The sequence below is a fragment of the Tursiops truncatus genome, chromosome 13 (assembly GCF_011762595.2).
Source record: "Tursiops truncatus isolate mTurTru1 chromosome 13, mTurTru1.mat.Y, whole genome shotgun sequence".
Taxonomy (NCBI): domain Eukaryota; kingdom Metazoa; phylum Chordata; class Mammalia; order Artiodactyla; family Delphinidae; genus Tursiops; species Tursiops truncatus.
In genome coordinates, this window is record NC_047046.1 from 5333037 (window position 1) to 5474672 (window position 141636).

A 141636-nucleotide genomic window follows, 5' to 3' on the forward strand; every position below is an offset into this window, starting at 1 on the left:
CATTTACAGTTATTACAAAGTATTGGCTCTATTCCCTGCATCGTACGGTATATCCTTGAGCCTACCTTACACCCAATAGTTTGTACCTCCCACTCCCTCACTCCTAAATTGCCCCATCCCTCCCCTCCCTACTGGTAACCACTAGTTTGTTCTCTGTATCTGTGAGTGGGCTTCTTTTTTATGATATTCACTAGTTTGTTGTATTTTTTAGATTCCACATTTAAGTGATATCATACAGTATTTGCCTTTTTCTATCTGACTTATTTCACTTAGCGTAATGACTTCCAAGTCCCTCCATGTTGCTGCAAATGGCAACATTTTGTTCTTTTTTATGGCTGAGTAATATTCCATTGTATATATATGTACCACATCTTCTTTATCCATTCATCTGTCGATGGACACTCAGGTTGCTTCCATATCTTGGCCATTGGAAACAAGGCTGCTAGGAACACTGGGGTGCATGTATCTTTTTGAATTAGTGTTTTTGTTTTTTCCGGTTATATATCCAAGAGTGGGATTACCCTGCTCCACGATCTTAACCACTATGCTCTCAGGTCCCCGTGGAAGCACCGCGAAGATTGGGGTTTTTTCTGTTTTATTGCTCTGACCGCAGCTCTCGGTGCTTGGAACCCAAAGCGTCTGATTCAGGCTCTGATTCCAAGAAGAATCTTCTTGCTGGGCTGGGTGGTAGAGCCATCACAGCAAGCCCAGGGCCTCAAGAATGGTCTGTCGTGTCTCACATTTAGGAGCGGCAGGATGAACGGCTTCAGGGAAGTCTCAGGGATGATTCATTGGCGTGGATAAAAGAAAGACAAGGCCAAGTTGTTAGAAGTTCATAGCTCGATTCCAGGAAGCTAACCACACATGGCTATTTACATTTAAATTAATTAAAATTAAATAAAATGTGTTCACCCATTGCACTGGCCACATGTTAAGAGTCTAGTAATGGGGGAATTCCCTGGTGGTCTGGTGGTTAGGATTCGGCCCTTTCATTGCTGTGGCCTGGGTTCAATCCCTGGTCGGGGAACTAAGATCTGGCAAGCTGTGTGGCGAGGCCAAAATTAAAAAAAAAAAAGTTTAGTAGAAACATGTGACTAGTGGACATGTTTCCATCATGGCAGAAAGTTCCATTGGGTAGGGCTGGTGTAGGTGGACCATCACTTAGTTAAGCATCCTTCTGCTGTTGGCTATTCACGTTGCTTCCAATATTTTTCTACTATAATCAGTGGAACAAGGTAATAAGACTATTCTTTTTTAATTTTTTAAAATTAATTAATTAATTATTTATTTTTTGGTACGCGGGCCTCTCACTGTTGTGGCCCCTCCGTTGCGGAGCACAGACTCCGGACGCGCAGGCTCAGCGGCCATGGCTCACGGGCCCAGCCGCTCCGCGGCACGTGGGATCTTCCCGGACCGGGGCACGAACCTGTGTCCCCTGCATCGGCAGGCGGGCTCTCAACCACTGCGCCACCACGGAAGTCCAAGACTATTCTTTTTTTAAATAAGGTTTTGTTTTGTTTTGTCCTCACTGCGCGGTTTGTGGGATCTTTGCTCCCCGACCAGGGATTGAACCCAGGCCTTCGGCAGTGAGAGCTCAGAGTCTCAACCACTGGGCTGCCAGGGAATTCCCTATATGGCTATCCTTACACATAGATCTTTGCCCGTGTGCGCATGTATATCTGATAGATACGCTTCTCAAGGGAACTTGTGGGTCAAAGGGCACATGCTTTTTAAATTTAGACAGACTTTGCCAAGTCCCCCTCCAAAGAGGTTACACAAATTTACACTCTGCCAACAATAATCAACAGCCCCTGTTTCCCCACACCCTGGCCAGCACTGGGGCTTTTCAAACTTTGATCTTTGCTTGTCCGCTAGGTGAATAATGGTATCTTACAATAGTTTTAATTTGAAAATTATTTTAAGTTTCCCCTAACCTTATTCATTATTTCACTGGCAAAAGCACTTTCAATATGAAGAACATTTCTCCAAGTTCTCTGTATCTTAGTTGGGGACTTTGCCCTTCAGGGCAGCGTCTACCGTTTATATTGATTGCCTCACCCGTCACTGGTGTTGAACTGTGTGCTGCTAATTATTAGCTATGGTGGATTCAGAAGGAAGGGTAGAATTGGATATGGAACGCCCAAAGCTACGACAAATTATAAAAGGGCCCGGCTGTCACTTAAAAAAAAATATGATGTTTCTCATAAGAGACTCCATCATCAGGTACAGATTGTTCATTTAACTGCACAGGTAAGGGGCTGTCACTTAGTCCTTTTCCTCATGAGTAATTGACTTTTTGCTCTCGGAATGCAAATCTGCAGTGGCAGATACACAGGACTGTTGACTTTTAAACTATATAACATTTAAAGATAATTTTGGCCACCCATGTTCGGAGAAGCACTATTCCATAGCCAAAAATGTGGGAAGAATACAAACGTCTATCAACGGATGAATGGATAAACAAAAGGTGGTGTATCTATACATTAGGATATTATTCAGCCATGAAAAGGAAGGGAATTCTTTTTTTTTTTGGTACGCGGGCCTCTCACTGTTGTGACCTCTCCCGTTGCGGAGCACAGGCTCCGGACGCGCAGGCTCAGCGGCCATGGCTCACGGGCCCAGCCGCTCTGCAGCACGTGGGATCTTCCCGGACCGGGGCACGAACCCGCGTCCCCTGCATCGGCAGGCGGACTCCTAACCACTGCGCCACCAGGGAAGCCCGAAAAGGAGGGGAATTCTGACACAGGCTGCAACATGGTTGATCTTGAGGACATTGTGCTAAATGCGATCAGCCAGTCACAAAAGGGCAGATAACGTGGGATTTCAGTTATATGAGGTCCCTGGAGATGTCAAATTCATGGGGACAGAAAGTAGAATGGGGGTTGCTGCCAGGGGCTGGGGGAGGGAGATGAGGAATTGTTTAACTGGGACAGAGTTTCAGCTGGGGAAGATGGAAAAGTTCTGGAGATGGATGGTGGCACAACAGTGTGAATGGACTTAACGCCACTGAACTGTACACTTGCAAGATGGTTAAAATGATTAAAGAAAAACAGTGCACACATGGAAAAGTGTTTAGGAAATAGGTGGAGAAACAGAAAATAGTCATAGAGGCTCCCATTTGGGAACTTCTTCTATTAGGGATTGAACCCATGCCCCCAGCAGTGGACACACAGAGTCCTAACTACTGGACCGCCAGGGAGTTCCCTGTTACGTGTCTTTTTATTTATTTATTTATTTTTAAAAAATGTATTTATTTTTGGCTGCATTGGGTCTTCACTGCTGTGCGCGTGCTTTCTCTAGTTGTGGTGAGCGGGGGCTACTCTTCATTGCTGTGCACGGGTTTCTCTTGTTGCGGAGCATGGGCTCTAGGTGCGTGGGCTTCAGTAGTTGTGGCACGCGGACTCAGTAGTTGTGGCTCGCGGACTCTAGAGCACAGGCTCAGTAGTTGTGGCGCACGGGCTTAGTTGCTCCGCGGCATGTGGGATCTTCCCAGACCAGGGCTCGAAGCTGTGTCCCTGGCATTGGCAGGCGGATTCTTAACCACTGAGCCACGAGAGAAGCCCTCTTATGTGTCTTTTTAAAATCACAATTTAAAATGTTTAAAAAGTATTTTTAAAAAACAAGCGCACCAAATATGTCATAATATTAAGGTTCAATAGAGCTGGATGCTGAATATGTTATTCCCTATTCTTTCATGAATGTTTAAAATATTCCACAATCAGGAAAAAATTCTGAAAGTAGTTCTTTAGGATACATGGGCAAAAGAAACTATGATGTAGAATCTTTTTAGCTTTTATGTAAATCTTTAGACTGTAAAAGCAGCAATAAGGCTTTATCTTTTTAAAATTATAAATTTATTTATTTACTTATTTATTTATTTGGCTGCGTTGGGTCTTCACTGCTGTGCGCGGGCTTTCTCTAGTTGCGTGAGCCGCGAGTGGGGGCTGCTCTTCGTTGCAGTGCATGGGCTTCTCATTGCGGCGTCTTCTCTTGTTGCAGAGCACGGGCTCTAGGCGCACGGGCTCAGTAGTTGTGGCGCACGGGCTTAGTTGCTCCGCAGCATGTGATATCTTTCCAGACCAGAGCTCGAACCCGTGTCTCCTGCATTGAGCACAGAGTCTTAACCACTGGACCGCCAGGGAGTTTCCTGTTACGCGTCTTGTTGCAGAGCACGGGCAGATTCTTAACCACTGTGCCACCAGGGAAGTCCCATGTCTTTTTTTTTTTTTTTTTTTTTTGGGATACGCGGGCCTCTCACCGTTGTGGCCTCTCTCATTGCGGAGCACAGGCTCCGGACGCGCAGGCTCAGCGGCCATGGCTCACGGGCCCAGCTGCTCCGTGGCATGTGGGATCTTCCTGGACCGGGGCACGAACCCATGTCCCCTGCATCGGCAGGTGGACTCTCAATCACTGCGCCATCAGGGAAGCCCCCCCATGTCTTTTTAAAATTAAAAAAATACCTAATACATATACACGATTTAAAAAAATTCAACAGCATTGCTTTGATTATCTATTGCTGCTTCATAAACCATTCCGAACTTAGTGGTGGAAAACCACTATGATCTATTACGATGATCTCCCATGGTTCTGGGGTGAGTGGGCTCAGCAAGGTGGTCGCTGCAGGGATCTCTCCTGTGCTTGGGGTCAGAAATGGCTGGAGGAGTCGGGGAGGCTTCCTCCCTCACTCGTTTGGCATCGGGAGCTGGTTTTGGCTGGGACCTCAGTGGGGGCTCTTGCCAGAACTCTACGCAGAGCAAGTTCATGTGGTTAGGGGTTCCTCCCAGCATGGCGGCTGGGTTCCAAGAGCCAGCAGCCCTTGAGAGCCAGGTGAACACTGCATCACTTCTGCCACCTTCTATGCATGAGAAGCAAGTACAGCTAGAAGGTACAACTTCAAGGTCATGTTATTAAAAAGGAACCTGGTTGTCCTTCACTCACTTTCCCTCTGCCCTCGGGCTTGGATGGGGACGGCCTGCCAGTGAGCCGGCTCTGACTCTCTGGGCGGGGTGTGTGTACAACTGCCTAAACATTCAAGGGGAAGAGAATTAGTTTCTGCCTTTTTCTTCCGGTTTTTGCTTTCTTTCCCCGCCCCCCGCAATGTGGTTAAAAAACACATAACATATAATGTACCATCTTAACCATTTTTAAGTATGCAGTTCAGTAGTGTTAACTATATGCACATCATTGTACAACAGATGCCCAGAACTTCTGCATCTTGCAAAACTAAAAGTCACTGAATAACAACTTCCCACCCCACTCCACCCAGCCTCTGGCAACCAGAATTCTACTTTCTGTCTCTCTGGGTTTGACTACTCTGGGTACCTCATATAAGTGAAATCATACAGTATTTGTCTTTTTTGCGACTGGCTTATTTCACTTAGCATAATCTCGTCAAGGTTCATCCATGTTGTACCATGTGACCGGATTTCCTTCCTAATTTTTAAGGCTGAATAATATTCCATTGTATGTGTATACTACCTGTTGTTTATCCATCCATCAGTGGACTCTTGGGTTGCTTCGACCTCTTGGCCGTCATAAATAATGCTGCTATTTGCATGGATGTGCAAATATCTCTTTGAGATCCTGCTCTGAATTCTTTTAGGTGTATACTCAGAGATGGAATTGGTAAATCATATGGTAATTCTATTTTAATTTTTTGAGGAATTGCCATACTGTTTTCCATAATGGCTAAACCATTTTACATTGCCACCAACAGTGCCCAAAGTTTCCAATTTCTTCACATCCTTCCCAACACTTGTTATTTTCTGTTTTGTTTGTTTGTTCATTTTGCTTTGATAGTAGCCATCCTAATGTGTGTAAGGTGATATCTCACTGTGGTTTCGATTTGCATTTCTCTGATGATCAGTGATGTTGAGAATCTTTTCATATGCTGGTTGGCTATTTGTATAACATCTTTGTAGAAATTTCTATTCAAGTTCTTTGTCCATTTTTAAATTGGGTTATTTGATTTGGGGGTTGTGGAGTTGTAAGAGCTCTTTATATATTCTGGATTAACCCCTTAGTAGATATCTGATTTGCAAATATTTTCTGCCCTTCTGTAGGTTGCCTTTTCGCTCTGTTGACTGTGTCCTTTGGTGCATAACGGGCTCCACCTTTTCATGGATAAATGTCAAAGAATTCACAGGCATGTTTTAAAGCTACCACAAGCATGAAAGTGTTCTGGGGGGGGGAGGAAATGTCTCCCTCTGCTCTGACTGCCTTCCACAGAGATAACCTCTGTCACTGGTTTCTTGTGCAGCTTTCCAGAGGTTTTCTTTGAGGCTTTGTGATGTAAATTTTCCATAGAAGTTGTGCACAGTTTGTAATTATGCAAAATGAACTATGAGGTGGACCTTGGATCCTCTGGAACAGGTCTCTCAGGACCTCATAACCCTCATTTGTAACATAGGACAGTTGGAGTGGGTGATTTGCAAAGACCCTACATCCTGGATGAACACGGGCCACATGCTGGAGAAGAGCACTTTCCCACGTGCTCCTGGAGCCTCCTTTCACTCGGTTTATGGAGGCTTGGTCTTGCCTTTCGCTCTGAGCAGAGTCTGAGTTGCTCATTCACGGGAATCTAAGAGTTTGTGTTTTGTTTCACTTAAATAAGAACACATTTCCTTTTGTCGGGCTTCCCTGGTGGCACAGTGTTTGAGAGTCCGCCTGCCGATGCAGGGGACGTGGGTTCTGTGCCCCGGTCCGGGAAGATCCCACATGCCGCGGAGCGGCTGGGCCCCTGAGCCATGGCCGCTGAGCCTGCGCGTCCGGAGCCTGTGGTCCGCAACGGGAGAGGCCATAACAGTGAGAGGCCCGCCTACCGCAAAAAAACAAAAAACATTTCCTCTTGTCAGTTCTGTGCTGGGCAAAACTCTAATTTCAGTTCTTACTTTTCAAAAATTGCAAAGGATGTGAAACGTGGCACAGGAAGAAACAAATTTGCTCTGTTGGCCTAAGATTCTTCTCCAATCTGAGATTCGTAGTGTTGAATGAAGAAGGTTCTCAGACTCCAGTGAGTGTCCTGATGGGCTGGATTGTGGATTAACAGTGCAGAATTCTTGGAGTTTCAATCCATACCTGCTGAATCAATCTTTGGACTTGACTATAAAAACACAACTTTACTTATCATGGAAGAAAAGATCCAATTTACAATAGCAACCATAATGATGTAATATTTAGCAGCAAACTTCTCAAGAAATGTGGAGGATATAAATATAAAAGGTGTTAAAATTCTGCTATTAAATATAAAAGGAAGCTTGGATGAGTGGCGAGATGATCTTTGTTCTTAGAGAAGAAGAATCCATTTTGGAATGATGTCAGAGTTCCCTAAATATAGCCAGAAATCAGTGCAATCCCAGTTAAATAACCAACAGGAAATTATGGAGGACTTTGAGAAAATGGTGCTGAAGTACACAGAAAAAAATGAATACGTGAGAATTGTCAGGAAAATTCTGGAAATGGAGACTAGAGAAGGGAGATTAGCTTTACCAAATATTATAATGAATTATAAAGGTGGAGTATTAGATACAGTTGGCCCTAGAGAAGGAATGGCTGGATTGAGCATTGTCGAAAGAGAAAAATCCAGAGAGGGATGAAAGTATATAAAGAAACTGGCTTGTTAAAGATGGTGACTTCATTCAGTGCAGAAAGGACTTGTAATACATTGGATTGGCATAACTGGATTCCTTTCTCACTCCATAGCTGAAAACAAATTAATTCCAAATGGAGCAGAGATATAAAAATAGAAACACCTACAAATCACTGGAAGAGAATGCCGATTTTTAAAAAATGCTTGGTTTGGGAGACTTTTCTGAATATAACACAAAACTAAGAATTCATAGAAAAAGTAAATCTGATCACGAGAAAATAAAATTTCATCTTTTGCAAAATATTGAACGCAAAGCTGACTTGGAAAATATATTTGTAACTCTGATGTTAGGCAAAGAATTGGTGTCCTTCATATACAAAGAGCGAGTGCTAACAAACAAGACAGTAGAAGAAATGATCACAGGAGGTCAATGTGAAGTTCACAAATGGCTGATAACTATACGAAAAAATGTTCGGCCTCATTTATAATGAAAAGAAGTGCAGAGCCAAGCAATTAGTCATTTTTCACCTCTCCAGTGTGCGAAAATGAAGAGTTTGATAATACCCAACTGTTGAGGATACAGAAAAGGTTCTTGTGTCTACTGTCACTGGGAGTATAAATGGTGATATTCTTTTTGGAGACTGGCTTGGAAAAGCTTTTCAAAATGAAAAAGGTGCATACTTTGGATCCAGCGGGCTCAGGGCTGGGTGTTCAATCCCATGGAAATGCAGGTGGCATTGGTGGTTGCCCTGCCAGGATCTTTCTCCTCCTTCCTCCTCTGGGGCAGAATCCCCTCCTCTACAACGCACGTGTCCTGCGTGAATGCTGATGGGCCCACCCAGCAAGATGTAGACAGGGCCTCCAGCAAGCCCCTAAAATAAGACTTCTGGTAATTTTTTTTTTTTTTTTTTTTTGCGATACACAGGCCTCTCACTGTTGTGGCCTCTCCCGTTGCGGAGCACAGGCTCCACACGTGCAGGCTCAGCGGCCATGGCTCACGGGCCCAGCCACTCCGCGGCATGTGGGATCTTCCCGGACCGGGACACGAACCCACGTCCCCTGCATCGGCAGGTGGACTTTCAACCACTGCGCCACCAGGGAAGCTCTCTGGTAACTTTTAAACAGAGGCTGAAGTCAAAAGGACGGGGAAGCCGCAGCTGGTCGGGGAGTCTTTCCAGGCGGCGGAAACAGCATGTGCAAAGGCTCGTGGCTGGAGGGACCTGCAGCCGTAGGGGTGTGGGTTTCTGGGTCATATCACTTTGAGGGCTCTGGGTGGTAAGTAAGGAAAAATCCAATCAAAAGCGACTCGAACAATAGAGACCTTTGTTACGTTGCGTAACAAGACGCCAGAAGTGGGGCTGCTCCAGTAGGGGTTAATTTAGTACCTGAACATCGCCACAATGACCCAGATTCTGGCTTTTCCCGTTGGCTGTCAGAGCACAGAATTGAATGAACTGTAATCCGTGGTTCGCACCCCAACCTCATCATTTGGTCCATTCAAGTCCTGCTTACGTTCTTTTTAACAGTTGATTGGATTCCATCTATATGAACTGTGCGAATAAGCAAACCCACAGAAACAGAAAGCAGATGAGTGGTTGTCGGGGGCTGGGGGAGGGGGAGCAGGGAGTGACTTTCTAAAGGGCATGGGGTTTCTTTTGGGGGAGATAAAAATGTTCTGGAATTAGATGGTGGTGAGAGTTGTCCAACATTATGAACGTACTAAAACCCATGGAATCCTATGCCTTCAAAGGCTGAACTTCATGGTGTGTGACTCAATAAAATAGTTTTTTTAAAGAGGAAGTTAAGGGACTTCCCTGGTGGTCCAGGGAAGACTCTGCCCTTCTACTGCAGGGGGCCCGGGTTCAATCCCTGGCCGGGGAACTAAGAGCTTGCATACCATGCGATGGGGCCAAAAGGGGGGCAGAGGAAGAAAAGTTAATTGGTTAGTTTTTTAACGAAAAAAAATATTTTTGGCCACACCGCACAGCATGTGGGATCTTAGTTCTCCCACCAGGGATTGAACCTGTGCCCCCTGCAGTGGAAGTGCAGAGTCCTAACCACTGAACCGCCAGGGAAGTCCCCCTGTTATTTTATTTTATTTTTGCGGTACGCGGGCCTCTCACTGCTGTGGCCTCTCCCGTTGCGGAGCACAGGCTCCGGACGCGCAGGCTCAGCGGCCATGGCTCACGGGCCCAGCCACTCTGTGGCATGTGGGATACTCCCGGACCGGGGCACGAACCCGTGTACCCTGCATCAGCAGGCGGACTCTCAACCACTGCGCCACCAGGGAAGCCCTCCACGGTGAGTTTTAAGAAGCTCTGCCTGCCTGCGGGTGAAGGATGGAGAAGACAGTTTAGGCCAGTGGGGGGATGGGTCTGTCGTCCAGGCAGGATAGTGGTGTTTCAGTGATTCTCAAAGTGTGGTCTCCAAAATAGCAGCGTCAGTGTCTCCTGGGAACTTGCTAGAAATGCAAAATTATAAGCCCATCCAGACCTACTGAATCAGGCCCCCTGGTTGCGGGGGGCAGCTCTTTGGGTCCCCCCTACCACCATCCCACCAGGTGATTCTGAAGTGCCTCAGGTGTGAGAACCACTGATCTAACCAAGGCAGTGGAAATGGTGCATTCACTTGCTCGCGCTGCCGTAACAAAGTACAACAAACTGGGCAGCTTCAAACAACAGAAATGTGTTTCTCAGAGCTCTGGGGGCCAGAAGTTGGAAATCAAGGTGTCGCATGCTCTCCAAAGCCTCTACCGGAGGAACCTTCCTTGCTTTTTCCAGTTCTGGTGGCTGCCGGCGTTCCTTGGCTTGTAGACCCATCACTCCAGCCTCCCCTGTGTCCCCTCCTCTTATAAGTACACCAGTCATTGGATTTAGGGCCACCCCAATCCCGAATGACCTCATCTTCACTTGATCACACCCGCAAGACCCTATTTCCAAATAAGGTCACACTCACAGGTCCTGGGGGTTAAGACTTGAACATACATTTTTGGGGGGACACAATTCTTCACTTGATCACACCTGCAAAGACCCTATTTCCAAATAAGGTCACACTCACAGGTCCTGGGGGTTAAGACTTGAACATATCTTTTTTGGGGGACACAATTCTACCCACTACAGATGGAGAGAAATAAAAGGATTCGAGAAATAACAAGACAAGCGAAATCTTAATGGTTAGCTGGGGGTAGGAGGGAGAGAAAACAGAACGAAGACGAAAAACGACTCAAATGCTTTTACATCAATAACAAAGCCTGGGCTGACGCTGGTGTCTTGTTGCTCTCTGAATGAGTTCCTTCGGGTAGAGTTTCAGGAACTTGATTCCAGTATCTTAGGACCGGTAAACACCTTGCTGAAATAAACTCCTTCCCGCCTGAGAACCTGTCTCCCTTCCCTGCGGGGCAGGTCTGGGGAGAGAGGAACTGGAAGAGAAGATGCCCTTTGCCCATGGAGCCCCCAGCTGATTGCACTAACTTCAATTCAGGCCACACTTGAGAGCCAAAATCAAAATCAAGGTCACAGAGCCCGGGGACATCTGAAGCTGCTGCAGATCTCAGCGGCCTCAGAGGAAAGGATGGAATGGGAGACCATGGGCCTGTCTCCTGGTAGAGGAGCTGGGGGACCCGTCAGCGTGGGAGTCCCTCCCTCCCAACCACAGGCTGCACTCAAAGCATTTGTTCTTCTGGAAGATTCTTCTCCTCCCTTCTCGCAGTCCCCAGGAGTTCTGATCCCCTGGACGGCTTGTGAAGACTCAGATACTGGGCCTCGCCCTAGAGTGTGTGACTCAGCAGGTCTGGGGTAAGGACCAAGAATTTGCATTTCTATCTTGTTCCCATCTCTCAGAACGGAGAACCACAGCCCGAGATGAATGGCTCTGAGCCCCCGTTGCACGTGGGGGTCACACAGGGAGTTAAAAACACCAACCCCAGTGCTGGACCCCGGACCCCGAAAATCTCCGAGAACGGGGCATGAGCTCTGACTTTGAAGCCCCCCAGGATTCTAAAGGTCAGCTAAGTTTGAGGTTGACACCATTCCCTCACTATGATTGGCTGAGAAGTGGACACATGACCAAATTTTGGCCAATAAGACATGGGGGTGGTGTGCTGGGGGACTTCCGGGTTGATGGCTGCCAACTTGCCTTGCAGCAGATGCTGGGGCAGGAAGATGGAAAGAACGTGGGTGCTCAGTGATGTCCATCCTTGACCACGGAAACTGAGAACCCCAAAGCTGCTCCGTCTCAGGACTTCCCCCTTTTGTGGAAATAATAAACGTCTTCATTGTTAAACGGCTCAGGTTGGTGCTTTCTAGTACTTTCAGCCAAAAGCATCTCAATGGCGGCAGGTGTGAAACCCTCTGGCAAGTAGCCAGCAGCCGCAGTCAACCGCTTTATTGATTTACTTATGCGGTGAATGTTTACTGAGTGTCTTCTATGTGTCAGGATGGTTCTGGGTACTGGAGAGCATGAGAGAGGTCCCTGCTGTTGTAGAGCTGCATTCCAGCGGGGGGAGACAGACACAAAAGCAAGTCCACAAATAAACCAACAGAATAATTTCAGACAACGTTCAAGAAGGAAAATAGAGTGGTTTGCTGGAGAGTGAGGGAGGGTGGGGCTTCTCTGGGAAGGTGACATTTGAGCAGAGAACTGAATGAAGAAGAGCCAACTATGTGAAGAGGGGCAGGGGAAGGATTCCAGGCAGAGGGCACAGCAGGTGCAAAGGCCCTGGGGTGGGAGTGAACTTTGTTCAAGGAACTGAAATGTGGAATGTGAAGGTGGCATGATTATGCCAGCAGCCTTCAGGGGAGTATCTAAAAGCACACAGAAGCCCCACAGTCCAACTTTTTCTCTCTCTTTCTCTCGATTTCTTAGGGCTTTTGTTTTCAGGTCCAAAGTGTACTAGCGCTGGTTTGTGGAAATCTGAGTGGAGTTTTTCAGGCTTCTCTTCCTAACTCAAGAGAACCACTTAACCTCTCACCGTGTGTGGCCTGCTGTACACTGGCTTTCTTCAATGAAAGCCAAGGGTTCGTGCTTCAGCCTAACTAAACAGCTCTGTCTGCAGCAGGTCCCCATCTGTTTTGCTGTTTCTCCTGACAGAACATTTTCTGTCCTGCCCAGAAAACTGCAGCTCCTGTCACGGCCCCTTCCTTCACAACACCCACCTTGTCTGCCTGGGGCCTGCCGATGCCTGGGGACACATCCCACAGCATCAGAGCAAGAGGACGGCTGCTGTGCCGCCAAGCAGGAGTGTTGTTGAGGCCAACGTTGGTACAAAGGATCCTTTAGGATAGAAAAGGCCTTTGCCCTTTTAAAAAATTCACTCAACTTTAGAACAGCAAAGTTGCAATTTTCTTTCCTCAGTGAGGACACTGCTTCTGGACACCAGGTTGAGGTGTGTGCCGGGGGTGGCTAAAACCCAGGTCCAAGCAGGTTCTGGAAATATTCTTTGGCAAGAAATGGATGGCAACACCATTCTGCACACGGCTGCCAGCAGCAGAAAGTCCTGTTTGGGCAGACATGGGGTGGTGCCGAGAGGGACCACAGGACACTCACTCACAGGGTTCTTTGTTTAACTGTGTTTACTGAGAGTTTCCTGTGAGCAAGGGGGACACGGTCTCACACAGGTCCCAGACCAGTGGGGACAAAGATATTATTCTCACACCACTGGGTCTATAATGCCACCTGCACCTGAGAAAAATGCTCTCAGGGAAAGGAATCTGCTTCTGGGAGGGTGTATTACAGAGGTCACAGAGTGAACCTTTTTCAAAGCAAACAGGATCGAGTTACTTCCTGCTTAAATCCTGCACTGTCTTCCCGTTGCCCAGGTATAAAGCCCAGACCCCTCTCCAGGGCCCACAAGGCCCTGCAGCTCTGGCGCTGGTCCAGGTCCCCCACTTCTCCCCCTGCCACTCCCTGAGATGCAGCCTCCCTAGCCTCTTGTGGATCTTCTGATGTGTTCAGCCTGTGCTCACCCCAGGACCTTGGCACGTGCTATGCTCACTGCTCTAAGCACTTTTCACAGGTCCCCACGTTCTCCCTCAAAGTCTGGCTCCAATGCCACCTCCTCAGAGAGGCCTCCCCTGGCTGGCCCATCTCAAGTAACTCTCCTTACGACGTCTTCTTGTTTTATTTTCATGGCACTCTAATTTTACCCAGCCTGATGGCTTATGTCTGTGCCCCCCACTGCTATGAAAGCACCACAAGGGCAAAGACACCCCTGTCTTCACAGCAGGGCCCAATGCATGCCATGGTTTGTGGAATGAATGAATGAATGATTGAGGGACCTGACCCCATCTGGGCCAGCCAGTGAAGGCTTTCTGAATTGACATATGGTGGAAAAGGAGGGCCTCACCTCTGCTTTTTTTGGGGGGCCTCACCGCGCGGCATGTAGGATCTTAGTTCCCTGACCAGGGGTTGAACCCGTGCCCCCTGCAGTGGAAGCTAGGAGTCTTAACCACTGGACCACCAGGGAAGCCCCACCTTTGCTTACTTTTTGACCTCACATCTCATATTCTCACCTCTCCCCTCTACCAACCTGAGATCTTTCAGTTTGTTTGTTTTATTAAATAAGCACGCTAAAGTTCTAAGGGCTTCACAGATAGGAGCTCACTTGGTTCACACCACAGCCCTCTGAAATAGGTATTATTAGCCCCATTTTACAGATGGGGCAATTGAAGTCCAGAGAAGTAAGTATCATGCCCACACGTGAGCCGAGATTTGAACCTGGATTATCTGGCTCCAGACTTGCTGTTTTTAATGACTATTCTTTCTTACCTCCAGGCTTTTCCCCAGAATGCTATCTCTAGGATTCTCTTCCTCTTCTCTAATTAGTTCCTTTTTCACCACAGAATCAGTTCTCATATCTGTCAGGGTCCAAGCCGGAAGGGGACAGTGCATTAAAACTGGGAGATTTTGAAGAGGTTTTAACACAGGGACTGTTTTAAAGGTGTGAGGAAAACAAAAGGAGTTGTGAAGCTGTTCTCACTCCTAGGGCTGAAGGTTGGAGGGGAGGGAATGACCTTGGAACCTGGAAGGAGAGGGGCTGCCTTACTTGGAAAGGGTCGTGGCCAGCCTGAGCATTTCTGTTATTTGTTGCTGCAAAAAAAAAAAAGCAAAACACCCCAAAGGTAGTGACTTAAAACAACAAAAATTTAGTATTTCTTATCACCTTCTGGCTTGAATAGTTCTGGAATGCCAGGGTGCCGGGCAGGTCCACAGATGCTGGCTGCCAGCTGGGCTGGTGGCTGGGGGCATGGTCCTCACTCACGTGGCTTCTCCACACAGCTGCTTGGGCTTCCTCACAACATGGTGGCCGAGTTCAAGAAGGAGTGTTTTAGGAGGTGAAGGTAGAGCTGCTGATGGCTTAAGGTCCGCTCTTGGAGGCTACCTAGGGTCACTTCTGCCACAGTCAACCCGTGGCTGACAGAGGTCACAGTGTCAGCCCAGATTCTGGGAGAAGGAACATGGATTCTCAGTAAGCGGAGTAGCAAAGGAGCATGAACGGTATCTTTACTAAGAACATACCACCAGAGGAGGCTGGAGAACGTCTCATTTTCCCTCACTCAACTTCTTCAGATCTCCTACCTCCCCGTGGCCAGAGCCAGCTAGAAACCAGAGGACAAGGGAGGCTGCTGACCTGGCTTCTGAGGGTCACCTTCTTGGGGAAGACGTCAGGATGGAGAAGCAGAAGGTGGTCCTTGAGGGACAGAACAATATCCTGGCGTAGGACCTCCCACTCTCAAGCTCTGCGAGAACTCTCTCTTTTTCCTTTGTTTGTAATTCTAGACCTCTGTGATTATCTATTGTCAGTCTCTCCTCCATTACTGTGAGCTCCAAGAGGGCTGGGATCACGGCTGCTTCGCCCACCACTGGATCCCCCAGCGCAGCACTGTGTCTGGCACAGGGTAGATGCTCAATGAATCTTTGTTGAATGACTGAGCCCTTCCTGATATGACACAGATTTCTTCCCTGGCTTTACCCCTCACCCCTGATCCATCCATCCCAAATACACCTTCCATCCGTCCAGGTCTCCCTGGCTTCCCCAACCCAAGTCACTACAACCCAGGCTGCGCAGGGCAACCTCATTCTCATCCTAGCAGAGCCACACTTTTTACTCTTGACCCTCAAGCAGCAGTCAGGGAGAAGTATTTTTATTCTTTAAAGAAAAAAAGGGAAATTGTCTTAGTTTGCTGTGTCTGCTGTAACAGAATACCGCAGACTGGGTGTCTTATAAACAACAGATATTTTTTTTCCTCATGGTTCTGGAGGCTCGAAGTCCAAGACCAAGGGGCTGGCATATCCTGTGTCTGGTGACAGCCCACTTCCTGGTTCATAGATGGTTATAGGTTCCCTGTGTTCTCATGTGGCTGAAGTGGTGAGGGAGCTCTCTGGGGTTTCCTTTATACGAGCACGAATTTCATTCAAAATGGCTCCAACCTCATGACCTAATCACCACCCAGAGACACCCCCATCTCCAAATACCATCACGCTGTGGCTTAAGATTTAACATATGAATTTTGTGTGTGTGTGTTGTGTGTGTGGGAGGTACAAACATTCAGTCTATTCTAGGAACAGACACAAAAGTAGAGAAAATCGTACCATGAACCTCCATGGACCCATTTTTCAGATTCAACACCTATCAAGTTTTTTTGTTACAGCTGCTTCATCCAGCCTCTTCACTTTCTCTTTTAGTGAATTATTTTGAAGCTACTCTCAGTCACGATGGCCTTTCTCCCCTACATCCTGCAGTACGCACCTCGAAAATGCTTCACGTAACAGTTATCACCCCTTCAAAATTAGCAATCATTGAAAGCTTTGTTTTTTTGGTCGCACCGCGCAGCACGTGGGATCTTAGTTCCCCAACCAGGGCTCAAACCCGCGCCCCCTGCAGTGGAAGCGTGGGGTCTTAACCACTGGACCGCCAGAGAAGTCCCATATATTTTTTTTTATTTTTTGGCTGTGCCGCGCAGCTTGTGGGATCTTATTTCCCCGACTAGAGACTGAACCTGGGCCCCGGCAGTGAAAGTGCAGAGTCCTAACCACTGGACCGCCAGGGAATTCCCTGAAAGGTATTTTAAAATCTAAATCAGATCACTCTGATTTCGGTTACTCTTCTGCTATGAGATCTCCACGGCTAAAATTGGAATTCTTTACCATGGCCTAAGAAAAACCTAACAATTAATTTATTGCACAAACTTTGAGAGTAAAAGGGGGAGGGTGCTAGTAATAATCATATTGGGACAAGAGATATAAACTGGGCGGTCTTGCTATCTGAGGGGCCTGCCCTTCATGGCACCGTCTCTGCTTACCTGTTCCTTGAACAGATGGGACATCTCCTTGCCACAGGGCCTTTGCACTTACTGTGTATTTTGCCAGAATGTCCTCCCCAGTCTCACCCTTCTGGTGTCACCCCTCCACCCCCTCATTTCTCTGTGGTGTTACCTCATCTGTTTCTCTCACTGGCACTTTAGCATCATATAAAATCCTTATTTATTTGCTTAGGTGTGTTTTGTTTTGTTTTAAAATCTCTCTCCCCTGCTAAAACGTGAGGCCAGGACAGAGGGGACCTGTCTGTCTTGTTCACTATTCTAACCCCTGCCCGTAGCACACAGTAGGCCTGGCACAGTGTGGGTACCGGGTGAATATCTGCTACATGAATGGATGGATGGATGTTCATCCCTGCAGGTCCGGCGGGGCCAGGTGACCTCAGAGGAGCCTCCTGCGTCCTGGGACTGGAACCATCCTCACGTCTCCAGCCGTCTGGGCTGTGGGAACAGGCAGAGGCTTTTCTCTTGTGATCCGGCAGACACAGAGCAGAGTTGTTAGCTCCTGGTTGCCAGCTGAGCCCTCCCACACACTTACACCTTTGAGATGGAAGGTGGTTTTGCGTTGGAGACTTAGCTCTTGCCAGAGAGACATACATGTCTCAAGTCCTGAGATGCGGGGGCAAAGGTGAAGTTCAACTGGCAGCTTTTAGTGAAGGAAGATGTCTGGAGACTCCCGAGGTGGTGGGTGATTCTGCAGGGAGTCAGGGTTTTGTAGGGGCTTGGCTGAGTCTCCTAGGGGGTGTGGTGGTGGTGGTGGGACTCCGGAGACCTCCACTAGCATTAACATGCACACAGCTGCGAGGGTCTGTGTGTTTCCAAAATGGCGGCGGTGATGGATGTGGATACCTGGGGTGGCACCAGCATCAGTGCAGGCAAGAAGCGCTTTGACATGAAAAGGGGGAAATGTGGTAGCCCTCTGAGCCTGGGATAGCGTGGTTGGTAACTGTGCCACCTGCAGGAACCACGTCATGAATCTTTGCATAGAATGTCAAGCTAACCAGGTGTCTGCTACTTCTGAAGATGCGCCGTTGCATGGGGGAGTTTAAGCACTTCCCCTGCAACTCCTGCTGCCTCAAAACACGGTAGTTGTGTCCGCTGGACAAGAGAGAGCGGGAATTCCAAAAGTACGGGCATTAGAAAAAGAGCATTCTTTGATCAAGCTCAACTGTTTTGTTCTTCATTTAATGACCTGCCCTCTGTTACTTAATTGTTCAATAGAACTGTGTCTCTCCTGCTTTGTCTTTTCAGTTTGCTCTTCCTGCAGCCCTACTGTACTCTGTGTCAAATAAAATCTACTTTCCTAAATTCTAAAAAAAGTGTTCTGGGAATTCCCTGGCAGTCCAGTGGTTAGGACCCTGTGCTTCCACTGCAGGGGGCATGGGTTCAATTCTTGGTTGGGGAATTAGGATCCTGCAAGCAAGCCGCCTGGCATGGCCAAAAAAAAAGGATTGTAAAAAAAAAATTGCAGGAGTCATTTTCACCTACTGAAGAAAAACAGCTCCTAAGAAGTCATTTGCATCAATGGGATATTATAGCATCTTAAAGAGCATCTATCCAGGCACACTCCTGCCTCAGGACCTTTGCACTGACTTGTTGCCTGGGCCTGGAAAGACCTTCCCCAGATATCTACGTGGCTCGTTCCTGCACTTACCTTAAGTCTTTGCTCAAATGGCATCCTCTCACAGAGGCCCTCCCCCAACCACCCCATTTAAATTGCAACCCTGCCCACTGGGGGCACTTACCCTGTTCTCTTATTTTTCCTGCTAAATCATGTATCATCCTCTAACACAGAGCAGTCCAACAGAAATGTGCAATTAAAAAAAAAATTTTAGTGGCAGCATTTTATTTATTTTTTGGCTCGTGGTATCTCAGTTCCCCAACCAGGGATCGAACCCGCACCCTCAGTAGTGAAAGTGTGGAGTCCTAACCACTGGACCACCAGGGAATTCCAGTAGCTGCATTCCAGTAGCTGCATTTTAAAGAGTAAAAAGAAACAGGAGAAATTAATCTCAGTAGTATATTTTTAATTAGCCCAACATATCCCAATGTTGTCATTTCAACGTGTAATCAACATCAAAATATTGAGATATTTTATGATCTTTATTTCACAGTAAGTCCTTGAAACCTGGCGTGTGTAGGACACAGCAGCTCTCACGTGAGCATCATTTCAAGTGTCTTGTCGCCGCGCGTGGTCAGTGGTTACCGTACAGGGCAGCACAGCCCTGGCATGTTATAAAATTTACCCATGATTATGTTCACCATTTATTGATCTTGCTTGTCTGCTGGAATAGAAGGTCAGCAAGGCTTTGTATGTTCACTGCTGGGTCCCCAGCACCTAGCAGAGTGCCTGGCGCATAGTAGGTCGATATCGGCTGAATGAATAAGAGCAGCGAATGTGAACTCTGGGTCTGTCTTCACCTGGTGGCGACCTAGGTGGCAGACGTGGCCAAACGTGATTGTTTCCTCTTCCTCGCTGGCTTTTTCTTTTTTCCCTGTGCTTTCTCTCACTCTCCCCAACTACTTCCTCTTTCCCCTCCCTCCACTTTTTCTTCAGCAAAGAGTAATGATTCATGTCTGGGCTCTGGAGACAAGCGACTTGCTTCCATCCCTGCCCTGCCACTAACCAGCTATGACTCTTCTGAATCAAGCCATTCAGCTTCCATGCAATACCGCTCATGCATTGCCCCAGGTGGTAATAATAATTCTCCCTGCGCTGAGGTGGGGCGGACCAGGTGTGGCAGCCTGCAGGCAGTGATGATCCCATGTAAGGGTGGCACCTCGATAAGTGTGTAACCAGGATTAGCTCATTTAATCCCATGACTACGCCAGGAGGTGGGCACTGTTGAGATGATCTCTACTGCATAGGTAAGGAAGAAGCCAGGGCACAGAGAGGTTAAGCAACTTGCCCAAGGCCACACAGCTATGTAACCTGGCTGCAGGTTCTTAACCATTGGGCTCTTATAGCTGTTGTTTATCAACGCCTATTGATTAAGGACCTACCGTGTTCCAGGCACTGTTCTAGGAGTTGGGGATACAGCAATGAACAAAATAGACAGATTCCTGCCCTCGTGGAGACTTTTTCATTTCAGAGGAGGAAGAGAACCAAATAAAACAAGCAAATACAGGAATAATGTAGTGTTGGATGGTGGTAAGCATAATAGAGAAAAATAAAACAGGGCAGGGAGATGGGGGGATTGTGGGTGTGGTTGTAATTTGAGAAGGTTGATAGGAAGGAAGTCTTTGCTTTGAAGATGACATATAAAGAAGGACTTGAAGGAAGGGAAGGTGACCACGTGGAGGTTTGGAGAAGAGTGGTTCAGCAGAGGGACCAGTAAGTGCAAAGGCCCTGAGGCAGGGGCAAGGCAGCAGGTTTGAGGAACACCTAGGAGGTGGAGCAGAGTGGGCTGGGGGAGAGGGGGACGCGAGGTCAGGGAGATGAGGGTGACCCACAGAGCTCACAGAGGGGGCTGTGGTGAGGACTTGGCCTTTTACTCTGAGTGAGGTGGGAACCACAGGAAATATGCTATACTTCATATAGCACACAACCCACTCATGTAGAATGTACAATTCAATGGGTTTTAGTCTATTCACAGAGCTGTACAACCATCCCCACAATCAATCTTAGAACTTTCCGTCACCCCAAAAAGAACCCTTAACAGTCACTCCCGATCCTCTCTGCCCCCAGCCTAGGCAAACACTAACCTGTTTTCTGTCTCTGTGGATTTGCCTGTTCTGGACATTTCATGGAAATGGAATCATACTGTATGCAGTCTTTTTTTTTTTTTTTTTTGCGGTACGCGGGCCTCTCACTGCTGTGGCCTCTCCCATTGCGGAGCACAGGCTCCGGACGCGCAGGCTCAGCAGCCATGGCTCAAGGGCTCAGCCGCTCTGTGGCATGTGGGATCTTCCCGGACCAGGGCACGAACCCGCGTCCCCTGCATCGGCAGGCGGACTCTCAACCACTGCGCCACTAGGGAAGCCCTGTATGTGGTCTTTTGTAACTGCCTCTTTCACTTAGGGTAATGTTTTCAAAGTCATCCGTGTTGCAGCATGGATCAGTACTTCATTTTTAAATATTAAATAATATTCCATTGTGGGATATTTCACGTTTTATTTATCCATGCGTCAGTGGGGGGTATTTGGGTTGCTTCCACCTTTTGGCTACCGTGAAGAGTGCTGTCATGTACACATTTTTGTGCGGACACAGTTTTCATTTCTCTCATGTATATCCGGGAGGGGAACTGAGGGGACTTATGGCAACTCTGTGTTTAGTCTTTTGAGGAGCTGTTTCCAGACTGTTCTCCACAGTGGCCGTGCCATTTTACAATCCCACCAGCAGTGTATGAGGGTCCCAATTTCTCCACCTCTTTGCCAACACTCCTACTAACTGTCTTTCGATCGTGGGAGGGTTTTGAGCTGAGGAGGAACGTCATCTGACTTGGCGTTTACAGGATTTCTCTGACATGCACGTTGATAATATTTTACTATCATTAATCTTTCTTTTCCTTGTGCATCATTGTCTTGCCTCATCCTGGCAAAGCCTCTCTCTGAAACATGATGAAGTCTTTTCTCTGGCTTCTTAGGTCACCACCCCCTACTCCCCCAGTGGATGTGACTCCCCACAGCGAGGTCACGGCTGGTCATGTGTCTCAGACATCCTTTCATCTCTGCTTTCTCTCTTGTCAAGTGACAGTGTGGCGTGACATGAGAACACTCTTGCCGTGGCCTTGGGGGCTCTCTTGGGTAAGCATCACGTACATTTGGACCTTGAAGACTTGAAAGTTAGATTGGGTGAGATGGTCAAGGCGAGCCAGTCCTTGCCGAGGGAAGCTGGGTATCAAAGAAGGGGGTGGCGTCAGGGCGAGCACAGACCCCAGATTTTAGTTAATTAGTTAATTCCCAAGAACTACAAAAGTCAGCAAACATAAAACAATCCCCACAGCTGATGGCCGCTGAAGGCCTTAAGGAATTCAATGAAATTATATTAATTAATGAATGAGTTGGTTGATTAATTAAAGGTTAATTATGTCAAGCCTTTATTGAGTATGTACTAGGTGCCAGGCATTGTTCCAGGTGCTGGGGTTACATCCACTCACAAAAACAGACCAGCTTCTGTCTCTTGGGAGCTGGGGAGAGAAAGAAGTAAACAGATAAACGAATAAGACAATTTTAGATAAAATGGGGTGATCTGATAGAGAGTGACTGGTGGGTTGGGACTTTCATTTTGGACAGATTACACAGGGAAGGCCTCTCTAAGGAGCAGGCTTTGAAGTGAGACCTGCAGGAGGAGAAGGCGTCAGGTGTGGGGAAGTGTATTCTAGGCAGAGGGAACAGCAAGTGCAAAGACCCTGAGGCTGGAAAAAGCTGGGGCTGTTTAAGGAACAGAAAGAAGGCCCAGAAGCCTGGGGTAGAGAGAACAAGGGGCAGAGGTTGGGACATGGGGGCAGAAAGGTGAGCAGAAGCCAGGTCAGGTAGGTCCTCGGGGCAGCAACAAGAACAGCTAGCCTCATGGTGCTCTCACCTTGGGGCACTATTCTACGCACTGGCACATCTTCCCAACTCATTGAATCCTTGCGATAGCCCTTGGAGAGAGGCTCTTCTTATCCCCATTTGACAGGTGAACAAACTGAGGCACAGAACGGGCCAAGCCACTTTCCCCAGGACTCTAGGGTAGGAAATCCTGCAGCACGGACTTCTTGGAACCTGTCCCCATCTGACACCACAGCCGCCTCATCTAGCCACCTTTGCCCCAGCCATCTTGATCTAGGTCAGGGGTTGGCTCCCTGCTCCCAGTACCCTGGACAATGTTGGGTCTCCCAAGGGGAACACAATGCCAGGCAAGGCTCTCTGGCTAGTCACAGCAGGTGCCTGATAAATACTGGCTCAGGCCAGGCTGTGTTGCTTAAGGGTGGGCCTGGGAGAAGGCTGCTTCCTTCCAGGGTTGAAGAAGAGTTTCAGAAGGCCTCATTCTGAGCCCTCAGGGACTGGCCTGCCTTACGCAGGGGCTGGGGACACTGCCCTCCTATCCCTGCGTGGCCCCCACTAGAGACTGAGGGGACTGGTCTACATCAGGGATCCAGAGGTCCAGGTGGGGTGGAGGGCTGCAGGCATTAGGAGCAAGTGGGCTTGAGGACTGCAGCGGAGCGCGCACCCAGGTTTCATTTTCTTGGAGCACTTATCTGCAATCCATCGTTCATTTGTTCACTTGCCAATCGTCTGTTTCCCTGTTCGTTAGAAAGCAGGGGCTTGGGTTTGTTGACCTAACCCTCTGTGCCTATTTCCTTATCTGTAGAACGGAGTCGCTGTGGGCCAGGCACTTAGCACAAGGACCCCACCTAGAAGGCTCCTCCCCGATTCATTCTAAAATGTTCCTTGGGAGCAAGCGTTCCCAGCCAGGCAGCGCTCAAGCTTTGTCTGCCTGGAGCATTCTAGCGCCTGGCGATGGTCAGAACGCAAGAACATATGAACGTGGAACAGGCCAGGTGGTGGCCCGGTGATAAGGGTGAGGGGTGAGGGGAGAACTGGCCGCTATTTTATTTCACACAGGGTGGCAGGGAAGAGCCTTTCTGATAAGGTGGCGGAGCAGTCGTGAAGGAAGGAGCCGGGCAGATATCTGGGGGGGACAGAATTCTAAGTCGTAGGGGTACAAGGTCCTGAGGCGGGAGTCTGCTGGGCTTGTTCCACGGAGAGAGAGGCTGCAATAGCATGTGTGTGCGCACACGCGGGAAGGTGTGTGTGGCGCCCTGGGGGGAGAGGAGGTCGCAGAGCTGGGGGCGGGCGCTCTGGAGTCCCTGCCAGAGTTGGGCAATTCGTACTAAATACGAACGGTGACGACGCTCAGGACAGAGGAAGTGGGAGGGGAGGAGGGGAGAAGAGGGGAGGAGGAGGGTCTGGGAGGCAGGGGGAGGAAGGAGAGGCGGGGGGGGGGACGAGGAGACAGAGGAGGAGGGGGGAGAAGATGGGGAGGCGGGATCAGGGACAGGGGTGAGCGGGGAGCACCTGGGAGTGAGGAAGGGGAGAATGGTTACGAGGTGGAGGGGGGCCAGGCGCAACGTTGCACGTAGCCCACGAGAACTCCGCGTCTCCCTCCCGCGGAAACGGAAGCTAGAGCTTGGGGCCGGCGGCCGTGGCCCCGCCCCAATCGGACCATCTCTCCGCGCCCCGCCCCGGCCACGCCCCTTGCTAGCTTAGGCCCCGCCCCTCAGCTCCAGTCCTCTGGCGCCCGCCCAGATGCTGGCGCCCGCCCAGATCCTGGTGCCCAGGGCTTCCCGGGGGCGGTCCGCCCCGGCGATGGCACATAAAACCGCTGGCCACCTGCCGGGCCGCTCCTCCGTGCGCTGCGGTCCGGGGCCCGCCGTGCCGCTGCGGCCCGCGTCCGCGGAGTCGCTGCTTCAGTCACGTTCGCCCCCGCCTCGGTCCCTCCACAGGCGCGGAGCTCCGCGAGCACCGCGCGGGCGCCGGGGCGCGCAGACATGGGCAGCCGCTCTAGAGCGCGCCGGGTGGCCGCGGCGCTGGGCTTCGCCGGGCTGCTGTGCGCCGTGCTGGGCGTTATCATGATCGTGATGGTGCCCTCGATCATCAAGCAGCAGGTCCTCAAGGTGGGTGAGGGGCCCGGCCGGAGGTCAGTGCACGCGGGCCCCTCAGGGGCTGGAGGGCGCTGGGCGCCGAGGAGGGCCGGGTGTCCTGGGCCGGGGCCCCTGAGCACCGGAGAGCCCAGAGGGCATGAGAAGGGGCAGCAGGCCACCTTCCCAGGAACCTCCCCGACCCAGGACGCAGGCTGAGTTTGGGGGCCAAGGAGGGCATCCAGGGCTTTTGCTGGAGGTGCAGGCCCGGGTTGGGGAAGCCTGAATTAGAGACCACCTGGGAGCCTGACCTCACCCTAAGGGTCTGGGGTCCAAGGCGGTCCTGGAGTGTGGCCACGTTTCTGGTACTGCCTGGAGGAGCCCAGGAGCGGGCTCACATGCTTCTTGCCTCTTCTGTGGCAGCCTGTGACAGTGTGTGGTAAAACTAGGGCTGCACTTTGCTTGTTTCCTGTGAGCACAGGAGGACAGGAACCCTCCATGCACGTGCACGTGAGACTCACATGGGTGCCCAGGCCGGTGGGTGCTCAGGACAGCGGTCTCTGCTGTCCAGAGCCTCCCCATGCAAACTCCTTCTCAGAGGCAGAATGGGCTGCTGTGTCCTTCCCGGACGCTGCCTTCCTGATGCAGATTGGCAGCGATAAGCTGCTTTTCTCCCCAGATCCACACAGAGGCAGGCATAAGCCCAGGGCTGCATAAGCAGGGTCCTCGGGGAGTCCACAGCCTGAGAGCTTTCCTGCGATCCTAACCTTATACACCACTGCCCTTTCAACCAGGGAGACAAATGAGGCTGTCAGCTGGCCTTCAGACCGTCAGACTCTGCCCTGGGTGTCTGGCGGCATTTTTGAATGAGCCTGGAGTCACTGAAGGACAGGGAGATTGCAGAGTATCACACTTGAGGTAAAAGCATTCAGCTCTTTGAAGGAAAGGCCAGCACCTGCAGGGCCGGGAGGGGAGACTGAGGCTCACCTTGGCCCAAGATCCAGCCAGACACATAAAGATGTGGCTGTCATCACTTGCTAGTTGATTTCTCTTTTCCCCTTAACCGGCTTCTTTAGGCGAGTTTCTTGAGAACGGGGACTTGTCCCCATTTCGTGTCTGTGCCCCACGCCCAGCGCAGGATGCCTGGGAGATGAATGAATGAGCGAATGAATGAAGGCTGCATCTGCGTGGACCTGGCTGCCAGGTTTTGGCTTTAAAGATGGAGCAAGTTTGGTTTTTCTCGAGGTCTCTGGGTGAGCGGTTGTCTGAGTCATCTTGGCCACACTGTGTCCTTTGTTTTGTTGTCAAATCTTGTCCCATTAAATCCTGTAATCTGATTGCAAGGAGATCCTGGCCGATGGTGACATTGAGCTGCGAGTTTCTCTTAGTGTTTTTTTTTTTCTTGCCCGTGAAGTGGCGGGAAAAAGTTTCTTGGGGAAACCTGAGAGCGGCCAGAACTGCTTCTTTCTCTCCCGTGGTGGCCAACGGGTGTATATGTTTTGCTTTTCAAAGTAGCTGTGAGAGCTTTATCTCAGTGAAAGCCGGCCGTAAACGCCCGCCAAATTTGTGGTTTCTGTACTGTGTGAGCCCTGGAGAGACCATCACTTGGGTGCTGTAAGCGTGGCAAGCCCGTCGTGATCCCGTGCAGAGAGCCTGTTGCTTTGGGGGTGTGGGGATGAGTGGGATTTATAGCTGATGCAGAATCTTGTCAGCCCAGTCCTTCTTGGACTATAATTCAGGTGTTTTCTTTTCACGGCTCTCAATCAGATGAAGGATGTCTCTCTCTCTCTCTCTCTCTCTCTCTCTCTCTCTGTGTGTGTGTGTGTGTGTGTGTGTGTGTACATGCACACCCGCATGCCCTACCTAATTTCCCACTCCTCCTCAGGGCTTCCAAAGAGGAAAGCGCCACTGTCCTCTGTTGTCCCGGAACTAAGATTTCTGGGCTTAAACTTGAGTGAGAGCCAGGCAGCGTCCTCCGTGAATATCCCAAAGGTGATTGGTTTGTGGCTGAGTGGCGTGAAGGCACGGAGGCGAGTCCAGCCTGTGACAGTTTCTTCTTGGACAGCTCAGGCTGAGCCCTGGCCAAGAGCCTTCCCTTGGAAGAAGGGCATCTGTGTTCAGGGGACTGAGTGGGTGGGATGCTAGGAGAGGGAGGGACAGCCTGCTGGTGTTTTCTTTGGCTGCACGTGTCCATGTGCCACTTGAATGGGAGGGCTTGTGCTTTGATTTCTACTTTTTTTTTTATGCTTTGGGGTTAAAGAAGTCCGTGTATATAAAATACATGGATTCTTGTTTGTAAAAAAAAAAAAAAAATTCAAGTGGAGGGGAAAAAAGGTTCCCCCCATTTTATTCCCCTCCTGGGTCACAAGCATGATTTAGACACATTAATATATATATATTTACATATATTGAACTATAAACTACATCGAAATAGCCTGCAGTTTGCTTTTCAATTCACAGATATCACTTGGGAATTTTTCCATGTCAAAACATTTAAATCGGTCACACTTTTCACTGCTGCATAGTATTCCTTTGAATGGCTGTACACTTAATTACTTACCCGTTTGTCCATTGACTGATAATTTTCTCATACATACTTCTCTATGTACCTGGATGAACATTTCCACCGGGTACATTTCTAGAAGAGAAGCCTCTAGTCCAGATGGTGTGTCCAGTTTGCATTTGGACACAGACTAATGGCCCTTCTGAAGACTGAGGGCATTTACATTCCCTCCACAGAGTATGGAACTAGTCACTCCCTCACATCTCTGCCATTATTGGGATTACCGATTTCTTATTATAATTTTTTTGGGGGGGTTAATCTGATGTGTGTGATTTACATTTCTCGGGTTACTGGTGGGGTTGCATAGGGGTGTGGCTCATTTTGAAACTGATGTCAGTTTCCAGAGCTCAGGGTTTGCAGACCTGGCTGTGCCACTTGCTGACTGGGGGCCCCAGGCCAGTTACTTCACCTCTGAGCCAGGGCATGTGTCTTCAGCTCTGAGGCAGGGGGTGGATTTAGTTTGTTTCCTGGCAAGATGATAAAGTACAAAGGCGGTGACCTGTGTGTGAAACTGCTCCGGAGGTACCCGGTTTACGCAGCTCGTGGCAGTTTCGGGCAGGAATCCTGACCGCCAAATCTGGTCTGCGTTTCAATAGGGGCATAGGAATTAAAGCAGGAGTGCTTCATCCAGTGGAGTTCTAGGTAAAAGTTAGAGAGAAGGAGCTAGATATTTACGTCTGGGCACAGAAAAGTAGAAAAAACACATTACTAATTGAAAAAAAGCTTTGAGGCTACTCGTGTTAAAAAAAAAAACCAAAAAAACTCCAAAAAACCTCCACAAAACGATACTCTGTCTTTTCACTGGGTTTCCATCAGTGCATGTAAAAGCACAGAGAAAGGTGTGGAAGGGTGTGCACCAGACTGACGAAAGTGGCTACTCTCAGGGGACTGGGGGTGTGGCAGGGGGAACATTTATGCATTATCTGGAAGACTCATACTTTTTCTTTGTAAATAAGGAGAATGTATTCACGTATTGTGTGTTTAGTTAAAACTTAGTAACGAATCCATAGCTTTCCCCAGAGAATGGCCAAATGAGTTAGATGAAGAATGCAGGAGGCACACAGTGGAGGGGCCCTGGAGACAGAGGTCGCTGGGAGAGGCCCTGGGGGAGAATGAGACTCATTTCTTCTCCTTTCCTCCAATGGGTGGGGCTGGACAAGAGGCGTTCAGACCGAATGCACTCTGGAGTATAATCGAGGATGACTGTGCGCCAGGCATCTTTGTGAATGTTGATCATCTCGTTTAGTCCTGGGAGAATTCTGGGACACACATCTCACTGTCATCCACAGTTGGGGAAACAGAAGTTGAAGAGAGTAATTTGCCCAAATTACCTTGCTGGTGTGTGTGTGTGTGTGTGTGTGTGTGTGTGTGTGAAAAAATCCTGAGGCAAACCCCAGGAGGACGGGCGCTCTTCTATCCACAGCCTAGAACAGAGCCTGGCATGCGTGGCCCTCTGTGTTTGCATGGACTAGGAAGCACAGTCCAGGTCCCTGGGCGTGTATTTCCAAGTTACTGGGTGTCTCTGGTCCACCAGGGAAGGCCCCGCTGGGCCACAGGGGAAGGGGTTCGTTTGCTGGGCCACCATGTGCAATGATGGGCCTGGTGGCCTTCTCCACGGCCGGGGGTGGGGGGGGAAGCTGAGTCCCCCTCTGCTGTCTTTTATGTTTTCTAGTGGGAATCAGCCTTGGGTGCTATATCCGTGAATTTTTCCAGCTGCCAAAGTCTTCTCCCATCCGTGTCCCCATCTCAATAAGTGATATCTCCATTCGTTCCCTCCAAGGGTAGAGGCAAAAACCTTGGGTCATCCTTGACTGCAGGCTTTCTGTGATACCCCTGTATCTGGTCCATCGGCAAATCTTATCGGCTTACCTTCAAAGGCATATCTGCATACTGACCCCTTCTCAACGTCTCCACCACTCTGCCCTCCTCCATCCACTGCTTGGACTAGTGCAATAGTCTCATCTCTGGTCTCCATAGACAACCAGGTCATGTGCCCCCTCTGCTCACAACCCACTGAGGTTTCCCGTGTCACTCTGAGTGAATACCAAGGTCATTTTAGTGGCCTGAAGTCCCCCCGCCACCATGCGGCCCTCCTTCCCTCTGTCGCTGCACCCCCTCTTGGCTCCTTTGCTCACCTGCCATGCTTATCTCTTTGAAGTCCTTGAACCCAGCAAGCCTGGTCCCACCAAACTCTGGCTTGCTTTTTCTACCGCCCGGAAGGCTCATCCCCAGATATCTGTACAGGTCACCCCTCATGTCCCTAAAAGTCACCCCCTCATGTTATATGTTGATTTGTGCATTCTCTTTCTGCCTCCTGAGCCGGGGCGCGGGCTGTCCTGTCGCTGTCCCTGCAGTGTCCCCAGGACCAGAGCAGTGCTGGGGTTCACAGTAGGATGGTGGGATGGGCGGGCGCTGAGTGCTCTGAGGTCGGGCTGTCTCCTTAGCCCCTCCCCACCGCCGCCCCCAGCCTCCGACTCTATTTTGCCCCTCCTCCCTTGGCGAGGGCCACCCAGAGAGCCTTCAGGAGCACTGTGCCCTGCCCCCGTGCTTCGTGCCCTCTGGCGAATCTCCTTTGCCCATCAGTTCAAAGGCAGGGGCTGGGGAGAGAGAACAGTCAGTGGACGCTGATTATGCACTAGACGCTGGCCTACGTGTTTTACCTGTACTCAGTTGCTTCATTTCGTATCTAAATAGCTCCCTCTGCCTCTCTCTTATTGAGGGAAATGGAAGCACAGAGCCGGAAGGACACTTGCCCCAGGTCACACAGCTGAAGTGGCGGAAACAAGATTCCAGCGAGTCTGCCACCTGTGGACCCCGTCCTCCCCACTCTCTGTGCAGTATTTCTGAGCAGCTCGACTTGACGTGGGGGGCAGGGCAGGCCCTTCCCCTGTTCTCTGCTTGGGTCCACCTTTCCTTGTCCTTTTCCTGCACAGACAGTGGGGCAGCGGGGTCCTTCCCAGGCCTTTCCCCTGATAATCACCTCCCCCAAACTGCGAGTACAGAGTACGTCCTGACGTCTTCCCTCCAGGGCTGTCTGCTAGGCCCGGGCAGCTCTAGAATCGCAGATGCCAAGGGAAGCTGGGGAGGGCAGCCTCTCCCTGGCCCGTGGTCCCAGCGACCCTCAGGGTGACCCCGCCTGTCCTGCAGGGTCTGCTCGGCCAGCTCTGTGCCCTGCCGTCCGTCTGAGCCTCCACAAAGCCCCAGGGTTGCGTCTCAGAGGGCGTCACGGCGTCGCGGGCTGACCGCCTCTGACCACATCAGGCTCCATTTGGCCGCGGACTTGACCCGTGGCCGCGGACGGTGGGGCGGTGCTCCCTTCTCGGGGGGCAGTGGGGTCGCAGGTGTGCTCCGATTCGGCTCTGTTTTTCTTACTCTTTCCTGCCGGGAGCTTCCTATCCCTCCAGAGCCACAGCTGAAAATACGGGCTATTTTTAGTCTCCCCGAGCGTTGGTTATTTTTGTTCCCCTCTTTGCTGCTGACAGATTCGTTCCTCTGGCTTCCTGTGTGTGCACACGTGTGCCGGCTGTACACGCTGACTGGTGACACAGGAGCGTGTGTCGGCATGCGCCATGCACGCCTGCGTGTGGCCACCTGCTGAAGCACGCACACACAGACAAGTGCTGCGTGTCAGCGTGTGTCGGCGTGGAGCACAGTGTCTCTGTGATGGCATACACGTGTGTGTGAACGAACACGCGTGCACACTCATGATCTGTGCCCGCGTGTGGTAGCCTGGCACACGCGTTCACACGTGCGGTTATGTATGTGTCTATGTGTGGCCTCACACATGTGTGTTGACACCTGTTGAGTGTACAGTTACACACGGGGACATGTGGACACACGTGTTAACACGTGTCCGCGTGTGTTGGGGTGTGTGCACAGACGTGTGGCCATGTGTCCCACCATGGTCTGGCCTTCCCGAGGCCCGGCACGGGGCTGTGTTCGGTGCGCCTGGCTCTTCCCATTTCAGGACATGTTCCCCATCCCTTCCTAGAATGACTCATGCTGGCTGGGCCTCTGCTCCGTGACTCATGTGATTAGCTAGTATTTGGTGACACTCAGCTACCTGGAATCATCCCGTTCTGGCTTCAACTTCTAGCAAACGGGACAGAAGTGAGTCTGTGTCGAGGACTTGTTTGTTGAAGAGCTTCCCCTGGGCAGTTCGGTCCCGCTGGAGCCCCGGCACAGGCATGTCTGCTCCGTCAATGACCGTGGGTCCTCCCGGCGGTCATGGTGCCCGGAAGGGTGATCCTATGCCCTTGGCCAGCAGCAGAGAGGCCCCTGGGGTTATAAGCCGCCCCCAAGGCTGGTTTCAGCCACAAGGCTGACTTTTCTGGCTCATAATCTTAGAACTAGAGAATTCGGTTATGGGGAGTCCTGCCTGAGCACCCACCTCCCTCCCACACCCCCGGCCCTTCTGTGCCACAGAGATCTAGCAGCTTCGTCCCCATAAACACATTTATGGTGCAAAGAATTCAACTGTAGCAGTCGGCCAGAAATACAAAAGCAAGACAAAAGTTGAAGTCCTTTCATGTGCCTCGTCTCCCTCCCCCTTGGTCAAATGCGACCTTGGCCTCCACTGGCTCTGGGAGTGGCCACCAGAGCTGAAACGCAAAGAGAAACGAAAACAACACACAGAAGTTCACTCTTGGCTTTGGAGATTTCCAGGGCCCAGGAGCTGCTGAGTTATAGGTGGTTCTGATTTGAAGCTCAGGATCGTTTTGCTCAGAACCTCCCCAAACCCAGAGGTCCGGGCCCCTGATGGCCCAGGGCACAGCTGGCTTCATTGTCTTGCTTCCTTCCCCCACCTCCGCCCCACTGTTTCCTCCTGTTCCCCGATTGCTTCGTGCTGGGGGGGAGGAAGGAACAGGAGTGGCCTGACCTGTGCTTACTTCCTGGTATTTGGGGTGAAGTTCCTTCCACCTTTTCTGGAAGCTTCTAGAAGGACTCTTTTTTTTTTTAATACAGCAGGTTCTTATCAGTTATCCATTTTATACATATCAGTGTATACATGTCAATCCCAATCTCCCAGTTCATCCCACCACCGCCCCCAGCCCCCCTGCCACGTTCCCCCCTTGGTGTCCATACGTTTGTGCTCTACCTCTGTGTCTCTATTTCTGCCCTGCAAACCGGCTCATCTGCACCATTTTTCTAGAAGGACTCTTGAGACGCTTTAATGTGTGCTCTCTTGGGCCGCTCTTGGACTCAGATGCTGGTGTCTCCTTATCTCCCTGACCGCCGGCCATTGGCACGTCCCAGGGCTCAGGCCTTTCCTGGCCGCGCTCACCCGGTCTCACGTGTCAAATGCCATCCCTGTCCTGGCACCTCCCAAATTGATATCCCAGGCCCGGACCTTTCCCCTTGAGCTCCAGCCTCAAGCATCCAGTGGCCAACTCCATATCTCAACCTGGGTGGTCAAAGGCAGCTCACGCTTACCCTAGCCAGCGCCTGACTTCCCATCACTCCCCGTGAAACCCACATTCCCATCTCAGGCCGTTGCTTGTCCATTCTCCAGCTCCCCGGGCCGAAAGCCTTGGGGTCAGCCTTGACTCTCTCTCACTTCTCACGCTGGACCATCAGGGTATTTTATGACTCCATCTTCAAAATAGAACCAGAATCCAACTTCTCTCCACACCCACGGCCACTGCCCTGGTCCAGGGTGCCATCGGCTCTCACCTGGATTCCTGCAGGGTCCCTGTGCCCACCTGTGCTCCCTGGTCAGGTTTTTCAGCACAGCAGCCCAAGGAATCCTATGAAAATTGCACCGTCCTCCTCTGCTTAAAGCCCTGCCGTGAACCTGCCCCATCCCCTCCGAGTCAAGGTGAGCCCTTATGTTGTGCCTTGAGGCCTTTGCCATCCGATCCTGACCCCTTTCCGTCCTCCCCTCACCTTGACTTTGCACATGGCCCTTGTAGCACTTCCTCAGACTTACTGGCACATGTGCCTTCCTAAGTTCTTCCCTCTGCCCACATGCCCACAGCTCTTTCCCTGATGTGACATGTGCGTGATTCACTCTCCCACCTCCTTTAGGCCTTTGTTCGGATCTCACTTGCCCACGGAGCTCTCTTTTTGAATATTGCAAGTTCCCTTCCCATTCCCTGGTGCTCTGAACCCTCCTTACCGTGCTGTTTTTTTCTGTAGTCCTGTCACCTGCTGAGATACCGCGGAATTTACCTATGCACCCCGTTTATCACTTATTGTCTGTTTCTCCCTGTGAGAATGTCGGGCCCACGAGGGCAGGGACCTTAGTTTTTGTTCATCGCTGTGTCCCAAGCACTTGGAACGACGCCTAGCACATAGTGGTAGGTTCTCAGTTACTGAACGGATGTTTAGAGGACGAGGGTGGTCTCACTGGGAGGTTCGCGATGAGTGTCAGGTTGTCGTCCTGGGCGGGGACCTGGGGACCGCGCCCCTCCCCCTGCGCGGCCCCCACTCCACATCCAGCCCTTCCCCCTCTCACCTGCCGCAGGAGCTTCCTCTCCTGCCTGTCCGCTCCTATCCTTGCCACTCTGTTGTCAGTTTCCCCTGTCGCAGCTAGAATGCTCTTTAAAATAATGCACATTGGATCATTTCACAGCCCTGATGAAAACCTTCTTGCGTGGGGTCTGAAACCCATCTGCCCACCATGGCCTGTAAGCCACTTACCTCCACTCCCTGCACTTCCGCCCTGCTACAGCCTCACAGGCCTTTCTTTTCCTCCAATACACTATGTTCTTTTCTGCCTCAGGACCTTTGCACAGACTGTTCCTTTCTCCTGGCTTTTATGTTTGGTTCCTGTTATGTTTCAGCTCAAATGTGACCTCTTGAAGAAGAGACCCCCCTCCCCCCATGAACCACACCCCATCTATGTTATAAGCATTCCGTGTTACTGTCTTCCAAGCCGTCACCATGCTCTGGAATTATATTGTTCACTTGCTTGAGGTTCCATGAGGCAGGGGCCTATGTCTCTCTCCTTCATGACTGTATTCCATGGTTGGGGACCCTGGTCCAGGGCAGAGACCTGGCTGGGGTGGGACCTTGGGTCGAGGCAGTGAGACGATTCCAATCGGGATCCTCAAAAGCACAGATTTTTGAAGCCAGACTCCTTGGCTTCCAATACTGGCTCTTCCCCTCCTATCTGTGTGCCCGGCACCAGGGAGCACCCGGGAGCCTGCTGTCCATGATGTGTTCGTGGATTCAGGGCCTGAGTCTTAACAAGCCCTGCCTGGGTTCCAGAGACGTCTCTCTGACTCCAGTGACTGGGTGTTTCTACTGGCTGAGTGTTGATTGACCCCTCCTCTGTCCCAACGTGAAGGCGGAGTCGCCAGAAGGAAGGGACACAGGTTTACAAAGATGTCATTGGGGCCATCTGGGGATGGTGGGTAAAGAAAGAGCATCTGTCCTGTCTAAGGGGCCAGCGGAGGCGTGGAGGCTGGTCTGAGGCTGCCTCGCTCTGCCTCTTGGAAGGAGAAGGGATCCTCATGCTGGCATCTTGGCCTCAGCTGGGTGGCTTGGGCTGGGGGTGTGGCGGTGTTTCCCTCCTGCTGCGTTTAAGCCCAAGTTCAGCCTTAAAGTGGAACCACTTGCGTTTCCTGTCCTTAGGAGTGGAAACCTCATGAGGCTGGAGTCGGGAGACCCAGGTCCAGTTTGCTGGTGATACGTACTTGCTCTGTACGTACAGGATCGCACATCAGCTCAACCAGGCAAAATCTTTTACCTGCTCCCAGGAAACCACAAGTCGACTGGGTTAGTGTTGGCCTGGAGAGTGCAGAGAGGGTGGGGAGCGAGCTTCTTGTGCTCTGCCCTTCCTCCTGTGGGGTCCCATAATGAGTCCAGCTTGAATGCAAGCCAAGAGTTAAAAGTTCATTTTTTGTATGTGTGCTTTCGCATCACTGGCCAGCAGCTTTATCTGGGGCTCAGACGGCCATCTGTACCACATGGGGGAGAAACTGGCTCCTTTGAATTTCCCCGGAGGTCTCCAAAGGGAACCTTATGGAGGGACCTTCAAAGATAATTAGAGAATTTTCCCAGTGGCTGGGAAAAGTTGTGGTGGGAATGCTCTTGGGCTCTGATTGGCTGGGCTTGTCTCTCATGCTTATCCCTGAGCCAATCACTGTAGCTTGAGAAATGGACTGCTCCGATTGGTCAGGCTTGGATTACATGCCCATTCTTGGAGCTGGAGAAGGAGGACTTTTCTTCCCCAAAGCAGAGGGACTGAGGTGGGGTGGGGTGGTGCCCTAAAGGAAGAGGTGTGTGTGTGGGCACTGTTAGCAGAAGGAGGAAAGGGTGACAGGCAGCAAAAATGATTGATGTGCCCTTTTCCCCAGGGTAGCTTTCTCACTTCATCTCATTGCTTCTTGTTATTATAGTATTAGAGATTATTTTCTTTGGCTAGACCCAAGACCTCTGGAGGAGATGGTAGCTTATCAGCTAATTGTTTTTATCAGGGAAGGTTTCATACACTCAGATTGTTAGATCTGGAGCTTGGATTTTACTCAGTTCCATCTTTTATTTTTTCTTTGGGGAAACCAGAACCCAAAGGGAGCAAAGATTTAAGTAAGGCCACAGAGAAAATTAGCAGTGAGTACTGGCAGGGAAGACTGTCTCAAGTGGGCGGGGGAAGTAGGTGGAAGTCAGATGGGCCCCCGGAGCAGGGCTTGGAAGAAGCCAAGTAGTTGTAAAAGCAAGTCATTAGTTAGCATTCTTCAGGCAGAAAGTCCCCAGGGTCCCCTGTCTGCATTCCTGTCCGCCCACCTCCTGGCAGGATGGGAAGGAGGTGTTTGTTGTAAACTGGGAGAGGTGTCAGGGCTGGGGTGTGCCAAAGTGCAGGCTTTGTCTGCCCCGGGTGGGAGGCGCCAGTGGTGTGCCCTGGAGGGGTTGGGGCAGAGGAGGGATGAGTAAAGACTCTGACCTTTATCAGAATCTGCCCAGGTACAGCTGCAGAGGACTTGATCTGGAATCGCTGTTGCCAGCAGGTGTGTTCTGCAATGTGAACCAGCACACCTGTCATCAACAGTCCCCCGGATGAACGGCTGCCAGCTTGTTGGCCCTTGCCCCAAACTCTGGGGCACACCCTTCTTCACCTAGGACAGCAAGGAGCTGTGTGTGAGAGGGACCTGCCTGGACAGCCAGGCCCCCAGGGCCTCTGGGAGCATCCCTTTGTGTGCTGAGAGAGCCCTGTGTGCCCACATGAGAACCTTCCTCCTGAGTGAGAGGCATGAGGCAGACTGGAACACGGGGAGCTGGAAGGCAGTGGTGGCATGTCACCGTCTCAAGGTCAGGCATGGGTTCTCAAACCCGCATGACTCTCTCTCGCCCTTGGCCAGGGTTTTGGCATCCAGGAGTTTAGGTGGACCCAAGAGCATAGACTTTGGAGCCAGACAGCCTGGGTTCAAATCCTGGTTCTGCCCCTTCCCAGCTGTGTGTCTTTGGACAAGTAACTTAACCTCTCTGTGCCTTATTTCCCCCACTGTAAAATGGCATTAATGGACGTATCTCCTGTACAGGGCTCTTATAAAGATGGAGGAGTTGGCACATGTAAAGCACTTAGAATAACAGCTTGGCAAGTGTCACATAAGTGTTTGCTGTTGTCATCATCTTAGCCTTATACACACACCTATAGTAGGATTAGTTAGTCTGTCATTTTACCGAAACGGGACCATACTACGCCCACTTCCCCGCATCTTGCTTTTCTCACTGCGTCTCTTCTCTAAACTTTCCCCGGTTGCTTGGGTAGCTCTGACTGGGTGTCTAGATGACTGAACATCCCATGGTGTGGATGTACGAGCCATTCCCAGGAGGGAGCTTTCAAACTTGTGAAATAATCCATAAAGCAGCCGAAAGTGTTCTTCTCCCACCTCGATGTTTCCGTTTGAAAAATTTTATTTTGGAAAAATCGCAAGAACAGTGCAACGAATTCCTGTAAGCCGTTTCCTGAGCTCCACCAATGTTTACGATTTGCTGCCTTTTCATTCTCAGTCTCTGTCTGTCTGTCTCTCTCGTTGCCAGACCATTTGAGAGTTGCTTGCAGACGTCAGGACACCTCGCCCCAGAATACTGCAGCGTGCGTGTCTTAAGGACAAGACTATTTTTTTCTGTAACCACAGACCACAGTCACACTCAGGAAAGCTCGTAATAATTTACTTCTTTGATGCTCAGGTTACATTCAGAGTCTCTTATTGACCCAAGAGCACCCTTTATAGCAGTTTTTTGGTTTTTATTGTTTAAATCACGTCCTGTGTCCAGTTGCCTTGTTTCTTTCTCCTCCTTTAATCCAGACCAGTCCTCCAGCCTTATTCTTTTTGCTGGGTCCTTCACAACACTGGCGTTTATTAAGGGACCCGACCAGTTTTTCTGGCGGAATGCCTGTCGATCTGGATTTGTCTAATTGTTTCCTCGTGAGTGCACGCTTTCTTCCGACAGAGTCCTACACAAAAGCCTCCTTGTGTGAGTCAGAGGGGAGTAGAGCTCTCCTGGCTGAGGTGGGATGGGCGCCTGGACCCCACCCCCATCCCAGCTTGGTGACCCCATCCCACAGCCGGCCTGCGCCCCCACGTGAGTTTGAACCTCCCCTCGGACTGGAAGAAGCCAGTGATTCCATCAGGCCTTGCCTCGCTCAGCTGTTCCTCCATCTGCTTCCTCATTTTCTCAGCTCTGGTTCCTTGCCCTCACGCCCAGGCGTGCGGATCCTTCCAGCGGCCCTTGGCCAGCCTGTCTCCTCCCCTCCAGCCCTCCCCATCTCCCAGCGCCATGGACTTGGGGGCCACGGGCTGGGTCGGATGCCGCCTCATCCTCTGGGCTGGAAAGGCGTTGCAGCCCTGGGGTGTCAGGGCCTGTCTGGTCGAGATGGGATGGCAGGTAGGAGGGCTTCTCATCTCCGCCGCCTGTCCCTCTGAGGCTTGAAGAAATTCTTGTGCCAGGTCCCCCTGGCCCCATCTGGCCTCTTGGCTGGCACAGGAAGTCACTGTGGCTTTACTCGGCCGGGAGCCCGCTGTAGCTGGAATCCCTTGGCAGCTTTGAAAGACTCTCTAAGCCTCAGGACTTCCTTAGACCGCCTGTTCCCAGGATCCCTGGATTCCACCTGCTGCCGCCTCCTGCTTTGGACTTTCAACTTTGATTTCTTTTTATTGTGAAATCTTATGCACTTCAAGGAAAGTGCCTAAGACACACACAATTAAATAAATAACTATAACGAACACCAGTGTGATCATCCCCAGATGAAAAAGCAGAACCTCAGCTGCCCTCCAGAAGCCCCTGCAGAGGAGACTTGTTCCCAGCTCGCTTGACTTTTTATCGTGTTACCCCATCTACATCCCTAAACACTGGGCTTAGTTTTGTCTGGTTTTGAGCTTCACTTGAACGGAATCATATTGCTATGGTCTGAATGCCTCAAAATTCATGCATTGAAATCCTAATGCCCAAAGTGATGGTGTTAGGAGGTGGGGCCTTTGGGAGGTGATTAGGTCATGAGGGTGGAGCCCTCGTGAATAGGATTAGTGCCCTTGTAAAAGAGACCCCAGAGAGCTCCCTCAGCTCTTCCACCATGTGACGACATAGCGAGAAGTCTTCAAGCCAGAAGAGGGCCCTCATTTGACCATGCCAGCACCCTGATCTCAGACTTCCAGCCTCCTGACCGAACGAGATAAATGTCTGTTGGTTATAAGCCACCCAGTCTGTGATGTTTTGTTACAGCAGCCCAGCCCTGACGGCATAAGGCACATACTCTGTATTTTTTTATTTTGTCTTGCTGTTCTTGCTTCCCATTATATTTGTGAGACCCATCCGTGTTGTTGCAATAAACCGCACCCCATCTTTTTTTTTTTTTTTTTTTTTGCGGTACGCGGGCCTCTCACTGTTGTGGCCTCTCCCGTTGCGGAGCACAAGCTCCGGACACGCAGGCCCAGCGGCCATGGCTCACGGGCCCAGCCGCTCCGCGGCATGCGGGATCTTCCCGGACCGGGGCACGAACCCGTGTCCCCTGCATCGGCAGGCGGACTCTCAACCACTGCGCCACCAGGGAAGCCCCATCTTTTTTAAAATTAATTAGTTAATTAATTTATTTGGCTGCGTCGGGTCTTCGTTGTGGCGCACAGGCTTCTCTAGTTGTGGCGTGTGGGCTCTGTAGTTGTGGCACGCGAGCTTAGCTGCCCTGCGGCATGGAGGACCTTAGTTCCCGGACCAGGGATCAAACCCATGCCCCCTGTGGTGGAAGCATGGAGTCTTAACCACTGGACAGCCAGGGAAGTCCACAAGTTTTTTAGTGAATAACTTACAGAGATGAAACTCAAAGAACATAAAATTAATCATTTTGAAGTGATCCATTCAGTGGCAGTTAGCACATTCACAGTGTGAAGCATGACCTCTTTCTGCTTCTCAAATGTTTCTGTCGCCCCAAAGTGAAACTCCACTCCCCATCTTTTCTTCCTTCCAGCTCCCCCGCTCCCTGTCAGCCATTAGTCTGCTTTCTGTGTCTGTTCCGGACATTTCCTATAAATGGAATCCCACCCTGTGTGGTCCTTTGTGCCTGGCTTCTTTCACCCGGCATCACGTTTTCAAGGGTCTTCAGATTGTAGCTTGTGCCGGTGCTTTACTCCTTTTCATGGCTGAATCATATTTCACTGTGCGGATGGACCACATTCTGTTTACTCATCCACCAGTTGAGGGGCACTTGGGTTATTTGCAGCCTTTGGTCACTGTGAAGAGTGCCGCTGCGGATATGTGCGTACATGTGCCTGTTGATCTATTTTCCCTCATCTCCTTCTGTTTCCTCTTCTTCCCCTTATCCCTCTCATGTCTCACCCCTCCTTGCCCTGGCACCCATCCCCTGGGTGGTATGTCTTTAAATAGGACGTGTGTGTCCTTGTGCCACAGGCGGTGCCGGGAGTCTGCTCACAGAACAGTGGGCTGGAGCTCAGTTCTGGAGCCAGGCGGGCATGGGGGCCAATCCTGGCTTTGCCACTTGCCTGCGGGTGACCTGGGGTAGGTTCCTCGGGTCTCGCGTTTGGATAGGCTCCTGCAAAACGGGACAAACCACACCTTCCCGTAGGGTTGAGGTGAGGACTGGGCAGGCTAATAAGTGGTAAGTGCTTTGAGCTGGGCATGGCCGAGCAGGCCCCACGCGCAGCACATGGGCTGCCGGAGCCTGGGGAGAGGGCGACCTCTGACTCCTGCTCTGAGCCCTACTCTTCTCCCATCACGCTCTCGGAAATCTATCTATGGTGCCGTGTTCTCATCTGGCCCATGGCTTCTTGCTACTGCCTGGGTTTCCAAGTTTACATTTCTCATGTTTTGTTTATTCCTGGTTCCGTCCACTCCTTCCCCCCCAGACAGCAAACATCCTGGAACCTTCCATCTTAAAGTTCCCAAGAATTTCCTCGGGATGTGCGGGGAGTGGAGCTGCCAGGTCGAAGGGCACGGGAGGGGGAGGCAGGGAGCCAGTGCCATCAAATGTGCCTTCCAGAAGGGCCGTTGCCGTTCCCTCCCCCATCTGCTCCAGCGCCCGATACCGTCTGGCATTCTAGGCTGTGTGTGGTTGTGACGGGTGTACTTCTGGGTTGTGTGTTTGAGCCTTCTTCCTTTTCTAAGTCAGTGGGGGGATGGGGTCTGAGGCTCAGAGAGTTTGAGGGGTTTGCGGGTGGGGGGGCACACACAGAAAGCTAGGGATAGATCCCGGGACTTGGACTTGGTTTAATCAGAAATCTTTGGACCCCGGTGACTGAGGTCAGCTGCAGGGAGAGGACAGAGGATGTGAGGGGCCTCTCTTCAGCTGAAAAGGCTCAGAGGGAGACGTCAGCCTTGTGCAGGACGGAGAGGGAATGTGGCTGACCCCGCATGCCCCCCTGCTGTCTGCAACCGGCTTAGGGGTCCCCTCCTGCGAAGGGCGGGACTGTGGCCTCCTTGCTGTGTAACTGTAATGTGTGTATTACTTTCCGAGGCCTTTGTCCTCACATGGCCGTCCCCTCTGTGTCCTTGCCTCTTCTTTTTTTTTTTTTTTTGCGGTACGTGGGCCTCTCACTGTTGTGGCCTCTCCCGTTGCGGAGCACAGGCTCTGGACACACAGGCTCAGTGGCCATGGCTCATGGGCCCAGCCGCTCCGCGGCGTGTGGGGTCTTCCCAGACTGGGGCACGAACCTGTGTCCCCTGCATCGGCAGGCGGACTCTCAACCACTGCGCCACCTGGGAAGCCCCTTGCCTCTTCTTATAAGGACACCTGTCATTGGATTTAGGGCCCCCCCTAAAGCAAGGATGATGTCGTCTCGAGATCCGTAACTCGTTCGCATCTTCAAAGGCACCATTGCCAAATAAGGTCAGCTTCTGAGGTTCCAGCTGGACGTGAATTCTGGGGGACACCATTTGACCCACGACCAAGTGTTTGCCCGACCTGCAGACCCACAGAACTCCGGGCTCAAATCCAGGTCCTAGTTCTTGGGTTCTCTGGGAACTTGATTTTCTTTAAAAGCCGATGTCCTCTTTTGCAGTTGGGGCTGATTTTCTTACCTCCCACAGACTAAAATTCAGGTAGAGCAGCCTCGGATGGTCGCGTCACTTATGACAGCTGGATGGGATGTGCTGGGCAGGGCCAGCTGTTGCCCAGAAAGCCCCCACTGGCATCAAAAATAAGGGAAGTACAATAGGGGTGCAATGAAAAAAGATGGAAAGCGTGCAGAGAGTTACAACCTCAAAAAAAAAAAAAAAGGCACAATGTGAAAAGTCACCACTGCCTCTACCCACAGTGGGTCTTGGCTCCAAAGGCAACTTGGGTTAATAGTTCCTTCCTGAAAAACATTGTTTGTGTCTACAGGGACCGGGATATCCTCCTGTCCCAGGCCCACCCTTGAGGACCCTGCATGCCTTTTTCCACCTTGGGTTTGGCACTGAGGGGTGGGTCTTGGAACTCGCCCTCCTGTGGCCTGTGGGCCTGCCTCTCTGCCCTGAGGGTTTTGTACACAGAGCGCTGCAAAGGACGGGGCTGTTTCCCTGTTACTGCTGGAGCAGTGATGAAAGGCCTGCGCGGGAAGCAGTCCTCGTTCGTTGGCAAGGGAAGGTGCAGGTCGGGATCCATTCTAGAAAAAATCTTCCTGCTGGAGACGCCTGTGTGTCTTCTGGAGCTTTCTCAGGGAGCATATGTTTCCTGGGGCTGCCGTAACACGTCATCACAGATGGGTGGTTTAGAATAGAGATGTATTCTCTCCCGGTTCTGGAGGCCAGAAGTCTGAAATCGAGGTGTCGGCCGTGCTCCCACTGAAGGCTGTAGGGGAGGATCCTGCCTTGTCTCTTCTGCTCCCGGTGGCTCCAGGCATTCCTTGGCTTGTGGCCGCATCCCTCCAATTTCTGCCTCTGTGTATTCTCTTCTAAGGACACTCATCGTTGGATTTAGGGTCCACCTGCAAAATCCAGGATGATCTCACTTTGAGATCCTTAATTAAATCGGCAAAGACCCTTTTTCTAAATAAGGTCACATTCATAGGTTTTGGGGCAGAACTTAGTATGTGCCAGGCACCAAGCTGCGTGTGGTACAGGTTCATTGTCTTCATAACCCCCTCCGAGGTGTGGTTGTGCTTAGTTTCTGGCTGCAGTCCTGGCGGCTCAGAGAGGTTGAGGCACCTGCCTGAGGTCACACAGCTGGTGGTAGAAGCGGAACCTGGAACCCTCACTTTGGTCCCAAGGTTACAGCCCAGCCTCTCCCAGACCCAGACCTGGCTGGAGACGTGTTTTGTGTGGCCCACGCTGGTATTAAAAAAAAATTATATCGGTCGCCAGCATTTAAAGACAGGCAGATTTAGATCCAAATCTACATTTTGAGGCACTCCTGACAGTTTGGAAACTCTACATGGCCGCTGTCGGCCGGGGGCTGCCCCCGTTGGATGAGGTCTGTTCCTCGGCAGACCTCATTCTCACCAGGTTGATGCTTCCCAGCTCCTTGGCCGTGGGCAAGTGACTTGGCCCCTCCAGACCTTGATTTCCTCATCTGTACAATGGGGATAATCATAGCCCTGGCCTCATGGCTGTTGCTGCAAGGGATCAGTGGGCTGATAAGTGGGGAGTGAGTGAGCGCTGCTACGTCAGGCTGGCCTTGTGGCTGTTACTTACCAACCTTCTTTTGGAATAAATTCAGACTTAGTTCATGGAGGCCATCCAGGGTCCTGAGTGATGGACGAGTTCATCACAGAGGAAAACCGGGCAGTCGGGAGCCCCTCGGGGTTCTAATGCAGCTTATGGCCTTAGGCTCATCGTAAGCCTCCTGCCTTAGTTTCCTCATCTCTAGCAGCACCTGTTCTTTCTACCTGCTCAAATGAGGGAATAATGAAAAGAATTTAAAAATATAATTTTTTTTTTTTTTTTTTGCGGTATGCGGGCCTTTCACTGTTGTGGCCTCTCCCGTTGCGGAGCACAGGCTCCGGACGCGCAGGCTCAGTGGCCATGGCTCACGGGCCCAGCAGCTCCGCAGCATGTGGGATCTTCCCGGACCGGGGCACGAACCCGCGTCCCCTGCATCGACAGGCAGACTCTCAACCACTGCGCCACCAGGGAAGCCCTAAAAATATAATTTTTGACTGTAATTATGAATATATGTGGCAGTATATATAGAGTTGAGGATTCAGAAAACTGGCCATGCTTGGGCAGTGACCTAATCTCCCTGAGTCTCAGTTTCCCCAACTGTAAGGTGGGATGATGTTAGCATCCAGGGCATGGAGCCGTCGTGAGGACTCAGGGAGCAAAGTGCTTCGAGAGTTGCCCCCTCCTGGTGAGAGCAGTGGGGATGGTGGGGGTAGGGGTGGTGGGGCGGTGGTGATGAAGGGTGTGTCAGGCACCTGGAGCGTCATGGCCTGGGGGCTTGGGAACGGAGGTGGCTGTGGCCATAGGCCTGGGTGGGAGCCTGTCCTTGGGGGGCAGCCGGGCCCTCCCTGTCCTATCCTGCAGAATGACATCACCTCCGTGCTCCCTTGGGCTCCAGCAGCTTGTGTGTGGCCGCGGAGCCCAGATAAGTGGGGTACAGCTGTCAGCAGTCCTGGCCATCTGTGTCCTTGGCGGGGGAGGGAGAAAGGCCGGGGGCTGGGGCAGCGTCCAGCTGAGGTTTCAGAAGTCCTTCAACCCGGGGAGCAGGTGTAGGGAGGATGTTCTTTGACTCCTCTTTGTGGTTTGGGACGTAAGCAGCCTTCGGCGCGTGTGTTCTGAGCTCGTACTGTGTGCTGGGCATTGTACCAGGCAGGGGAGCTGCAGTCCTGGACACCCCAGGCCGGGTCCTTCTCCTTTGGGTGGGTGGTCAGGAGGCCCTCCCTGAGGAGGGGCCGTTGGAGCTGCTGAGGAGTTGGGCGTAGGAACAGCACGCTAGGCACAGGGCACCGCAAGTGCAAAGGCCCGGAGGTGGGAAGTGGCTTGTCACATTGGAGTGAAAAGCAATCTATCACTCCAATGTGATTAGCAGGCCGTGGGCTTGGGGAGAAGTGGGTGGTGAGAGGGGAGAGGCGGGCCGGGGCCTTGTAGGACATGGGGAGGAGTTGAGATTTGGGTTTCAGTTCCTTGAGATGCCAGTGGAGGGTTCTGAGTGGGGGGCAGGGAACGATCTGATGCGTGTCTTACAGAGCCCTCTGGCTGCTGCGGCGCGCGGGGAGGCAGTGTTGGGGGGTTGAGAGGAGGCACGGGAGGACGGTGGGTGCCTCGGGCCAAGGCAGAGGCAGTATAATTGGAAGGAGGGAACAGAGTCAAGGTTCCTCTTGTAGGGAGCGTGAACCAGGGATGCCGATGGCTTAGGCTCGGGATGGGAGGGGAGGAGAGAAGTAAGTCTCTTGAACTTCTATCTGAGGGATTCAGTGGCTGGCGGAGCTGTTTTCTAAGATGGAAATATCCGGGAGGGCAGTCAAGAGCAGATGGAAAGTGTGGGCCGTAGATCTGGTCCTAAATTCTTGGTGGGACAACTCATTCACAACAGAAACCGACCCGATTAGAAAATGCGCCGAGGACTTCATAGAGATTTCTCCGAAGAAGACACGCAAGTGGCCAACAGGCACACGAGGAGGTGCCCCGCATCACTCATGATGAGCGGAGTGCAAATCCTAACCACAGTGAACCATCACCCCGTGCCCACCAGCCTGGCTGCTGTCAAAAAATGACAGCGATTAGTCAGGATGTGGAGAAACTGGAACCCTTGTACAGTGTTGGAAGGAATGTAAATGGTGCAGCTGCTGTGGGAAAGTCTGGCAGTTGCTCAGATAACTGAACCATAGAATTACCATCGGATGCAGCAATGCTACTTCTGGGTACATATCCAAAAGAATTGAAAGCAGGGACTTGAAGAGATATTTGCACACTCATGTTCACCGCAGCACTCTTCACAGTAGGCAAAAGGTGGAAACAACCCAAGTGACCATCACTAGATGGATGGATAAACAGGATATGGTCCCTCCATACACTGGAATGTGATTCAGCCTTAAAAAGGAAAGAAATTCGGACACAGGCTATCACATGGATGAACTTTGAGGATATTATGCTAAGTGAAAAAAACCAGTCACAAAAAGACACATATTGTGTGATTCTGCTTATATGAAGTCCCCATGGGGGGGGGGCAAATTCATAGAGACAGAGAATAGAGGGTGGGTGCCAGGGGCTGGGGGAGGGGAGTTAGTGTTTAATGGGAATAGAATTTCAGTTGGGGAAGATGAACATTTCTGGAGACCGATGGTGGGGATGATTGCACGACAGTGTGAATGTCCTTAATGCCACTGAACTGTGCGCTTGAAAATGGTAAAGATGGTCCAGGTGCTGTTTTGTGTATTTGACCACAATTTTAAAAAGTGATGGGGGAAATTCCCTGGTGGTCCAGTGGTTAGGACTCCACACTTCCACTTCAGGGGGTGCGGGTTTGATCCCTGGTCGGGGAACTAAGATCCTGTGTGCCGAGTGGCCCAGCTAAAAAAAAAAAAGAAAAAAAAAAGTCACGATGGGGTTTAACCTGAGGGGAGATCAGTGCCGGTCCCCCTCCCGCCCCTCCCCACCGCCCCGCCAATCCGGGCGTCAAGGATCGGGTTCGGGTTCGTAGGTGGTAGACCGGATGGCCCAGCCCCTGGCCAGGGTGATTACAGGACGCTGAGCCTCTTGCAAAAGATCGAGCTTTTGGAGGAGACAGCCCCTGAGCCTCTGATTCCTCTGGGCTCAAACCACCGTTGCGCCATCTTACGAGACCTTGGCAAGCTTCCGCACGCGTTCTGGAACCAGGGCCAAGGTGAGTGGCGGAAAGCTCACTTAGCAAGCGTCCTTGTGGCCCGTTTACACCCGGTGCTTTCTTCAGATCAGTGCATGTCCTTGTCACTTGATTCTCGGTGCTGCCACCGAGGAGGAGGGGGAGGTGCTCACGTCTCCATGTGGCCGGTCAGGGGACCAAGGGGCAGAAGGCAGGGGTTGGCACACTCTCTGTAAAGAAAGTAAATATTCTCAGCTTTACGGGCCAAACAGGTTCTGCCTCAGCCTCTCACCTCCGCAGCCGTGGTGCAGAAGCTGCGTGGACCATATATCTGTGAGGGGGCTGGCTGAGTGCCACACAGCTTTATTTGTGGACACCAACATGTGAACTTCATGTAACTTTCATGTGTCTTGCGTTAGTATTCTTCTTTTTTTTTTTTCAAACATGGAAAAATGTAAAACCGTTGTTAGCTCCCGGGATGAAGGGAAACAGGCCGGATGTGGCCGCAGGCTGTAGTTTGCTGAGCCCTTTCTTTATTATTGGGGTGAAATTGTGGTGTTTGAAGGAAGGGCTGTCCTCTGCCTGAATTATGTGGAGAAAGTGGGGCAGAAGTCAGCCCTGGGGGAGACTGTGCTCGTCCTAAAGAGCACAGACAGGTAGACTGCCTGGAGTTCCCATGATGGTAGTGTAGTTGGTGGGTCCAGGTGAGACCCCGGCTTACAGGTGGAGGGTGAGATTGTGCTTGATTTTCCTGGGAGCCTGGGATCGGAACTGCGTGCGCCTTCCAGCAGTCACCTCCCTTCCCTGTGATCCTTATCTATCCACACCTGCGGTGAGCCTTTATGGAGGCAGTAGAATGTTAGAGCTCAGGCTCTGGGGGCAGACTGGAGTTGAGGACCCTCTGTCACTACTGGGTTTGTGCCCTTGGGCAAGTAAGTAGTTTAATCTCTCTGTGCCTCAGTTTCCTCATCAAAAAAAACAAAACAAATAATCGTACCTACCTCACGGACTAATTGTCATATTTAGATGAAAGCGAGCATTGCATCGAATGAGATGTTTTGGGCTGCAAGCAACAGAAAAGCTGCTTCCAAGTGGCTGGTATAATACAGAGGTTTATTATTGTGCTTCATGGGAGACCGGAAGTGGTGGATGTCTCCAGATTTATTCAGCTGTTCAGTGATGTCAGGGGACTGGGTCAATGTCTATGCAGCTCTCTCAGCCTTGCCCTCATAGCCTCATGATGGCTGCCACAGTGCCGGACATCACACTGTCACACACATCATTCAAAGCCAGAAGGAGGGATGGTGCCATGGGAGGGCTCTGTTCAGTTCTTCCTCTTATTGGAAGAGGATCTTTTTTTTCTCAGAAGCTGCCAGCAGACTTCCTTTTCCTTCTCATTGGTTAGACAGGCTCATGGGCCTGGTCTACTGTCTGGGCCCATTTTCTCTGAGATTTAGGGCTTTCTCTCCAATACTAGAAGCAAGTCAGGGTTCACTTAGTGGGAGGAGGGGATAAAGGTGGCCTTTGGGCCTGCCACATCAAATGCTCATTTAGCATATGGCCTGGCACCCAGTAAATGCTGGCATCGTTGTCAACGTTAGCCTAGTACATGTCGGGCAGGCAGAACTTTCACAAGTGAACATCCCCAAGTAATCAGCAGCGCCCCCAGAATCCCCTTGCACTCCCCCCTGTTGCTACCCAGCCCCAAGAGTGACCGCTACCCTCACTTCTTCCAGCATAGCCTAGTTTATCGAAATGGAATCACCCAGCGGGTACTGTTGTGGTCTGGCTTCTTTGCTCAACATTAGGCTTGTGAGATCCACCCACGTGGCTGTGCTTTCTCACTGCTGTGTGAATGTATAGTGATGTCTGGTTAATATTTGGGTTGTTTCTGGTTTGAGGCTACCAGGAGTAAAGCTGCTGGGAACATTTGTGTACAAGTCTTTGTGTGGACATGTGTTTTCCTTTCTCTTAGGTGATACCCCGGAATGGAATTACTGGGACGTAGGGCATGGACTTTAGCTTTAGTAGCTAAAGTGCCCCAACAATATTCCAAAGTGGTTGACAGTCCTGCCAATGTTAAACGATGTTCTGGTGCTGGCCAGTGGTTGCCGATAAATACATTTGATGAGCTGAGCTCTTCCTATTGTGTGTCTGAGTCATTTGTGAGTAACCTGTCATTTTTCCAATCCCTGCTCAGCTCCTCTCCGATGAACTTTGCCCCCCATAGCACTGAGGACCAGCTTTGAGCATATTAGATGCTCAGGCAGGGTTGGAATGAATGAATGAATGAATGAGTACCATGTTCTCATCCTGTGTTACGGTAGGACAGGCATTGCAAACTCAGATACCGTGAGGGCCATGCAGCAACTCCAGTGAGTGAAGCCACCTGGTGTGAGGTGATAGGAAGCAGTGAGGCCTGTGGTAACCTGGAGAGCAGATCCCACACCAGGAGCAGCTGCTACTCAGCTCAGCTGGGCCATGCGGGGAGGCCCAGGCCCAGTGCTGGCACGTCTCTTGGTTTTTCAGAAGAAGCCGGAAATCCAGAATTTATCTGCCATTTTTATTTTTATTTTTAAAAATTATTTGTTTATTTATTTTTGGCTGTGTTGGGTCTTCGCTGCTGCGCGCGGGCTTTCTCTAGTTGCGGGGACTACTCTTCGTTGCAGTGCGTGGGCTTCTCAATGCAGTGGCTTCTCCTGTTGTGGAGCACGGGCTCTAGGCGCGCGGGCTTCAGTAGTTGTGGCACGTGGGCTGAGTAGTTGTGACTCGCGGGCTCTAGAGCGCAGGCTTCAGTAGTTGTGGCACTTGGGCTCAGTAGTTGTGGCTCACGGGCTCTAGAGTGCAGGCTCCGTAGTTGTGGCGCACGGGCTTAGTTGCTCCGCGGCATGTGGGATCTTCCTGGACCAGAGCTCGAACCCGTGTCCCCTGCATTGGCAGGCGGATTCTTAACCACTGCGCCACCAGGGAAGCCCTATCTGCCGTTTTTAAGATGTTGTCAGCAAATTCAAATATTTTGAAATACCATGTGATCTAAAACTCATCCACTGGCCAAATCGGACAGTTTGTGGAGTTGGCTTCAGGAAGACAGAAGACCTGTCTTTTTCTTTGGGGGTGGGGGAGGGGTTCGAATCTTTAAGTGGTTTAAAAGAAACTTGTTATGAAAATTTCAAATGTCCCTGAAAAAAAAAGAGAGAACACGGGACTTCCCTGGCGGTCCAGTGGTTAAGATTCCGCGCTTCCACTGCAGGGGGCGCGGGTTTGATCCCTCGTCCACATGCCGCGGGGTGTGGTCAAAACAAAACAAAAAAAGAGGGCTTCCCTGGTGGCGCAGTGGTTGAGAGTCCGCCTGCCGATGCAGGGCACACGGGTCCGGGAAGATCCCACATGCCACGGAGCAGCTGGGCCTGTGAGCCATGGCCTCTGAGCCTGCGCGTCCGGAGCCTGTGCTCCGCAACGGGAGAGGCCACAATAGTGAGAGGCCCGCGTACCGCAAAAAAAAAAAAAAAAAAAGAGAGAGAGAGAGAACAGTATGATTGCCCTGTGCCACTCCTCTGCGTTAATGGACATTGAGTCCCGTGCCCTCCGGTTTCATCTGTACCACCACCTGCATCCATTTCTCCTTCCCCGAGTTACTGTGAAGCATGTATAGAGGTTCGTCTGAGTCTCTAACACGGTGGTTCGCTAGCTGCCTCCTGCAGCAGAAGCCCTGGAGGGCTTGTTAAAACACAGATGTCTGGGCACCCCCCAGCGTTGCTGAGTCGGCAGGTCTGAGATGGGGCCTGAGAGCCAGCTTTTCTATCAAGTTCCCAGGTGATGCTGGTGTTGCTGGTTCAGGGACCATGCTTGGAGAACCACTGCTTGAACAGGTCCATGGTAAACAAGGACATGAAGCAGAAGCCCCCCTGCCCCTGACGTTGCCCCCATGCTGTTATCCCGTGAAAACGAATTCCAAGGAGTAGCGATGAGTTTTTGAAATGAGGAACCTGATCAGCTATTCAGAAATGCCCTGCGTCCCCACCCCCTGCAGTTGGGTCCCTTTTGGGGGGCTGAGGAAGTGCGGCTCAGTGGTCGATCGGTCTTTGCCCAGCCAGGAAGCTTCCCGAGGCCCCCTAGAATCCCGAATCGCTCTGTCCTCTGACCTTTGCTCCCCCCAATCTGTCCTGTGGGAACCTGTTGGCTTTTGGAGGCCTGCTTTGGGGAGACGCCCCCCTGGTTCTGATGTTGCCCCAGGAGAGGGGAGGCTGGCCTTCTAGGGCCCCTCAGTCCCTCCTGCGCCGTGTTCCCAGCTGACACTGCAGCTGGCTGAGCTCTTTGGGGGTGTCTCAGTTCCTGTTCTGAGGGACACCCTTGTGTCACCGTGAAGCCAGACTATCCTTTGGTCTTAGAATTCGGGAGGAGGCAGGGGCCCGTCTGCAGCCCAAAAAGGGCTTCTCTGCAGATCCAAGCTTTGAGAACAAAGTCCCTCCCACCCCGCACTGCAGCACTTGCACGAAGTCCCACGCAGACTGTGTTCAGCCCTGTGTTTCTTTTAAAGAGGGTTGGACCGAGCGTCCTGGGCTGGGCGTGGGGCTGCACTTCGGGACAGGGGGCTTCCCACGGCGGGACCTGGTCCACCGTGTCCCCGGCGGGGGCCCCGCCTGTTGGCTACAGACAGCGATGCTCTGGAAAGGAAGCGGTACATGAGGAACAAATGTCCCTCTGCCGCGGCGTTTGGGTGCTCCTGGGTGTGGCAGGGGCTGTATGGGAGGAAGCCCCGCATCTCTGAGTGGGTGTGGCAGGCGGGACGATGGCCCCCCCAAAGACATCCTGATCCCGGGACCTGTGAATGTATTGCCCCACGTGACAAAAGGGACTTCGCAGCTGTGATTAAATTAAGGATTTGGGGGATGGGATTATCTGGGTGGGACCAGTGTCATCCTAAGGGTAAGAGGGAGGCAGGGGGGTCAGAAAGAGTGTGATGATGAAAGCAGAGGTTGAAGGAACGCAGGAGGATTCTAGAAGCTGGAAAATGCAGGGACTTGGATTCTCCCCGAGAGCCTCCAGAGGGAGCGGGCCCTGCCGACACCTTGATTTTAGCCCTGTTTCGGGGTGAGACCTATTTTGGACTTCTGACCTCCAAAGCTGTAAGGTACTAAATTTGTGATGTTTTAAGCTGGTACATTTTCGATAATTTGTTACAGTGGCAATAGGAAATGAATGCAATGAATTTGCTTCCATTAAAGCCAGGGAAGTAAAATTATAACAAATTCTGGTTCCCGTTTAAGTAAAATATTTAAACGTAAAATCATATTCTTTTAACATATCTACTTTTTTTTAATTTTTTTTTTTGCGGTACGCGGGCCTCTCACTGCTGTGGCCTCTCCCGTTGCGGAGCACAGGCTCCGGACGGGCAGGCTCAGCGGCCATGGCTCACGGGCCCAGCCGCTCCGCGGCATGTGGGATCTTCCCGGACCGGGGCACGAACCCTTGTCCCCTGCATCGGCAGGCGGACTCTCAACCACTGTGCTACCAGGGAAGCCTAACGTATCTACTTTTAAACATTTCAGTATTTTTTCAACGACTTTAATGTTCTGGGAAAAAAATGTATCTAGGGGCTCACATTCTTCCTTTGCTTCAAGCTCTGCTGTGACTTGGCCAGGCACTGATTTGAACCTCACGGTAGCCCTGTGAGATAGGTCCTGCTTTGTGTTTCAATAGCTTCCTATCTTAGAACAGTTTTAGATTTACAGAAAAATGGAGGCGATAGTGCAGAGTGTACCTCACACCTGGTCTTCCTGTTGTGAGCATCTTTAATTAGTGTGGTCTGTTTATTACAGCGAATGAACCAGGGGTGATACATTAGTATCAACTAAAGTCGCCACTTCGTTGAGATTTCCTTCGTTTTTATTTCACCTCCCTTTTCTGTCGCAGGATCCCGTCCGGGACACCAGGTCACACTTAGTCACTGTGTCCCCTCAGGCTCCTCTCGGCCGTGCCCGTTTCTTAGACCATCCTTGGTTTTGGTGACCTGGACGATTTTGAAGAGCACCGGTCAGCGCTTTTGTCACATGCCCTTCTATTGGGATTTGTCAGATGCTTCGCTCATGATTCGACTGTGGTTTCTGGGTCTGGGGAGGAAGTGCACAGAGGGCGAGTGCCGTGCTCATCCCGTTATGTCAACATGACGCCCCTGTTGAGGTTGGTCCTGTTTCCAATCCCTTTTTACAGATGAGGAAACTGAGGCACAGGAAGCTGTGTCGGGCACCTGCTGGCAGGAGGAGAAGGGCAGGAAGTTGGGAAGTAGGGAGCAGCTTGCTGCAGACGTAGGGCTGGGTCTCCTTGCTTGTAGGGGGTCGCTCCTGGCCCCCCCACCCCCCGTGCCCCCATTGGTCTCCTCGCTGTTCTCCAGGGGGCAGGCGGAGAGCTTCCGAGGTCAGATTTTTTTTTTTTTTTTTTTTTTGCGGTACGCGGTCCTCTCACTGTTGTGGCCCCTCCCGTTGCAGAGCACAGGCTCCGGACGCGCAGGCTCAGCGGCCATGGCTCACGGGCCCAGCCGCTTCGCGGCATGTGGGATCTTCCCGGACCAGGGCACGAACCCGTGTCCCCTGCATCGGCAGGCGGACCCTCAACCACTGCGCCACCAGGGAAGCCCAGAGGTCAGATTTGATGGAACGCAGCCCCCTTGTTGAGCCTTTGTGGGCTGAGGCTCCCCTTGAGGGAGTGATAAATGGCTTAAAAACGCTCACCTCCATATTAAAATTTTTTGCTTTAATTTTCTTTTTCATTAAAAAAAGTCTAAATTTAGGGACTTCCCTGGCGGTCCAGTGGCTAGGGCTCTGTGCTTCCACTGCAGGGGGCACGGGTGTGATCCCTAGTTGGGGTACTAAGATCCCACAAGCTGCGCGGCTCAGCCACAAAAAATAAATAAATAAAAAAATATCTGAATTTAACATCCATACAGGAAAGTGCACAACCTTAGGTGTGGAGGTTGATGAATTTTTACGTGGGCGTGCACACTTGCCATGCTCACCTGTAGAAGGCTCTCCTGCACCCCTTTCTGTCAACGCCCACCCCTATCACCAGAGATGAGCTTTGCCCGTTCCCTGGAACAGCACATAAACGGACTCACACAGCGAGTTCTCCTGGGTGTCGAGCATCTCTTCGTCACGTTGTGCTCGTACGGTTCAGCTGTGTCCACTCCCTTTCCTTGCTGGGTGACGTCCCATTGTACGCAGGTGCCCCCACTTGTCACCCATCCACTTGTTTGTGGACATTTGCGTTATTTAGCTTTAGGAGGTAACGCCACAGCGCTCTCTATGGCAATCGTACCGAATTACACTTCCGCCAGCCGTGTGTGAGCATTCGTGGTTGCACATCCTTGCTGACATTTGCTATTGCCAGTCTTTTTCTCATCCTTTTTTTTCTGTTATATATATGTATTTAATTATTATTATATGTGTATTGTTTCAGATTATTTTCCATTATAGTTTATTATAAGATATTGAATGTTGTTTCCTCTGTTATACAGGAATCCTTGTAGCTTATTTATTTTATATATAGTAGTGTGTAACTGTTAATCGCATACTCCTTATTTATCCCAGTAGGGTTTTTTTTTTTTTTTTTGGTCAGTCTTTTTCATGTTAGCCTTTTTGGTGTATGGTGTAGGATCTCCTTGTGAATCTAATGGACCTTTCTCTGATGACTACACTGCCCAGGGCAGGTGGGGTGGCTCTGTGAAGCCACGGGGATTGAGCTTCCTATCTTTCTACTCTACCATCCTTTGTGCGTGGCTTCCATTCTCAAGACTGCCTCATGATCCAAGGTGGCTGCTGTAGCTTCGTCCATCACGTCCGCAGTCCAGGCAGCAGGAAGGGGGACTTGTCAACAAATACGTAGGAACTGCCGATGTTGATAATGCTGGGAAGACAAAACAGGTGATGGATAGAATGTGATGGGGGAAGGGCTACTTTAGAAAGGGTGGTTTCTTTGTCCATTTCACTCACTGCTAGAGTCCCCAGACCTAGAACAGAGCCTGACATGCAGTGAGAAACCAGTTAATGTTGTTGAGGGAAGGTCTCGTTGAAAAAGTGACATCAGACTTGAGAAATGAGGGGGTCACCTATGTGGGCATCGGGGGGAAGATTGCCCTTGGAGGAGCAAACAGTCAGTGCAAAGGCCCTGTGGCAGAATCTTGCCCAGTGGGCTCAGGAACAATGAGGCCAGTGTGACTGGATCAGAGTGAACGAGGTGGACGGCAAAGGGAGCTACGACTGGTATAGCTGCAGGGAGCCAGATGGTGCAAGACCTCGTAGGTCACCGTCAAGAGATTTGGATTTATTTCCAAGATAAGTAGGGAGCCGTGGGAGGTGTTTGAGTGGGGGGAATACCATGATCAGATGTACCTTTTAAAAGGGCAACTCTGATCTATGCGGGAAATAGACTAGGGACAAAAGCAAAAGTGAGAAAACCAGTGAAGAGGTGACTGCATCTGTCGGAGCAAGTGACGATAGGAGCTGGGGTGGTTGGATGGATTTTTTGTGCATCTTAGAGCAAGACTTCCTGATGGATGGTTTTTGGGTGGGAGAGAAATGGAGGAATCAAGCATGACTCAACTTCTTAGCTTAAGCAACTCACCCCGCTGTTTCAGCAACGTGCTTGGGTTTTCTATAAAAAACCTTTTCTTTCATTCTTCTTACCTTTAAAACCAAAAGAAGTTGGAACATTAGCCAAGGGTGTGACGTTCCCAAATTCCAGACTGAATCAGCCCATGCTGCAGTCTTCCCTGCGCTCATGGGCCCCACGGGGCTGGGGACATCTCTGGAGCCCTCGGATGCAGGGGGTAGGAAGTGACTGGAGTGGGAAGGGTCTGGTCCTGTCCCAGAACCTGGCCTCAGACAGGTGAATCAGCCTCCTGGCCCATCTGGTCAGAGGTGTGTTGCCTGTTATCACTGGGGGAGGGATTGGGTTTTGCAATTCGATGGCCAGGTCAAAATTAATGGTTAATTTGCGAAACTCCTGTCCTGTGTGCTCTGAGCTCAGTGGGAGAGACATGTGAGGGCACTGGCCTGCATGTTGGTGCAGGACCTGTGGCTCGGTCTCTTCCCGCACCTGTGACATCGGGGTGGTAATTGGTCCTCGAGCTTCAGTGTCTGTGTCTGTTCCATGGGCCTTTGAGAATGTAATGAGGTGAGGTAGGTGGAAGTGTTTTGCTACCTGAGTAGTGCTTTACAGATGGTGGATAGGATTCTCCAGCTCCCCGACCCTCCCCCAGCTTCTCAGGGGCCCTGTCTTGTTCATCTTTAAATTCAGAACATGTCGTCTAGCACAGAGTGGGTGACTGTCCACAGAAGGACCTGGGTCCTAATTAGGTCAGAGCAGGCTCAGCGTAGGTAGTTCCCCAAAGGCTTCGTGGAGGAGGTGGCACCTGGAGAGTGGGGTTTTGGATTTGGCAGTCAGGGCCATCCTGGGAGCAGGGAGAGTGCCGTGGGAGGGCAGTGGCCACTTGTGGGTTCAAGCGACACCCTGATCACTTCGCTTTGCCCTGGCTTTTTGCCCCTGGGTTGGGCTGAATAGGGTCCCCCCAAAAAATATTACTTCCAAGTCCTGTCGTAACCCCCGTTACCTGCGAATGTGACCTTATTTGGAAATAGGGTCTTTGCAGATGTGATTAAGGTAAGGGTCAGGTGGGCCCTAAGTCCAACAAGAACGTCCTTATAAGAAGAGGACACATAGAGGGGGGGATGTGATGACAGAGGAAGAGGTTGGAGGGATGCACCTAGGAAAGCCTGAGACCACCAGGAGCTAGAGGAGCAGGTTAGGAGCCTGCCCTGGAGCCTTCTGGAGGAGCGCGGCCCTGCCCACGCCTTGATTTCGGACTTCTGGCCTCCAGAACTGGGAGGCGTTACATATTTTAAGTCACCCAGTGTGTGACTTTGTTCCAGTGGCCCAAGGGGCCTAACGCAGATGCTTTACTGCTCGGGAGATGGGCGAGAAGAGATTTCCTGGTAGGTGGTTTCACCGGGGGTCACGGACTTCCTGGCCCTCGAGACCCGGCAAGAGATGCTTTTTCTGGCCTCTGTGAGTTGAGGTCCCGTGCTCTGGCTGCTGGCTCCTGAGGGTGAAGGTAGAGGTCCCTGGAGTCATGGGGCCCCTCTCAGCCTCTGCCTGCTTCTCTACTCCAAGCTCATCCCATGCGTGTGCAGGAGGCCTGCCTGGCTGGCCTGAGGCCCCTGGAGGGACAGCCATGTGAGGCCTGGGCTTCTCCCCTGCCTTCCGCTGGCCTTTCTGTGAAACAGAAGGCTGGTCTGCTGTCCCTCACCCTGCATCCTCTGGGCCTCAGGACATCTGCTCTGCCCCTTCCCTAGGCAGGGTCCTCACCGCCTGGCCTGGAGAGGAGATGGGGTCTGTTGGAGGTGGGACCACCCTTGGATGGGATAGTGGTCTGAGTCTCATCATCTGTCTACCCCAGTCCTGAGGCTGTGGCCTGGCCTGTGAGGTTGCAGCTCACATTTTTTTTTTTTTTTTTTTTTTTTTTGCGGTACGCGGGCCTCTCACTGCTGCGGCCCCTCCCGCCGCGGAGCACAGGCTCCGGACGCGCAGGCTCAGCGGCCATGGCTCACGGGCCCAGCCGCTCCGCGGCATGTGGGATCCTCCCGGACCGGGGCACGAACCCGTGTCCCCTGCATCGGCAGGCGGACTCCCAACCACTGTGCCACCAGGGAAGCCTGCAGCTCACATTTTTATTAAAATGGTAATTTTTAAGATGTATTTACTTGAAACATGAAATTTGCATTTGTTCCATCACACGTCCACTGAGCTGCTTGGGCCCCAAATAGGCCATGCTCTCTGTGTATTTAGAAAAAAAAAATTATCTCGGGAATTCCCTGGAGGTCCAGTGGTTAGGACTGTGCGCTTTCACTGCTGTGGGCCTGGGTTCAATCCCTGGTCAGGGGCCTAAGATCCTGCAAGCCGCGCAGCACGCCCGCCTCCCCACATTCCCTCCATTACGAGCTTTTTAAAACATACACAAAGGAGAAAGCAGATCGCCGCTCCCTAGACGTTTCTACTTGGATTCTATTTGTTCCCGAGCTCACGTTGCTGAGCACCTGCTGAGTGCCAAGCACTGTTCCAGGCCCTGAGATACATCAGTGAGCAGCTGAGGATCCAGTCCTGGTGGGTTTCTGATCCAGCGGGGCAGACAGATGAAGAACAATAGACACAATTAATTATAATTATGCCGGAAGGTGACAAGGACTATGGAAAACCCAGAGCAGGCTGGGGGGTGTTCAGGAATTTGAAGTGGATGGGGTGGGTCTTCCTGAGAAGGGGGCATGTGAGGGAAGATTAGGAGGGGTGAGAGATGTGGCCATGCTGCTACCTCGGGAAAAACATTGAGGGCAGAGGGAACAGCCCATGCAAAGGCCCTGGGGCAGGAGTGTGCCTGCATATACAGGGGACAGCAAGGAGGCCAGCATGGACGGGCTGAGTGAGTGACAGGGACATGGTAGGATGTGGGGCCTGGAGAGGCCACAGGGGCAGACCAGATGGAGGGACTTATAGACCAATGCTGAGCTGGCAGCTTTTAGGTTAATAGCATTTTCAAGAAATAAAATGTTCCACATTATTTTGTGTGTTTGAAAAATTCATGTGAAGAGCCAATAGTGACTGTTACCTTTTCTGCAGCTTGCCTTTTTTTTCCCTCAATATTCTTTCTCTGAGCCTTATCCAGGTAGACCCGGTCCTTTCATTCATTTTGCCTGATATAGTTGTGTGCAGAAGCCCGATTTATCTCTGGCTGAGAATCTGCTGAACCGTCTGTTCCTTTTCGAGATTCGACGATTCTGAGGCATGCAGGATCTTAGTTCCCCGACCAGGGATCGAACCTGTGCCCGCTGCAGTAGAAGCTAGAAGTCTTAACCTCTGGACTGCCAGGGAAGTCCCTCGACGATTCTTCTGCAGCCCTCTCGCACACACGTGGGACTGTCTGTAGGGCAGAGTTGTCCAGTTGTGGGCTGTGATCCGATAGAGGGATGTGAGACGATTGGGGTCAGTGGGGGCCAACACTGTAAAAACAGGATGGACTGGGAGAGAATATCTGAGGAGCAAATAATCCGTTGGGAGTGTAAGTGGCATCCTATTGGAAAGGCGGGTGTTCTTTCCTGAAGCTTGTTTCAGTCACCCCAGGTGTGTAGGTCGTGGTCCTGGGCGGGGCCAGCAGTGTCTGAGAGCCAGTGTGCAGAGCAGGGGACCGCAGGGTCATGGGGGCGTGCCGTGCTCACGTTCTGGGGCACCTCCGTTTCCCCACACCTTTACCCGCACTTGGTTTTCTCAGGTGACTTAATTTGTGTCCATCTTTTGGGAAATATCTCGTTTTAATTTGCAGCTAATCTTTTTTCTTTTTGAAATTGTGGTGAGATTCACTTAACATAAAGCTCACCATTTAAACCGTTAAAAAGCGTACAGTTGAGTGGTATTTAGTACATTCATGATGTTGTGCAGCCATTACCACCGTCCGGTTCCAGAACATCTTCATCACCCCAGAAAGAAACCCTATACCTGTTAAGGAGCCCCTCCCCAGTGCTCCCCTGGCAGCCACCAGGCTGCCTTCTGTCCCTGTGGATTTGCCTGTTCTTTTCTTTTTGGCTGCGCCGCGCCGCTTGCAGGATTTCAGTTCCCCGACCAGCAATTGAACCTGGGCCACAGCAGTGAAAACCCGGAATCCTAACCACTAGGCCACCAGGGAACTCCCTTGCTCATTCTAGACACTTCACATAAACGGAATCATACAGTGTGTGTCCTTTTGCGACTGGCTTGTTTCGCTTAGTGATGTTTTCAAAGTTCATCCGTGGTGTATAGCCTGGGTCAGAATTTCCTTCCTTTTTAAGGCTGAATAACACTGGATACACCACATTGCATTTATCCACTCATCCATCGATGGACACTTGGGTTGCTTCCACCTATTGGCTATTGTGGATAATGCTGCTGTGAACATAGATGTGCTCATATACACCCTTTTAAAAAAGGCTTGATGAAAACGTCCCATCTCTTGATTTTAGTTGCCACACCGATGAGGTATATACATTGGATAAAGTTCAACAAACTACACATAAAAAGGATGAATGATCAGGACCTCGATAACATTTTGTTAAGTGAAAGAAGACATATGTGGCCTTTTGTGTCTCTGCTTGTTTTTAAGAAATAGAGAATTAGGGACACATTTGAAGACTTGTGTGATTCTCTTTATCTGAGAAAAGGCAAATCCATAGAGACAGAAAGTAGATTGGTGGTTGCCAGGGGCTGGGGGAGAGGATTGAGTGCTAATGCGGTTTTGTTTTGGGTGATGAAAATGTTCTGAAATTAGATGGTGGTGATGGCTGCGCAACTCCGAGAATAAACTAAAAACCATTGCGTCGTACACTTTGAATGGATAAATTGTGTGGTGTCTGAATCAGATCTCAATAAAACTGTCAGAAAATCTTAGTGTCGTGTTTTCAAGGTTCATCCGTAACATGCATCCTTTTTAAGTGTCGTTCGATGAGCTTTATCACATGTGTACATCTCTCCTGTCTGGCAGCCAAAATCAAGGGATGGGACATTTTCATCACCCCAAGGAGCTTCCTGATGCCCTTTTGCAGTCAGCTTCCTCCCTCCCCCGAGCCCCTGGCAACCACCGATCTGGTTTCTGTCCCTCTAGAGTTTTCCCTTTTCCACAGTGTCATATAAGTGAAATCATATAGTATGTAGCGTTTTGTATCTGGCTCTTTCAATTTAACATAGGCTTTTTTATCTAATTTTTTTTTTTTTTTGGCCTCGCCGTGCAGCATGCAGAATCTTAGTTCCCCGACCAGGGATCGAACCTGTGCCCTCTGCCTTGGCAGCTCAGAGTCTTAACCACTGGACTGCCAGGGAAGTCCCTAACATAGGCTTTGAGGTTCCTCCATGTGGCGTTTATCAGCAGTTGGTTCCTTTTATTGCCGAGCATTTATTCTGTTGTGTGGAGGCACAGCCGTTGGTTTATCCATTGTGATGTTTGAGTTGTTTTAAAAACATCTTTGTGATTGATGGACATTTAGGTAAGTCATGCTCTTAAAGGCTTCCTAGCCTTTGCAGAGGCGGGGCCCCTGCCAGGACCGCCCTCCCCATCTTCTTTCCCTGGCAAAGCCCAACTCCTTTGTTCAATCCTCAGCTCACATGCCCTCTCTTCCAGGCAGCCCTCCTGACTGTCCAGAATGAGCCTGGAGAATCTGGTTGGATAAAAGGGAGTGGCGTCCAACGAGGGATCACCTTGGCCTTCTCTCTCAGTCTTTGTTTTCGGGCTGTGATCTTTGACCTTAGGGGAGGGGGCAGGGATAGAATCAGTTGTTAGTCAAAAGGCCCTGAGCTTGGCCTGTGCACTGTTATCTAATCAGCTTCCTGGTCCTGATGCCTGTGGTCCGGTGTGACCGAAACAAAGTTATCCTGTGGATCGCAAGCGGTGCAAAGTCCAACCCCCACTGGAGGTGGGGCAGTGACAGGGGGAGGAGGAAGGGCCGGTCACTTCGTGCCAGGTAACTGCATGGCTGATCTTCTGGGTCCCCAGGCTCTACTGGACCCTGTTCTAAGCACTTTACCTCTACATACCCACTTATTTTGGACGCTATCATTACACCCATTTTATGGATGAGGAAACTGAGGTGCAGAGAAGATCAGTGACTTATCCCAGAAAGCAGAGCTGGGTCACACAAGATTGCCCGATGAACAGGGGTGGGACCCCAGGGCCCCAAAACCCCTTCTGTTGGAGGGAGAGACACATGGCTTCATCTGGTGACTCATCGGTTTGGCACTGATTTATCCCTGAACTGGGTGGGCAGGCCAGGAGATTAGGAAAGCACAGAGGGATTCCGGAATTCCAAAAAAGCCTTGTCCGTGTCCAGGTACCTTTGCCAAGAAACAGGGCTGGGGGAGGGAGGCAGGAACTGGAAACTTTTAAAAATTTTAAACCACTTTATTGAGGTATGATGGACATTTAAAAAAGCTATATGTATATAATTATGCAACTCGATGAGTTTGGAGAGAAGTATACACCTGTGAAACCATCACGAGTTTGGAGAGAAGCATACACCTGTGAAACCATCACCAAGTGTACACCTGTGAAACCATCAGCACGATCAAGATGTCCATCACCTCCGAAAGTTTCCTCCCAACCTCTTTATTTATGTTTGTTATTATTGGTAGTAGTAGTAACAGTAGTTACGCATGATGAATAGGAGTTAGCAATACTGCATTGTATATTTAAATGTTTGCTAAGAGGGTAGATCTCATGTTATATATTTTTACTACCGAGTCCAAGCTCGCTCTGCTTGCCGCACGACAGGCCAATAAATTGGAGACGAGGTGTTGAGGCAGGGAATACGAATTTTTTTTAAAAAACATTTTTATTGGAGTATAATTGCTTTACAATGGTGTGTTAGTTGCTGCTGTATAACAAGGTGAATCAGCTATATGTATACGTATATCCCCATATCCCCTCTCTCTTGCGTCCCCTTCCCACCCTCCCTATCCCACCTCCTAGGTGGTCACAAAGCACCGAGCTGATCTCCCTGTGCTGTGAGGCTGCTTCCCACTAGCTATCTGTTTTGCATTTGGTAGTGTATATATGTCCATGCTACTGTCTCACTTCGTCCCAGCTTACCCTTCCCCCTCCCCGTGTCCTCGAGTCCATTGTCTATACGACTATTCATTCGTAAAGCCAGCAGACGGAGAAGACAGCCGACTAATGTCTCAAAGTAACCATCTTACAGGGTTTGGATGCCAGTTTCTTTTCTAGCACAGACAGGGGGAGGAGATGAGGAAGACAGTACAGAGGCCATAAGTTCTGCGAATATCCCCTGGAATAGCCAGCCTCGGGGAGGGGATGTGTTCATTTCTTCTTTCTTGCAGCCGTGTACAGGTGGACAGGGTCTGGATGCTTCCCTGAACAAAGGCATTTGGTTTAACATTCAGGCAGCGGGACAGGGTTCCCCGAGGCAGGCGGTTCTGTATAGACAGAGTCCTTTTAGTGAACAAAAGCAGCGGCAAGCAAAGGTTAAGGTGAAAGAAACAGGTCCAACATGGAGTCAGATTTGGCTCTTCCCTGTTACATTTTATCCCAAACACGTCAAAAGAAGGAAACTGGATCGATGTCGCTTTTCTCCTGGCCGAGTGCGCTGATGGAAGCCAGGACAGGCGGGCCCCCTACCTACTAGCCCTGGATGTATCTGTTCTGTGGATGGGGGATGGAGAGAGGGCGTGATGGCACTGCCCTTCTGTCGCTCCTCCCTGTGGGCCTGTCTTTGTTGCTTTGGGTTAAAGATTTCCGTCCTGCATGACTAACAACCCCGTCCCCCCACCTGCAACCCCAGGAGCAGTCTCCAGGCTGACGTTTGAATTCCACTCTCCAAGCCTGTGGCTGGTGGGGGGGGGCGGGGGTGGGGTGGAATGGCCTCTGGGGTGGGACCTGCTGTGGGCCAGTGGGGAGGGGGAGAGCTACCCAGCCTCGCGGGCCCCAGTCCCGCCCCCGCCGTAACACGGAGAGGTCACCCCCTCTGGGAGATGGTGCAGGTGAGGTGCTCCGGCAGGCGTGGCAGAGGGGCATCCCGGCGGTCCAGCCGTGGCCTTAAGACGTGTGATCTGCCTCCCGGGTGTTTTTTTGTTTTTAAATGTGATGGAACTGCACATTTTTTTTTTAATTTTTAGTTTTTAATTTATTTTAATCTTTTGGCTGTGTTGGGTCTTCGTTCCTGTGCAAGGGTTTTCTCTAGTTGCGGGGAGTGGGGGCCACTCTTCATCGCGGTGCGCGAGCCTCTCACTGTCGCGGCCTCTCTTGTTGAGGAGCACAGGCTCCAGACGCGCAGGCTCAGTAGTTGTGGCTCACGGGCTTAGTTGCTCCGCGGCATGTGGGATCTTCCCAGACCAGGGCTCGAACCCGTGTCCCCTGCATTGGCAGGCGGACTCTCAACCACTGCGCCACCAGGAAAGCCCCCAGGTGTGTTTGATTTTGAAAAATAAGTTGCTGCCATTGAAACAATTGGGAGATGCCATAGAAACATCTGGATTTCTGGCAGCTCACAAAACATGGGAGGAGCTGGAAAAACCCAAGCCCCGGGGACCTCAGGGGCCCAGAGGGAAGTTGCAACTGCTGCCTTTGTTTTAGGGGGGGTGACCCCTTCCGTTCACCATGTCCTCCCCCACCTCCGTGCTCACCCGAATTGCCCTCTCGGTTGTATGTATCAGGACTGAGCTGGGGACGGGCCCTCCCTACAGCTGTGCACGGGGCTGCCACTCCGTCCCTCCTCCCCTCTCCTGGCCGCCCCGGGATGTGCCCTCACTGGGCTCTGCAGCTCCAGAGCTGGGGGCTGGGAGGCCCGGATGCGGGCTTCCCCCTCCCTGCATTAAACTTGGGAGAGGCGCGCTCAGGGCCGGCCCCCACCGGGTCTTGTGGCCTTTTCCCTCGCACTGAAGAGGTCAGCTGTCACCTGTCACAGTGGACCCTCCTGCACCCCGCACCAAACTCCCTCACTTACGTCTTCATTAAAACTGACAAAGGAGACCAATAATAATAGTAATAATAATGATAATAATATTAATAATAGTGGCTGCCTCGAAGGATCGTGGTGCTAGTCAGGGAAGTGACAGTGCAGTGAAGAGTCTAGAGCAAGCACCTGACACACAGGCCCGCTTGGGAAATGCTCGTGTTTTTTTTTTTTTTTAGTTTTATATTGGAGTATAGTTGATTTACACTGTTGTGTTAGTTTCAGGTGTACAACTAAGTGATTTATATATAGTAGTGTCTATATGTTAATCCCAACCTCCTAATTTCCCTTTGGTAACCGTAAATTTGTTTTCTGTGTCTGTGAGTCTGCTTCTGTTTTGTAAATAAGTTCATTTGTATCATTTTTTTTTAGGCTCCACATACAAGTGATACGTATGATATTTGTCTTTGTCTGACTTACTTCACTTAGTATGATCATCTCTAGGTCCATCCATGTTGCTGCAAATGGCATGATTTCATTCTTTTTTATGGCTGAGTAACATTCCACTGTATATGTGTACCACATCTTCTTCATCCATTCGTCTGTCAATGGGCATTTAGGTTGCTTCCATGACCTGGCTATTGTAAATAGTGCTGCAGTGAACACTGAGGTGCATGTATCTTTTCGAATCAGAGTTTTCTCCGGATACAGGCCCAAGGGTGGGATTGCTGGGTCATATGATAATTCTATTTTTAGTTTTTTGAGGAACCTCCATACTGTTCTCCATAGTGGCTGCACCAATTTACATTCCCACCAACAGTGTAGGAGGGGTCTCTTTTCTCCATACCCTCTCCAGCAGGGAAATACCCGTTTTTGTTGCTTTGTACGAACCATGTTTACTAGTCACCTTTATTTGCAGGTACTGGATGCTCGGGTTATAAAAATGATCCTTGTGACTCCTGTAGCTGGTAGGAAGACGTGTTTATCAATAAAGGATTGTTACACCTGAAGGCAAGTCTCTGATCTCCTGATATTTTCAAGAGAACCCTGAAGTCCAGGTTTTATGTTAAATCTCCCAGTTTTTTGTTCTTGGCAATGAGTTCAACTTTTCTTCATTTAAATGCCACGTAGGTCAAATGAGGCACAGCTGAGGCTATAGAGTCACTGGCCCCATTGTACAGATGGGAAGACTGAGGTTCAGGGCCGACTAACTTGCCCGGAGGGCCCTCGGGTCAGACTCCCTCCAAATCTGCTCCTTCCCAGAGCCTGCCGGTTGGGTACATGGGGCTGAGCCTGATCTCCAGCTCCAGCCTTCTGCCTTCTCTGGGGCTGCTGCCCTTTGGTTCTGGGACAGTCTGTTTGGGGACAGTGGGGGTGGCTGTCCTTGTCCTGGAAGACCACGTTCAAAGAAAGGGTGAGGGTGACGCAAGCTGCCCAGACATCTAGCTTTGCAACATTGAGCGTCTATCTGATGGGCTGGGTCAGGCTGGGCGGGGGCAGGTTTGGGTGGCACTGGGGGGACCTCCTGTGTCACTGGGGCAGGGAGCTCAGAGCTGGAGAGCGAAGCAGGGATTAGAGGCCAGTGTATCTGACAGACTCTCCGAGTGAGCTTCAGACCTGTCATCTTCCGCCGTTTAAGGAAATCAAGTTCTGGCCAAGCTTTATAAATCTGGAGACTTAGAGTTTATATAAATTTCTGCCTTGCTGGCTTTTCATGGAAAACCGCTTCTGTTCTCATCTCCTTCTGCTCTTCCCCTCATAGACCCTGCTCTGGCCATGCTGGCCTCCTTGCTGTTCCCGAATGCTCTGTCTCAGCTCCTCCCTGCCTCAGGGCCTTTGCACGGACTGTGGCTTCTTCATAGACTTACCCACCACCACCAAATACACGTGTTCCCCTCAGTGCCCTTAGTTTTTAATTTTGGTTTAGTTTTGGTCTTTTGTTTTTCCTTACATTTCACCTGCCTTACTCCTCTGTTTAAAATTGCAGCCTTCTTCCCTGTCCCTGCTGTGTTCTCACTATGCCCTGTCACCTAGCGTGCACTTTACCGTAATTATTGAAGACCTCTCCCTTACTGGAATAAGAGCCCCACGACGTTGGAGATCTGGGTCTGTCTTGCTCGCTGTCCTATCCCCAGCTCTTAGAAGAGGGCCCGACTTGTAGTAGGTGCTCAATAAATGTGCGTTGACAGACATAGAAAACAAACTTATGATCACCAAAGGGGGAAGTGGGATGGGGAGGGCCAAATTAGGAGTTTGGGATTAACAGATACACACTACTATATATAAAGTAGGTAAACAAGGACCTACTGTATAGCACGAGGAACTATATTCAATATATTATAATAACCTATAATAGTAAAGAATCTGAAAAAGAATATATATATATGTAAAATTGAATATTTTGCTGTACACCTGGAACATTGTAAATCAATTATACTAAAGTTTTAAAAAAATGTGAATGAATGAATGAATTGAATGAATGAGTGAATGAATGAATGACGCATTTGGCACACAGAGCCCACTTTCCACTGGGTGCCAAGTGCTGTGGTCAAGCAGCGGCCACCTCCTGGTCCCCCAATCAGGCTGCCGTTATGAAAACACATTTTAAAAATAACACATAAGGGCTTCCCTGGTGGCGCAGTGGTTAAGAATCTGCCTGCCAATGCAGGGGGTAGGGGTTTGATGTCTGGTCCAGGAAGATCCCACATGCTGCGGAGCAACTAAGTTGTGTGCCACAACTACTGAAGCTCACGTGCCTAGAACCTGTGCTCTGCAACAAGAGAAGCCACCGCAATGAGAAGCCCGCGCACTGCAACGAACAGTAGCCCCCGCTCGCCGCAACTAGAGAAAGCCCGCGCGCAGCAACAAAGACCCAACGCAGCCAAAAATAAAATAAATAAAAAACAAATTAAATTTATAAAAAAAAAATACCACGTAAAAATAATATTACCTATTAACATTAATTATGTCAACTCCAGAGCCCCGTTCCCACCTCCTCCTGCCCCCAGAGCACCCCCTCCAGGGAGCCCCTTCCCAGATGGGCCTGTGGAGTCTGCCGCACAGGCTGGCACCAGGCAGCTGTTTGGGAGCCGGGTGGGTAGGTGGGCGGGGGCCCTGGCCCTCCTCCTCACGGACCTGTTCTTCTCATCCCCCACAGAATGTGCGCATCGACCCCAGCAGCCTGTCCTTCAACATGTGGAAGGAGATCCCCGTCCCCTTCTACCTCTCTGTCTACTTTTTCGATGTCGTCAACCCCAATGAGATCCTCCAAGGCCAGAAGCCGCAGGTGCGGGAGCGCGGACCCTATGTGTACAGGTGAGGATGGAGGGGGCTGGGCTGGGACTCAGGTCATCACCCCATTTTACAGATGAGAAAACAGGCCCCTCGCAGTAGTGGGGCTTGTTCAGGGTCAATCTGCTTCTCCCAATCTGGTGCTCTAGCGCTTGAGACTTGGAGAGCGACTGCCTGGCTTTGCCACTCAGCAGCTCTCTGACCGTGGGCACAGGCCTTTCCTTCCTTGTGCCTCAGTTTCCCGCTCTGTAAAATGGGGATGACAGTACACACTGTGGGTGGTTATGAGGATTGGATAAGATGCTTAGCGGAAAGCCCAGCACAGTGCCTGGCATGTAGTAAGTGTTCAATAAACATCAGCTGTTAACATATTATCGTTACCTGAGTTCAGCTGCTCGCTGCTCAGAAGGCAAGTGTTGGGACTTCCCTGGCGGTCCAGTGGCTAAGACGCCGAGCTTCCACTGAAGGGGGCACAGTTCCCCTGGTTGGGGAATTAAGATCCTATGTGCCGTGAGGCCAAAAAGTAAAAAAAAAAAGGCAAGTGTTGGTTGGAAAGGAAAGGTTGCTTTATTCAGGAGGCCGGCAACCTGGGGAGAAGGCGAACTCATGTCCAAAAACTAGTTTCAAAGATTCTGCTTGACCATGGAAGTTTTTAAAGGGAAATCATTTGGGGAGTGGGTCAGAGCCTTCATCACCTCCCACTGTGTGCAAAACTTTCTTCTGATTGGTTGGTGGTGAGGTAACTGGGTGGTGTCCCAGGAATCTAGTGCTCAGCCTGAAGTTACCATCCTCCACCTGGGTGGGGGCCTTAGTTCCTACAGAACAACTCCAAAATATTGTTCTGTGTATCCTTTGAGGGGGAACCAGGACCCTGCCCCAAGGCGGCACTATTGTCTCCTGACTGCTCCTCCTTTGTTTCTGTATCCCCTCCCTCCCCTGATTAGCAACTGTGTGAATCTACCCTTTGGAACTCAGGGGAGGTCAGGGAAGCTGAATGAAGCCTATTTCCTACAAACACAAAATGGGGCACATGGAAAGGATTTGTTGGGGTCCTGCTCCGTTCCATTCTGACCACTGCTGCCACAGCCTCTTTGTTTGATTGTTTTCTTTGAGAGGGTGCAGATCTCCAGTGGCTACTGGGCTCATTGGATTGGCCCAAACAGTTTTCCGAGAGGCAGGGAGGCCTGTCGGAATACGAGGCCCGATTTCTTGTTCTGCCTGTTGTGCCCTCAGGAAACTGTGACCCTGGCTTAGCTCACCCATGACAGGCTTCTGTGTCAGAGCTGAGTCTGGTTTGCAAAGTTCCTATTTATTCCTTCGTTCCGTAAGCGTTTATTGAGTGCCTCCTGTGTGCCAAGCACTGTGCCAGTTCACTGTTTTTGTTTTGTTTTATTAAATATTTATTTATTTATTTGGCTGCGCTAGGTCTTAGCTGAGACAGGCGGGCTCCTTAGTTGCGGCATGCAAACTCCTAGTTGTGGCATGCATTTGGGATCTAGTTCCCGGACCAGGGATCGAACCCAGGCCGCCTGCATTGGGGGAGCAGAGTCTTAGCTGCTGGACCCCCAGGGAAGTTCCCCCGTTCACTGTTAAAGGCAGACAAAAGCCCCTGCCTCACAGAGCTGGCATTCCGATGGGGAGCGGGGAGGGAATAAACAAGTGGACAAGTAAGGTAAAACCAAGCAGCGTAAATGCTGGCGTGTTAGGAGTGAGGGGGATAGTGGGAGAGAGGAAGCCCGAGAATGGGATGGTGTCAGATGGTGAGGACCCCGGAGGCCACAGTAGGAGCTTGGTTTTATCCTGTGTGCAAAGGAGGGTGGTGGGCGAGAGGATGACGTGATCTGATTTCCCCTTTCCAAAGATTCTTCTGGATGCTCTGTGGAGAACAGTTTGCAGAACAAGGGAGAATAATGACAGCAGAGCAGCAATGAAACTTGCCGCTGATTTGTAATGTTTTCAATGCATCTGACAACCATTAACTCACTTAATCCTCACAAGTAGGGGCCTAATGAAGTAGGTTTTGTTATTACTCCCATTTTATTTTATTTTATTTTTGGCCTCGCCCTGCGGCATGTGGGGTCTTAGTTCCCGACCGGGGATTGAACCCGTGCCCCCTGCAACGGGAGTGCGGAGTCTTAACCACTGGACCGGCAGGGAAGTGCCATTACTCCCATTTTATAGGTGGGAAAACTGAGGCTGGGGCAGTAAATGATGGAGACGGGATTCAAGACCCCACCCTCTGTCTTCAGAGTGCATATTCCTCACCACCATCCTCCCTGCCTACCCCGGAGGAGCAGGGAAGCCCGGGAAGAGACTGATGAGGGACAGCGGCGGCTTGGCCAGGGGGAGGGGGCGTGTTGGGATTTGGTTACAGAGGCTTTGGTGCCGTGTCCTGCAGTGGGCAGGTGGCGGGAGGACAGATGGAGGGGAGGCGGCCAAGCTTGGTGCAGACATCCGAGGGCCTCTGGCTCCCAGGCAGCTGACCTACCGGCTTCCTCGCCCACAGGGAGTTCAGACACAAGAGCAACATCACCTTCAATGACAATGACACGGTGTCCTTCCTCGAGTACCGCAGCTTCCAGTTCCAGCCTGACAAGTCCCGCGGCCTAGAGAGCGACAGTATCGTCATGCCCAACATCCTGGTCTTGGTGAGGCGCCCCTTCTGTCTCTCTGTCTGCCCCCTGCACCGGTCAGTCCCTTGAGAGCACAGCCTGTGGCTCCTGCGGTGGCATTAAGCCCAGTGGGCTTCCTGGGCGCATCCTGGGCTCTGGTTTGGGGATATTGGCCAAAGTCACGGTCTTCCTCTTTTCAATTCTGCAAATCTAAAATCTCCAAAATGAGGTACTGGCGGGGGGGGCGCTGAATGGGGGTCCGTGTCGTCGTCTGTGGTGTTTAGGGGGAGGTTAAGGGCAGGGTGTCCGTTCTCTGCAGGTGAGAGTCATTGTAGTAGCTGGATTCACTGCCTGCCATGAGTGTCATGGTCCCCAAGACCACTCCCAGGTTCGCTGACTCACTAGGAGGGCTCACAGGACCCAGCAGATGTGGTCCTGCCCTTGGCTGGTTTGGTAGAGTGGAAGGAGACAGAACAGAATCCGCAGAGGGAAGGGGCACGTGGGGTGGAGACCCGACACAGGCTTCCAGAGCCCTGCCCCAGGGGAGTCACACAGCGCACGCTTCGTTCCTTCAGCGGTGACTTGTGACAATACAGGTGGGTGTCCTCCACCAGGAACGCCCACTAGAGACTCAGCGTCCAGGGTGTTTATTGGGGGCTGGTCACGTAGGTCCAGGAAAGCAGGTGGTCCGCGTAAACCACGTTGGTACAGTCCAGGCGCAGTGAGCCCCTCTAAGGGGGTGGTGAGAACCCTCCTAAAGCCAGAATCTCAGACACCAGCCAAAGGCCGGCCTGGCCAGGAGGCCTTTCTAGAGAGAGCAGTCTCAGGCCTGCCGGACGAGCATCTTGCTAACACTGCGTGTTAGAACTTGTGCTTAAGGCTGTACACATGTTACCTTGTTTACTTGTCAGCGATCCCATGGTCGTTAGGTACCATTATTTTCTCCATTTGTAGAGGAGGAGAACTGAAGAACAGAGAGGTTAGGTGACTTACCTAAGATCGCTCAGCTAGTGAGTAGCAGATTAGGGTTTTGAACCTACGAAGTTTGGGCTGTGAGTCTACCCTCTGTGGCACGCAGACCTCCATTCAATCCTACTGTCCACCCAGTTGAAGGTCATCAGGCATTTGGTCTGGGCCTGGCCCAGGGCTGGGCTCAGGATCAGACGTAAAGGCACCTGGTAAGTCCGTTGGGTGGACAGAACAGAAGCTCAGAAAATGCAGCCCAAAGCCTTGCAGCTGCCCCCCTCAGAGATACACATGTTTTGGCAGTGAAGTCATTTTCTCCCACCGAGCCGGTTGGCAAAGACTGTGTGATAACGCCCAGGGCTTAGGAGCGTGTGTGGAAACAGATACCGTCGTTAGGCACAGAACTGGTATGAGCTGTTGGAAGGTAGTGATTTTCAATATAAATTGCATGTGCCTTTGACCTCAGAAATTTCATAGGAATTTGTCCTCTTGACAGAATAACACATGTGGGCAAAGATGTTTGTTCTCAAGGATATTTATTTCAGCAACGTTTTCAGAGCAAACATCTAGAAACAACCTAAACATGTGTTATGTGGAGTTATGTTGTGATAATCTACCGTGGGCGGGCAGTGGACTAGTATAAAGCCAGCAAAAGGAGGCAGGGCTGCAGGGGGTGTCATGGAACAGTCTCTTAGTTATATCTAACTGGGGAAAAGCAAGGTGCAGAACACATGTGTGAGGCCCCTACTTCTAATATTTCTAAAGGAGAAATACTCGCACGCACGTACCCACTTCCACGCAAGCGCCTTTACGTGCCTAGACCAGGGTGAGCTGCTTCTGTAAAAGGCCAGATAGATATTTGAGGCTTGGACGCCTAGACGTTCTCTGTTGCAGCTGTTCAACTCTGCCAGCATAACACAAAAGCAGCCCAAGACAAAAACATAAATGAGTGGGTGTGGCTATATTCCAAAGGAACTGTTTCATGGATACGGAAATGTGAGTTTCATATAATTTTCATCTTTTTCAGAGTAGTCTTCTTTTGTTTTCCTTTCAACCATTTGAAAATATAAAAAAACATTCTTAGCTCCCGGACTGTACAAACGCAGGCCGTGGGCTGGCTTTGGCCCACGGGCCGTAGTTTGCTGACTGCTGGTGTAGATTCTCTCTGCAGGAATACTCAAGAGCCCAGAGCAGTGGGTTGCCTTGGGGGAGAAGAATAGGAAGAGGGGGGTCAGGGGTCGGAGAGGGACTTTTGCTTTGTATCCTTTTATGATTTTTAAAAACCATCTATTTATTACCTTTAAAAAATCATAACGTAAAGGAGACCCTTGTGAGTTCCCATGGAGTCAGACCTCTATGTTTTAGGAAATGCTGGCTCTGTTCCCTTTTCTACAGGTGGAGATTAGCTTTTGGATGAGGTGCCTTTAAAACATAAACCAAGTGCCAAGACAGTATCTCCAGAGGAAAGCAAAAATTAGAAAATAAATTCACCTAAATGCTAAGCACCCAGATGTTGGGTAGAAGAGGTGCTTGGGGTCTTGGAGTTTGGGAGGCGATGCTAAGGAAGTAGAGTCGAGTCTCCAAGAAGATTCTTTTGGTTACAAGGTTATAGTAGAAGGTGCTCTGAATTGGCATAAGCAAAAAGGGCATATGTGGGCTCTTGTTACTGAAAGGGCAGGAGTGGTTTCAGATGTGGCTTGATGCAGAGTGCAAACAAGGTTGCCCGGATCTGTGATGGTTCCATGCACTGGCCGACCTGCCCCTCAGGGTGGCTACGGCCTTGCACACCCCCCGTTCAAGGACAGCCACAGGCACTTCCCCTCTCTACCCCACAGTCCCAGCCGACTGGCTCCTTGGGGCTTGTTGGCTGTGATTGGGCTACGTACACATAGAGAGGAACGTTTCTTTCTTACTGTTTTTTTAAAAAATATTTATTTATTTGGCTGCATTGGGTCCTGGTTGCGGCACGTGGGATCTTTCGTTGCGGCGCGCGGGCTTCTCTCTAGTTGTGGTGTGCGGGCTCCAGAGCGCACAGGCTTAGCTGCCCCGCGGCATGTGGGATCTTAGTTCCCCAAACCAGGGATCAAACCCACGTCCCCTGCTCTGGAAGGCGGATTCTTAACCACTGGACCACCAGGGGAGTCCCGAGAGGAACGTTTCTGATTGGCCAGGCCTAAGCCACATGCCTGCTAGGGGTGGAGTTAACTCGGCCTGAACTCAAGAGCACAGGTGGTCCTATTCCTGAAGGATCAGGGAATGGTTCCGGATGACCCAGACGCCCCGCGTGTCCACTGCAGGGACCCTTCTAGGCCTGAACGTTTCCCTAGATGGGCTGTGCCTGGAAGCCTGGCTTGAAGTTCAGGGAGGACAGACCAGCTGTGTCTGGCCTCTAACCCGTGGTGTCCCCTGGCTCTGCAGAGTGCAGCGATGATGATGGAGAATGGGCCCATGAGCCTGAAGCTGATCATGACCTTGGCGTTCAGCACCCTTGGCGAACGTGCCTTCATGAACCGCACTGTCAGCGAGATCATGTGGGGCTACGAGGATCCCCTCATCCACATCGTCAATAAGTACTTCCCAAACATGTTCCCCTTCAAGGGCAAGTTCGGGTTATTTGCTGAGGTAAGTGTGGCCCAGTGAGACGTTCAGGGCCTCTGTCTTGTCCTCCACTGACACAGCCTGGGAACCGGTTACCAGCTCGCTTTTGGAGCTGGTTGGGGGCCCAGGAGCTGTGGGTTGTAAATTACAGAAAAAATTACAGAAAACTCTAACTCAAACCGGCTTAAGCGAAATAGAGAATTCATTGGCTTATATAATTGAAAACTCTAGGGGTGGTTTCAGATGCAGCTTGATCCAGGCGCAAATGATGTGACTGTTGCTGAAAGAAAGGGGCGTGGCTGCTGGGGAGGGAGGCGGGTCACAAATGTCAACTATAGCATTGCTCTGAGTTGCCTGCTTTTTCTTAACCTTGACCCCTGCTGACCTAGTAGGGTCAGTGATTGGGATCCTGAATCATGATCTGATGTAGAGGCAGATCCCTGACCTTGGCTCCCTCAACCACAAGTTGTAACCAGTCCTCTGAGTTGCTCCAGCTTCAGCCTCCTTTTGGGGCTCCGCTGATCTGGCGTTGGGGGCAGTGGGAGGGAGAAATCATGATTCTGTTCTGGGCACATGGTAGCTGCTCAGTACATTTTTGACTAGGATGACAGGTTCTGGGTGTGTGGGTAAGTTGGCAAGTTTAAGGTAAGTGACATGATTCTTGTCAAAGCAAACTGTGAACTTGTAAACAAATGAAAGTTATTACCAACTGAGTAGCATGTTAAAACTTATTTTTGAGTATGTATAGTGGAAATCCCAAAATAACAGTCCAGTAGTGACTGTTCAGTGTTCCTGTGGTGGTTTCACACTCTTCAGGGATCTAGAATTCTTCTACTCCTCTGCTCTGCCCTCCTGAGGGTGTGGTTTCCATACTCAAGATTACCACATGGTCCAAGATGGCTGCTAGAGCACCAGCTATCACATCCACATTCTAGGCAACAGCAGGAAGTATGAAGTGGTGGGAGTTTTAGGGGCAGTCAGGGGAGTTGAGGACAAAACAGCATGTCCCAGCTGTTTCCCTCTTTAGGAGGGAGAAAACCAATTTCCACTTGCTTTCCATTGCCCAGAACTTAGTCATGTGGCCACACTTAGCTGCAAGGCAATCTGGAAAATGTTACCTTTTAGCTAGTATGTTGATGCCCTGAGTAAGGTTCGGGTTTTGTTAGGAAGGAGAAAGGGGAGAATGGACTTCGGGTAGTGACTAGCAGTCTCTGACACACTTTGTCTATTATAACTATTGTGTTAGTATCCTTTTGGGTGAGCATTTATTAATAATAATAACAACAACAATAATAATAATAATAAAGCATTTTGAGTTCTTATTATCTCTCAGACACTGTGCTCAGCAGTTTTTACACATTAGCTCTTTTAATATTCTCAGTACCTCTTTGTAGAGGCTCCTGTTACTGTCCCCTTATATTGGCTAAAGTTTGGGTTCATGAAGCTCTAAATGGACGGGTGACAGAATACACAGATATCAGGAAGCCAGAGCAGGCTTTGAACTTGGGCCCTGCTGGCTTAACCAGTCAGTAACCGATGTAGCTATTCGGCCACTCAACAAACCCTATTGAGTTCCTAATGGGTGCTACACCTTACATTGTATGGCGTCCTCGGAAGGGTGCTTTCTAGATTTGACCCAGCAGTCACTCATTTCTTTGTACGCTCTGCATGTTTTTGCTCTGAATTAGAAATCTTTTTCTAAGAAATACCCTCAGAGTGCCAGAGCCTGCGCTTCCTGCCTAGAAAGTACTTGATAAACGTCAGGCCCTGTGTGCCTGTGTGCTTCAGGATATGCCGGGTTTAGCAGCCCCCAGATCTCAGTGGCTTAAAACAACAAAAGTTTATCTCTTGCTTATATGCCATGTCCAGTGCGGGTGGCCAGTGGGCCTCTGCTCTTTGTTGTCACTCAGGGACCCAGGCTGAGGGAGGCTCCAGCTGGACACACACTTCCCTGGTTTCTGTAGCAGCGACAGAAAGCACGGTGAAATTGCATGCACTGGCTCTCAAAGCTCCCACCTGGAAGTGACAGACCACTTCTCTCCTCATTGATCGTTTTCACTGATCAAAGAGGTCACGTGGCCATGCCTTAGTTTAATTTGGGGGGAGTAATGGGGTGGCTTTACTATTCACCTAGGAGGAGAACCAGACTCTCCTAGAGTCTGGGAGGGAAGGTGGGACTCTTTCTAGGACGGATGCTGTCATCAGGGGAGCGTCCCTCCTGGAAAGCCCCCAAGTCTTCCTCCTCTTGACCCCCAGTTGCTGGGGATGCAGCGGTGAACAAGATAACGAGGCCCCTGTCCTCTGGGTGAAGAGGGAGCCGCCTGTAACTAAGCGGGCTGGCTTGACCACTGGTCCCCGGGTCCTTCGCCTCCATCCTGGGGCTTAAAGGTGTCATTCTCTGCCGTTGTCTGCAGCTCAACAACTCTGATTCCGGGCTCTTCACCGTGTTCACGGGGGTCAAAAACTTCAGCAGGATCCATCTCGTGGACAAGTGGAACGGGGTCAGCAAGGTGAGGGCAAGAGGCGCTGGCTGTCCCGTACAGGGGCCGGGTAGGGATGGCAGGGGCTGCCAGGGCAGGCCACCCAGTGCACCTTCTTCCTCTTCAACAGGGGTTTGGGATTGACATGTACACACTGCTATATATAAAATAGATAACCAACAAAGACCTACTGTATAGCACAGGAAACGCTGCTCAATATTCTGTAATAACCTAAATGGGAAAAGAGTTTGAAAAAGAATACATACACGTATATGTATAACTGAATCACTTTGCTGTACACCTGAAACTAACACAACATTGTTAATCAACTGTGCTCCAATGAACAAAACAAAACAAAACAAAAACAGGAGGGGGTTGCATCCGCAGGGAAGATGCTCTCAGAGTTGGGGATTTTACCTATGTTTAAGGCTCAACTAGGACTTCCCTGGCGGTCCAGTGGTTAAGACTCCGGGCTTCCACTGCAAGGGGCGCGGGTTCAATCCCTGGTCGGGGAAGTTCCACATGCCGCAAGATGTGGCTAAAAACCAAAACAAACAAACAAAAAATCCCAAAACTCTAGCTCTTTGTTCCAGGTGTGTGGGGGGCATAGACACCGATTATTTACGTGTATGCTGGGAACAGAACTGTTTCTTTGATGCCTCACTTACGAGAGCGCTTGGAATATTACACTGATGATATAACCATCCATTGCAGTAAAAGATTATTGAGTAAAAAAAAAAATTACGCTAGAAACACAGGAAGACATTCGCATGAAAAAATAAAATAATAGCTATAAAGTGCACTTTGTACGACTTCACACATCCAGCCCCACTCCCTCCTGAGTCACAGAGGAAACCCAGAGTTATCAGCGTTGGGTATATTCTTCCTGTCTATTTGTAGCGATTTGCACGTGTGTTTTGTTTTTTTTTTCCTCCTTGGAGCAAAGTAAAATCATCCTATGTGCATAGTTTTGCAACTTGCTTTTTTTACCTGGTGGCCTTTTGTTATCACGCACGAGAATGATTGTGCGGTGGTGGTGCTCGCACCTTCCAAACGCTTAATCTGCGTGATGGTGGCAAAGACCTGAGCGGGGGGGAACAGGTTATTCCCCATCAGTGCCCAGAGCGGCAGGGTTACCATTTGCAACCATTAGTAACCGTTCCGAATGGGCGCTACTGAAATTCTCTTTGGCTTGCTTTTTCAATATAAAAATGTACAGGGACTTCCCTGGAGGGCCATTGGTTAGGACTCTGTGCTCCCACTGCAGGGGGCCTGGGTTCGATCCCTGGTCGGGGAACTAAGATCCCACAGGCGGCCCAAAAAAAAAAAAAAAAAAAAAAAATATATATATATATATATATATATATAAATGTACACATGCTTAAAAACCTTCTCCTAGGACAGAGGGGTAGAATGTGAGAAGTCTGTTTTCTTTCTGTGCAGGTCTCACTCCCCAGAGGCAACTACTGTTTTGAGATCTGGTAGCCACCATTATTATTTTAAATATTTTGCTTACTGGGCTACCTTCTAACCTGATCTGTTCTCAGGAAGTGTCCTTCCTCTCTTAGAGGTGAGGAGGTCAGTGTCCCCTGCTCACCGTGCTCCTTGGAGATGTGAGTGATGGGTCCATTTTACAGATGAAGTAACTGAGTCCTCAGCAAAGTTGCACATTCAGGGATCCATGGTTAGGGAGTGGGGAGCTGCAGTCGACAGTGTTTCTGGCTGTCTACACAGCCTGCTCACCTTGCACCAGGCTGTCTCTCCGAGGGGACAGGCTTCTGTCAAGTGGGTGGTGACATCCCCCAGGGCACATGGCCCGTGAAGTCACAGCTCCAAGTCAGGTAGGAAATGCCCAAGAGCATTTCCTTACGAGGCCTTGCGTCCCCACAGGTCAACTTCTGGCATTCCGATCAGTGCAACATGATTAATGGGACTTCCGGGCAGATATGGGCGCCGTTTATGACTCCTGAATCCTCGCTGGAATTCTACAGCCCCGAGGCCTGCCGGTAATTGCCCTGACGTGGGACATTCTGGGCCTCCTGGGAAATCTGCGTTGCGGCCGCTCAGAGCAGAATCAAGCGGCTTGTGGTGTGAACTTGCAAAGCGCTCGTCTCTCTGTGTGTGCAGCGGCCTTTGGCGCCATCTTGAATTATCTTTGGTTGCGCCATGAAGGGCAGACGCCAATCGCTGGTGCTTTTGCAAGGCCCAGAGAGAGGCTGCTGGCCGTTGTTGGAGCTCGGTCGTGGTGGGCAGGAAATGAGCAGGATTGCCGGGGACCGTGCGATAAGGCAAGCGATGGGCCCCCTGTGCTGTTTGCTCGGCTGCCCTAATTCCCCATTGGGTGCTGTGACATCTGGGTGCCTCTCCTGCAGCCCCTCCAGTCTCCAGAGTAGCAGCCTCGGAGGTCAGCTTGGGGCTGAACAATGGCGGTGGCCCCGGCCGAGGGGTGAGAAGAGACAGTGGCTCCTAGAGCTCTTCTCTGGGTGCTGTCCTGTCCTCGGCTTCTCTGTTCAGGCCACTCTGGAAAAACCCTTTGCTTGGGATCTCACTGATGTGAACTCTGACCCACCCCCAGCAAACCCTGATGGAGCCCTGTCTGTGCGAGACACTGGGGTTCCCGCAGAGACAAGATGGTTCCCTGGGAGTCATGTCCTGGCGGGGGACTCAGGCCCACGCACCCCAGGGGAGCGTCAGAGAGCGGAGGCGCTTTTGCTGTGTGTGTGTTCACTTCTTAAAATTAGGAATTTCAACCTAGAGGAAAGTTGCGAGAATGTGCAACTTTCTCCGCATCGACTTCCCCAATTTCCCAGTGGTTTCTCTTTGGCCCCTTCTGCTTTATCCTCATCCCACACTTCTCTCTTTCTCTCTCTCTCCTTCTGTATATTTTTCCTGGACCCTTTGAGAGTACATTGGACGCCTAAATACTTCAGTGGGTGTTTTCTAAAAATGACATTTTCTTACATAACCCCATCATGTCACCAAAATGAGGAAATTTAGCATTGACGTGATACTATTGTCTAAGCCAGCACTCTCCAATAAAAATATAATTCAAGTCCCATCTGCAGTTTAAAACTTTCTAGTGGCTGCATTAAAGAAGAGTAGCGAGAAATAGGTGAAATTAATTTTAATGATGTTTTGTTGGACCCAGGAGATCCAAAATGGTATCATTTCACAATGTGTAAACAGATGTAAAATATTGAAGAGCTGTTTTCCATTGTTTGGGGGTATCAAGTCATAGAAATGTGGAGTGCATTTGACACGTAGAGCTGCATCCTGACTTGGACAGGCCCTGTTTCAAGGGCTCTAAGGCCACGTGTGCTGAGTGGCCCCCGTGGACAGCACGGGTGGAGCAGTTCTGATCCACAGCCCATGTTCAAGGTTAGACGTGCCTTTGAGAAATACGGCAGGGTGAGCAGAAGAGGGAATAGGGTGTCGGCCACGTTGCTGCTGCCTACGGAGCTGACAGCCGCACCGTGACCTGAGTGAAGAACTGAGGTCTGATGTGGGGATGAGGGAGGAACGTTCCAGGCACCAGGAGTAGCAGATACAAAGGCCCTGGGGCAGGATGGAGCATGTGGGAGGAATACCACCTGTGGGGTGCAGTACAGGTAGGCAGGGGCTGGACCCTCTACAAGCTTGTGGGCCATGGTGAGGACATTAGATCTTATTCTAGATTAGACTGGAAGCAATTGCAGTTGTAAGTGGGGTCGCGATATAGTCTGACCTTGTTTTAAAGCTCCGTCTGCTTGCGGAGAATGGATTGGCGTAGGCGGGGGAGGCAGGGAGACCCATAAGGGAGGTCGTTGCAATTCGCCGGGCGAGAGACGGCGGCTGCTGGGACCCGGGGGGTGGCTGTGCCCGTGGGGCGTGGCTCAACTCGGGCCACCCACTTCCAGCCACCTCATTCTGGGGTGTCATCCTCCATCGTTTGTCCCCGCAGGTCCATGAAGCTCATCTACAAGGAGCAGGGGGTGTTCGAAGGCATCCCCACCTTTCGCTTCGTGGCTCCCAACACCTTATTTGCCAACGGGTCCGTCTACCCGCCCAATGAGGGCTTCTGCCCGTGCCGGGAGTCCGGAATTCAGAATGTCAGCACCTGCAGGTTCAGTATGTGTCATTCCCCACGGGAGGGCGGGAGGGTGTGGCCCGTGATGAGGGGCTTATCTGTCTGTTTACGCCATGGCCTCCATACTCTTGATAATCCCATTAGGCTGGAGATAAATAGGGCAGCAGAAGGATAACCAGAAAAAAAAAATACGCTTTGGGTATATCGGTTGCTGTCGTAATAAATTCCCACAAACCTGGTGGCCTAGAACAGCACAAGTTTATGATCTTAAGCAGCTCCGTAGTTTAGGGGTCGGACACAGGCCTCTCCGGGCTAAGATCCAGGTGTCAGCGGGCTGCGTTCCTTTCTGGAGGTTGACGGGGACTCTCCGTTTCTCTTGCCTTTCCCAGCTTCTAGAAGCCCCTAGAATCCCTTGCTCAGGTTTCCCTTCCTCTGTCTGCAAAACCAGCAACATCACAAGTCTTTGATCCCACTCCTGTGGTCACATCTCTTTTTCTGAAGCTCTTCTGCTTCCCTTGTCCAGTTTTAAGCGCCCTGGAGACTATATCAGGCCCACCTGGATAATCTAGGCCACTGCTCTCTATTTTTAGCGGATTAGCAGCCTTCATTCCTCCTGCGACCTCATTCCCTTTGTCGTGTAACCTAACTTATTCACAGGTCCCGGGGATGAGGGTGCGGACATCTTTGGGAAGGGCATCGTTCTGCCTCCCAGGTCGTGATAGGTGGCTTGAGAGGCAGGCTTCATGGGGAGGACCTTCCACCCCACCTGGGGAGGGAAGGAAGCTGGCAGCAGCCTGATGGTTCCGTGAACTCTTGTTCTGCAGTTCTGGGCTTGGATGCGGCCCCTGGCGCTGGCACACTGTCCTCTGACATCGTCAGTGTTTTCCAGCTGTGTGCCAGTCCCCGAGACGGCCCCGCCTCACATGCTCAATTTGGACACTCGGATGTCAGCTCGATTTCCCTCTCCCAACCCTCATCCAGGTCGCCAGCAAGCCCCGTGCGCCCTGCCTGCATCCTTGCTTTCTTCCGTTCCCCCGCCGCCTCGTGGTCCAGGGCCCTTTAGCTGGCCCTCCTCTTGCATTGTGGCCGCCCCGTGTACCATCCGTTTCCCAGACTGTCCAGTGCGGTCACCGCTGGCCTCGTGTGGTTATTTAAATTGAAATCGGGGACTGCCCTGGCGGGCCAGTGGTTAAGACTGCGCTTCCACCGCGGGGAGCACAGGTTCAATCCCTGGTCGGGGAACTAAGATCCTGCAGGCTGCACAGTGCGGCACCCCCGCCCCCCCCCCAAAAAAAGATAAATTGAAATTGGTTTGAATGAAATCAAATTAAAAAGGCAGTGCGTTCCTTGCACCGGCCACATTTCAAATGATTCCCACCCACACGTGCCTAGTGACTGCCCTGTGGGACGTACAGTGAAAAAAGAGAACATTTTCATCATCGTAGAAAGTTCTGTTGGACACTGTTCCAGCAAGCAGCCCAGGGGACCTTTCAAAATCTCGGATTGCCACCCAGTCCTTTGCTTGAAATGTCTACTAGCGCCCCGTGCGTGTAGAGCAAAATCCCTACAGAGGCCCCAGTGCCGTCGGGATCTGGCCTCTGCCAGTCTCTCTAATGTCATTTCTTCCCGTACTTTCCCCACTGATGTTCTTCAGCCCCGCCCCTTCTCCCTGTTTCTAGGATATAGCTCGTTTGGTCCTGCCTCAGGGCCTTTGCATCAGCTGTTCCCCAGGCTGCTGTAGATCTGTGTGAATCATTCCCTTACCCGCTTCTGGTCTGTTCAAATGCCACCTCCTCCAGGAGGCCTGCTCTCTGATTTCCATCCTGAAGTTGCCCCCCTGCCCCGCCTCCCAGCTGCTCCTGTCGTTTCACCCTTGATTGTCCCCGAAATCACTGAGTGTGTCTTTTGTTTCACTTATCGTCTGTCTCCTGTATTGGTTTGTAAATACTCCACGCAGGACTCTGTCCTTAGCTTCTAGAATTGGGCCCAGTATGTAGTGGGTGCTCGCACGGCATGGGAACGTATGGATGTGTGGGTGTACCTTGCACTGAGGGAATTGAGGCTCGAGGCTAGGGTGTGACACCCTAGCTGGTAGGACAAGGAGCCACGCCTTATCTTCCGAGGTCTCGCCTTCTGCGGCCCGTTTGGTTGGAACCACATTTCCAGCTGGAGATGGGAGTTTGGGAGGGGTAGTTTGCTGCAGGGTTGGGAGGAAGGACTGCCATCAGGTTGGATGGTTTCCCCAAGTTCAGGCAGTGAGGTGCTCCGTGGGTGAAGGGTGTGGAGCTGGGGCCTGGAAGTGCCCACCTCTGTCGTGGCCTCTTCTGCCCCACCTGCCCTTGTTCCCTGTTCGCTTCATTCTTTCTTCACTGGTGTTTACAGGAACTTCTGCTTGTAGGTGGGCTGACAGTGCAGACACCTGGTGGGCTGTGTGCTACACGGTTGCCGTGGGAAGTGGCAGGTGCTACACCAGCCTGATTAGGCCTAAAAGGGTGCTTCTCGGTTCACCTTTGCATTAGGCGTAGCTCTAGAGCTCAGCTGTTGTCCGAAGCCGCCTTTCGCCATGCGCCAGCTCAGCTTTCCTCCAGACCGCTTTGTTGCGAGGCAGGCTCTCCCCTCCCAGGCGCACCTCCTCCCAGCTCTGGGTCCTGCAGAAACGGGCCAACTGGCTCCTCCTCACTCCAGCAAAAGTTCTAGAGTTTGCTCTGATTGGGCTGGCTTGCATCACACGACCAGCTGTGAACCAGTAAGTGGCCAAGGGTGGCCTATGCTGATGGGCCAGGCTGTGTCACATGCTCAGCCCCTGGCTCCAGTGGGTGGGGCCAGCACCCACGTGACAGGCGGCTGAAAATAGGGGAGGGGCTTTCTCGGCGTATAGGTTCCAGGAGAAAGAGTGGGTGCTGGACAGGCAGAAACTACATAGCCACCCACTGCCAAGCCACCCATAGCCACCCACTGCCAAGGGCTAGGGATGAACATCGCACGGCCTCATCTTAGCACACGTGCCTAGAGAACTTCAGAAGTGCAAGGGAATTATGTATGTATTATGCAAATAAAAAGTCTTCTTTTACGCTGAAATAGACGTATATACAGGGAGAGGCCCAACTGACACGTGCACTTTGAGATTCCACCAAGTGATGGGGAAAGAGGACAGGAGTGACCTCCCCCCCGCCGTCACTGGCCTGACTGCTGGCAGCACAGCTTTGCTTGCCTTTGGTGTTTATGTGAGCGGAATCCTACAGCATATATTCCTTCTTCTCTACTTATGTCCTCTTTCGCCCACTTTTGCATTGGTGAGGTCCGTCCCCGTGGTCGTGGGTGCCCTCTTCCTTGCTATATAGTATTCCACGGTGGGACCACACCTCCATTTCCTTACCTCTTTTGCTCTTCATGGGCATCCGACGGGGTTCTGCTTGTGGACAGTTACCCCAGCGCTGCTAAGAACTTTCTCTCATACGTGTCTTTGGGTGCACCTGTGTCTGTATTTCTGTGGCATTTCCCTTGCTGGGCCTTGAGTAGTTCTCGGACCCAGAGAACTCTTCCTCCTCCAACCTCTGTGCTGTGTAGGGTCCTGAGGCTTGCTCAGTGGAGGCCCTTAATCTGTGGTGATCCCGGGCCATTAGGTCTGCTTAGATGCGCCATAAAGCTATAAATGAATTACCATTTATTACTTGGGTGTTGTCTCTCAGTCTGTTTGGAAATAAAATAGAAAGAAACACGTACATGCATGCATGCTATTAAAACACCAAGCAAGTTGGGCTCCCCTGGTGTCGCAGTGGTTGAGAATCTGCCTGCCGATGCAGGGGACACGGGTTCGAGCCCTGGTCTGGGAAGATCCCACATGCCGCGGAGCAACTAGGCCCGTGAGCCACAACTACTGAGCCTGCGCGTCTGGAGCCTGTGCTCCGCAACAAGAGAGGCCGCGACAGTAAGGGGCCCGCGCTCGCCGCAACTAGAGAAAGCCCTTGCACAGAAACGAAGACCCAACACAGCCAAAAAAAAAATAAATTAATTAATAAAAAAAACAACCAAGCAAGCTGAAGCAAGGGAAGGTGACGGCAAGTTGGTCCAGCCCGTGTCAGTCTCCCCCCAACCCTGCCACCCTGGCCTTGGAGGCAGGATGGACCTTGTCTGAGATGCGCCGCCTTCAAGGGCCTGGCTCGGTGACTGCTTCCCTTACCGAGGGAGGGGGGCGGTCCTTGTGTTTGCTCTGTTGATCTCCTTTCACAGTGAGAGGGGAGAATGGGAAACAGCGTTTTCCAAATTGTGAAACATTGTCCCTGGTGGTGCCCAAGACTTCAAAGATCCAAAGACGTAGCTTTATATAACATTGACTTACGTGGTGAGAGAGGTCTTCTGCTTTCCATTCTCTCTCTGTCCTTCTGATCACTTCCAGAAGAAAGTACCTGTCTAACAGTCGTCTGTCTTTCTTTTTGACAGAGAAAGAGAAAGTCTCAGGGTCCAAGTCTCACGTAGGTAACAGTCTCTCGTTAGAATCTGCAACATTCATTCATCCGCATTGTATTTATTCCTATATTTATTTTCTGATTCTGGCAAGTGTTCGCCAGTTATGCCGCAGATAGCAAGCTCGTCCTTGAAGATATAGCTGTTCATGTAGAGCAATAGCAGTTGCTTCAGAGAAGCACGTTGTGTAACAGGGCGGGGGGTAGCTGAATACGGCAACACATCAAAGAGGTACTAGGATGAATACATTAATGTTGAGAAGCATTCAGGCGATGAATGTAAAAGGACTCTGGGAAAAATGAAGTCAGACAGCGGTTAAATCTCAGCTTTTATTCCAAACCAGTGCTTGGCTTTGCTAAGAAACGCAGAAAGAATCTAGACATTTGAGGTTGCCAGACACACAGAAACAGGAATGCGGGTCACCTGGCTGGCAGCAGACGGGCTGCTGGTTTTAGGGAAGAAGACCTTGTGAGTTTTGTTTGTTTTTTCTTTCTTTTTTTCCGTATCGAGGTGAAGTTCGCTAATCCGCAATTAGCCTTTTTGTTTTTTGCGGTACGCGGGCCTCTCACTGCCGTGGCCTCTCCCGCTGCGGAGCACAGGCTCCGGACGCGCAGGCTCAGCGGCCATGGCTCACGGGCCCAGCCGCTCCGCGGCACGCGGGATCCTCCCGGACCGGGGCACGAACCCGTGTCCCCTGCATCGGCAGGCGGACTCTCAACCACTGCGCCACCAGGGCAGCCCCGCAATTAGCCATTTTAAAGTGCACAATTCAGTGACATTTAATACATTCAAAACGTTGTGCAGCCACCACCACAATCTAGTTCCAGAACATTCTCATCAACCCAAAAGGAGACCCCGTACCCATTTACACTCACTCCCCATCTCTCTGCCCCGGCCCCTGTCACCGCCAGTCTGCGTTCTGTCTCTGATGTGCCGGTTCTTGATCCTCGTCAGTTTTGAGAGAGGCTTATTCTTTTCCCCGTTGACTTGTTGTCCGTCAGGCCTGTTGTGTGTTGTCCTGAGCACACGAGCATGCATTGGCGTTTGCCTCGCTTGGTCAGTTGATGGACAGCTTCAGCCTCGGGTGTCTGGGTGTGAATTTCCCACTCAGAGGGACCCAGGTCAGTCCCTGTTCTCACACGTTGGCGTCCCTCCCACAGACCAGCAGCTGGGAGAGAAGGAGCAAAACAGGTGTGTCTTCTCCCCTCCCGTGGACGTTAGGGAGACCTGGCTGCAGGTGTGCACACCTGAGCATCTCTGATCATTGCCGTGTCGCCTGCAGAAGACAGTCCGGGCTGCTTGGCTTGGCGGTCCAGATGCCCCTCCTCTCACCCAAGTCCGAGTCTTTCTGTCCTCAGCTGCCGTCATTCCCCTCCGGGCGCCGTCTGCTCCACATGCACGGCGCATTTCCCACCTCCCTGCCTTGGCTTCTGCCATCCCTTCCACCTGGAACGCCATTCCCTCACCTTCTCTGTCTGGCATCTTTGAGCCGGCTTCTTCTCCTTCCTTTGATGTCTCCTGGCAGAAGCAGCAGCTCCTATGTTACCCTTCCTGTGGCACCGAGCTTGTCCCCTGCTGGGTGGGTTCCGGTTCCTGGTGCCTCTTGGGCGCTTGGTAAACATTTGCAGACTGAACGAATTCTCTCTGTCTAGTTATTGTTGTTTGCATCTTGTCATCATCATGAGGGGGGTGCACTGCAGGCAGTGGCTGTGTTTCATCACCTACGCATCCCCTTGCCCAGCTCAGGGTGTGACAGGGGCAGGTCTCTGGATGTGCCAACATGCTGCCTTTGTCTGACATCCCCTCTCTGCCCCTCTGCCTTCTAGACGCACCCTTATTTCTCTCCCATCCTCACTTCTACAACGCTGACCCAGTCCTGGCAGAGGCAGTGTCTGGCCTCCACCCTAATCCAGAAGAGCATTCCTTGTTCCTGGACGTCCACCCGGTGAGCCCCTGCCTGTCAGCCTGTGGGTGGGCGCGGGGATTTCTGTTTGGTGCACACCTGGCTTTCTCCTCTCCCCACTAGGCACCAAAATGTTCCAGTGTGGGGGTGATGGGAAGCCTGGATTTCTTCGGCAGTGATAGCTTCTAGGCTATCAAGCCTTCAAATTTTGCCCCGACTTCATAGTGCAAGGACTTTATCTCTTTATAAGGAAATTGTCTCTATAAAAGGATTATAAGAAAGTAAATTAATTAGGAATTATCAGCCTGCAAATTAGCCAGAGGCAGCCCTCTGGCTGCGCCAGCATACCGTAAAGATCTTTAGGTGCGGACAAGAGCCTGGAACATCTTGTGGATAAACTGGGTTCTGGGGAATTTGTCCTGTGTGTTGTTTTGTCTGCGAACAGGGACCAGGAGGGTATCAGACCTGTACGTGTGGCCCTCCCGTGGGCATGTTTTTACCCAGTTGCTTCTTTTCTTAGTGCCTCCGTTCCCTGGAAATTTGCCCATTTGGACTCGGTGGCTTTTTATCATTGATTAAATAAATTCTGTGGGTTTCTGTTTCCTGAGTGGACATTTGTGGTCTCCCCCACAGGCCTTTTTGGAAGCTCTTCTACCCGGTGCTGTTCCCTGCCGTTTTCCTTGGTACTCCTCAGATTTTCTAAGCCGCTGACTCAATCCCCAGCCCCCAGCACTCCACCTTCTAGCTCTCTCTCTCTCTCTTTTTTTTTTTCACTAAAAATCCAGGCTGAGCCTTTCCTGGCGGTCCAGTGGTTAGGACTCCGTGCTTTCACTGCCGAGGGCACGGGTTCAATCCCTGGTCGGGGAACTAAAATCCCGCAAGCTGTGCGGCTCGGCCAAATTAAAAAAATAAACAAAATAAAATAAAATAAAATAAATAAAAATCCAGCTAGTGAAGTCAGCTATGACTGCACACACTTCACATTCACCAAATATTTATAGAATGCTCATTATGCTACAGGTATAATTCTAGATGCTTCCACCCACACCAACTCATTTAATTTTCACAATAATCTGAGAGGTGGGCATTGCTATTCCCATTTTACAGATGGGGAAACTGTAGCCCAAATAGTTAAGTGCTACAGCTAGTAAATGGGATTCTTGGCTCCATAAGGGAAAGGTCTGTTCTGTCTTGTTAATCGCTTGGATTCTAGTAGTTACCACAGAAGTACTAGTATCTCAGTAAATATGGGTTTGATTTACTGAGATATTAGTGCTTGAGAGTGAGTAAGGGATGAGGCCGAATTCAAACATAGATCTTCTTTGTTTTTTTTTTTTTGCGGTACGCGGGCCTCTCACTGTTGTGACCTCTCCCGTTGCGGAGCACAGGCTCCAGACGCGCAGGCTCAGCGGCCATGGCTCACGGGCCCAGCCGCTCCGCGGCATGTGGGATCTTCCCGGACCGGGGCACGAACCCGTGTCCCCTGCATTGGCAGGCGGACTCTCAACCACTGCGCCACCAGGGAAGCCCCATATGTCTGTTTTTTAAAAAAATTAATATACTTTCATTTTTGTTTGTTTGGCCGTACCATGGGGCACATGGGATCTTAGTTGCCCGACCAGAGATCGAACCGGCACCCCCTGCAGTGGAAGTGCTGATTCTTAACCACTGGACCTCTAGGGAAGTCCTTACTTTGGTTTTTAGAATAGTTTTAGGCCTACAGAAAAACTGAGCAGAAAATACAGAGAGTTCCCAGACATCGTTTTCCCCTGGCACGAAATTTGTCGCAGTCGATGAATGAACATTATTATTAACTATATTCCATAGCTTACATTAGGCTTCATTCTGTGTCCATCAGGTTTATGGGTTTTGACAAATGCATCGTGACCTGTATCCACCATTACAGTCTCCTGCAGAATGGTTTCGCTGCCTTAAAAATCCCGTGTGTTCCACCCACTTATCCCCCTCCTACCTTCACTCCCATCCAACCTTTGGCAGTGACTGACCTTTTACCGTCTCTGTAGTTTTGCCTTTTCCAGAACGTCATATAGTTGGAACTGCAGAGTATGTAGCCTTTTTTAAAAAATTGAAGTATAGTTGACGTACAATATTATACAAGTGACAGGTGTGTAATGTAGTGATTCACAATTTTTAAAGGGTATACTCCATTGACAGTTATTTAAAATATTGGCTGTACGAACAGTTGTTTTAATGCCCACTACGTTCTGTCCTGTATTAATATGTAGTTAATTAAGTGGGTATTAATGAATTAAGTTGATAGTAATTTATTAATAGGAATCTATTGCGTGCTCTATGTTAAATCCATCCTTTATTGTTAGTTGTGTTAAGGCTTTTCCATACTGTCTTAAACTTTTAACCAGTTTTTAAAAGGCTTTTATTATAAAGCTAACAAATGGTTTTCCACTTTCTCTTTTAGTTCATCCACTTCACTACTTCTCTCTCTCTCTCTCTCTCTCTCTCTCTCTCTGCTGGCTTCTGGGTATTCCAGCAAGAGCAAGATCTTTTCTCTGTTGTCACTGGTGACTTGCATTGTGCTGCGTGGATTTTCTTTTTTTTTCCCCACATTGAGAGAGAAACAGTTAAGTTTGGGAGGCTGGAGAAATGCAAACAGCTGTTTTGCAGGAGCACATCAGCTGATGCAGAAGTAGACTTCTACTCATTTCAGGTCAGGGGCAGACGGGGAGAGGAAGTGGCCTTGGATTTTGTTGTCGATTTGGGGAGGATGGTCATGGGGTCGATTTGCTGGTTTCTGATCTCATTAGCCCGGAAAACAGAATGCCTGCTGGAAGCGGCTTCTCTGGTGCCTTCTTTCCTGCTCCTGAAACCGGGGTGTGTGTGTGTGTGTGTGTGTGTGTGTGTGTGTGTGTGTGTGTGGTGACAGACGTGGGCTCACGGGTCCAAGTTTCTGTTCTGAGATTGCGGGGTGGTGGGGGACAGGCGGGGCTTTGCCCAAGAAGAGGGGGCTGGACAGTCAAGGAAGGAAGGAGACACATTTCCTGGAGAAGGAAGTGGCCTGAGTGGAGACCCCAGAATGTAGAGTCTAGAAAGCAGGATGTGTCGGGTCTCCAAGATCACCCCCAAGTTGGAGGATTTGCTAGGAGGACTCCCAGGACCCAGCATATGGTGGTACCCGCAGCGGTGATGAATTGCAGTGAAAGACACAAGGCACAGTCAGCAAAGGGAAAGGCGCACGGGGTGAAGTCTGGGGGAACCAGGCACAGGCTCCCAGAGCCCTCTCCCAGGGCAGGGGTCACACAGGACACCCTTCATTCCCCGAGTGAGGTGTCCTCTACCAGGGACGCCCAGTAGAGACTCAGTGCCCAGGATTCTTACTGGGACTGGTCATATAGGCGCTGTCTACCTGGCACAGACTGAAATTCCGGACTCCCAAAGGAAATCAGGTGTCAGCATAAACCACAGTGTTTGTACAAACTGTCCTGGTACAGTGAGCCCTTCTTATCTGTCAGGGAGAGGTGGGAGCCCTCCTGAAATCCAGGATCGCAGACACCAGCCAGGGACAGCCTTGCTAGCAGGGCAGCCTCACCCCTGCTGGCTCTTTTGCACACGGGTGATCTCACTCCCATCCCACCGGGTTCTCAAGTTCAAACTCTCCCCCGTCCTGGGAGCATGGCCTTTGGCCAGTTGCTCTGTGCCCCTGGGGTCCCAAAGGACCTCAGGATGCCAGGCTATGTTGGAAGATAATGCCCTCTCCCACTGGTGTATGTGAGAACAGCACAGCGTTTATAGCTCTGAGTGTGGCTGTCTTGCATCCCTTATTTTGCCCTTGCAGAAACCCTGTGAGGTGGGCAGAGTTGTCTCCACTTTCCAGATGAGAAGAGTCTCAGCTAAGAAGCAGCAGTCTGTCCTCAAACCTAGGTTCCTTTCCACTCTCATTTCCTGACATCATTCTGGAAGCACCTTCCTGGTTTTGGTCCTATATGTGTGTCACTTTTTGTGTTATTGACTTACTACTTAAAAAAAAAAAATCTCATAAAAAAAAATTCCTGCACAAAGGAAGCTTTCTATCATGACCTCAAATCGGAAATTAAAAATGTCTCTGAATAGGGAATTCTCTGGCTGTCCAGTGGTTAGGACTCTGCGCTTCCACAGCAGGGGGCGCGGGTTCGATCCCTGGTCGGGGAACTAAGATCCCGCAAGCTGTGCAGTGCAGCCAAAGAAAAGAAAAATCTCCAAGTAAAGAACGCAAAATATCACTGGGCTCTCTGTAAAATAGCGTCGCCTGCCCTTGGCACGAGCCTGAGGCCAGCTCTGTTGAAATGGAGGTCAGGTGGAGGTGTATTGCAGAGGCACTAGGGGCCGAGCCAGCTCCCTGCAGACTTTCTCTTTGAGACGCTGGTGGGGAGGGAATGGGGGGGTGAATGGAGAAGATAGTGACTTTATTAACATGTAAATCTATTTTATTTTATTTGGAGGCTGGAGGGAGGGGCGATGACTGGGAAACGTCCTTCTGCACTGGGGGATGCATTATGCAAGAGAACAGATGGAAAGGGTTAGTTCTTTTTCCATCCAGAGCGAGGCTGGCTCACCAGAGGGGATCCCTCGAGGTCGTGGACATCAGAGCCATTTGGGGAACATGTATTTACCCATCAGGGCTTTGAATGGGTAGCGGAAGCCCCATCGGATGGGCAGTTCATTTGGGATACGTACCCTCTTGAGCGTGACCAGGGAGAGGGCCATTTGAAGGGGTCCCCAGGGCTCCAGGGAAGCCGGGCCCCTCACTGCTCTTGTCACTGCAGGTCACCGGAATCCCCATGAACTGCTCTGTGAAACTGCAGCTGAGCCTCTACATTAAGTCTGTGAAAGGCATCGGGTGAGTGGGGTCTGGGAGCCCCGGGCTGCCTTGCTGTTGAGAGATCAGGGACTCGGGACTCTGGCCATGTCCTTCGGAACCTGGCATCTGGGGAGAGAGATGGTCCTTCGGGATATGGAATCTGGTCCCTGCCCCTTGAACCCCTGAGGGGGGTCTTAGCTCTCAGCCGAGCCCAAACTGCATCCTGACATCCCTGCCCTGTACTCTCTTGACATTTGTCCCCCAAATTAGCCAGACTCTTCCATCCAAGCTGTCTCCCATTCGACAGAGTAGCAAAAATTAAATCCTGCCAAAACCAAGTGTCTGTAAGTGGAAACTTAGCAAACAGTCTTCTGAAGTGAGACCGTTCACTTGATGGGAGGAATTCTTTAAGCACTGGGTTTCTTTTTCTTTTTTTGGAGTTGGTTTTCAGTAACCGCTTTATCAAGATTTAATTCACACAGTATAAAACTCACCCTTTAAAAGTGCACAATTCGGTGATTTGTAGGACATTCACAGAGCTGGGCAGCATCACCCCAATCAATTTTGAAACATTTCCATCCACCCCCTCAAAAGAAACCCCACGCCCTTTAGCAGTCACTGCCCATTTCCCCAGCCCCAGGCAACCCTTAATTTACTTTCTGTTCCTGTGGACTTACCTATTCTGGCCATATCATGTGAATAGAATTATATAATATGTGTCTGGCTTTTTTCACTTAACATGATGTTTTCAAGGTTCATCCACGTTGTGGCCTGTGTCACTGCTTCATTCCATTTTATGGCCGAATAACATTCCATTGCATGGAAAGACCATGTTTTTATTCATCAGTTGATGGACGTTTGGGTTGTTTCTACTTTTTGGCCATTATGAATAGTGCCGCTTTGAATATTTAAAGTTTCTGTGTGGATGTGTGTTTTCTCTTGGGTAGACACCTTGCAGCAGAATTGCTGGGTCATATGGTGACTCTATGTTTAAGCGTTTCAGGAGCTGCCAGACTGGTTTCCAGGGCGGCTGCGACATTTTACACTCCCACCAGCAGCGTGGGAGGTGCCAGTGTCTCTACATCCTTGCCAGCTCTTGTTATAACATCGAGTTAGGATAGAGCTGGGTGAGGGAGCACACTGGTCGTTACGTCAGGGTCTGTACTTCTTTATTTTTAAAAATTTTTTTGGTCGCGCTGTGTGGCATGCGGGATCTTAGTTCCCCAACCAGGGATCGAACCCGTGTCCCCTGCCTTGGAAGCACAGAGTCTTAACCTCTGGACCACCAGGGAAGTCCCCTGTACTTCTTAGCATATTTGAAATAGTTTCATTAAAAAAAAATTCCCCCAGAAAGATCCTGGGCTGCAGGAATGTGAGCATCTGTTTGGTTTTGTGAGATGCCTCTCAGCTGGAAAGAATAACACTTTGTCTGAGCTGGTGAGCATGTCAGTGCAGCTCATCCTTACTCCCCCACTAGCTTTTCATTTTTACATTTTGAGGCTGCTCAGAGAGTTTGTTCCTGAAGCGTTTGTGGCGGGTGAAACAGCCCCACGCGTGCGTTAGGTGTCTGCTGCCCAGACGTGAGCTCCACAGGGCTCCCGTCCCTCAGCGCCTGGGCTGCTAACTTGGATGTGCAGGGCCGGCAGGTGACTAAGTGGAACCCGTGGGGATGGGACCAAGGGCCAGCCTCTGTCCAGCGCCAGGGCCCACGCACTCAGTGTGGCCACATCCTGTGCAATTGCAAATGCATTTTTCAAAATCTGGATGTTAGCACACATCTCACCTGTTGGGAGTTCATTCAGATTTTTGACAAATGCTGCTCAAGCCAGCAGTCTGTCTGGGTGGCTGGATTCTGCCTGCTGGTGGCCCTGAGCCAGCACCCTGATGTCTCCGGGCCTCTGCGTTCCCATCTGTTCGGAACCAAGGCCGCACAGCTGCCTGGCTGCCCCTGTGGGCTGGGATGGTGGTCTCAGGGGCGGTGGTCCAACGGCAGTGCTTGTCGGCATCTCCCAGGGCTGTCGAGGAACCTGTGTGGGAAATGTCTGGAGACCGCCGCCCGCCCGGAAGCAGAGCTGTCTGGCTGTGACTTGTCTGAGGAACTTTTGTGCTGTTTGCTCACAAGATAAAGGCAGCAGGGTTGCACACTCTGTGCATTCAATTGACATCGGTTCTTACAAACTCAGATTAAAGAGGCTGAAGTGAGGGGGATGCGCCATTGTATTTCCAGAGCGTCCTCCGTGTCTGTCTCCTCTGTAGGTGATACGGTGTAAATTCATTTCACTGCACAGTACTCTATTGAACAAGCGCTTTTTGAGAACTGTGATTGAGGATTTTGACCTTCTGTGCTGACTCTGGTGCCTGTCCCCTGAGAGAGTACCAGCTCCCCTCCAGCTGTGCCTTCTTTAAGCAGACCCAGGAATGGTGAAGTTACAGAATATTTGTTTGTCCAGTTGTTTGCAGGCATTTGACAACAAGACAACAATAATAAACATCGAGCACTATATGTTTTTTTTTTTTTTTTTTTTTTTTGGCTGTGCCACACGGCTTGTGGGATTTCATTTCCCTGACCAGGGATTGAACCCAGGCCACAGCAGTGAAAGCCCAGAATCCTAACCACTAGGCCACCAGGGAACTCCCCTAGAGCACTTTTTATATGCTGGGTATTTTTCATGGTGTCGCGTTCCGTCCTCACTAGAGCCCTGTGAGGAGTTCCATTATAATCCCCATTTTACAGAGGAGGAACAGAGAGGGTAAGCAGCATGGCCAAGGTCACACAGCTATCTAGCAGCTGACTGTGTCGGGGGTCCCCAAGACCACTCTCGGGTTTGATGATTCACTGGGAAGACTCAGGGGACCCAGCACGTAGTTAATAGTCACGGCTGTGATTTACTACAGAGAAAGGATTCAAAACATAATTGGCAAAGGGAAAAGGCTCACGGGGTGAAGTCTGGGGAAACCAGGCACAGGCTTCTAGAGCCCTCTCCCAGGAGGGTCACACCAGGACACGCTTCATTTCCCCAGTGACAAGTTGTGACAACACGTGTGAAATGTCCCCTACCAGAGATGCCCAGTAGAAACTCAGCACCCAGGGTGTTTACTGGGGGCTGGTCACGTAGGCGCCTTCTGCTTGGCACGGACCCAGATTCCAGACTCCCCAAAGGAAAGCAAGTGATCAGCATAAACCGTGTTGTTTGTTGTCTGGGCGTATTGCCATCCGGAATAAGATTGGGATTCTGTTTCTAAAAAAGAACACATGGATATCAGCTAGGTCCCTGGCAGCCCCTCCACGTAAGAAGTTTTCATTTAAAGAGATATTGTTGGGTCATCAGTTTGCGCCCCTTTGGGAGATGCCCATCGCTCAAGCCCACGCCGACCAAGTTGCTGCAACGTCAAATCCCTCCTGACCCTGGGGCTTCCGATCACAGGTCCAGAGCTGCCTGATCTAAGACACCCTGACATAACTTCTCACTTGCTTGGTCTCGCTTATTTCCAGACAAACTGGGAAGATCGAGCCGGTGATCCTGCCACTGATGTGGTTTGGAGAGGTAAGGCTGCTTCCCTCTCCCCGGGTACTGGGCACCCGAGGGCGTGGTGTCTGATGCCTCAGTGAGGAGTTGATGTGGGCATTTGGGGCAGGAGGCTGTGTGTGGTGGGGAGGCCAGGCTGGGGGAGCTGGACTGAGTAATGCAGAACCATCTGTTAGAAACTTCGCCCTCTCCAAGCACTTTATGTCAGTTATCCCACTGGGTTGAAAGGATCACACGAGATGAGGAACACAGGAGCTGCATGAAACTGTAAAGTCCCTGGTCAGGGTGTAAAATAATTTTGTTAACGCACATGGCCCCTTCTCCTGAGATGAAGGGAAGTTGGTTTTCAGGGTGTCAACTTTTTATTGAAATTTCTTCTCTCCCAGCTTTTCAGGGTTCCTTCTGGCTTAGCTCGTTTTAAATCAGGGTGAGCTAATCGCTGGATCAGACAGGCTTCAAATGTCAAGTTCACTTCCCACTCACATCACAGTCTGATGGGGGGCAGGCGGAGCTCTGCTCCACGCAGACATTCAGGGACATCCAGGCTCCTTCCATCTTCTGGTCCTGCCCTCTTGGAGATCTTCAGAATCCGTTTCCATTCAGTAAATTGGGAAAGAGATGGAGAGAATCATATGGGAGCCAGGCGTGGAAGTTGCAGCATCACTGTGCCCCCATCCCATTGGCCAGAACAAGTCATATGGGCCTGCCTAGCTGCAAGGAGTCTGGGAAATGTAGTCCTGTTGTGTGGCCCCAGAGGAAATAAGAGGCATGGCTGGCTCCATCCATCGCATGCTCTGGCCAGTGGGCTTGAGATGGGAAAGGGGTTGGGGGACAGAGGGGTGTGGTGTGGGGTGGCGTCTGCACCCTCAGCCCACAGTACGTGGCACCAGTCCACTTGTTTGTCTTTCTCCTTCGCCAGAGCGGGGCAATGGAGGGTGAGACCCTTCAGACGTTCTACACCCAGCTGGTGTTGATGCCCAAGGTGCTGCGTTATGCCCAGTACGTGCTCCTTGCCCTGGGCTGCGTCCTGCTGCTCATCCCCATCGTCTACCAAATCCGGAGCCAAGTAGGTGGTGGCCAGAGCCTGGCCGGGGCCGAGTGGCCCCTTGCTTGCCGGCTTGGGGGAAGGAGGGGCTCAGATCAGATCCCCCAGCAGCCCCTTCCTGCTGTGCCCACGGACACCTTCAGCCTGCAGCCCGCCTCGGGCGGCAGTCCTAGGTCTCCGCCTGGGCTGGGGAGCTGTTGCCGCATCCTTGCTTCTCTTGCATGTTCTGTTGCCACTTCTCTGCCTGTTCTGGGAGGCCTGGGGACCCTCCCTTGGAGGGGCTGCAGGTGGTTTTGGATCAGGAGACCTGGTACTTGAATGGTTTGTTCTTCAAGTCAGCAGCTGCTGGCTTTCAGGCTCTGGCAGGTACAGGGATACGACAGTGAACAAGGCAGTTGCTACTCCCGGGGGAAGGGGGGTGCGGGGACTGGCATTCTAGTTGGAAAGACAGGTGGAAACCAAGTAAATAAACAGAAGAGATGATTTCACCGATGATAATAGAAAATGTGATGGGCTTAGGGCAGTGCTGTCTGATACGAATACAACATGAGCCACGTGTGTGATTTTAAATTTTCTAATAGCCACCTTAAGTAAAAGGGAATTAATTTTAATCATATCTTTTATTTAACCCGAATATATCCAAAATATCAATATGACCATGTCCACGTGTAATCAATATAAAAAATATAAATTTTTTACATTTTCTTTCTGGTTAAGTCTTTGGAATCCGGTGTGTATTTTACATTTACATCAGGTCTTGACTGGGACTCGCCCCTTTTCGAAGCCTCAACGGCCACATGTGGCTACCAAGTTGGACACCGTAGCATCCCAGGGCGTTGGCGACAACTATAGAGATAATGTCAGAAAAGGTTTCTCGGAAGAGGTCGAATTTAAGCTTAGAAGTGAATGCTCAGCACAGAGTCAGGGAAAGAGTGCTCCGGGTGGAGGAATGGCCAGTGCAAAGGCCCTGAGGCAGGGGTGGGTGAGGTGTGTTGGAGGCTCCCGCAGGGCCAGGGTGGCTGGAGGGGAGTGGGCATGGGGGCAGCGGGGGAGGAGGTGGCGTCTGAGAGGCCGACGTAGGTCATGCCTGGTCCTGTAATGCAGGGTGAGCAGCTTGGAACTGATTCTGGGGGTGACGGGAAGCTGTTGGAAGCTGTAAAGGAGAGGAGTGACTAGGTCAGTTAACGTGTGGCCGCTTGGTCTTCAGATGGGAAAGCGGAAGCAGGGGGACCAGTGAAGAGGCCCAGGTGAGCGAGGATGGTGGCTTGGACCAGGATAGGAGCAGGTATTTGGGGAAGGGAGCACGGATGGAGAAGAGCCCTGAAGAGCCAGCCCTGGGGCATCTACCATTCAGAGGCAGGAAAAAGAGGGGCCAATAACAAATGCCCCCCTTTTTTGGCCACGTTGTGAGGCATGCAGGATCTTAGTTCCCCAAATAGGAATCGAACCCATGCCCTCTGCAGTGGAAGTGCATAGTCTTAACCACTGGACCACCAGGGAAGTTCCAACAAATACACCTTCTTGATTTGCATCATTCATTCATTCATGGCATTCACTGACACCTTCACAGCTTATGGGGGGGTCACTGTGCACAGTTCTGGGGATACAGACATGAGTAGGATGTGAGGTCCGGAGACCAGGGGGCTTTAAGCAAGTTACTGCCGTCACATGGTGACAAGGCCCGTGGATGCAAGGCCCCCGGGGCAGCGGGGATCGGTGGGCAGCTACCTGGTGGACAGGGGACCCTGTTCAGTGGCAGGGAGTCTTGAAAGGCCATTTTGAATCCATGAACCAGAACCTCCCCCCCCGGTGCCCCCTGCCCCCCGAGTTGTCCTGGAGCCACAGGCCTCAGCCTCGGTCGGGGGCTGCGCAGCTCCCCTGCTGCCCCTCGGGCCACCTGCAACGCCTGCTTTCTCGCTTTAGCTCCGGCCAACAGCGTTTTCTCTTCTTCCTCTTCCTCGGAGGCAGCTCGCACGCTCGCTCGCTTAACTTGCTTGTTTGCTGGGGCGAGGACAAACCTTTCCAGGCTCTTAACCTGGGCTTTCAGACCCTTAACCTGATTTCCCTTCCAAATTCCCAGTCCTTTGGGGGAAAAGGTTTGCACTGGTGTGAGGGTACCGGGGCCTCTGGTGTTTTGAGCCCCCAGTGAACGTTGGGGGCCCGGTCCTCTGTCACTGCCCCAGCCAGAGCAGAAGGGAACTCCCTAGGGTTTTTGGGATGAATCATGCTGGGAGGACAGAGGGGCCAGAAGCCCTAGCCCCCAACCCGTGGATGCCTCCCTGGGGCCAGCATCACCGTGGGTTTCCAGGAGTGAGGGCCAGGGGAGCAGCGGTGAGGGGCTGGACCAGACAGCCTCTGCCCTCTGTCTCTCCTAATGGTCCGTCAGAAGGGGGAGGGGGAAGACGGTGAGGATGAACAATGTGAAAGCTTCCCTGCTTCACATCCCCCATCCGTGTCCCCCAAATCCGATAAGAATATCATCGTCCCTACTGACCATGGTTGAGGCCCCCTCCCCGCAGGTTTTGCTGGAGGCCCAGTCGTTGAAATTTATCCCATTATGTATTTTTTGGTTTAGCAGGGGTTAGGCCTTACGTGTTTTTATGTATCTGTCCTGATAGGGGAGAAAAAAAAAAAAAAAAAAAGAATGGCATGTGGTTAAACTCAACGTATTTTAATTTCTCTTCAAAGACGTTTTTCTTGTCAAGTCATTCTTGAAAGAAAAAAATTTTTTTTTAGACAGAAATGTCGCTGTTTCTGGTCGATTTAAGATGCCACCCACTAGCTCAGTCAGTGGAGCACGAGACTTAACATGCCACTTGCTCAGCTCTCTGAGTCTCGGCCAATCCACCTTGCCCAGCACGGCCCATCTCCCCTCCGTGATTCGGCTCAAATTTTCAGGCTGACAAACCCTTTTCAGCTCAGCTTGCCCGTCTGACCAAGTGTGTTTCCTGAAGATGCTCGTCTTTCTGTCTTTGGTGAAAGACACCATCACTCCCCAGGTCTCAGCCAACTCCAGTCACTAATGGTGGTTGGACTCTAGAACTCTGTACCCCACCCTCTGCTTTTTGAAAATCGGAGAACCGTGTAAAAACCGTGTGTGTTCGGCTGCAACGTCAACTATAAATTAGCTTGGTTATCTTCTAGGAGAAGTGCTATTTATTTTGGAGTAGTAGTAAAAAGGGCTCAAAGGATAAGGAGGCCATTCAGGCCTATTCTGAATCCCTGATGACATCAGCTCCCAAGGGGACTGTACTGCAAGAAGCAAGACTGTAGGTGGGTACCAGGTAACACCTCTCGCCCCCCATCCCCTCCCATAGTGAGTAGAACTCTGGCGGCTTGAAACGCTTGGGATCTCACACATCTCTTCAGCCTGAACTTCACCTGGAGTGTCTACAGATTGAAAATACGTATTTGTGTATTTTGTTGTCTTCTTACGTTCCGAGTGATCCCAGGCGTGGTAGGCGATGGAGGGTGACTAGTGGGCTGGTGTCTTGTTTGCAAGGTTGTCTTAGAAAGGCAGGATCGAGGTTTAGGTCTCAGCTGCTTCTCAAACCTCTGGTGCGATATAGACTCTTCTGGGAAAGTCTGCGAAAAAATGCAGGTCCACAGACATCCTTCTAGACCTCTTGGAATAGCATCATGGGTGGGGCCCGGGAATCTGTATTTTAATGGCCCCCTAACAGGATTCTGATGTGGATAAGTTTAAATAAATCCGGATGACTGGCCAAGAAAAGAGAATTTAGGCATCACCTGGGCACCAAGTGTAGATCTAGGACTCGGTCTGAGGGTATGGTTGCCAGACTGAGCAAAAACAAGCAGCCCCAGAAACAACAACAACAAACGGACGCTCAGTTAAATGTGAATTTCAGGGAAACAGTGAATGATTTTTAGCCTAAGTGTGTCCCATGGAATTATCAGGACACGCTTCTACTGAAAAACTGTTTGCTGTTTACCTGAAATTCACATTTAACTGGCTGCCCTCCTTCATCGGGCAGCCTACCTGCGGGAGACGGAGGCTAGTGCCTTTGGGGGTTCACCTCCTGGGCTGTGTTCCTTTAGGTCTGAGGTCTTAGGAGAGCTGAGTCCCGCCAGGGGATGTGACAGGCAGAGCTCTGGGCCCTACGGTTGGGGTTTGGGCGGGGGTGAGTCGCCCTGTGCTTATGCCTCGGATTATAGCTTTTGGTTTCTGAAAAATGTACCACCTCTCCAGCTTCTGGGGCTGGGCCTGCTTGGGTTTAAATAGCTTTCCTGAGAGCCACAGGCTGGGGATGAGGTGACAGCCCTACTCTTTGGGACCAGTTGGCGGCTTCCAGTTTGCTTGGATTGCCAGGGCCGGAGGAGGAGATAAAATAGAACATGGGCGCTGGGCGTGGGTGTGTTTGTTGGCAGGTACTGCCAGCCCTGCAAGGAGCGGGAGGGAGGGACCGCTGTGCCCCCAGCCAGGCTCTGGGGGGCTCCTACTGCCCATCTGGGGATAAGAGAGCCCGACCACGTCAGGGCTGGGTGTTAAGGGGGTTGTCTTCCTGAGCTTAGGGGGCAGGGTGTCCTAGCTGGAGACGAGCCCCCCGTTGCCTTCCTCTCTCCCAGAATTCCTCTTGGGACGCCCTTCTTGTGTACAATTTGGCCCCATTGGCACCCCTGCCCCCTTGCAGCCACGATTCCCTTCTGCAGAAACTTGCCTGGCGTTCTCGCGGTGCAGGGGTGGGGTCTTCAGGCACAGAGATGGGGGTTATTTGCTTTTAGCATAGATAGAGCTGGTGTTTGTGAGGTCTCAGCCCCATGGCTGCACCTCCCTGGACACAGCCAGGATGTCCTGCTCCCTGCCCCCCCCAAAATAAAAATAAAACAAAACCAAAGCTGGAGTCTCTTCGTGATTTACCAGCAGAATCCAAATGTCAAGTTATTAGGGAAGTTTTTGATTAAAGAGATGCTACTGCTCTGTCTTCTGGAAGACAGGTCAGCCTTCGGCCCGGATGAGACCCCTACCCCCCGGTCACGTGTACTTGGGGAAGGCAGTGTCCTGTCGGGTCTGCTTTAGGGGACCACGCACCTGGGAAGCGGCCAGTGGTCCTGGAGACCTGGAATCCCTGCAGCTCGGCCTCTAGCCTGTGCTGAGTCCCTGGGGACGGTCCTATACCTTGCCCCGCGTCTGGGCACGGGGGTTGGCCTTGAGGGGCTGCTTTGCTCCAGGAAAGGGAGGACATGGGGCCTCCACTAGCCCAGAAGGGTGTTTTTGTGTGAGTAAGAAAAGACAGCTCCTCTGTGCAGACATGGCCTGCTTTAGGGCTGAGGGCTTGGCAAACAGAGTACACCCCGTTTATACCCACTTGGCTGGGTGCCCTTGTGCAGTGAATAGCCTGGACAATGGTACTGGGCAGCCCTTCAGGGACATGTTCCAGGATCACCTCTTGCAGTCTCATGATTTCTCTCGTTAATTCCAAGTCCTCATTCCTCAGTTAAACGGAAGTGTATTCCCTGAAGGTTTGTACATGTGTCTTTCTTGGGAAGACAGTTTCCCCTTTGCAATTTTTTTTTTTTTTTTTTTTTTTTTGTGGTACGCGGGCCTCTCACTGTTGTGGCCTCTCCCATTGCGGAGCACAGGCCCCGGACGCGCAGGCTCAGCGGCCATGGCTCACGGGCCCAGACGCTCCGCGGCATGCGGGATCCTCCCGGACCGGGGCACGAACCCGTGTCCCCTGCATCGGCAGGCGGACTCTCAACCACTGCGCCACCAGGGAAGCCCTCCCCTTTGCACTTTTGAGCGAGGCTTTCTCCAGTCGTGGCTCTCTGGGCCCACATCGCTAAGAATCCCCCGCCCCCCGACCCCCGCTGTCCCATGCTGCCTGTGTGTCGGGGGGTGTGTCGGCAGAGGCGCACACCCACCCCTCCTTGCCCCTGGCTGGAATGTGGCTCGGTGCGCGGAAGCCTGAGCTCTGTCCCCGAGGAAAGGAGTCAGGAGTCCCCCAACGCTCCCCACCCAGAGTGGGGTTTGATTTACCCCACCCCGCGGTGAAGCAGGCCCCTGGGGGTTGTGAGCAAAGGCCCAGGTGGGTAGGGGCGTCCGGGGTTTTCCGACCACAGCTGCTGGGCAAGGAAGCGTCTCCGTTCTTCGAGGGGAAGGAAGCCAGGGCCTGGGGGGATGAAAAGTTGCCCCCAATTCTTATCATCATGGCTACCTTTAAAATTTTCCTTAAATTGAGAAACTTAAAAATGTAAAACTAGATGAACTGCACGCTCTGAGTTCCCTCTCACCCAGACCCAACAACCCTGCTAACATTTTGTCGTATTTCACCTTTTCCCTGTGTGTCCTTTGCCCCCCTCGCCAAGTCCCACTGCCCCTCCCCCTCTCCCCAGAGACATCCATCGCTAGGAATTTGGTGTTTGCATGTTTCTTCCCCTCTAAGTCTGTATATATGTATCCACGAACGACAGATAATTTTTAAAAAGCTTACCTCCGTGGTGTCAAACTATATGAATCACTCCGCAGCTGGATTTCCCCTCTTCAGTTTTCTGTGTGACAGCTGTGTAGGTTGACTACGATCTTGTAACTCTGTCTTTTAAATGCATTCTGATATCAGTGGACATTTAGGTGGTTTCCAGCTTTTCTGTGTTAACGGTATTGCTTATATAAGCCCTGGACTCCTTGCTCTGCCCTTCTCACTGTATTAGGCAAGTCTCTTAGGGTCTCAGTTTCCCCATCTCTAAGATGGGTGAGAGCATGGCAAGATGGTGTTTCATGAGATTAGGAGACCCTTTGTAGTGGAGTCCCAGGAGTCTGTAGGTCACTCCAGTCTTCTCTCATCTCGAGCTTGATGGGGGGGGTGCAGATGGGGGCTCCAAGGGGGGTTTCCATGCTGGTGGAGGATGTACGGGGCGGAGCCAGGGTCCGGGCGGGGCTTGGTGGGCGGGGCTTAGTGATGCAGCACCTCCCCTTTTCTCCACAGGGTCCCGAAGATGCCGCCAGCCAGCCCAGCTTGGCTACTCAGCCAGACCAGCTCTCCAGCCCCTACACCCCGCTTCTTCAGGACTCTCTCAGCGGACAGCCCACTAATCCCAAAGTCTGAGCCACCCCCTGCTACCACATGCCTGTCGCACACTGCACACACCCCCAGCACGTGTCCACGTGTGTGCACAGGTGTGTGCAGACACTCAGGGATGGAGCCGCTGCTGAGGGGACTTGGGGAGAGGCTCGTCAACAAGGACTGTTCCGGAACCTTCTCTCCAAGTGATCCACAGGCCCGACCACAGGTGTTGTGGGCACAGGGTCCCCTCCCTTGGGTGAGCGAGCCTGAGCTCTTGAGGACTCAGGTCACCTCTCCCCAGCGGTCCTCTCCATCAGTCTCGAAACACTGCAGCCCCCGCCTGGTGGCTCGCCCAGGCAGGACAGGGCCTTTACTCCGAGGGGCTGTGGCCGCTGTCCCGAAACCTAGCCCAGGAGTGCAGACTGCTTGTGCACCAGCCAGGTGGGCCGCGGGCCGTGGCTCAGCGCCCAGCCCGGACCCGGAGCTGTGGCCACTGGACACCCATCTGGGCCTCAAAACGGAGATGCCTCCGACCACATCCTTAACCCCCTGCAGGATCGTGATCTCCCTGAAGTCTACACAGGCGCCGGATTTGGGTGTCTGCGCCCCTTCCCTCCAGCCTAAACTGACATCATCATGTATACTGAGCCGGCCACTCCCTGGCTGGGGTGGCAGGAGGCTGTGCCCCGAGCCGCCCCCCACCAGGGTCCTCAGCTCTTCGGTGCCGGGGAGGAGGTGGAGAAGCCCCGGGCCCATCAGCCTGGGTGTCTGGTCGGGTGACCCGTCTGCCCGGGGCTCCTGGTCTCCAGGGCAAGCCTCTGTCTCTTTTCTACTGGAAGAGAAATGAATTTTATCATCTTTTAAAAATAATTCACAGTTGAAATAATAAACCTTTTTAAAAAGTGACTGAGTCTGTGACAGCCTGTTTGAGGGGGGATGGGAGGGCCCCCTGGGAAGTTCTGGGCTCTTCTTTTCTTAGCCAGTAGCTCCTTTCTGGTTACTGCCATGAATGTCTCTCAGGGACTGGGCTGCAGACTTGCCTTTCCCTTGTTTTAAAATTTACTTATTTATTTATTTTTGGCTGCGTTGGGTCTTCGTTGCTATGCGCGCGGGCTTTCTCTAGATGTGGTGAGCGAGGGCTACTCTTCGTTGCGGTGCGTGGGCTTCTCATTGCGGTGGCTTCTCTTGTTGCAGAGCACGGGCTATAGGTGCGTGGGCTTCAGTAGTTGTGGCTCGCGGGCTCTAGAGCGCAGACTCAGTAGTTGTGGCGCACGGGCTTAGTTGCTCCGTGGCATGTGGGATCTTCCTGGACCAGGGATTGAACCCGTGTCCCCTGCATCGGCAGGCGGATTCTTAACCACTGCGCCACCAGGGAAGTCCCTAAAATTTAAACTTGTGTATATTTAACATTTTATATAAATTCTGTGTGAATTCAGTTCTTGTTTAGAAAGCATAGCATCCACGTGGACCACTCCCCCGACCCCGCTTTTGATCGTTGAGTAGAATTCCATCGTAGGCACGTACCACAGGTTTCCAAGCATTCATGAGTTGAAGGACATTTCAGATGTTTACAGTTTTTGACGATTATGAATATAAAGCTACTAAAAACACGAATGTACAGGTTTTTGTGTGAACATATATTTTCTTTTCTTTTTCTTTTGTTTTGCTTGCGGGATCTTAGTTCCCTGACCAGGGATCGAACGGGGGCCGACAGCAGCAAAAGCGCCGAGTCTTAACCACCGGACCGCCAGGGAATTCCCGATTTTCATTTCTCTTAAGTAAAATACCTAGGAGTGAGAGTGCTAGGTCATATGGTAACACGTGATATAGGTCTGTGTTTAACAGTATTCACGGTAACTGCACCATTCTGCATTCCCACCATCAAGGTATGATCGTTTCACCTGCTCTGCATACAGGCTGATACCTTGGCACTTCCAGCTTTTAAAAAACTGTCGTCATTTGTAGTGGTATCACACTGTTTTTTATTTGCATGGAAATACATCTCCTAATGAGCTGGTGATTTCCTCTTCACCCCCAACGAATTTATGTATCTATGAATGACTGTTACTGCCAGGATGCGACCAATTTTGTCGTCGATTCTATTCTTATTTTGTATAAGTGCAGAGAAGCCTTGTTTACATAAGTACATAGCTGGCAGTGGAAGGAATATCTTAATAGAGTCACTCAATTCTTAATACTGCTGAGTAATGGGCAAAAATCAGGTGACAATCTGTCATCAAAAAGTATGTTTACTGATTTATCAGCTGACGCGTCCATCTGACCTTTCTTCACATTTGTAGAAGGCAGCAAAGTGGAAACCACGGACTTGCAAAAGAACTGCAAAAAGATTACTCAATCTTTAGATCAGTTCTCGAAGCCAGTGTTTGGGAGTGTCCCTCAGGTCGGGGCTGGAGGGCTGGGGAGAGCTGCGCCTGCCTGCTGCGGGGTCGGGGGCCTGGGGAAGGGCGCCTGCCTCCTGGCCCTGATCTCTGGGAGACCCGAAGGTGAAAAGCGTTCCCCAGCTTGAGTCTGATGACCACTGAGAGGATTGTTGACTTCCCTGTGTCCAAGCCGCGTCACAGACACCTGCAACTTTTGCATTCAGCCCTGCCTGCTCATAAAGAGAAAAAAGAGTCAATCTCCACAAAGCATTCTGGGGTGTGTGTGTGTGTGTGTGTGTGTGTGTGTGTGTGTGTCCTCCAAGGGAACATGGGATGGAAGAGGTGAATTTACCCTCCACATGTCTCATTGTGTGAACATCTTGCTTGTGAACACCTTGGTAAGGTTCAAGCTGATTTGTGTGGTTTTTTTTTTTTTTGGTACAACTGTGGTCCCTAAACCCAGCCAATGACTTCATCCAGGGCTCAGAGGGAAACTGCCCTCTGGTCCCACATGGGAAGGACGGGCTGTGAGGCCACCTTAAGGGACATGGCATCAGACCTCCTCGTGGCCTCAGGAATTCTCAGGGGTGTCTTTGACCCCGAGGCTTGATTCCTACCCTCTCACTTTACACCGCAACCCCACCCACTATGTGACTCTGCTAACAATATATTTTTTTTCAATTTGAGCCACTTTTTTACTTAAATTTTCTTTTAAAAGAAAATTTTTCTGTAAAAAGTTTGTTTCTTTTGAAAAAGCAGTTTTATCTGAACTTGTGGGTCCAACAGGCAAGTTATATTTTTCTAGTATCCATGAAAATAAATACTTAACTATGTGGAATCTAAAAAATGAAACAAATTAGTGGGACTTCCCTGGTGGTCCAATGGTTAAGGCTCCCCACTCCCAATGCAGGGGGCCTGGGTTCGATCCCTGGTCAGGGAACTACATCCCACATGCCACAACTAAGAGCCCGCATGCTGCAACTAAGACCCGGTGTAGCCAAATAAGTAAATAAATGTTAAAAAAAAAAACCACTAGTGAATATAACAGAACAGAAACAGACTCACAGATGTAGAGAACAAACTAGTGGTTACCAGTGGAGAGGGGGAGGGGGGGAGGGGGGAGGGGGGAGGGGAAGGATAGGGGTAGGGAACTAAGAGGTACAAATTACTATGTATAAAAAAATTAGCTATAAGGATATACTATACAGCACAGGGAATACAGCCAATATTTTACAACAACTATAAATGGAGTATATAACCTTTAAAAATTGTGAACCACTATGTCGCACACCTGAAACTTACATAATATTGTACATCCTTTATCTCAATTAAAAAAGAAAAAATAGGGCTTCCCTGGTGGCGCAGTGGTTGAGAGTCCGCCTGCCAATGCAGGGGACACGGGTTCGTGCCCCGGTCCGGGAAGATCTCACATGCCGCGGAGCGGCTGGGCCCGTGAGCCATGGCCGCTGAGCCTGCGCGTCCGGAGCCTGCGCGTCCGGAGCCTGTGCTCCGCACCGGGAGAGGCCACAACAGTGAAAGGCCCGCGTATCGCTAAAAAAAAAAAAGAAAAAAAAAGGAAACATATTAAAAAAAATACTTAACTGTTAAAGCTTAAAGATGTTCCTCCAGGTGCTACCAAACCTGCCCTATTTGAGAACATTTCACTGTGTCTATCGTGTCCTGCACTCCCTCATCTTTCCACTCTGCCTGTGGAATAAGTGTGTGGAAGGTTCCCCTCCTCTGTCTGGCTCAGTCCTGGCCATCATCAAAGACTCAATTCCAACTATTGCCCCTCCTCCAGGAAGCCTCCCTGGTCACTTCTGCTCACTCAGCTCTCCCCCCTCTTGGAATTCCTGGGTTGCTGCGTCTGTACCCTAGATGATACTAGAATGTTCTAGAATACTACAAGTCCTAGCTCCAGTTGCTGGAGCCCCTAAACCCCAAAGGCCTGTAATGTAATCCCTGGTACCTGCAATTGCACGGAAAACTGGAAAATTGCTTAACCAAGATGTTTACTCTCTATTCCTTCGCTAACTCAGATGGTCACTTTTTCCACCAGTATTTATCGAGTGCTCGCTATGCACTGTGACTAAAGTTACCAGGGTGGCTTTTCTCGTCCGAAAAAAAAGGGAGAGGGATAATCTAATACCTGCCTGGCAGGGTCAGTGTGGCATTCAAAAGAGTTGGCGGCCCTGCGTGATGGGTTCAGCACTGGGGACCCTGCATTCGAGCCAACTGTTCCAGAGCTGTCCTGACTGACGCCCCTGGGGTCTCTGCCAGCCTGGCCCACTTGGCTCCCACAAGTGTCCTGTGCGGTCAGTTCTCCAAGCAGCGGCCTGAGAGGTCTTCCTGAAATGTAAACTATCAGTAGGTTCATCCCTTGTTTAAATCCTTGGGCGGCTTTCCCACACCTGGAGGATCAAGTTCTCGAGGGCTGCTGGGAAAATCCTTCCCGGTTTCTGGCTGCGATTCTGCGCTTCTGGGCAATTCCCGGAAATTCCGGGCTCGGCCACTCGGGGGCGAGCTGCGCACACAGGTTGTTCAGAGGTCCGCGTTCTCAGAGGTGCTGAGATCACCTCTTACATGCCTTAAATTGTGAGGTGTTATCTGGGGGTCACAGTCTGGCTTCAGGAAATTGCAACCTCCAGAGATTTCATTTTATGCCTATGTCTGAGCATTTTTTTTTCCTGGGAAGCGTTTTCTTAATATTCTTCAGATTTTCAAAGGGACCTTGACGCTCTCCAAGGGTCCCATGGGCAAGAGTGACACTCCTAAAATAAAACCAGGGTCATGGGATATTCGCGCTTCCTTAGCATGTAAAGGAAAGGGCTCTGGCCTTGGAGGCAGGCTGCCTGCATGTGCCAGCGGCTGCGCAGCCTTGCAGCAATCTGTAACCTCTCTGAGCCTCAGGTTTCCTACCCATGAGAGTGAAGATCGCTGCTCTGTGAATCCCCAAGAAGCCTTATGAGGGTGGAATAGAAATGGCGGTGTGAGCATGCTCTACGGGGTCCAGGACCATTGTGAAAGATCTCAGATGCTGCGCCTCCGGCAAGCATGTATTTAGATACCTACTGGGCGCTGAGCACTGGCTGGGCACTGAGAGGGAGTCAAACTGGAAGACCAGCAGGTACTAGGTTTTGAATGCGAAAGTATCCGGAAACCAGAGGGACTCAGAAACAGTCAAAAGGTGTCTGTTTGGATTTGTTAGAGCACCAGTGTTATCTGCCGCAGAACAGTGGTGGAAAAAGCAGGAGAGGTCCCTGCCCTCGTGGGTTTATCTTCGGGTGGGGGAGACAGTGAACAAGTAAATGAATAAGTGAGATAACTCCAGAGAGTGATGGGTGCAAGCAATGAAAGAAAACAGGTGCTGTGAGGAGAGGAGGTGTTTGGGGGAGGGAGGTGCTACTTAGATGAGAGACGTGTCCTCTGAGAAGGGCCATTTATGCTGATTCCCGAAGGATTTTGAAGGGATCAGGAAAAGAGCCCGTTAGGAACTGAGAACTGCACGTGCAAAGTCCCTGGGGTAGCGACACACAGACCAGAAATGAGTGGGGCGTGGCTGGAGTGTGGTAAGCTGAGAGGCTGACGAGGTTGGAGAGCTAAGCAGGGGCTAAACACAGCAGGGCCCCGTAGTTTGGATTTTAGTACAATGGGAGCCATTGGAGGGTTTAAGCTGGGCAGGAACGTGATCGCTGATTGGCTGTATGGGGAATTGCGGTGGGGGGCAGGCGGGATGCAGACACATTCGGCAGGAGGCGCTCTACAGTTTACAAAGTCTCTCTTGACCCCTGCTCTTGCCACGGGACCCTCGGAGGCCCCGTGAGATGGTGGGGCAAGAGCATCAGGCCAGTTTTACAAGTGGGGAAACTGAGGCACCTTCCTGGCTTCTCCGTCCTTTTTGCTGTGTAAGTGATCCCTTTAGGGGAGGCTGCATCCCTTTGCTTTTCACTCTCAAGGCCCCTGCCCTTTGGGCTTTGATCTTTATTTGTGTGTAAGCAGTTGGTTACGCTCTGCCCCCGCCCCCAGACTGTAAGCTCCTGAGGGTCGGTGCTGGGTCTGTGAGGCTCCCGGCTGCATCCCCCAGGGCCTGGCTGGAAGGTGTGTGTGCAAAGTCTCTGCGGAATAAAAGAACGACTCGTGGGGAGTGGTGGCGTTGGGGGGTGTGGCTGCCGGAGGAGAGAGTGCAGAGCCCGCCCACGTGCAGCTGCCGCGCTCCGCACCCCTCCCTCCTTTCCCCCCCTCACCCGCCTCCTGTATTCAGGCCTCAGAACCCGCCCAGGGCGCCGCCAGATGCTGGAAGTGTAGGCTTTGGTCACCAGGGGGCGCTGTGGGCTCGCCCTCCGAACGGCAGCTCTTGGTCCAGCGTACAAAGACCTGGGCTCACCTTGGGACTGTCTGGCCAGCCTGGGGGCCTGAGCCACGTCTGAGCCACGTCTATATTTTGAGGATCTGGGTATATTAAAAGTAAAAAAAAAAAAAAGAAGAAAGAAAAAGAAAAATTGACAGACCAGGGCTGCATAACCTGTGCTCCTTGTATGTTTCCATGGAACATGCTAAGAGTCTCTACACATAAAAATATGTGTAGCATTCCTGTGTGAAAAATAGGGTCTATAAAGTTATTAATTAGCAATGTCCACAGAGGGCAGGATTAGCTGATGGGAAATGACTACGATTCTTTCAGTCTGGGGGGCCGGGCTCAAGGACAGTACGTTCACCCTGGTCTGGAGAATGGCTCCTGGTGAATGCAGGGCCCAGGCCATGGGGCTGAGGGCTTCCTACGTGCCATGCACTGTTTTAAATCCTTGATCTGAGCGCCTCTCATTTTCCTCACAACCCAGGTAAACGCTATTATCGTCACTGTCCTCCTTTTACAGAGGAAACAGGTGCAGAGAGGCAATGTAAACGCCCAAGTTTTTGTTTGTTTGTTTTTAAAATTATTTATTTATTTATTTACTTGGCTGCATTGGGTCTTAGTTGCGGCCTGCGGGATCTTTAGTTGAGGCATGCGAAGTCTTAGTTGCGGCATGTGGGATCTAGTTCCCTGACCAGGAATCAAACCCGGGCCCCCTGCATTGGGAGTCTTAGCCACTGGACCCCCAGGGAAGTCCCCGTCCAAGGTCTTATGGTTGGAAAGTGTCAGGGTCCAGATTTGAAGCTCAGCGGGCAGGTCCAAGGCACGTGTGCTCAGCTGCTGCTGTCTTCATCTCCTCGTGGTCCAGTTAACCAGGACTCGTGACTGTTGCCGGGGCGTCTCCACCAGAGACTCCTACTCTCTTGTATCCCCTTCTGGAATCACGCTGGGGAAACCAGCTTCGAGGAACGTCATTTCCAAGCAAACTGTACAGACGGGTCCTGATTCTGGAGCATCTGCGATTGAAAAACTCATTTACTCCAAACTCAATCCCAGCTCCATCCAGCGTGTGCCCAGCGACTGACTCCTCCGGAAAAGCCTCCAGCAGGGAACATGCAGGCTCATTCCAGAGAGGTCGAGAATGGGAGGGGAAGAAGAGGATTAAGAATAAACATTTCTAAAAATAGCGCTTGGCTCTCTCATACCCACAACAAAACTCCAAAGGGAGGGCAGGGGAGACTGGAGGAAGCCACCCAGGACTTTTGCCAGAGGGACGGCTACGGTCCACCGCTTCGGTGGGAGCCATTTCTCTGACTTGTCTCAGGTGCCAGCTTCTGAGGGTTCCAGGTCTGGCGTGTCTTCCCAGAGGGTGAAGGCCAAATGGCTGTGTCTTGGAGTCTGGAGTCATGAATGTTTCCAGATTTTATGGACACATTTGCCGTGAAGCCTGAGCTGCTGCAAACTTGGCAAGATCTGGAGTCTTCGGCTAAGCACGAAGGGGGGCCTTCGAGACGGAGGTGTTTGTTTTTGACTTTAAGCGACAGATGTGGGAACAACATTAGCCACGATGCACATTTCTGCAAACTGGATCTCGCTTACCTCCTCCACTTCCATTACAAAATGGGACTTCCACTGCCCTGGGAAAGCATCCCAGCAGATGGGTTGGAACGCTGCGGTGTGGAAGGCACTCACGTGGTGGCCCAGCCTGTGGCAGGCTTTCAGAGCTGTGGAACATTCTTCTGGTCTCTGGGACCTTCTGTCTGTGTGTCTTCCATCTGCTATTCCCTGGGCTGCTGGAATTGCTTGCATTTTAGGGGACAGGAACTCCCAGATGAGACACTGAGATCTCTGGTCCTGTTCATGGTATGCTCAGCCCTATGGTCTCCAGCTGTGGCAGCAGCTGCTGTTTGGGGGAAGGATGTGGTTTCTCCCATGAGATCAGCCCCAGAGATTAGGCAGGTGGTGGGGTTTGGAAGCCAGAGCTGTTTGCAAAAGAGGCCTGGACATGCTGTGTCCTGCAGGCAAGTCACTTTGGCCCCCTCGGCACCCCTGCCCCCTCTTCTTTCCAGCAGGCACTCTAACTCCTGCTGCGTTGATTTCACAGGTCCTCATGGGGGTCACACAGAAGGACATTTTATGCACTTCAAGATGAAAGTAGTTTGAAAATACTTTATTTTATTTAAGAAATTTTTTTGGCCACGTATGCAGGAATCTTAGTTCCCTGACCAGGGATTGAACCCGTGTCCCCTGCAGTGGAAGCACAGAGTCTTAACCACTGGACCACCACGGAAGTCCTGAAAAGACTTTCAAATGTGTCACAAAGTACTCCTGAAACAAACAGGAAGGTTCAGGACGCAGTTTATCTAAATATTTACAAGGTCTAGTAGAGCTGAGCTGTGAAACTGTACATCACCAGGAGATGTCACTGTCACACACGGCATGGGCATTCTCACACTTGAATCATCCGGTGGCTATCCTATTGTGAAAAACTAGCTTCTTTAAATGGTGTGTTAGATCAGTGGAGGCGAGTTCAGCCCACAGAGCAAAGCAGCAGTGTCAATACGCCCAGAAGCCCAGATGTTTGGTCTCTGGGTAGGGTAGCTAGTGGGGGAAGGTTTTACCTGCCCAGAGCTTAGCTAGACAGCGGGTGGGTACGCGTGGGGACGGCCGATGCTTTCCTTCCCCAAAGTGGCACATTTTCAACATTTTTAAAGGTACACGGTTGACACCATTATTGCTAAGACTTCAATGGAATTATGTTAAAGTGTGAAAGTGAGGCTGTTACATCTGTAGTTAAAGAGAGCAGGATTTTGTGTCTTGGGTTCTGGGCTAATTGACACCCCTCCTTGCAGACTCCAGTCCAGGCTGCCTTTCTGTCATCTGAGAACCTAGCTTTGTCTTCAGTCATGCTGACAACTGCCTTATGGGAATGCAGGCTGTTGCTGCCAGGTCTTTCCTTTTTTTTTTTTTTTTTAATTTCAAGAGAAAATGGTTTTTGAAACCCTGAAATCTCCTGATTTTTAATTATTGGCAACATATTCCAATTTAATAAAATACTGTGTGGGCCGAAGCAAACATGCCTTGGACAGGACTTCGTCTATTTGTTTTTGAGCAGTATTTGCCTTTGCTTGTTAGTTGTGTAATTTAAGTGTAAGTGACCGTGGTGATACGCCCCTTTCTGGAGGTGTGTAGGTAGGTGTCTTGCATCAGCCCAATTCACTGAAATGAATTTTAATCTTTTTTGGGGGCAGCGTTGCATAGCTTGTGGGATCTCAGTTCCTTGACCAGGGACTGAACCCGGGCCACGGCAGTGAAAGCCCGGAATCCTAACCACTAGGCCACCAGCGAACTCCCAGAATGTGTTTATCTTATGTACAAACAGGGTAGAACAGCTCATACTTTGGGGTTTATAAATGGTAATGGCTGAGTTACTAGTTTCTAGAGTCAGACAGAGCAGGGTATTGGATCCCAGATCTGCTATTTACTAGCTGTGTGATCTTAGGCAAGTCACTTAACCTCTCTGAGCTTCAATATCCTCATCTATAAAAATGAGGATAATAAAAATACCAATGTGGTAGCCATTGGTAGTCTGTACACCAAATCTTTTTACTTTCACCTTCTGGGCACCTGGGAGGAAGGTACTTCCTGGCCTCTGCATGGTTGGATAGGATCATGTGATTCATTCTGGCCAATGAGATGAGAGTGGAGTATCACTTCTTGGGCTGCAGCGTTTCACTGTGGGGTTGAGAACCTTCAGAACTCCTTTTCTCTCTGCCCCTGTGACAGGCAATGTCTGAGATTTTGGGTACTCCACGAGCCCAGGTCCTGGAATGAGGACTCCACAAAGTATGGCCCCATGTTGACTTCTCTAATGTGAGCAAGAACTAAACCTTTGTTATTTTAAACTACTGAGATGTGGGGGATTGTTTGTTACTGCAGCATAACCTAGACCATCCTGACTGATACAACCCACCTCCCGGGAATGTAGTAAGGATTCAATGAAACAGGCCCTGGGGGATAGAGTAGTGAACAAAAGAGACCAAAATCCCTGACCCACCGAGTTTCCTTTCTAGCCACCCGGTGGCTGTCTCCTCCAGGTGGATTGAAGGAAAGTCCACAGATGCAGGGAAGCAGGGATTGGGGAGCCCCTCCCCTTGGAGGAGGAAGCAGGCAGGTTGTGGTCAGGTTACCCCAGGCTGCCCACCGTGATGTCATTAACAGCCAGGCCTTGGGCAGAGGCCGGTACTGACACTGCCTGGGGAGCAGGAGACACAGAGCTGGTACAAGACACATCTGTGTGAACTTGGGGAGGAAGGCACCGCACATCTCAGAACACCTAAAGGTGTGAAGCTTTTAGTTCAAGCTCTTCGATACCTAAACCAGGAAGCAGGTGAAAAGAGGACGTGGGGAATTTCTGGGAGGACGCTAACATTTCAAGTGCCTTTTCATGTGCTTAGTGCTCTTTAATCTTAGGCCTTTCAGTCCCTACAAATTCCTCCTACAAGGAGAAATTCATCCCAGATTACAGGTGAGGAAACCAAGGCTCAGAGAGGTTGAGTGAGCTGGCCAAAGCTGCACAGCAGGGTCGTAGGGCAGCTGGGCTTCAAACCCAGGTCTTCTACCCTCAGGTCCTATGCTAACCTCTCATGATATTCTTGGGAACAAGAGGAAAACACAGACAAGACAGCCTTGGGGCCCCTTCTCTTCTCCCAGAGAATCCAGCCAAGGCCATCTTGTATCGTTCCTTTTGGTTTCGATGATTTTTGCCCTGGTGACTGAGAACTGCTGTGTTCCGGGCCCTGCTGGACACCCTCATTCCATGATCACAGCGCCTCACAGAGGCCCATTATACAGAAGAGGGCACCGAGGCTCAGGGAGGTGACCTGACTTAGCCAGTGGCCAGCTGGCTTGGGGCGTCTTTGTGGAGATGATTTGGCTCAGAGCTCGGGGACAGGTAAAGGGTCAGCGAGCTTCAGGTGCATGTTCGCTGGGGCCCATTGGCAGGGAGCCACCATGGCTGTGTCTCCGGCCGTGACCCGGGGCAGGTGAATTCTAGGGTAACTCCAGGCTGGTGTGAGGTCATCACCCAAGGGAGAGGAATGGCCGTGGACCAGACCAGAGGGTGCAAACCAGTGGCCTATAGGATTGTTGTCTTTGGCTTATGCAGTGTTTAAGTAGGGTGGGACCTGAATTAGTGGCCAATATTTAAAAATCAAGGGACTTCATGGAAAAATCTGCATTTCAGCTACTTTTGCAAAATCTAGTAAGGATCTGGCCACAATGGGCCCTCGTGCCTCCCTGGCAGCTGTCCCCGTCCCCCTCCCCTGGGGTCGTGGCTGCTCTGAGCAGGGACACACATTCTCCGTGTCACTGCCCAGGCCAGCTGCGCTCGATAAATGCTGACGTGCCCTGGTGGCATCTGAGCCCTCAACCTTGCACTGAACCTGAACTCTTGGGACAGACTTTTAGAAGCTGGCAGGGGGCTGTCCAGGATGCGGGAACACGTTCTGAGAAGCAGGGCAGCGCCTCATTTCCATCCTGCTGCCACCTTGAAAACGACCCCTGGACGCTCCAGGTTTTCTCTTGAGAAGCAGCATTGAACAGTGGGGAGCAAACCAGATTGAGGGGGCGTGGGACGGAGCCAACGGTAATGATGATGACTGTGTGTCCCCTCCCTCACGATGTCCATGTCCTCATTCCCAGAACCTGGCTTGGTCTCTCCCCCGCCTCCACGCATGATATTCCTTCCCCAGCCCCTTTCCCTGTTCCCCTGGCAACAGCTCCGCACTGGTGCCGGCCCCTGGCTGCCTCACCACCCCTGCCCAGCATTGCCCACGTCTCTGTCCGTGATTCCTTTGATTACAATCTCCTAAACCACTGGGGCTGGCTCCTATCTCCTGCTTGGTGTATAAGGGCCATCTCAGCTCATTCCTGGGGCAAACTCGTGGGGCAGGTTTATGAGCCCATTTTACAGATGAGGAAACAAAGGCCCTGAGACGTCAAGTTGCTCACCCAGTGTGACCAGCTGGCAAGCGATGTGGCCAGGATCTGAGCCCAGGCCACCATCTTCCCGGGACCCCTGCGTCTCCCTGACTGCCGTAGTGACTGGGCATTCCTACCTGGGGAACCTCCGTTTCCTGGTCTGTAAAATAAAAAGAAAACGTAATAACAGTCTCAAAGGGCAGATGAGAAAACTCAACTGAGACAGGGTTGGTTTTTGTACTTATACTCCAGGATAGGCTGCTTTCTTTCTTTCTTTTTTTGGCCGTACCACGCAGGATCTTAGTTCCCCAACCAGGGATCCAACCCGCGCTCCCTGCAGTAGAAACGCGGAGTCTAAACGACCGGACTGCCAGGGAAGTCCCAGCATGGGCTTTCATATGCTCCCCTTTCCCCGCCATCTAGAAACTATAGGTTGTATTCCCTCCTTTTAGAGGCCCCCCCGGATGTTTAAGCTATTGTATTTGTACATTTTCTTCACAAAGTGGGTAGCTATTTCTAGATTCTTCTCAACCACCATCAAGGCTCTTTGTCTTCTCCAGCAAACTCACCAACCCCTCCCCTCTCATCACCATCACCGTTGACCTTTGGACCGGACAGTTCTTTGTGGTGGGACCATCTTGGGCATCAGCATCTCTGGTCTCTACCCACTAGATGCTAGTAGTGCCCAACCCTTGGTTGTAACAACCAAAGCCGTGTCCAGACGGTGCCGAATGCCCCCGCCCGCGGGGGGAGGGCAAAACCACCCCTGGTTGAGAACCGCTGGTTGAGAGTTTGAGTTTTCACTGGTTTGTGTTTGGAGCACTGAGACTTCCAAAGCGTGAATTCACTCGGCCCTTTTTGCTCCCAAAGTGTCAGGTTCCCATAAATGTTAATCTTATGAGTCTGACTTTTGGTTGACCCCTTTCCGCTGTCCACCAGTTCCAAAGGGGTGTCCAGGTTTCTTTCCTGCGTCATTCCAAAGCCGCTGCGTGCCCTGTCCCCAGGCACCCCCTCCCGGAACCCTGTTCCCTCTGAACTTCGGCAGATGTTTCTTCGGCTCTTAAGGACCCAGAGGAGTTGCAAAATGGGATTTCCTCCAGACTTTCTTCCCTCGACCTCTTTGCCCCTGAACGGAATTAATTTCCTGGGGAAAAAAAAAAAGCACTACCTTTCTCCTCTATGCTCATAGCAAACCGTTTTGCAGGACTGGAGTTGAAGCCTTATTAATTGTGATCAGGGTGAAGTGCACTCCGATTTGGGGATGGGGATGGATGGGACGGGGTTGGGGTGCAAGCCCAGCTGATGCCCTGAAATCATCACTTCCCTGCCACCTCCCACCACCCTGTGAGCTTTGTCATTGAAGAGGCAGGACACACACGGAGCCCCCAGAGATTCATTTGTCTCCCCTCATTTGCAAGCGCTGAATGAAATCGTTCAGCATTTCCTCGACAGGACAGAATGCAGCAACTCCAAACGAGCTATTTATGGGCCATTTTTTTCAGCATTACTTGCATATTATAATTAAGAGATAATGTCAGTGGAATAGAACATTGTCACCGGGTAATGGCTTCCCGCTGCTTCCGAAATGTCAAGGCAAAGTCACAGCATTTATCAAAAATAAATGTTGGCGGGAAGACGCGATGTTTGTTTTCACAGCAGGGACATTAATCCTGGGACAACGTTACGGCAACGTCTTTATTTCTTCTCTCTGGAGTGATGGATGCCAGTGGATGGTCGTGTTTGACGGATGCGGGGTCTTGCGGATACAGAGGGAGGCCAGCTGGGGCAGGGGCGCCGGGGGCAGGGCCAGGTGGCCACGTTTGGATGGGATTGGCAGGAGGGTTCTGGCCCTGTCACTGCCCAGAATCAGCAAATTCACTCTCCACCGATGCGCTGGAGGTGGCCTGTGGGGGGTGTCCTGGTTCCCGACTGGGCAGGGCGTCTTCTGCAGCTGGTGGTGGCCTGCTGATTGGGTGGGGAGAGGGCGGACATGTGGCAGAAGGCCTCCTCTCTGCCTCCTCATTGGTGCCCGGGGACAACCTCAGTTTCTGCATCGCTACCCCAGAGGGAGCCAGCCCGGGAAAGGGCAGCCGAGACAGCGGGGACACTGACGACTCCTGGTGACCCGGGCACCGTCCGCACTGCACTCTGGCACAGGGACCTCTGACTCTCCAGGCAGCTTTCACAGCTGGGCTTAAGTGCATGCTCAGCTAACACCCCTTCCGCACTGCTGCCCAGTGATCTTTCTCAAGTGCACATCTGATCGTGCAGCATACGGTTGAAATCCACCCGCCCCCCGGCCCCCAGGATAAAGTCCTAGCTCAGAAATGGCTCCAGCACAACTTTCTCAACGTCCTTGCCATTCTTCCAAGCAGCCAGGCTCTGTCCCCGCAACAGGCCAAGGCCTTTACCCTTGTTCCTTCTGCCTGGGACACCCTTCCCTGATTCTACCTACACACAAACGTCGCCTGGCCGTCTCCCACTTCTTCAGGCCTTCATTTCAACAACTGCTCTTCCAGGAAGCCTTCCCTGACCTCCCAAGCCTGAGATATGTGCCCTTCTCATGTGCTTCTCCCACAGCCCCTATACTTAAGACCTTCACTTAATCACATTGTCATAAGTACTTGGATCTTGGTCTGTCTCCCCCCTTTCAACGGTGGGCTCCAGGAGGGCCTTGCCAGCTGTTCTGTCCTGGATACAGAGTAGGTGCTTAAAACTTATGTGTTGGAGCAGCTGAATAAATGATTGAAGGGCTGGAGGCCTTTTATGTGAGTTTGTATCAGTCATCTACTGGCAAAATAATGCTGTGTAACAAATCGCCCCAGATATTGATTACCTCAAACAATAAGCATTTATTTGATTCAAGAATCTGCAGGTCAACAGTTGGGGCTAGACTTGGCTGGCGGTTCTTCTGTCTCAGCTGGGCTCCTGCACATGTCTGGGGGTGGCTGGCTGTTGGCTGATCTTGGGTGGCCTCTGCATGGATTGCTGGGAGAGCTCTGCTCTGTTCCATGTGTCTCTACCAGCAGGCTAGCCTGGATGTGATCCACGGTGATGGCGGAGGTGCAGGAGGGCAAGCAGGAATTTGTTCATCTTGCAAAACTGGAACTCTGTCCCCATTAAACACTAACTCCCCATCCCCTTCCCTCAGGCCCTGGCAGTCACTCTTCTACCTTCTGTCTCTATGAATTTGACTCCTCCAGGGACCTCATATGAGTGGAATCATGCAGAATTTGTCTTTTGGGGACTGGCTTATTTCACTTAGGATAATGCCCTCAAGGTTTATCTATGTTGTAGTGTGTCAGGATTTCCTTCCCTTTTTCAAGGTTAAATAATATTCCATTGTATGGCTAGACCACATTTTGCTTATCCATTCGTCCATTGATGGAAATCTGGGTGGCTTCCACCTTCTGGCCATTGTGAAAAAAGCTGCTATGAACACGGGTGTGCAAGTATATCTTCGAGCCTCTGCTTTCAATCCTTTTGCGTATAGAGTTGATCCTTGAACAATGTGGAGGTTAGGGGTGTGGACCCCCACTCCCAATTGAAAATCTGAGTATAACTTTGTAGTCAGCTGTCTGTATCCAAGGTTCTGCGTCCATGGATTCAACCAGCCCTGCACCGTGCAACCCTGTAGTGTACACGGTACATTTATTAAAAAAAAAAATCGGCATGAGAGTTCAAACCCATGCAGTTCAAACCCATGTTGTTCAGGGGTCAACTGTATACCCAGAAGTAGTTTTGCTTGCTCACAAGTCGTGTGGCTTTAGCCTAGCGGGAAACCCTTTGGGACGTAAAAACTGATCCACACATTTGACAGAGCAGCAGTTAATTGGACAAGCTCTGTCCTGGGGCCCGACTGTTTGGTGCGGATCCCAGCTCTGCTGCTTCCTAATTGTGTTTTCTCAGCTGAGTCACCCACTCTGAGCCTCAGTTTCCTCCTCTGTGAAAGGGGGATAGTACGGGCATCTATTCAGAGAGTATGAAGATTAAATGAGAAGGTGTTTAGAGCCAAGCCTGGCACAGAGTAAATGACACCCATGTGTTGTTTTATGCAAAGTTCTTGCCTTGTTTTATGCAAAGTTCCTGCCTTTGACCCCACCCCTGATGTACTGCTAAGGGTGACGCTTTTCTGCTCTTTCTGAACGTAGCCAGGGGTTATCTGTCCTGGGCAAACCCCAAGGACAGCTGGGTTAGTTCTTGGTGACAGGCACTGACACAGTGCCCCTCTGCTGATGTGTCCTGCTGGGTCCTGGGGAGGCGAGGGGCCCGGTGACAGTGCAGCCTTGGTTGGGGGGGGAGGGTTTCCTGCCACAGCTGTTCGGCTCCCCGATTCAGGCCTCCGTCGCCTTCTCTTCCCCTGGTGCAGATTGCAATTTGGGCCCGCCAGGAAGAGAGAAATGAGCTTGCATAATAGAGGAACATTTGGTTCTTTCGGGCTGGGCCTGGAGAAGGTTTTTGTGCTGAAGTGTGCAGTGCGGGGGCAGAATGGAGATGCTTCCTGTGTGCAGGGCTGGAGGGAGCCCAGTCCACCTGGAGGGATGGAGACACCGAGGGCCAGATGGACGTGAGGGGCGGGAAGCTCCCCCAGGAAGGGCAAACAGGGAGGGGCAGAGGGTCCGTGACTTTGCTGTTTCTAGCAGACAGGAGGGAGGGCTCGAGGGAAACCACACAAGGCGGCACTGTGGCCTCAGGGGCTCTGGGCCAAGTGAGCGGCCACAGCGGGCTGTCTCTCCTGGGGCCTTTCGGGGCACTTCCTTCCTACCCCAGAGAGATCTGTGTCCCTGGCGCGGAGTTGAACCTGAAATTCCCGATCCAAGGGAATGGGGTCTGAGCTGCGCCGTGGGGCCTCTCCAGGGCCACCAGGCCAGGCTGAGAGACACAGACTGACCAAGATGTGGATGTGACGCCACCACCCACAACTGGACCCCTGGCTCTGGACCCCGTCCCGGAGATGGGACAGTCACCCCTGTCCGCTGCAGAGATTTAAGGTGGAGGTGGGGTCAGAATCGTGACTCTGGGAGGGCTTCTGTAACTCCCGGAGTGTTGCTTGCATGCCTGACCTGGTTTAGTCTTCATGACAGTGTAGGGAGGTTGGGGACAGCTTCTCGTCTTTTGACAAGTGTTTACTGAACACCACCGCTGTCCCAGGCCCTGTTCTAGGGGCCGGAGATGCCACCACCGCCAGGAGCAGAGTAGGAGCCACACACAGGAGGAAGTTATACTCCGGTGGAGAAGCAGACACTGAGCAAAGAAACAGATAAACAAAGATGGTCACATCTGCATAGAGGAATGCACGCTAGGGCTCTGTTTTTCACCCCTCCCTGCATCTATGCTCTTTGCTGTGTGACTTGACACTTCTGCTCACCAAAGGGCTAGAGCACATTTCTCTACCCTTTGACTGTGGGTGTGGCCACGTGACTTGCTTTAGCCAAAAAAAGAAGTGGAAGTGATTCTGGGCTAGCTCTGTCCCTTAAGGGGCTTTGTACTTTTCTGCGCCTTTGCCATGGTATGTGACAAACACACCCTGGATTAGCCAGCTGATCCAAGAGGGTGAGACACAGGTGGAGCAGAGCTAACCAGCCAGGCCCCAGCCTGGATCAGGTGACCCCTCAGATGCAACTGACAGATGTGTGAATGAGAATGCACGACTGTTGTTTTAAGCCACTGAATTTAGGGGTTATTTGTTACACAGCATATTGGTGGCAATAGCTAACCGATATAACCAGCTATTGGTAAGTGCTATCATTAACTCCATTTCCATAGGCAAGGAAACTGAGATGAGGAGAGATTCTTGATGTTACAGAGTCGATTTGGCCGAGTCCAAACAAGAACCCAGCTGTCTTGACTCCAGCTTGCTTACTCATTCATTCAGCCCATTTTACTGAGCACCTACTACATGCATGTAATTGTGCCAGCAGCTAGAGACAGCACAATGAAAAAGACATTCATTCTGCAAGCAATCACTGTTAAAAGGGAACTTCTCATACACTACCAAATGTAAAATAGATAGCTAGTGGGAAGCAACTGCATCACACAGGGAGATCAGCTCGGTGCTTTGTGACCACCTAGAGGGGTGGGATAAGGAGGATGGGAGGGAGATGCAAGAGGGAGGGGATATGGGGATATATGTATACGTATAGCTGATTCACTTTTTTATACAGCAGCAGCTAACACAACGTTGTAAAGCAATTATACTCCAATAGAGATGTTAAAAATTTTTTTAAATAAATAAAATATTAGATCTATAGTCAAGAAAATAAATAAATACACTCCTCTTATTTAAAAAAAAAAAGACAACTTCTCTTTTCTTAGAGTTTCAACAGAAATCTGAGAATCGAGTCCCATCACCCCAGGGTATATCCCCACCCTGAACCAATCATGGCAGTGACAGGATGTGGGGCTGCGAGTGGCTGGGCTAGATCACGTGTCCACTCTCTGAAGCTGGGTGAAAGTCATGACCCCACCTGACCCATCCGGACTGAGAGATGATTTTCCCCAAAGAACAAGTGTTGCTGTTAAACCTTAAGAAGGGGAAATAGATGCTGGGAAGATTAGAAACCAATGATGCTCACCCCAGACCTCTGGGGTCCTGAGGAAGACCTCCCAGCAGCTCTGTGGTCCTCAGTGAAGTCCCCCAGGGTCCGTGGCTGCTCCAGGCCACCCTCCGGCCTCTGACGTCCCTCAAGGGAGCTCAGCCTGACTCTCGGAAGATCAGATGCGATTTATTCCTGGCATCTGTGCTGCCACTGGCGGCGAGGTGCTTTGCAGCAGAACAATAAGTTACAGGGCCATTTATCTTGTTGGCGGCTCCTGATAAAATGAGCAGCCTGAAAAGACAGGGCCTTCAATGAACATGATCGGGGCCGTTCATTTAGAAACCAGAAGACCTTGAAATTGGCTCTAATTGAAGGGGTTAGCAGCATGGGGTTTGGCTGGATGTGTTGAGGGTGGAGACACCCCACCTCCGGAAAGGTTGCAGAGATGGGCAGGCCTGGCTTTGAGTCCTGGCTGTGCCCCATGTTTGACTGTGGGTAAGCTATGTGACCTCTTCCAGACTTTGTTTCTTCATCTGTGAAATGGAGGTGTACAGGTCAGCGTCAGCTCAGTTACGTTGCAGTAACAAACAACCCCGGGAATCCTGCGGCTTAAAACAACCAAAGTTCGTGTCTCATTTATGCTGCATGGGCTCCTCGTTCTGAGACACAGACGGATGGAACATGCCATGTGCAACATGGACCGTCACTGGGCATGGGGGAAGTTGTTCACTGGTTCTTAACGCTTCTTCTCAGGAGCAACTTACATCACTTCCACTCACATCGCGTTGGTCCAGGCAAGTCACACGGCCATGCCTAACTTCTGGAGCGGTGGTGAGAGGAGAGAAGAAAAATCCTACCACGTGACCATTAGCAGGAAAGCCAGAAGGGTTAGTATTTATTAGAGATAGTTGTTCTGCTGAGCCATCACAGAAGTCAGGGTTTTTCTTCTCCCTTCTGGAGATGCTAATTATCTGAGTCTAATCCATTATGCATTTCCTGGCCAGCTTCGTCACCCTCCCCCCACCTCTGCCACGTCACTCCATCTGCTGTGCGCTTCCATGTCTGTTGCTGAACACTAGAGCTGGTCAGCCTGGCATTTAAGAAGCCCCGTGGTGGGACCTCTCAAGGCCCCCAGATCCAGCTCACAGAGGACTGTGACTAGGCATTTCTTACCCCCCAGCCATCTCCGCAGAATCTAGAACAGTGCCTGGCACACAGCAAGTGTTCAATAATTACTTGTTGCCATTGTGAAATGATGTACCCAGCATCACATGTCCTGGGAAGCCTCAAAGGCAGGATCCTACGTGCTCGGTGCCCCTGCCCCAAGGTTCATTGCCACTTACAGGGCACTCAGTGCAGGCCAGGCCTCACGAGCCAGCTGCCCTGTGTACATGCGTTCCCCCCTTCATCCCTCAAACAACCCTCCACAGTAGGCATGGCTGTAGCAGGAGTCTTTTGTTTTTCAAGTTTAATTCCCCTCCCGCAGTTTCACTGAGACATAATAGACACAAAATATAGTATTCCTTTTAGGAGTTCCACATGATGATTTGACATATTTATACATTGTGAAATGTTCACCACAATAAATTTAGTTAACATCCACCCCCTCACATAGTGACAAGTTTTTCTTTCTTGTGATGAGAACTTTTAAGGTCTACTCTCTTAGCAAGTTTCAAATATATGATACGGTATTGTTAACTATTGGCAGGATTCTTCACGGAGCTGCTCACTCGTGTTTGTTCACCCTGTAATTTTCTTTCCCCGGATTCCAAGGCAGACTTCAGCCCTTTGTATTTTCTTGATTTCTGGTTTTTTCCAAGTAGAGGGTAGAAGTTTCTGGAAGATAGTCTATTTGCCTTGTATTAATCTGGGCTCGTTAGAGACACAGACCAATAGGATACTGTATACCTCTATCCCTAGCATCTCTATCCATCTATTTATAAGGAGATTTTTTTTTTTTTTTTTTCTGGTTGCACTGTGTGGCATTCGGGATCTTAGTTCCCTGACCGGGGATCAAACCCATGCCCTCTGCATTGGGAGCGTGGAGTCTTAACCACTGGCCCGCCAGGGAAGTCCAAAGAGATTTATTATAAGGAATTAATAAATAAGGAATTGGCACACATGGTGATGGGGGCTGAGAAGTCCCACAGTCTGCCATCTGCTAGCTGGTAACCCGGGAGAGCTGATGGTGGGAGCTCCCGTTTGCGTCTGGGTCCCAAGGCAGGAGAAGACCAATGTCCCAGCTTGAAGACAGTCAGGCAGAGAGAGTGAATTCTCCCTTCATCACCTTTCTCTTCTACTCAAGCCTTCACATGGTTGAATGAGACCCACCCACATTAAGGAGGGCAATCTGCTTTACTTGGTCTCCTGATTCAAATGTCAGTCTCCTCCAGAAGCTTCCTCAGGACCATACCCAGAATAGTGTTTAACCAAATATCTGGGCAGCCCAGGGTCCAGTCAGGACCATAAAATTAACCATCACAAACATTTTGTGAAAACCCCACGTATTAGTCAGGGCATAAGCTCAGCTGCTGTAACAAAGACCCACCTCCCCCCCAAAAACCAGAGAAACCACATTGATTAAAACAAGAGAGAAGTTTGTATCTCTCTGAAGTAAGAGGTCTGAGGGAGGGGAGTATGCCCAGGAGGGCCAGAGGTTCAGCTCTGCAGCCATTTGGGGACCCAGATCCTTCTGGCTTATTCCAGCACCTCTAGGATACGGTCTTTCACGGCATGGTTGAAGCAGAGTGAAAACCAGATCCACATGCTCTCAGAAATGGGGAGAAAGAGAAAAAAAAAGTGGAGGCAGGCAACTTCCTGTTGAGCAAGTGGTGTGCAAGATGAACAAAGCATTCCCGGTCGCAGCCCAGGGGAGCAGAAGCTGCTGGGTGAGGGCGTCTCTGGCTCAGCAGCCAGGTCCCAGCGGAAGTTCTCTTCCTGTAGGACAGGAGGCATCCCGGAACTGGCTGTGAAGTTGCCTTTGGTTCTGGAGGGAGAGCGAGAGAGGGAGGGAGATTTGCACACGCTGGAGTTGGCAGGAGGGAAGCAGGCCTGATGACCTCATTTGGTAGCGGTGCTCCTGGGAGGGGACAGGATCTAGAAGCTACATCGTGCACCAGGAAGAGGGTGCCCTGACCGAAGAGGTCCCAGGGCAGGCAAGCTCCCTCCCCCCTGACCCCACCACACAGATGCTGAAGAATTTCCCACCAGAAGCGGCCACATGGTCCTGGATCCCAAACATCTCCCGGGTCCTCAGTGGGAACCAGTGGCCAGAGGGACCTCTCAGATTTGGTCTCTGACCGGAGCCAGCATGGAGGACCCACAATCCTGAGACTGAGACTAAATTTTCTATCATCTTGGGAGGACGAGGGCTTGGAATTGACTCTGCGTCGATTGGAAAGAAATAAAAATTGGTTCTATCTTGTAGACCTGGGTTTGGGGCCTGGGATGTATAGCTGCTGTATCGATGTCCCCATTTTAAGTGAGGAGATAGGCTCAGAGATGTCAAGTCACCGTCCCCCGGTCACACAGCAAGTCCGTGGTAAAAGTGGGATTTGGAACAAGGCCTGTGGTTAGTAGACGTCACGGGCATCACTGCTGCACCCTCATGCCCCTGCTTGGTGGGCAAGTGTCGTTCGGAGTTGAGACACAAGGCAGGAAAGAGGTGTTGGGGTGCTGGAGGATTCTGGTTGCCTGAGGAGACGGCTGCGATGTGTGATGTGGGTTGGCCTAACGTTCCAGAAAGTTCAGCAGGTCCCAGGTTGGGAAGACTCTTGGAGGCGCTTCCATATGTATGTCTCAGAAGCAATGGGCTGTTTTCTAAACAAGCTGTCACCTGCTGTCAGCTCCGCACCCAGGCTGGGCTGGAAGCGGCTTCTGTGCAAGGCCCCTCCCCACGCCCTTGCTGCTCGCAGCGCGTCTGCCTGGGGAAGCCCGTCACTCACGCTTGCAGGGGAGTTTGCTGTAGGACGTGCGGCCGAGAGCTTATGTCTGGTCTCCCCTCCTGGGCCGGGCCAGTTCATTCACTTCTCTGAGCCTCAGCATTCTCGTCTCTTGAAATGGGTGAGAAAACAGGTAGATCTTTAGCCCAGCGCCTGGCGTCAGTAGAAAGTCCTTCATATAACGGCTGGCATTTTCTAGTAAACTTTCCTGTTCCTTGTGACTCAGTCATTTTTCTCTTAGCTATGTGCCAAAGTGAAACTCTCTCTCTCTCTTTTTTTTTTTTTTTTGTGGTACGCGGGCCTCTCACCGTTGTGGCCTCTCCCGTTGCGGAGCACAGGCTCCGGACGCGCAGGCTCAGCGGCCATGGCTCACGGGCCCAGCAGCTCCGCGGCATGTGGGATCTTCCCGGACCGGGGCACGAACCCGCGTCCCCTGCATCGGCAGGCGGACTCTCAACCACTGTGCCACCAGGGAAGCCCTAAAGTGAAACTCTTGCATGTGGGTCCTGAGTGACGGGTACAAGAATGTGCACGGCAGCTCTGTTCACTGTGGCAAAACCTGGGACCAAACCAAATACTCACTGGCAGGAAATTGGACAACTACATCGTGGTATGTTCACACCATGGAGTATTACACAGCAGTGACAATGAAAAAGCAGCAGCTCCAGGCCCACACAGGGTGAATCTTAGTGAGACAGTGTACGGCAGAATTCCTCAACTTTGACGCTATTGACATTTCTCTCATTATTATTTTCTTTTTGGCTGTGTGGCATGTGGGATCTTAGTTCCCCAACCAGGGACTGAACCTGCGCCCCCTGCAGTGGAGGTGCAGAGTCTTAACCATTGGACTGCCAGGGAAACCCCTCGTTATTGTTTTTAATAGCAATTTTATTGAGATGTAATTCACCTAGGACGCAACCCACTCACTTAAATCGTACAATTCGATGGATTTTAGTCTATTCACAGAGTTGTGCAACTACCACCACAATCCGTTTTAGAACATTTGCATCGTATCTGAAAGGAAGGCCCCTCCCTCTCGTCAGCCACTCCCCTTTCCCTTGTCCCTCAAGCCCTAGGGAAACGCCAATCTACTTTCTGTCTCCGCGGATTTGTCCTTTCTGGGCATTTCACATAAATGGAATCGTACAATATGGGACCTTTTGTGTCTGGCTTCTTTCGCTCAGCATCACGTTTTCAAGGTTCATCCACCCTGTGGCATGTGTCGGAACTCCATTACTTTATACGGCTGAATCACATTCGTTCGTATGGATGGACCGTATTCTATTTATTCATCTATCGATGGACATCTGGGCGGCTCCCGCTTTTCGACTCTTGTGAATGCTGCTGTGATGAACATTTGTGTACAGATTTTTGTGTGGACAACTGTTTTCATTCCTCCTGAGGTTGTTGACGTTTGGGGCAGGATCTTTCTGTCGCAGGGAGCTTCCTGGGTGTGGTAGGATGTTTTAACAGCATACCTGGAGCCGACCCACTAGATGCCAGTGACACATCCCGCCCAACCAGTCATGATACGAAAAATGTCTCAAGACATTGAGCAACCACCCCTGGAGGCAAATCTGCCCCTGGTAGAAAAATCACAGGGGTTGAGTGACAAAACCTAGCCACAGAAGGCCACCTATAACATGACACCCTGGTTATGAAGTTTGCAAACAGCTAAAACTCCATACTATATTATTTAGGGCCGTGGTTCTCAAAGTGTTGTCCTCAGAGAAGCAGAATCCGCGTCCCCCGGAAATGTGTTAGAAATGCAGATTCTTGGGCCCTGCTCCAGACCTGCAGAATCAGACACTCTGGGGTGGGGCCCGGAATCTGTTTTCAGAGTCTTTTGGGTGATTCTGAACACACTCAAGCCTGAGGACCACTGGCGCGGGCACACATACCCACAGACGCAACCAATGACCTTGATCCAAAGAAGCAAGGGAATGGGGACTTCCCTGGCTGTCCAGTGGTTAAGATTCCACGCTTCCAGTGCAGGAGGCGTGGGTTCAGTCCCTGGTTGGGGAACTAAGATCCCACAAGCTGCGTGATGTGGAAAAAATAAAATAAAATCAAGGGAATGACAAACACAAATTCAGGATTGTGTGCCTGGCCCGGAGTGAGGACAAAATAAATGCTTATTACATCAAGGAGTGGTGCTCACTCCTGGGGAGAGGTGAGGGAACACATGGGTGCCTGTAGGAGTCATAGCCTTGTTCTTGCATTGGGGAGTGATTCACATGAGTGTCCACTATATTATGGAATAATAAATTAAATGGTACAGAAAGTACTAAAGAAATAGACAAGCCTATGAAATAAAAACAGGCCAGGTACCCACCAACAATGGGAGTGAGTCAGGAGACTATGATTCACCCAGTTTTGTGTACCTGAGGTCATTCAGAACTAATGCTGGCTATTACTGCTACATCCAAGTTTATTCATCAAAAGGGGAGGAGGGGGTCTTGATGAGACCGACAAATAAGCCCTGGCTTCTGCTGCCTCTTGGTTATTCCTCCTCCCTTTTTTCAGACATCCCTTGGCCCTAGAAATTAGGAGTATTGGCTGTGATTTATTGAGCAGTCACTGTGTGTCAAGTCTATATTGGCTTAAGTCCTCCCAGTCACGCTGGTGGGCATGGTGTCCCATTTTACAGACGAGGAAACTGAGTCTCAGAGATTAAGATTTGCCTGAGGGGTTCAGTGGCTTGGGAATGGAGCCAGACAGTGCAGGTCTGGCTGGACCTTCAGGGGCTGGGGCAGGGTCACTCTGAACATCCAGGCCAAGGCCTTGCTGGGATTTCCTCCAGCAAAAGCCAAGTTCAAGATGTCTTGAACTTGTCTCATAAATGGCCCTAATCCTGTCTGTTAAAGGCTTGGCTGACTTGGACTGTTTTTCTTGAAGTCCCCAAAAGACAAGGCCCAGAGAGGTGAAGATATTGCCTAAGATCCCCAGCAGAGACAGGATTCAAACCTGGCTCACCTCCTCCAGGAAGCCCTCCACGCCTGCTGCATTCCCTCAACTCCTACAGAACTTGGGGGCCTGGGGATGCATCCCCAGAGCCTGTTTGTCTTCAAACCCAACTCAGTTGGTTAGAGCAGAGCCCAAACCTTGCAGTTCTTTTCATGTCCCTTCTCTTACCTCCCTGCTTTTCTCCCATCAGCCTAAGATGGGCACACACCAGACACCCAGTAGGTCCTCTGGATGTGAGTGCTCAGAGCAAGAAGGCAACCCCGGGGCTCACACAGAGGACCCTCTCTGAGCATTTGCCCTTTACTCCCCCACCTCAGAGTGGTCTGAGGCAAAGACATTCAAGTCTGCAAACTGACACAGGGAAGCGCCAGCTCCCTAAACAGCAAATCCAACGATCACCAGCTGTTACCAAACACTACATGCCCAGCACCCTGCCTGGATGAACACATTCAAGACAACCTACGGGGGGCTGGGTGGGGGAGGGATAAACTGGGAGACTGGGATTGACATGTACACACTACTATATATAAAATAGGTAACTAATAAGGACCTAACTGTATAGCACAGGGAACTCTACTCAGTACTCTGTAACGACCTGTATGGGAATAGAATCTAAAAAAGAGTGAATATATGTGTATGGATAACTGACTCATTTTGCTGTACAGCAGAAACTAACACAACGTTGTAAATCAACAATACTCCAATAAAAGTTTTTAAAAAAGAAAGAGGATTTCCTGTAGACAGACAAAAAAAAAGAAAAAAGACAACCTACAGCCTTTCCTAGGATTATCATCATCCCCATTTTACGAATGAGGAAACTGTGGCACAGAGAAGTTAGGTGACTGGCTCAAGGTCACACAGCTACAAAGAGAAGGAGCCAGGACGTGAACCCCTCCTTTGTCCAATTAGGACAATATTTTAGGCTCCCCGTAGGTAAGGATACGAACAAAACCCGGGAGGCCTGCTAGGCTGCTTTTAGGTTTTTGTCACGTTTCTCCCGGGGTAGCCAGCCTGGGCGGCAGCTCTAATCCGCGCTCAGCCCCAGCCAAAGAATGTCACCGCGCGGCTGTCGCTCAGGGGGCGGGGGTGGGGGACAGAGGAGGGAGTGGCATCTTGGCAGCTGTGACAAATAGAAAACAGATTGTGTTTCCCTTCGCTTCCACCCCCAGCCGGGGGAGGGGATGCGCCGGAACCCAATTACCCACTTACAATGGACGCTCTATTGTGGGATGAAGCAAGGTCAGGGGCAGTGGGGCGGGGCGCCGTGTCCCTGGCACAGCCGGTTGGCTGGGCTCTGGCTGACCTGGCTTCCTCCTGCCAGCTCCACCCACCCCCTCCTGGCTCACAAAGACCCCGTGTCCCTTTCCAAAACTGGGGTTTGCTCTCCAAGGAACCTCGGCACTCTTACTGTCTAGGACAAGATCTATGGACCTTGCTCTGAGTGCTTCAGACTCTAGAAAAGGCTTCTGTTCTTCATTCATTCATTCATCCCTCCCCCCTCCTCCCTCTCCCTATCTCCATCTATGTTGTTAATGATCTAGAAAGGTTTGAACAACCAGGCAGCTTGACTCCCACTGAGATTCATTCATTTATTCACCAACGATTTGTGCAACACCTACTAGGTGCTAAATGCTAAGGTCACGTGCATTGATTCGCCACGTGTCTTGGGAGCACCTCCTGTGTACAGGTGGCGGGAATGCTGCGGTGAACGAGATAGACGTGCTCTACCCTCAGGCATCTTATGGTCCAGTGGGGGGCAGTCACTCAATGACGATTCAATGTGATGTGCGTTTACTGCGCACTGACTGTGTACAGGGTTCTTCGGCTCTTTGAGGGCAGGATGGGTGATGCATGACGGTCAGTGTTACCAGCAGGAGTGTGAGTCAGACTCAGATGATTAGAACCCTGCCTCCCTCATGAACTAAGTTTGTCGCCTTGAGAGACTGACTTTTTACCTCCAGGATCTCAGTTTACTCAACTATAAAATGGGTGGTAGTGAAACTCGGCAAAGGTGCCTGGGAAGTGTGAGTTGGGGGATTTCCCTGGCGGTCCAGTGGTTAAGACTCGGTGCTTCCACTGCAGGGCTCCTGGGTTCGATCACTGGTCGGGGAGCTAAGATCCCACAAGCCACGCGGCGTGGCCAAAAACAAAGAAAAGAAAGATAACAGAAATATCAGTTGGCTTCTGTAGGGAACAGAAGTTGCTTTTGACGGCTCAGCACCTGTTCCTCCTTCTGATAACGGCCCCCTGAACTTGTATGGGGAAACGATTCCCTTCTCTCCTCTCCGCGGCTGTGGTTCGGGTGGGGCGGATCCCTCCCACCACACTCCTGGAGGAGCACATGAGCAAACCTGGCCAATCAGCTCATTCCATCCCCTGACCACAGTCATTGGTTGGGAGGGGTCACATGATCCAGACAGCGTTCAATGAGATTCAGTTTGGGAACATTAAGGAGAGAACCTCTTTAGACTGGGCTTGGCAAGTGGAAGGGATGCGGTGGTACCATCTTGCCTCACGAGGGGAGAGCCTCCCTGAGAATGAAACTAACCCGGAACAAAAGGAGAGGATGAATACTGATGGTGTCCCTAGATCCAGCTATGCCTGAAGCTTGTGCAACTCCTGGACTTTTCAATAACATGGTCCAATAAATTCTCTTTGTTGCTTCAGTCCTTTTGAATTGGGATTTTATCACTTGGAACCAAGAACCCTGACTCATAACTAGGTCTTTTCTCTTCCTTCATTTCATAAAACAGAAATGCGACCTCACCATGCGCGGAACAGGTAAAATTAGTTCCCTTGCTTTCTAAAAAGCTGATGAGAAATGGATAACGAGAGAGGCCGCACGACCACTCCTTTCTCTTTGGTGTGTGAGGACATCCATTCTCCCGCGGCCCCTGGCCTCGCCTCACTGAGCTCGAGCAGAAATCACTTAACCTTCTGGGCCTTGGCTTTGAAAGGTTTATGATGGACCATGCTTGGCCTCGTGGGCAGAAATGGAAAATTCTCTGCTGTCTGGTCCGTCCCTTCGTTCTGCATTTCCCAGCTCGTCCAGGCTGGGAAAGTTGTTCGGGAGCTTAAACTGGTGGGATTCAGAGGCGGCAGACTTTTTCTGAAAAGGGCCAAATAGTAAATGTTTTAGGCTTTGTGTGCCGTAAGGTCTGTTGCGTGTTCTTCTTTGTTTTTTTGTTTGATTGATTTTTTTTTTACGACCCTTTAAAAATTTAAAAAAAAAAAAAAAAAAAAAAAAAAAAAATCATTCTTAGTTCTCAGGCTGCACAGAAACAGACTGGGTTTGCTCCCAGCTATAGTTTGCTGACTCCTGGATTAGATTATAATTATGGGGACCGAACATCTCTTCTTTCTCCTTTTTCCTTATTTTTTTCTTTCCCCTCCCTCCCTCTTCCTCTCTCTCTCCTTCCCTCCTTCCTTCCTTTTTTCCTTTCTTTCTTTTTTGGGACAAAAATCCTCATTCCCCCAAGCCCAGGAAATATCCTGGAGGTTCTAATATTTTGGTGTCAAAACTCATATTTACAAGTAACCGCTGTCTCCTTTGCCTGCCGTTTCTTTCTGTGGAACGTATCACAATTTGTAACTATAGATTTCTTTCTTTGATTGTTTGGGGGTGTCTGCCTCCTCATTCTAAAGTCCTAGGAGGCCCAGGGTCTGGGGTTCCTGGCAATTTGGGACTGATTTCAATGGCTGTGGGGCTGGGGGAGGATGAACGGTGAACTTGACAAAGTACAGAGATGCACTTGCAGCTGTGTGAGCAGAGCTGGGCAAGCGGGTGGCTGCTGGAGTCCTCTCTGCAGAGGCGAACTCAATTCATGGTCCCGGATCAGGAACTCAGAAAGGAGTGAGCTCCCCGTCTCTGGGGGTGTGTAAGTAGAAGTCAGCTGCCCGCTGGGGCCAGCTTGCAATTGTAATTCCTGTCCCCAAAGATAGGTCGCTCCTCTGCCAGAGGAAGCCCACACATGCTGGCTCGCGTGAGAACCCCTGTGGCTATAATTTGTCAAGATCCAGATTTGGCTTCATTAGATTAGGAAGCTGCCAGGATTCATCCTATGATCTTACACTTGTTAAGCAGAATCAGAGAGATACGTGGCTTCAGAGGCTTTCTCTGAGCCCAGCTCTCTGGGGGACTCCTGGCTTGGTGAATTTCAGCAGCCTGGACTTCTAAAGTCCCGAACCATCCGTGGGACCTCTAGCCACTTGCCTGAACCAGGGGAGAAGCCCTGCCTGGCAGGTATCAGGACCGGGCAGGCCTCAGAGTCTCCCCTGGGTGTGGGGAGGACAACCTGGGTGGAGAGTGGAGGGTGCGCCCCCCCGCCGGTTTTTCCCAGGCTTGGCTACTGCCCCTGGAATCTGCAGAGGGCCTCAGTGACTCACTCATCCTGGGCACCGTTCCTTCTCCTCTAAGATCCCCCTGGCTTGTCACAGTGCAGGTGTGGGCTGGTTGGAGCACCCACCTGGCAGAGCTGCATCCCCTGGCAGGTGCCCGGGGGGCCCAGTTACCTGGATCCATGCCAGTCCACTGTCCTGGGTGAAGTTTATGGCTGGTTTCGTTCTGATGGTGGGTGCCCAGGCCGGCAAGCCTGTTAATATTTATAACATCACCCCTTTGGGCCTCTATGGGGCAGTGTGACCTCAATCACAAACTTAAAGGTGTATTTTGAGACCACCTCCCCATCTCTTGTTTGAATCACTTTTGAGAGCCCCCTAAGTCCTGTAGGAGGAGGGACTCAGGTCCACCCTTGTCAAGGTGGGTGCTCTGATCATCCCCATTTCACAAAAGAGAAACTGAGGCACAAAAAGGTTAAGTGCCCAAGGTCACGTGGCTTGACTGCATCCTCAATTATTTATGTATTTACACATCCATTCAATGATGGTGCTGGGGGTTCAGAGGTGAATGAGGCAGTTCCCGTCCTCATGGAGCACAGGGTCTGTTGGGGGCTGGTGGCGGACACAGCAGAGGACTTGAGTAAAATGCAGGGGTCCAGGGAGTCTGCCCCGAGGCTCACAAGTCCCCAGCTTGGTACAGCTCAGGGGTTAAACAACCAGCCCTGTGGACAGCTTTGCCTGTCCGCCACTCACCAGTTGTGCCAGTTTTCGCCTCTTAGACTTTTGGTGAGGATTAAGTGAGTTATGCTTATCTATAATAGAAGGAGCAGAGTCTGGTACATCCTAAGTGCCATGTATATATGTCATTAATTCTTCGTATCAATCTCAGTTGATTAAATAAACAAAAGTGACACATCTACTTATTCTTTGAGCATCAGTGGGAGACAGTAGCCAGTCAAAGGTATAGCCAGTGTGGGGAAGGGTGTTCCAGGTAGAAGGAACAGCATGTGCAAAGACTTGCATTGTCGCTACACCTAAATGCACTTTGAGCTGAGTGCAAGGCTTAGTGCAGATGTGGCAAAGGCTGAGCCCTGCCCTTCGGAGTTCGCAGAGGAGACATGAGACCCTCTAGTGTGGGGTGGGAAAGGGACAGGCAGGTGTGTTTGGGTGGGGTGGGGTGCAGGAAAGAGAGAAGGCACACTCCCTCAGACCTCATTTCTCAGACAGGCGTGGGAACAAAAATTGCAGGGACTTTGTTGATTAAAATGATAGCTCAGTTCTGAGGACAGAGACAGGTTTTCCAGGGAGATTTTTCTTCTCTCATTTCCTCTCCTTGCTCCATGGAAACCCTCCTCACCAGGCCTTGGCCGGCTGGCCCTGCAGCCGCGGAACATGAGGAGTCTGTCTTTTCCGGGTGCACAAAGGGACCTGCTGTGATTCTCATTTAAGAGCGAGGCGCTTCCTGACCAGAAATGACTCAGATAGATTTGTCGGTGGAGGGCTGCAGCTGCCATTCCTGGATTAATTTGGAAGTGCTGGCTCAGGATGGCAGGGCTGCTGGCTGCCCACGAAGGTCAGGTCTTCTCTGAGCCTTCTGTCTGGGTCACTCTCAGGGCCTCTCTCTGAGTAAGCTGCCACCCCCAGAGAGGAAATCACTGGCCTGCAGTTCACCCCTGGAAAATTCTGCTGAGGGTTCTCTCTGCCCTCTTGTCCTAGTGATGGCCCTGAGGGAGGGCACATGGGAGGGTGTTTATACAAATTGTTATTCAATCAGCAAACACTTGTTCAGTACCTCCTATATGCCAGGACTGTGCGTGGTCCGAAGATGCAAAGTTAAATAAGGTATTGTCCCTGCTCTCAGAGAACTTCCGCCTCATGTGAGAGAGACTCTCAAGCCGGTAATTACTCATTGTGACATTCTTATGGGTTCAGGATTGTATTAGTCAGGCTCTGTTTGCAAGTGATAAAACAAAGCAAAAACCTCAAACTTGGTTAGGCAAAAAACGGATGCGATAGTCATCATGTAACTGAAAGGTTCAGGTACAGCTTGACTCAGGGGCTCAAAACATTTACTAGGATTTACTTTCTCTCCAGCTCAGAACTCATGGTTTTGATTTCTGTGGTAGGCTGAATAATGGACCCCCTCCAAAGATGTCCATATGTCCTCATCCCAGGGAACCTGTGACTATGTTACCTTACATGGTAAAAGGGACTTTGCAGATGTGATTCAGTTCAGGATCTTGAGATGGGCAGATTATCCTGGATTGTCATATGGGTAACATGATCACAAGGGTCCTTATCAGTGAAAGAGAGGAAGGAGAATTAGTCAGAGAGAGGAGGTGTGACTCTGCGGAAGTAGACATCAGAGCGATGCCATTGCTGGAAGGGGTCACGAGGCACGGAATGTGGGCAACCTCTAGAAAGGGCTGGGAAAGGCAAGCCATGGCTTCTCTCCTAGGATGGCCAGAAAGAACACAGCCCTACTGACATCTTGATTTTAGCCCAGTGAGGCTCATTGCAGACTTCTGAGCTCCAGAACCATAAGATAATAAATGTGTGTGGTTTTTTAGGTTTTTGCTACTTTATTTTTTAATTTAATTTTTATTTTATATTGGACTATAGTTGATTTATAATATTGTGTTAGTTTCAGGTGTACAGCAAAGTGATTCAGTTATACATCTCCATATATCCATTCTTTTTCAGATTCTTTTTTTTTTTAATTTAATTTAATTTTATTTTTGGCTGCGTTGGGTCTTCGTTGCTGCACGCGGGCTTTCTCTAGTTGTGGCGAGCGGGAGCTACTCTTCGTTGCGGTGCGCGGGCTTCTCATTGCAATGGCTTCTCTTGTTGTGGAGCACGGGCTCTAGGCACGCGGGCTTCAGTAGTTGCAGCACACGGGCTCAGTAGTTGTGGCTTGCGAGCTCTAGAGCGTAGGCTCAGTAGTTGTGGCGCACGGACTTAGTTGCTCCGAGGCATGTGGGATCTTCCCAGACCAGGGCTCGAACCCGTGTCCCCTGCATTGGTAGGAGGATTCTTAACCACTGCGCCACCAGGGAAGCCCCTTTTTCAGATGCTTTGCCCACATAGATTATTACAGAATATTGAGTAGAGTTCCCTGTGCTCTACAGTAGTAAATCTGTGTTGTTTTAACTCACGTCTGCCTTGGTTCAAGTCTAGTGGAAAAGAGGGAACACTTTCTCCCCTGTAACTCCTAAACAAGTCCTAGTTATTACTCTCATTGGACCAGCTTAGGTCACATGCCCATCTCTGAGCCAATCACCTGGCTAACAATGCTCTGATTGGCCAGGTGTGGGTCAAGGCTCTGCCCCTTGAGGGGGTGGAGCCTCACAGGACCATCCTGTACTGAAGAGTCTTGGCAGGTGAAGGAACTCCAGGGTTCTGCTCATGTTAGAAAGGGGAGTGTAGCTAAAAATAGCAACCATTCTTACAACAGAGGAGGGAGAATTCTCACCTGGTTCTGAGGTGCGAGGAAAGAGCATTGGGGGGGCATTAGGAGACTTGGGTTTTATTCCCAATTTTCTGTCTCATGAGCTGTGTGACCTCGGGTAGGTGGTGCAACCTCTCTTGTCCCCTGTTTTCTCACCTGTAAAAGGAGGCTGATGGCCACAGCCTTATGACTTCCTCAGGCTGGGATCATTCTCGAGTAACGGGCCAGCTCTGACCCCTCTTCAGTTGCTGCCACACCAGCCCCAGGGTCCTGGGTGGCGCGCACGCTCAAGCTTCGGCGGTTTCAGTGGTTTTGCTTTATCGGGGCTTTAAAATAGAATCTTCATCTGGTGACTCAGACTTCAAAGGAGTCTGAACTTCTCGGCAAATCCTCCCTGGTCTGTTGGTGGCATGGGAGAAAGAAATGTGCCTCCTTCCGTTTGCGGTCTAGTGGCTCCTGACCCCATCTGCATGCTTCTCGCGCTGGCGTGGGCGCCAGCCATCTTTGTTTGTCAGGGGTTCCTGTCAGGAAGGCTGGGACTTCGGCCCATTTGTTGAGAAGGGACGGGCTCATTGAGGGCCAGCTCAGCCCCTGGTTTGACTCAGAGTGGGTGTCAAGGGTTGCACGATCTACTAATTAGGACTACTAGCTGATTAAAAAATCAGCCAAATCAAATGTGTTCAAATCCTAGTGCTGCGACTTACTAGCTGTGTGACCCTGGGCAAGTCACTTGACCTCTCTGAGTGTCAGTTTCTTAACCTGTAAAATGGAGGTAACCTTCTGTGGGCAGCTGGCTTTGTTTTGTATTTACAGACTGTGGCTACTAGGAATTCCCTGTGGACCCCCGCCCTGCTCAGTAAATGGATTCTCTATTACACGCAACCGAATCTAATTCAACCTCTGAACTTTACATTTCTCTGGCCCTTTGTCCTCTGGTTCCCTGGGTGGTGCCTCCTCTACCCCTCTTGAGGCTCTGTCTTTTTCTAAAATTTATTTTTAATTTATTTTCTTTTTGGCTGCATTGGGTCTTCATTGCTGTGCGTGGGCTTTCTCTAGTTGCAGCGAGCGGGGGCTACTCTTCGTTGCGGTGCGTGGGCCTCTTATTGCGGTGGCTTCTCTTGTTGCGGAGCACGGGCTCTAGGCGCCCAGGCTTCAGTAGTTGTGGCGCACGGGTTCAGTACTTGTGGCTCGTGGGCTCTAGAGCGCAAGCTCAGTAGTTGTGGCGCATGGGCTTAGTTGCTCTGTGGCATGTGAGATCTTCCCGGACCAGGGCTCGAACCCGTGTCCCCTGCAACCACTGCGCCACCGGGGAAGTCCTGAGGCTCCGTGTTGAGTCTGGCTTTCTCCAGGCTTGTCCCTGCTTTCCTTCACTTCCCCTGGATTATTCAAGAGCGTCTGGGTCACGCAGGGTGAGGAGTGAGCAATTTGTTGCTCAAGGTTGGCCAGTGGAGGATTCCCAGTGAGACTGGGGACACCACCCTGGGGGCGGTGTCTCTGTGCCCTCCTGGGACTTGGGGTTTGGCATCTGTATCAGGCCAGGCCTCCACCAAAAGCTTTGTCCTCTATGGTAGGCAGAATCCTAAAATAGCCCCGAGACCTTCCCTCCTCTGGTGTGCATGCCTTGTGCAATCCCCACTGCTGGGGTGTGAGGATGATGGGATGGACGTTCCCTTGATTAGCTTATGTTAAAGGTTCAAAATAAATAAATAAATAAATGTATAGTCACTCCCATGGTTACGTTATACAATAGTTTGTATTAGCAAATGGGAGCGAGACCACCTCCCCTCCCCCCCCCCCCCGCCCCGCCCCGCTGGCTTTGAGGAATTAAGCTGTATGCTGGGCGCAGCTTAATTGGTGTCTGAGAGCCGAGAGCCAGCCCCAGCGGACCCCCAGCAAGAAAGTGGGGCTCTCAGTCCTAGTGAATTCTGCCAACAACTGAAGGGGGTTTGCAAGAGAAACCGGAGCCTCAGATGGGATGGCAACCCTGCTGACACCTGGATTCCAGCCTGGTGAGACCCTGAGTGGAGGACCAAGCCAGCCTTGGGCCTGCATTCCCACCCCACAGAAACTGTGAGATAATAAATCTGTGTTGTCAGCTGATACATTTGTGGTGATTTGTTACCCAGCATTGGAAACTAATATACTCTTTGAATTCTGGGAGAATCCCAGTTTGGAAGGAGTGAGAAGGAATGGCCACTTGGCTTGGAGGGTCCTTTGGACTCTGACCCATGAATCTGTCTCATGTAATGGTCTTCCCTCCCTATCTAAAGTGTATAGCCCTCCAACATCCCTTCCTTCTCCTGGAGAAACCCACAGGGTGAGAGAGAGGAAAGAAGTTTAGACTTTGCTTAGTGTTTGAGTTAGGATTAGATTTGGCTGAGTAATAGAAAATCCATTTAAAAGTTGATTAGGTAAAAGAGCTTTTTCTTTTACTATAGGAATTCTGGAGGCAGGTAGACAGTTGAGGGCTGCTGTCTTCAGGTTTCTCCTTCCATTTTACACTACCATTCTTATTGTGGCCTCTGTTTGTCTCATGGTGACAATATGGCTGCTGTAGCTCCAGTCATCATGTCCACATGTAGGTGGGAAGGAGGGGAGAGGGGCAAGGGCAGATTCAATAAGTGAATGGATAAATAAACTGTAATGTACCCATACAGTGAAATAAGAATGAGCCACTGATTCATTCAACAACGTGGGTACATCTCAAATTCATCTTGCTAAATGAAAGAAGATGTGTGATTTCATTTACATGACATTCTGGAAAAGATGACGCTAGAAGAACAGTAGACAGGTCAGTGGTTGGTAGGGACTAGGGTGGGGGAAGGCTTGACTACAAAGGAACTAGAGAATGTGGGGGGTGATGATACAGGTTCTGTATTTTGATCGTGATGAATACAGAAACTCTATGTATTTGCCAACATTCATTGAACTGTTCATAAAAAGGCTAAAATGTATATCAGTTGCATCTTTTAAGTCAGTTTTTTATTTTAGGTTGGGGGGAGTAGGAACAGGTAGCCGGAAGTCCTGATGTGTAGTGCTTGCCCATTTCCATGGTGTAAATACTCCCAGCACTGCTGATCTCAAGATGCCAACAGTTTAACCTCTGCACAAAATTCTTGAAAACTGCTGGAATGCTACTGAACACTGTGTAAAATTATGCCTCAATAAATCTGACCAAAAAAAAGAACGGTTTCCAAGAAGTCTGTCCTAACAACTGCTCGCCCCTCATTGACCACCTATGTCTGCAAGAGAGGCTGGAAAAGGAAATCTTCAGCCAGGAACACACCACCCACGGCCCCCCAGCCCCTCGAGTCAAAGACAGCTTCTTAACTGCTCCAGCTGCCTCCAGGGTTTCCAGAAAGAGTAAATCTTCTCTAACAAAGCCCACAGAGTCCTCCTGGTCTGATTTGACTTAATATCCAGGCCCTCCAATCATATTCACACACAGCCTCGGCGGCACACACGCTGCCCCCCCCCACTCACAGATTTTCCTTTCTTTTCCTTGGTTACTCTCCCACTTCGGGGCTTTTGTGTTCAACGTACTTTCTACCTGGAACCAGCCTCCCCAAGGTCTTAGCACAGCTGGCTCCTTCTTACCTAGTTTTTGGCTCAGATGTCAACTGTGCAGGGAGGCCTGCTCTGACCTCTTAGGCAGAACAATCTAAGGCCTCATCAGGCTCTCCTTGCATCCCAGCATGGAGAAGTGTTATCTAAAATGACCCTGTTTTTTTTTGTTTTCTTATTTGTTGCATCTCTTTCCCCAGGACAATGTAAGCCTGCTAGCTGGGGGTAATCTTGTTCCTGCTATTTTCTTGGAAACTCAGAAACACCAGGCACCAAGTTGGTTGTTTGTCAATCCCGGCCGAATGAATGAAAAGAGCAGCACACACCTATCAGGTGCCGTCCATGCCCCCTGCAAACACAGACCCACTCACACACGCTTCACCCACTCCCCCTGAGAACACATAATCGCCGATGTGGACAGACGCTTGCACACAAACCCAGCTGGGCTCCCCTCACCTGGGAGGGGGTGGGATGGAGTTAGGGCCGACATTCGACGAGTCCCGTTGCAGGTTGACCTTCCTCTTCTGAGCTGCATTCTGGAATCGCTGAGATGTTTCCCACAGGGAAGTGAAAAAACAAAGAGCTTTTGCAAGACAGAAAGAGAGGGGACTGGCTGAGTGCCAGTGGCTGGCTGGGCTGCGGTCGGTGCCAAGGAGGATTTGAGCTACCACCAAGCCCAGCCCCCAGCTCCACTCCAGATGTTTCAGTGGTGCATGGAGAGGGGGGCCCTGGACCCTCACTCAGAAAGCCTCAGGGTGGGCTCATGTAACTCACCCCTTGCTTCCAGCTGTGCCTCCCACTGGGCCCTCTTGGGGGAATCAAGTCTTGGCGTATGAAATGAGGCCACCTGGACTGCCCCTCACTTTTTGCCATGTTGCCTTAGGTGAATTCTCTCAGGCCAGCAACCTGAACATTCCTAAGATGGCAGCCAATTCAGTTAAATAGTAATCTACGAGCCAGGCAGGCCCTGGTGCCACAGCAACTCTTCCCTGTTTTTCTTTTCCAACAGAGCCTGGATTTTATTTGGAGGATGAGCTGCTCTCTCCCAGGAGATTAATCAGATAGGTCCAAGGAAATCCTATTTCTTGTAGATCTGAGGTGGGCATGAGAATCAGGTCTAGCCAATGAGATGTTATGGGAACTCTGCTGGGGACAGACTTCCCCCCCGTAAGAAGAGAGAAGCACATGAGAAGAAAGCTCTTCTTGTTACCACCCCCTTCTTTCCTGCTCGGTTCACTGTTGTGTGAGAAAGTGTTGCCTGGAGCCACAGCAACCTTTTTATGGCTATGAGGCTAAACATGGCTGACCCACTGAGTTTGGTAGGGCAGAAATTCGGTAAGCTCCTAGGTTCTTTTTTTTTTTTTTTTTTTAATATTTATTTATTTAGTTAGTTGTGCTGGGTCTTAGTTGTGACACGCGGGATCTTTTAGTTGCAGCATGTGCAATCTAGTTCCCCGACCAGGGATCGAACCTGGGCCCCCTGCATTGGGAGCGTGGAGTCTTAACCGCTGGACCACTGGGGAAGTCCCTTGACTGTGGAGCCAAAATCAACCTGAAACTGATGCTCTCCAGGCTTCTTATTTATTATCTGAGATAATTCAATTGCTTCATAGCTGTTACTTGCAGCCGAAAGCATCCTAGTTCATTCATGGCCTTGGTACGTGGAGTTCTCTTCCCTGCCTCC

The 141636-nt window shown here is 50.9% G+C and overlaps 1 protein-coding gene, 1 long non-coding RNA gene and 1 pseudogene across 5 annotated transcripts; all 3 read left to right on the plus strand.

Moving 5' to 3' along the window:
* Positions 1–11245: 11245 nt before the first annotated feature.
* On the plus strand, positions 11246–11873 carry LOC109551157 (uncharacterized). The gene is made up of 2 exons (XR_002177872.2): positions 11246–11589; positions 11730–11873. It is a non-coding gene; the product is annotated as an uncharacterized lncRNA (long non-coding RNA).
* Positions 11874–17688: 5815 nt separating this feature from the next.
* On the plus strand, positions 17689–18042 carry LOC101326752 (E3 ubiquitin-protein ligase RBX1 pseudogene; annotated as a pseudogene).
* A 6138-nt stretch (positions 18043–24180) lies between these two features.
* On the plus strand, positions 24181–103347 carry SCARB1 (scavenger receptor class B member 1). Of its 4 annotated transcripts, XM_073789934.1 has the most exons (14): positions 24378–24503; positions 64574–64665; positions 66812–66969; positions 69452–69593; positions 72942–73145; positions 75536–75631; positions 77492–77607; positions 79542–79708; positions 85958–86076; positions 90813–90886; positions 94341–94392; positions 95294–95440; positions 98564–98692; positions 102364–103347. In XM_073789934.1, the coding sequence occupies exons 3-13, from the start codon at positions 66848–66850 to the stop codon at positions 98690–98692; spliced, it is 1368 nt and encodes a 455-aa protein (XP_073646035.1). In that variant the 5' UTR covers positions 24378–24503; positions 64574–64665; positions 66812–66847; the 3' UTR covers positions 102364–103347. The 4 variants fall into 4 exon arrangements, with proteins under 4 accessions (XP_033692617.1, XP_033692616.1, XP_033692619.1 ...); XM_033836725.2 differs by lacking the exon at positions 64574–64665 and having other exon boundaries at positions 24182–24503; XM_033836726.2 differs by lacking the exons at positions 64574–64665; positions 102364–103347 and having other exon boundaries at positions 24181–24503; positions 98564–100484.
* The last annotated feature ends 38289 nt before the right edge of the window (positions 103348–141636 follow it).

Bases quoted from the DNA above. Each gene is read 5' to 3' on its own strand.
- SCARB1 (XM_033836726.2), top strand. From the start codon at position 24,378: ATGGGCAGCCGCTCTAGAGCGCGCCGGGTGGCCGCGGCGCTGGGCTTC. The intron at 73,146-75,535 runs GTAAGTGTGGCC...CGTTGTCTGCAG, and splicing joins AGTTCGGGTTATTTGCTGAG to CTCAACAACTCTGATTCCGG. The intron at 95,441-98,563 runs GTAGGTGGTGGC...GTTATCTTCTAG, and splicing joins TCTACCAAATCCGGAGCCAA to GAGAAGTGCTATTTATTTTG.